At 40.7% G+C, this 144179-nt stretch overlaps 1 long non-coding RNA gene across 4 annotated transcripts; it reads right to left on the bottom strand.

Annotated features, from left to right (window-relative positions):
• Nucleotides 1-61662: 61662 nt before the first annotated feature.
• On the bottom strand, nt 61663-139862 carry LOC117089188. Of its 4 annotated transcripts, none has more exons than XR_004439494.1 (5): nt 139737-139862; nt 120709-120809; nt 99801-99893; nt 99199-99270; nt 61663-62182 (listed from the first exon to the last, which is right to left on the bottom strand). It is a non-coding gene; the product is annotated as an uncharacterized LOC117089188 (long non-coding RNA). The 4 variants fall into 4 exon arrangements; XR_004439495.1 differs by lacking the exon at nt 61663-62182 and adding an exon at nt 129244-129366 and having other exon boundaries at nt 98047-99270; XR_004439496.1 differs by lacking the exon at nt 61663-62182 and adding an exon at nt 98047-98495.
• Nucleotides 139863-144179: the final 4317 nt, after the last annotated feature.

Raw genomic sequence — 144179 nt, 5'->3', positions numbered from 1 at the left:
GCGATCATAAGGAATTTCCCAACGAAGCTTGCAGTAAATGACAGAGGAACCCTGCTCTAGGATGACTCCAGAAGGGGGCTGTTTGTGGGTCAAGAAGCCACTGCACTTTGAGCTGCAATCATTACTTCCTTCCTTTATTCCAAAGACAAACCAATGGCTGAGCTCACGACAACCTGCACCTGTGTCTTCAGCTGGACCTGCAGGGAGCCCAGCCACAGAGATCAGGATCTTGGAAGGGCAGGGAAGTGTAGGTGCAGCCGTGAGTAAGTGGGGACAGTACTGGGAGGAGAAGAGGCCTTCAGGTTCAAGGTGATCATTACATTCTGTAAGATCTGTGCTGTCAGGGAGAGGAGGCTTCAGCTCCTCCACCCCTTTCATTTTAGTGATGCAGAAACTGAGACCTGGAGATGAACAATGAATTAACCAATGTAATGGAGTTTATTTTCTACAAATAATTCAGAATGATTTTCAAAAACAATTCAGATCATGTTGCTCCTCTCCTCCAAGTCTTCCAATTGCTTCTTAACTCCACCAGGAAAACATCCAAACACCCACAAGGCCCAATGTGGGCTGTGCCTTCCTATCCTGCCTCCCTCCATCCACTCTCTCTGGCACTCTCTCCATGCCTGCCATGGGGCTGTGTGCTCTGAGTGTAGCCAAGCTTGGCTCTGCTGCATGGTCCCTGCACTTGCTTCTGCCTCTCGCCAGAAGGGAGGATTGACCAGATTTTCTTGCAGTCATCTTTTGTGTCAATTAGAAGTCAATTTAATCATCACTTTTTATGAGACACCTTCTGCAAACCTTCAGTAAAACGAATAGCTTCATGATGTTTTTATCTTCTTATCATGTTTTTAATTTCCCTTTTTATTTTGCGTTTTTGTTTTGCTTTGCTTGGTGCTTTGGTTAGGGATTTTTGTTTTTGTTTTTGTTTTTGTTTTCTTCTGCAGCTGGAATGGAAGCTTTTAAGAGTGGAACTGATGTCTTTCTATTCATTGCTGTTATTGGGACATATTGGCCAAATATGTGCACCATAAATATAGGTTGAATAAATGTCAGGAAGACATCAAAAGCTGAGTACCAATATTGTCCCACCCCCAGTTACTGGGCGAGAGTGGGAGAGCTGAAAGACCACAAATTTGGTGGAATGTATACTGCTCGGGTAATGGGTGCACTCAAATCTCACACATCACCACTAAAGAACTTACTCATGTAACCAAACACCATTTATTCTCCAATAACCTATGAAAATACAAAATAATTAAAAAGGTTAAATAAAAAAAATTCACAGTACAGACTTTGGAGGAAGACAGGCATGAATTGGAATCCAAGTGATACTCTAAGCAACTGTGAACTTGTTCCTATTTTTCCTTTTAAAAAACAATTTTAAACATATGAAAAGTTATAATAGTAAAAATATGCATGAGTCATTTTCACCCAAATTACTTAAATGTTAACAGTTGACGCCGTTTGCCTTATCATTTTTTTCTCTTTCTAATACAGCTGCTCTCTATGTGTATTGTTTTTCCCTCTGAGTCATTTGAGAGTAAATTGCAGAAATCATGCTTCATTACCCCTAATATCTCAATGTCTATTTTTATTTAAGAAGCAAATACACTTTCTTATATGGCCACACTACAACCATCAAAATAAAAAATGAACACTGATACTTCTGTCTAATCAACAGACTCCATTACAACTTTACCTCCAGCACCTCCAGTGTGTTTTATAGGCAACACCAACAATTAAGCAAAATAAACAAGTCTCTCTTCCTTCTTTCTTTTCTTTTATTTTCATTAAGCATAGGATTTTTAAAATTTAACCTTTTTAAATTTTTTTTATTTTCATAGGTTATTGGAGAACAAGTGGTGTTTGGTTACATGAGTGAAGTTCTTTAGTGGTAATTTGTGAGATTTTGGTGCACCCATCACCTGAGCAGTATACACTGAACCAAATTTGTGGTCTTTTATCCCTCACCCCCTTCCCACTCTTTCCCTCTGAGTCCCCAAAGTCCATTGTGTCATTCCTACGCCTTTGCATTCTCATAGCTTAGCTCCCACCTATGAGTGAGAACATATGATGATTGGTTTTCCATTCCTGAGTTACTTCACTTGGAATAATAGTCTCCAATCCCATCCAGGTTGCTGCAAATGCCATTAATTCATTCCTTTTTATTGCCAAATAGTATTTCATTGTATGCATGTAGGGGTGTGTGTGTGTGTGTGTGTATTTCTTTGTATGTGTATATATATAGTGTATATATATACTCGTTGATTGATGGGCGTTTGTGTTGGTTCCATGTTTTTGCAATAGTGAATTGCACTGCTATAAACCTGCTATAAACATGCGCCTTTCTTTTCTGGTCCAGGATCATGGAAGTCAAGATCATGCATCACCTTTTGTCATCACATCCCTTTAGTTTCCGTAAATAAGGAACTTCAGTCCTTTCTGTATTTCATGACCTTGATACTTTTAAGAACAGAGGACAAGTACTTTGCAGAATATCCCTCCATTCAGACTTTTCTGATGTCTTCTTGTAATTAGATTTAGTTTTCCCATCATTGTCAGAAATGGAAAATAGGGGTGTATTCTTCCCAATGTAGTATATAGCACGGAAGTCGTGACAGCTCATTCCATCACAGCAATAACTTTTACCAGCTCTCCCATTATGGGAGTTGCTCATTTTTATTCCCTGCGTAGAATTGTTGTCTGCCAAGTTTCTCCATTAAGAGGATAATTAAGGAAATATTTTGTACTCGTTAATGAAGTAGTAATTAACAAGTATCCTATAGGAAGATAATTTTAAATTACATAAATATCCTATTTCTCATCAAATATTCACCTGTTAATTTTAACATGCATTGATGATTCTAGTCTTCTTCAATTATTAATTTGTTAGCCAAACAGTTATTTTCCCAGTTCCATCAGTAATCTTTCTACATTTACCTGTTAGCATTCCACTATTAAAAAGCTTTATTTTCTCCTTATTTATTTATTAATTCCTTATTTATAGCAGAAATTCTACTTATTCAAAAACTTATATACCATGACTGGCTTGGCACAGTGGCTCATGCCTGTAATCCCAGCACTTTGGGAGGCCAAGGCAGGCAGATCATCTGAGGTCTGGAATTCAAGACCCAAGATCTGGCCAACATGGTGAAACCCCATCTGTACTAAAAACATCAAAAATTAGCCAAGCATGGTTGTGTGTACCTCTAGTCCCAGCTACTTGGGAGGCTGAGGCAGGAGAATTGCTTGAACCCAGGAGGTGGAGGTTGCGATGTACGGAGATGGTGCCACTGCACTCCAGCCTGGGTGACAGAGTAACACCCTGTCTCACACAAAAAAATCAAAAGTTCTATACTATTACTATCATTATTAATTTTGGTGTTCAAAGTGCCCCTGGCCAACATATCCCATCAACTTCATCTCTATGTTCTTCCTATGTTTTCAGCATTTCCTGACTTTCTGGCACAATAAGATGGCTCCGGTTCATGTTCTAAATTGATTATCCCATCTTGGGAATCAATCATCTCTTTTAGAAGCCTTTCATTTGAAAGAGGCCCTTATTTAGAAACCATGAACTGGGTACTAGGTATTTTTATTGCTATTGAAATGTCAGTGTTTCTAGGTCCTGCCAGTAAACAAGAAATATACGCAAGTCTGTGCGTATATCTACACACACAAACACACAAACACACACACATGCCCATTTACATAGATTTATATCTACATTAAAAATTATGTGCATGTGTTCATACTGGCAGATGCCATTCCAGTTCAACAACTCAAAGTTTATTATAGGTTTCTTCCCTTCCATGTTTATATCTCTGCTATTCAGAGACCTGGCTTTCATTTTTTCCCAATGCATTTACTTATTTGCCGATTCCTGCTGTGTATCAGGCTGAATAATGACCGACAGAAATATCAGGTCCTAATTCTGGGAATCTGCATATTATCCAATGTACAATATTACTCATTTTACCTTACATAGAAAATGGTCTTTGCAGACGTCACTGAGTTAAGGATCTTGAGAGGGTGAGGCAACCCTGGATTATCTGGATGGGCCTTGTATGAAATCACAGTGTCCTTCAATGTGGACTTAGAAGACAGGGGAAGATAGAGAGATTTGATGTAGACAGAGGAGACGGTGACCACAGAGGCAGAGCGTAGAGCCATGCAGCTGTAAATCAAAGCGTGCCAGCAGCCAACAGAAGCTGGAAGAGGTGAAAAACAAATCCCCCCCTAGAACCCTGGAGAGAACACAGCCTTGGCAGCATGTGATTTTGGCCCCCCCAGAACTGGGATCATAAATCCCTTTTGTTTTAAGCCACCAAGGTTGTGGTTATTTGTTACAGCAGCCACAAGAAACTAATAAACCCAAGAACAGAAAACCAAACACCGCATGTTCTCACTCATAGGTGGGAACTGAACAATGAGATCACTTGGACTCGGGAAGGGGAACATCACACACCGGGGCCTATCATGGGGAGGGGGGAGGAGGGAGGGATTGCACTGGGAGTTATACCTGATATAAATGACGAGTTGATGGGTGCTGACGAGTTGATGGGTGCAGCACACCAACATGGCACAAGTATACATATGTAACAAACCTGCACGTTATGCACATGTACCCTAGAACTTAAAGTACAATGATGATAAAAAAAGAAATAAAATATTAGATTAAAAAAAAGAAACTAATAAACCCAATACATAATCAATTCACCAAATGTGCAAGCTGTCTCCTTGACCCCAAACTGGTGAAAAAAAAAAAAAAAACCAGCGAAGCCAGCCAAGTTCTGCTCAGCTCATCTCAGCTCAGCCCCCTTCTTTGGTGCTATAACTACTCCCCTTCTTCTTCTATTATTTTCCCCACCACTAACCTAAGCAACAACCAATATTCTTCCAGGCAGGGTACAGAACAACTGACCTTAACCATGTTCTTCTCATCTCTGTTTTACAGATGAGATATGGAGGCTCAAACAATTTCAGTAACTTACTAATGGTCACAGTGCCAGGAAATGAGAGAGATGAGAGTCAATCCAGTTCTGTCTTAATTCCGAGTCCAAACGGTCATCCAACAGGTCTACTGCCTTTAGGTAGACTTAGTCCTTTGGGAATTTGTTTTCTTTAGCATTCAAATGCTAAGTGGGAATAATAATACTTCATCAGGGTCTGGAAATGATTCAATGAGATGATACCTAAAATGCATAGTCCATTGCCTGGCATTTAATGAACTCTCACAGCTTGGAGTAGATGGTTCCTGTCCAGACGCTGGTAAAGCTTCCAGGAGACAGACAGAATGAATATGTAACCACCTAGTAAACGGTTGGAAGCCTCATTCTCTTGTTTTGCATCCTCACATCCTGATTGAATCAGAGGGGCAAGAAAGGGGAATGGAACATGTTTGCTACTTGGCCTGCTCTCTGAGCCATAAATTTGCCCAAACATCAGACCCCAGACTTTTTTTCCTAGTAATGAGGTGATAAATGCACAGAGAGACACTGATGGAACAGAGAAGAGAAAATGTTCCCCAAGACACTTTACATTTGAAAGTGTTCCACATGCTCCACTGTGGAATAAGAGCTTATAAATCCTGCCAAAATCCTGTGTCAAGCTTAACTGAATGGTTTTTATTTTGTGGGGAGAGGGAGATTGGGAGAATGACTAAAATTAATTGTTTTTAAAATGTACAAAGAGGGTTATTTGCAAATTATGCATCTGACAATGGACTAACATCCAGAATCTACAAGAAACTCAATCAAATCAGCAAGAAAGAAAAATCCCATTAAAAACTGGGCAAATGGCATGAAAAGACATTTCTCAAAACAAGGTATACAAATGGCCAAAAAATACGAAAAAAAAAAAGCTCAACATCACTAATCATCAGGAAAATGCAAATTAAAATCACAGTGAGATATCACCTTACCCCAGCCAGAATGGCCATTTTTAAAAAGTCAGATAACAATAGATGTTGGCACAAATGTGGTTAAAAGGATATGCTCGTACACTGCTGGTGGGAATATAAATTAGTACAACCCGTATGAAAAACAGTTTATGCATATTCCTCAAAAAATTAAAAGTAGATCATCCATTCAATCCAGCAATTCCACTGCCAGGTATCTACCCGAAGGAAAAGAAGTCATTATATCAAAAAGACACCTGCATGTGTGTTTATCTCAGCACAATTGACAATTTCAAAGATATGGAATCAAATAAGTGCTTGCTTTCTTTCTTTCTTTCCTTTCTTCTTCCTTCCTTTCTTCTTCTTTTCTCTCCCTTCCTCTTTCTTTCCTTCTTTTTCTTCTTTCTCTTCTTTCTTTCTTTCTCTCTCTCTCACTCTCTCCCTCCCTCCCTCTTTCTTTCTCTTTCTTTCTTTTTCCTTTCTTCTTCCTTCCTTTCTTCTTCTGCTTTTCTCTCCCTTCCTCTTTCTTTCTTCTCTTTCTTTCTTTTTCCTTTCTTCTTCCTTCCTTTCTTCTTCTGCTTTTCTCTCCCTTCCTCTTTCTTTCCTTCTTTTTCTTCTTTCTCTTCTTTCTTTCTTTCTCTTTCTTTTTCCTTTCTTCTTCCTTCCTTTCTTCTGCTTTTCTCTCCCTTCCTCTTTCTTTCCTTCTTTCTTTTTCTTCTTTCTCTTCTTTCTTTCTCTTCTTTCTTTCTCTTTCTTTCTTTTCTTCCATTCTTTCTTTCTTTCCCTTCTCCCTCCTTCCTTCCTTCCTTATTTTCTCTCACTCTCTCTCTCTTTCTTTCTTGTCTTTTGTCAATGAAAAGAGTCAAACTCTGTGAAATACTTGAATAGATTTATTCTGAGCCAAGTCGGAGTGACCGTGGTGCATGACACAGCCCGCCAGAGGTCCTGATAACGTGTGGCCAAAGCAGCTGGGGCGCGGGTTGGTTCTATATATTTTAGGGAGACATAAGGTGTCATTCAAATACATTTAAGAAATACACTGGTTCAGTCCAGAGAGGCAGGACAACTCCAAGGGAGGTGGGGCAGGGAGATGGCTTTCAGTTTACAGGTAGATTTAAAAGTTTTCTGGCTGACAATTCCTTGAGTTTATCTAAAGGCCTAGGATCAATAGAGAGGAATGTCTGGGTTAAGATAAAGGACTGTGGAGACCCTAGTTCTTATTTGCTAGGAAGCCTTCAGGTAGCAGAATTCAAAGAGAATAGGTTGTAAAATGTTTGTTATCAGACTTAAAGTCTGTGTTGATGTTAATGCCAAAGAGATATAATGAGGCCTGTCCCTCTACTTCTGGTCATGGGCTGAACCAGTCTCTCGGTTACATTTTAAAATACCCCTGGCTGAGGAGGAAGTCCTGGGGCCAGAGGGGGTGGGGGGAGTTCGAGAGTTGGGGGAGGGGGGTGGGTGGCCAGGGCAGTTAGAATTTTATTTTTGGTTTACTTTTTCTTTTCTTTCCTTTTCTTTTCTTTTTTCTTTTCCTTCCTTCCTTCCCTCCCTCCCTCTTTCTTTCTCTTTCTTTCTTTCTTTTTCTCTTTCTTTCTTTCTTTTGCTTTCTCCTTCTTTCCTTCCTTTTATTTTCTTCCCTCCTTTCTTCTTTTCTTCCCTCCTTCCTTCTTTTCTTCTTTTCTTCTCTCCTTCCTTCCTCTTTCCCTTCTTTCTTTTTCTTTTCTTTTTCTTCCTTTGTTTCCTTTTATATGACAGCCCCAAGGAATGACCAAATTCCGGGCCTTTTCTGCACACAGAGATCTCCCATTATTAGATTCACCAATATCAACCTTTCCTTTTATGTAATCAATTTTCTGCACTGCAACTGGAAAAACCATTGTAAAGTAGCAGGAGGAGCCACAGACAAAACCTCTCAGATACCAAGTTGTAGCAGGAAGGGCTTTATTCAGCTGGGAGCATCGGCAAGCTACTGCCTTAAAATCCGAGCTCCTCGAGTGCACAATTTCTATCCCTTTTAAGGGCTCACAGCACTCAAGATTTCACATGAAAGGGTCATGATTGATTTGAGCAAGCAGGGGTACATGACAGGGGCTGCATGCACAGGTGGTCAGAGTGAAACAGAACAGGGCAGGGAGTTTCACAATGTTGTTCTATACAATGCCTGAAATCTATGAATAACATCCGTTTCTGAGTTATGAGTTGATTTTTAACTACTGGGTTTAGGCCAGGCAGGCCCAGGCCTGGTTTTGGGCCTGGAGCTCGGCTGCCTGTCTTTGGTTTTACTTCCTTGTTTTTTTTCTTAAAACAGGTCCTGAGTATAAAACAATATAAAATCTAAGAAGGTCTCTCTCTTTCCTCAGTAATACCCCTTCTGCTTAGGTACTTCCCTGCCCAAACCACTCATCCATTCCCCATTTCTTAGCATGGCCTCAAAGATCCGCCTTATCTCACCTGTACCTACATATGTAGCCAAATATCTCCCCATTATGTCCCACGTCCAGCTCCCCAAATGCAGGAAGCTCAGGTGCAGACTCCTAAACATGCTGTGTTGTCTCCCCTTTGAGTCTTTTCACATGCTGATGCCCCTGCTGGCAGCACCCTGCTCAAAATTCTTCAGGCTATGCTTGCTAATTTTTGATGATGACTTTGGACCTCATTTCTTCTAGGAAACCTCATGACACTCTCCAGTTCTTCAACCTGCTCAGGGCTGCATAAGGACTTGCCTTTCTTTGTGTTCCCAGAGCAGCCTATGGAAACTCTATCATGATTCTTGCTGCCTCTGTGGGAGCCATCTACATTGTCTGTCTTTTCTACAAGAATATGAATTCCGGCCAGGTGCAGTGGCTCACACCTGAAATCCCAGCACTTTAGGACGCCAATGTGGTGGATCACCTGAGGTCAAGACCAGCCTGGCCAACATGGTGAAAACTGTCTCTACTAAAAATACAAAAATTAACGGGGTGTGGTGGCAGGCGCCTATATTCCCAGCTACTCGGGAGGCTGAGGCAGGAGAATCGCTTGACCCCAGGAAGTGGAGGTTGCAGTGAGCCACCATCATTCCACTGCACTCCAGCCTGGGTGACAAGAGCGAAACTGTCTCAAAACAACAACAACAACAACAACAACAAAACAGAATATGACTTCCTTCAGGACATCTCATTTATATCTGTATTGACCATGCCCCATAAAATAACAAAAACATAGTGGGTGTCCAAGCAATTTTTGAGTATGAACAAATGAATAAACGTGTCTTTCTCACTGATGTCTCTGATGTTCAACAGGCCAGGATCTCTTTTTCCCATTACAGTGGCCTCCCTAATTAAAATCTGCTGTTACTAGCACCCAAAATTTGTAAGAGCAGTTTCCACCGTCCCGTTGTGTTTAATGATTGCTGTAAGAAGAAATTAATGGTATAAGGTTAGCGGAGAGAAAGGACGAGAGAGACCCAACGTAAGGCAAGTAAGTTTACTAACCTGCTGGGCCCCTTCACCACAGTCAGAGGAGGCAGCCCTGCGCTTACAAAGTGAGGGGTTTATATTGAGGAGAGAGACCCTGGGGTTGTTCACCAGTTTACTTTACCACATATCGTCTCGTGACCGGAGGAATTTGCAAGAGGGTGTGACTTAAGTTTATCCACATTTCTCCTGACCTCCCCTGTGCCGCCTGGAGGGCATTTCAGGGTTTGCTCAGTGTAGCAAGTCTGGTGACCTTGCTGTGGCGCCTAGATAAGGGTTCAGGAATGCAGTTGTAGAGCATCTGGGGAAGGGTCAGCTGTAGCGCATCTGGGGAAGCGTCAGCTGTAGCGCATCTGGGGAGGGGTCAGCTGTAGCGCGTCTGGGGAGGGGTCAGCTGTAGCGCGTCTGGGGAAGGGTCAGCTGTAGCGCGTCTGGGGAGGGGTCAGCTGTAGCGCGTCTGGGGAGGGGTCAGCTGTAGCGCGTCTGGGGAGGGGTCAGCTGTAGCGCGTCTGGGGAGGGGTCAGCTGTAGCGCGTCTGGGGAGGGGCCAGCTGTAGAGCATTTGGCGGAAGGGTCAGCTGCACTGAGAAGCTTCCTGGTGCAGACTGTGCCTAACAAATGGAAAATGCGTCTGTGATCCAGAGACTGTTTTTCCCTCTGGGGTGACCTCTCTCTCTCTCATGAAAATCTGCCGTCATCATCACCCATAAACCTGGTGACAAGATTCCATTGTTACATTCAACACAGTCTTCAGCCAGTGCTCGCAGGATGGGTGGATGGATGGGTGGACATGTCTCTATCATATCCCCAGGCTATGATCTCCATGAAGCCAGAAACTGCTGTCTTCACTGGGGTCGCTTTCATAATGAATATCTGCTGCCATTATCACCCCCGAATCCTAGAGCACATTTCCACTGTTTCATTGCATACAGTCAGTACTCAATCAATGCTTTCTTAATTGATCAGTAAAAAGCGGAAACAACAGCAAGGGAAATGAGCTCTGGTTTTTGGTATAGCAAGAGGAACAGAGACAGGAAGACGCACACACCTCAGTTCAAATCTTCACCGCAGGTCCACGTGTTCATCCTTGTGTGTTAGCATCATAACAGTGACGGGAAGCCAGGGTTCTGCAGGGTGCAGGAGTCCATTCCTAATCTGTAAAGGCTGTAATTGAAACTTAGATTAGTAAAGGGACATTACCTAAGGTAAGTGGTGAGTTAGTCACACACCTGGGTTTAGCACCTGTGGCTCCAAGCCTCATCCACCTCAATGCTTTCTCACATGTGCCAAAATATTTCTGCCTTTTGCTTACTTTTTTCATGGACCTTGGTGTCTGCATACCATTCATTTAGCCAACAACACTATGAAGTCTGTGTGTTCTGTGCTAGGAAAACTCAGATAAATAAGACACAGTTTTAAGTCTTGTCTTTGAGTCTCTAGCTTGTATTTGAGAATTGCATCAAGAATTTATATATTTGGACTTTATCATTTTCAAATATCATGCATATCAAACTGAGCCACGAGATATGAAAATAAAGTTGACTCCAACTCAATCTGAAGCTAATCCAGATTTCTAGTTGTCTGGCTGCTTTCACTTTTAGTTGAATGACTGACAATTACTTTAAAACTCATTTCACCTAAAACAAGTGTTCGATTCCTAGCACTTAGGGAAAAATGTTCATTTGTGCCTTTAACTTGATTCTTTTTCTAATTACAGAAGAAAGAGTTATTTTAAAAGAACAGTTTTATCAAAAGAGTAATTTAGTGTTATCCTAAAACTGTACCAATAAATAATCATTAATAAATATTCCCAGGCATGGCTCTTCTGCATTGCCTGGGAATATTTGTAGTTTTGGTAAAACCTAATATTTTGATCAACTAAATTACAGATCTTGAAATTAGAGTACGTATAACACTCTCTGTGAGTATGTATAATACTATCTGTGGCCACAAGGAGATACAACGGCTCTACTACTTAGAGCAGAGAAAATAGAGTTGTCTTTTAAGGCAAGACATGACGGCATGAGTAGCCTTCAAGACCAATGGCATAACAGCCACCTACCATCACGCCCATACTTCTATCAATAAGAGCTTAGGGAGTCATTCAGTTTTACCTTCCCGTTTTGCTTCTTTTTCTAACTGTGCATCTGTCTGTGCCCACGTACATTAGAATTCCATTAAAACAGAACAAACCACAATAACAGCAACAACAGATAAACAAACCAAAGAAACCTCCATCTGATTCTAACTAGAATTTCCCACAAAACTTTACACACTGTTCTCTCCAGATTCCACTTTGGTCCATGATAGCTCTGCCCTTCACAGAGCCACTATAGTGGCCAATGCAGCTTTTAGCTCTGACCTATGGAATGAAGGAGGGTGGAGTTTGTTTTACCCACTATGGGCATTTCAACAAGATGGCAGAGCAAACACCCATTTCTCCCTTCATGCTGAATTGATAGTAGTAAGAAGACGCCAATGTTTCTTAGCAGCAGAGAAATCTCCATTTTCATCCTTGATCCCTGTCACTCTTTCCCGTTTGTCTATCTATTGGATGTTCTCATGCAAATCTCTGCATCTGGCTAGATCAGTTTAGAGAAGAGCTTTCCTAAGAAACAAGGGCACAAAATTCCCACATCACTGAGAGATATAACCAGAGCCGTGCTACAAAAGTCACTTGTCTCGCTTTGAATCTCCTAAAATTTACTTTAAACTGACAGGTGATTTAGAGGGTGTGGGGAAGACAGAATGAGCAAGCAGTGACCTCTACTTCATTTGAGCCAATAATTAAAGCATAAACATTTTCATTGATGTTTATCAAAATAATTATTTGTGTCTGCCATTTTTGAGCCTATAAGCCAAATAGTGCATGCATCATTACTCTCTTACGTTTGGTAATTATTCATTTACAGAGTGGATGAGTGTGGGAAAATAGAAAGAAATGAATGGATGGAATTGAAGTGAAATTATCTTCTCGTCATGGTTCAGAAAGGAGTTAGACATATGATATGGGAATTTGTACATTTCAGGGAAAAATTAAAATACGAGTTGAACTTCACCATGAATTACAGATTACCTCTAAGTCTGTTGTATATATTTAGGCACCAACTTGTCTTCTGGCAACACAACGCTTATCAGAATAAGTTAGCCATGTGCATGTGGGTATTTCATAGTGACTTCCACCTAGGCCGTCTGATACCAAGACGTGAGTGGCTCTTTAGTGAAAGCAGAGGTAGACCCTGACAATCAGGGTCCTCCTCAGCATCACCTTTTCACCCTCTACCTTGGATGACAGATGCCTTTAGAGGTCTGTGAACTCACAGGACATAAACATGGTGGGTTGGCATCATAACAGAAGAGAGTTTGCTGAGTCCAGGGTTCTCTGTGTAATGTAAAGACACAGAGCATGCTAATGTTTATTGTAAGGGAGGGTGACAATTCCCCTATATGCCTAAATACAAAATAAAGCTTTCCCTCACATTAACACTGAGAAAAATAGTGCATGTTATGTGCTGACCTCCCAATCACATTATTTTTTAACACAAAGTACGTCTAGGGGAGACCAATCAGCCAGAAACAACTTCTATTGGTGCTAATTTTAGATTCTAAAAGAAGTCTACTCATGCAGCTAGTGAAAAAAGGGATGAAGGCGTGTGGTAACAATTTTTTAATTATTCTTACAAGCTGGTAGACCGTGAAGTTTAGTTTCCTACCTGCAGTTTTAAGATCCCATGAAAACACAATGTGGTAAGTAGCTGCCAATATAACATTACACAACAACAACCAAAAAGACCTTAATGCAATGCACATTGACACAAGTAGTTTGGTTTATTTTCAAAACAAGCACAGTATATATATACACACACACATATACCTACATATATAAATATGTGTATATATATGTAATTTCAATAAAGATATGTATACATATGTATGTGTATATCTACATTTTGTATACATATATGTATATATGTATGCATACATACATATACACATATATGCATATACACAGACATATATGTATATGTGTGTGTATATATATACACACTGTGCTTGTATTGAAAATAATAGATATATATGTATTTTTCTCTCAAAACACATAGACAGAAGTGAATATGATGGATTCTGAGCACCCAGTCAGATAACTCCATGAGTGATGAAGAAAGCACTGAAGTCTAATACGTGAGCCAAAACAATATGAATAAAATTATTCCTTTAATTAAGTGGAAATTTATATCTACATTCCTGTGTTATTTTGTATAACATGTGTCTTAAAACTATATAGAGCTAAAACTATAAAATCAATGTTTTATTATCATACCTAGATCTCTAAGATCTAAATATTTACATTAGCAATTTTATTAAACTTTTCATTGGAAATAGGGGGTTGTCTGCCTGATATTTTTGAGTGCTTCAAGATGGGGTTTATCTTAAAATCCATGTTCACCTATTGGAATATGCCAAGCACTTGTGTGTCTGCTTTGATTTAGGGATGGGGGAGCTGGATAAGTATGTACCTAGGTCAGAGTTTGAGAACAAACCCTGGGCCTTGGAAGCTGAATTTAGCTCACAGTAGGTTTCCTCTGATGTGTTTACTGCTCTATGGAGTTCAAATAAGTTGCCATCTCTGGACAATCCCGTGCTCTCTTTGTCAACACATATTCCCTGTCACTCCCTGTCTCAGTCACCTTCACTCCAATATACTGCCCGCTGTATAATAGAACATTATCAATATTCACCCATTCAAGGCCTCCCTTTTTGTTTAATTTCATTGTTTCTGTTTATGTTCTAGTTAAGAATTGCTGTATTAACAAATGATTCCAATACTTAGCAACTTAACACAACTATGAATTTTTTTTTTTTTGAGATGGAGTCTCGCTCTGTCACCCAGGTTGGAGTGCAGTGGCACAATCTCAGTTCACTACAACCTCCACCTCCCGGGTTCAAGCAATTTACTCCCGAGTAGCTGGGATTATAGGTGCATGCCACCATGCCCGACTAATTTTTCTATTATTAGTAGAGACGGGTTTTCACCATGTTGGTCAGGCTGGTCTTGAACAGCTGACTTTTTGATCCACCTGGCCTCATCCTCCCAAAGTGCTGGGATTACAGGCATGAGCCACTACCCCAGCCTATAACTATGATTTTACTCCTAATTTTATAGATCAAGGTATCAGCTCAGTAGTTTTGTGTGGGATCTCATGCAATTAAAATAAGCTATCAGCTGGGGCTGCAGTCATCTGAAGGCTCAACTGAGCTGCAAGTCTAAGATGGTGCACTCACACGGCTGCAGCTGATGCCACCTGTCAACTTGTCGCTGAGCTGGGGCTGTTGCCTGTGTATTTGCACATGGCTTCTTCTCATGCGTCAGCTAGCTTCCTCCAGAGCAAGAGTCCTAAGGGAACCAAATATGCTGAAGGCATCACTTCTGCCATACTTTAATGGCTGAAACCGTCCAAAACCCACTCGAACTCAAGAGGAAGAGATGTAGAACCTACATCTAAATGGGACAAATTTCAAGTAATCTAGGGCCATTGTTTTAAACCACTCATCTCATTCCCACCCCCACCCATCATTCTTTTTTCCCCATAGGTACTACACTAATCTATTTGATATTTGTGCTTAAAAATGTTTATTCCTGAAAGATATATAGTAATTAGCTGGTGACACAGCTTCCATATAAATAAATAGTATTGTGCTCTTATTCTTGGTCATTTTTTTTCTTAACATTTTCTACTTAACACTGTATTTTGGAAATCCATTCATGTTTATATGCTTGTCTATGGGACTCTTCAGGCTACTTATATATACTTGAGCCCACGTAAAATATTTATTGTAAGTACAATTTGATGCACTGAATTTTGTCTCCCTAAGAGATGTGTTGAAGTCCTAAATCTTGCTACATGTGAAGTGCAACCTTATTTGGAAATAGGGTCTCTGCAGATGTAATTGGGTGGAGATGAAGTCATACTGGAGCAGGATGGGCCCCTTGTTCAACATGACTGGTGTTTGTATAATGAGAGAAAACAGAGATAAACTCACAGGGATACCATCAGGTGAAGACTGAAGCAGTGACTAGAATAATGTCAAGGGTCACCAAAGTGTGTGGGAAACTATCAGAATCTCAGACAGAGGCCTGGAATAGACTTTCTCTCAGAGTCTCCAGTAGAGAGCAACCCTGTGGCACCTTGGTTCTAGATTTCCAGGCTCCAGACCTGCGAGACAAGAATTTCTGTTGTGTTAAGCCAAGTAGTTGATGGTACTTTATTATGTAGCCCCTAGGAATCTAATACAGCTGTCATCACAAAATGTTTCCTGAACCCTGTGTAAATGAGATACAGAGATAAAACCAAAATTAATAACCTTACTCCAAAGGAAGGACTGCATGTTCCCTTTCCACCCATTCAGTGGTCCCTTTGCCATAATTACAGAGGTAAAATCAGCCAAGATCTCTCTTCTTCCCATTTGTGAAGGTTGTTCTTATATTGAACTTTTGTTTCCTTTCTTCCTGGTTATAAATGCACCATCTCTCTAAGGAGGTGCCTGTTCATTGGTGTTCTTCCCCAGGAATGACGTTTCCTGTTTTATGGTGGAGAAACAGACGTTCACACTCCTGAGATTCTGGACATCAGATCTACATCTCCATCATTATCCTGACCAGTGTCCACCTTGCAAAATGATCAAAACGATGACTTCCACAGGTGCCATGTCCTCCCTTGGAGATTCTAAGAATCTCAGGACAAAGTCTGCGTCTTGGTCAAATTTGGAGTTCACTGCCTAACATAGTACTTGACACAAAATGTTTAGGGAATATGTTGTTGTGTTATATATGTTACTATTATTTTACACACACACACACACACACACACACACACACACACACACACACGCTTTCATTAGAAAAGAATTAGAGGGCAATTTCACATTTTCCCTTACCAAAGTTAACCTTGTCTTCTTCTCAGCTGTCAATTATTTCATGTAATATAATTAAATACTCACACACCAGGATGCACTTAGAAAACATACTTCCAGAATATGTTGTGTGATCATTAAAGTAATCAAAGCTTATGGCTCAGAAGTAGCCTACAAACATTTTTTTTTTAATGAAATTACAAAGAAAAAATACCATATCACTAGAAGTGAATTCTGAGAATAGCAACAGGATTGAACCCTGAGTCCTCAAAGTGGTTTTGCCTTACAATGGAGAACAACTATTTCATCTGTGAACAAGAATGCAAAAGTGGGACAAGCTATTGAAGACCAATGTTAATTCTACAAGAAAGATCTTTTTCCGAGGCTTTTAAATGCATGTGTGCCTGTTTCTGTGATTGCCTTTTAACAAAGAGAGGCAGAGAGCCACATGGGGCTTATTACCCTTTCTCTGAAGTAACTCATGATGCAAGTGTTAACATTTAACACAGTTATGAACAATGTAAGCTACTTCTTTTAAGAAGATAGAATTAAGTTACGACTCTTTAATGGATATAATGCTTTTATTAATTAGAATCAGCTTCAAAATGTGTCTTATTTATTAGTTTGCACTATCGGAGGAGAATCATCTTTTGTTGGTCTCATTTTGGATAAACACATGTTACAAGCATTAATTTTTATGCATAAAATGGAATTGTTTCTTAGGGAAAGTTGGAGGTTAGGATTGCCACTGCAGGTGATCGATTCAGTCCTCATACCACACCTGTGAGTTCGTGAGACCCTCCCCGTTTTACAGATAAGGAACCTAACACAGGGTAGGTCTGGCCAAGGATCCCTAGAAGACTAAAGCAACCTGGAAATGTAGTTGCTCTTCATGAAATAAAAGCAATTTGGATTTTATTTAAAAAAGGAAAGCACACACAGAAAAGGCATCTTCAGCATTCATTCTAACCTTGAGGTCATCGTCAGGAGCCAGAATCCCTCCTATGCGAAGCCAGGCTCAGGTGCAGCCCAGGCCACGGCCTTCTTTTTGTTCTGAGAATGAAGCTATGTATGAGCTTCTGTCCCATCCTGGCCAGTTGTTCACGATGAACCGTGGAAAGCGGTTTCCCTCATCTGGGTCTCAGGTTTTCTCATCTGAAACAAAAGTAGTGGACAAGATAATCATTCTTTTGTGACTTAAAGAAAAAGTATACACACTAACAGCCCGATGTTCCCAATTTTGTCTTGCAGGCATGGGACTCTTTTTTATTTTACTCACACACTGCTTTAGATATTTTTGAGTCACTATTTTAAAATTGGGAGATTCAACACAAATACATGTATTCCTATCATTTTATCAAAAACAGGAAGCTCGGGCAACACCAGCCCTGCCTTCCCGCCTGAGGAAGCCAGCTGCTTTCTTTCAACAGGGTGTGTGCTGATACCCACACTAGGTTACTGCAAGCCCCACCACTCCCTTTTGCCTCCCTGAAGCTAGCTTCAGTGTTCCTTTCTATATATTGCTGTGGTTGGACCCCTGATGTTTTTATAGACAAAAAAGAAAACAAATAGTTTCTATATCTACGTCATAATAAAAATGAGAAGAAAAAAGATGGATCAAAAAGTGGCTAATTTTGAAGAATCTGGCTCCTGTAGGTTCCTTAATTTGTCACCCATATCACAGTCAGCGCTTCTTGTCTCTAAACTTAAAACCCATGACAGCACTTCCTAGAGTCTCTCTGTCTTTTAAAAATTATTCTTTATGGTTCTCATCTAAATCTGTTCTCCTTACTCAATTACAATTAATCATGCATAAGTGTTTATTGAGAGGTGGGGAGTGAAGAGAGGGAGAAAAAAAACTTAAAACATCCTTGATTTACTCATAACATTTAGATTGTTGTTTGGAAGACACATTAGAAATCTAGATAATAATATCATATCCCATTCTATAACAATAATAGTAAACCATTTATCATACATGCTTTGATCTGTCAGGTCTTGTATCAAGACAGTTTCATACATTATCTCATTTAACTCTCACAGAAATCCTGGGGGATGAGCATTCTTATTCCCCTTTTACAGATATGGAAACCGAGGCTCAGAAACTTGTCCCAGGTTGTCTGGAGAGTGTGTGGCAGAACTAGGGAAGCTCAAATGAACCTATTCCAAAGTTTGTGAACACGATGGCAGTGCTTCTCAGACCAGCAGTGCTGACGGGCCACAAATGTGTTCCGGTATATCTTCATATTCCTCATTGGATAGAAATGCTGTGTTTCTTTCAAGGACTTGTTTCTTTATTTTGTCTTCTTTTCTTGTCTGGATATGAGTGCAGGGATTTGATGTAATTACACTCCTCATCTCATGGCACAGAAACATCAAGGGTTTGTATGTGTCCCTGCTATGGTTGTATTCCATTCCCCTTCAATACAAATATCTTCTTCATCTCTTTCTCTCCTGTACAAACACCACTCGGATAGATGTGTGACATGTGCTTGACCCTGACACATCTTATTGCAAAATACGTTGTAATATTGTGTGCATTTTCTTAATTCACATAAACAGTTTTGGACAGTACATGTGACAACAATGCTTCGCGTTTTCTTATTGCATTGATTTAGTGGCCACATTAGACTGTGTTTTTGATATGCTCCGTGTAAAGTAAAGGAATTAAGGAAGATAGCGTTTCAGTTTTACCGCAGCTTTCCTTAAACTAGTCATCTTCAGCTAGAGTAAAAATGTGTATTTTCTGACAGATATGTTTTGGAAGGTGGAAACATGATGACCTCAATAGAGGATTGTCAGACTGTGCAAATAAAAGTGCATGGTGTTAAATTTGAGTAACGGATAAATAATGCATATTTTTTAGTAGAAGTATGTTCCATAGAATATTTGAGACACACTATACTTTCAAATTATTCACTATTTATCTTATACTCATATTTAACTGGGGTTTCCTGTACTTCATCTGGTAACTATGCTATATGCCATAAATGAAGCTATGTGAACTGCCTGGGAGTATCCACCGTGAGATGGACTGGAAGGGTCGGAGTCTGCAGGACAGGGCTTTGGCAGAGATGGAAGGATGAGGAAGATGTGTATGGTTTCAGACTGGAAGCTCCATTCATACTAAACTCATTTGGGAACAAACTGTGAAGCAGGATTATCTACTAGGAGGACTGATGAATCTGGTTGAGCACAAGGAAATTGTTTGCAGCCTGGGGAAATGAATTAGGGCACAAATGCTTATAAACACAATACCATTAACTTGGATAATAAAAAGGTACATAGTTTGACGGAGCCAAACCCGAATGCCCTCCCTCAGCTTCCCAATCCCCACGTTTCCCCCTATCGGTTTATCATTTTTATTTTGATTGCCACAGTTTATGGAAAGTGAAAACAATAGGCATTTATAACGTGAAGTTATTTGCATATATTGTGTTTGCTATTCATCATATTATTCCCCGTTTAGTCAAAGCGGATTCTAACAGCTATGGATGATTTTCTTAAGATAATCTGATACATCTAGGTTCCTTCTCCTGCCAGATAAATATTTATTCTAAAGCCTGTCCATTTTTGTGTAAACATTATCCTTTTCTCTCTGAAAGGAAAGCTATTATTTTTTAACAAGAATTGAGAAACTCTGCTAGTTTTGTTCCAGGGTAATGGAACATATATGTTAATTCACAATGAATGACAGCAGTCAGGAGGCACAGGTGTGGAGACCCCGTCTCTTTTGCTAGTTGTGTCACCTTGAGTTAATATTAAAAATGAAGTGTGTTAATAGAAAAAAAGAGATGAAACACTGTAGCCTTTTAAGAGATGTGCTACAGCCGAGCACGGTGACTCACGCCTCTAATCCCAGCACTTTGGGAGACTGAGGCGGGTGGATCATGAGGTCAGGAGTTCGAGACCAGCCTAGCCAACATGGTGAAACACTGTCTCTACTAAAAATACAAAAAAAAAAAAAAAATTAGCCGGGCATGGTAGCAGGTGCCTGTAATCCCAGCTACTCCGGAGGCTGAGGCAGGAGAATCAGTTGAGCCCAGGAGGCAGAGGTTTCAGTGAGCCGAGACCATACCATTGCACTGCAGCCTGGACGACAGAGTGAGACTCCATCTCAATAAATAAATAAATAAATAAATAAGCGCTAATATAAACTTCTGGTACCAACACAGGGTGGTGTATATGCTTTTTCTCCCAGCTCTTCACTCATAAATTCAACTAACAATCCTAGCTATAACTCAACAGCAATGGAAGGACTCTGTGGAAGAAAGAAGGCAGACTAGCTGGGGAGCTCAAGACTTGAACAACAAAGTGGGGAAGTCTCTTGGTTTTACTTTTACTTCTCACACATCTCGCAGGCTGGCCACCAGAGAGGATTACCATTTGGACACCCCCAATAGGGCATCAGCAAAATATTCCAAGAAAAGCGGCTTTCTCTGGCTATAGAACTGGGGTAAAGGGCAGCCAGCAGCCAGCTGCTGCACACCTGGGGCATTTGCTGGCTAATCTACCTGCAGCATATCAGAGCACCAGGGAACCCCCTCAACCAATGCTACACACCATAGCACCAGCCAGCTGACCCACCCACTGTGGCAACAATGAAGGCCATGGAGGCTGATCCACGCCTGGTGCTGCATTCAATGGCATCAGGAGACCAAGGACCAGCATCATGTGCCACCCCATGGAAGGTGATCCAGGAAAGCACTTTCTGTAGTTGCAGGCGGCACCAGCCAGGATCGAGTGGGAGCCCGGCAGCACCAGAAGAATAAAGCAGAACAGAGAAGTACTAAAAGGGCTCTGAAAACTAAACTGTCACTCAAACCACATACTGAAAATATATGCTAGACATATGCCAAACCTAAGCAAGCCTAATGCCTGCTAAAAGAAAAGACTTAAATAGGACTCAGTGTCTTTTAAAGAACAATAACCATTTTCAGGATACAGTTGAAAAATCAGTCAACATACCAAGAACCAGGGAATCTGCAGTTGGAGGAAAAAATAAGCACAGATACAAATACTGAGATGAATCAGATGTTAGAGTTATTTGACAAGAATTTGAAAGCAGCCATCATAAAACATACTTTAACAAGAAATTACAACTCTCTTGAGACAAATGAAAAAATTACAAAATCTCAGTAAAGTGGAAGTTATTTTAAAAGACCAAAGGGAATTATAGAACTGAAAAATACAAAAAAAAAAAAAAAAAAAAAAAAAAAAAACCTAGCTGGATAGGCTCAATAGTAGAGTGGAGATAGAAGAGATCAAGTGGAACAGGAGGAAGATGTATCAAATTTACTTGATTCGAATGAAAGAGAAGAAGTTAATGAAAAAAAAATGAACAGAGCATTCAGGATCTGCAGGCCAATAAAAAAAGGCTTAAGTTTTATGTCATTAGAGTCACAGAAAGAGAGAGAAAAAAGTGTAGGACTGAAATGATTTTCAAAGAAATAACGTCTAGAAACTTCCCAATTTTGGCAAAAAGACATCAACCTACAGATTCAAGAAGCTGAGACTATTTCAAATGAGATAAACCCAAAGAAAGCCACACAAAGACATGCCATAATTAAACTTCCAAAAACTGAAAGCAACAAGAAAAGATTAAAAACAGAGAAAAAAAATACATTATTTATTAAGAAATACCAATTCGAAGGACAATGAATTTCTCATCTGAAATGACAGAAATGAGAAGAAAGTGGGGCAACATTGTTCAAATACTTAAAGATAAAAACACGTAAAACCAAAATCCTATATCTGGTGAAATAATCCTTCAGAAATGAAGAGACAAAAAAATCATTTTCTGTTAAAATGTAACTATGAGAATATGTTACTACAAGATATACCCTGAAAGAATAGTCATGGGGACCTCTCCAAACAAACTAAAATGGTGGCAGAAGAAAACGTTGACCCTCAGAAAGAAAGAAAACAGAATTATATATAAAAATAGAAGCAAATAAAATAGACTATCTTTCAGGTCCTGAGTGTCTTTAATCATATTTTAGGATTGAAGCAAAACTTGTTATCTATTGTGGTGATCAATGTATGCAGAGGAAATTATGTAAGAAAATTATATTTGAAAAGTGAGGAGAGCAAAGGGACAGAAATGGAAGTAAGGTATGTATGCTTCATTCAAAGGGGTACCATGTCTATTTCTGCATCCTCTGATACCGTGTGTGTGTGTGTGTGTGTGTGTGTGTGTGTGACCATATAGTAACATGGTACTTGAAAAGAGAACCCACAAAGTGCAGTGACAATGCATGTGACCAGGACTGAACTTTCATGAGTTACAAACATTGAGGAAACTAGACTTTCTATTTTAATACACACACACACACACACGCACACACACAATAACTACAGCATCTACCAACAAAACCATACAATGCAATGTGCTCAATAAGATAATAAAAGACGGAATTCTAAAAACTTTTCATGCACCCCACATGAGGACAAGAAAAGACACAGAAGAACAAGAAGCAGAGAGAAAAAACAAATAAAAAAAAGCAGAACGAAACCCTGATATATCAGTAATTACTTTAAATGTAAATGGTGTAAGTATGAGAAGTAAAAAAGAAAGACTGGCAGGATGTATAATTTCTCACTTAAGGTCAGCAACAGGCTCTTGGAAACTGTGACTTTCAGAGAAAGACGTAAGACAGAGCCCATTTTTTTCCTCATCAACATTATAACCAGATAATGTTGAAGGAAAGGACGTTGTTTGAGGACCTGAGGACCTATCACACATCTTTTCACTTAAAGTTATAGTTTCTAAGGATCTATCAACATATGAATGATTTTAAGTGAAGATGTACTGTATATACCTATGTGTGTGTGCATGTACATATATGTCTATGTGTGTGTATACATAAATACATATATGTGTGTGTGTATACATATGTTGGGCAGGAGAGTGCAGGGAAGAGGAGACAGCCAGGGCCAGGAGTTATCTATATCTATGTCTATATTCACAAAATATTTCCATCCTGTTCTTCTCTTTATATTTATCCTGCCACACAAATGCATGTATATCTATATCTATCTCTTTCTATATATGTGAAATATAGGTGTATATACAATATATAGTTATATAAATATAGGTATATATGTGAAATACAAGTATTTACAATATAAGTATTTACAAAATTGTGTATATGTGTGTATGTATGTATGTTTTGTATCCATCCTGATTTATTTTAAATGAAAGTTTGGCCCAAAAGCATGTTGTACAGGATTCTTATTCTATTTTAGTTAGGGAAAAATTTAATTTAGCCAAGAAAACTGAGGCCTACTGGGTTCCCATACCATCAGAATGACCAGGGGGCCAGTGTGTCAAGGGCAAAGCCGGCCTCACCCTTCCTTCCGCCCCACTCCCTCCTCCCCAAGCTATGTCTCCTGCAATCCTGGGGGGGCCTTGGAAACAGTCACCACAAAACACACTGTGGCAGTACATGTGACCAGGACAAAAGGTAGCTTTTCCATGAGCTACAAACATGGAAAGAACTTGACTTTCTGCTTTTATTCATTCTTTTACACTTCTGTGAACACATTTCAAAGTTTGGCTTATTTCTTTTTTCAGACCCTGAATTTGTAGACTGTATTTACCACTATATATTAAAAATAAAAATCATTCTGTTTACGGAACACGGCAATCAGTGACTGAAAAGAAACTTCTAACGGTTTTCATTGCAGTCGGATACAGTCTTGTGAAACGATGTCATTCAAATCTACTCATTAGTGAAAGATGATTTTACATGTCTTTGAAGGAAAAATACCTTTTATCTATGGAGTTTAATTGAAAGCCTACCAGAATAAAAACTGTCAAACGTGGAGCTGGTAGATCCTGCTAAAAGGAACACTAATGAAGATGAATCCGAGGTGTTATCAACTGCATGAAACAAGTGACTTTCATCACGAGGACAGGGGATCAAACACGGAAAAAAGGCTTTGTCCTTTTCCACCTGTGAGATCTACGTCGTCAATTATCTCTTGCAGATAATTATTCATGTTTATGCACTTGTCTGTCTCTGCTCTGTGAAAGTCTCTAAACAAGTTCTTGCTACCAATAACTGTCTCATGGAATGAGTTGCTAAAATAGTTAGAAATATGAATTGCTTCTGAAGGTCCCTGGGCATCCCATGTGCTCACCAGGAGCCTCACACAGTGTGACTTATAGTCCCCAGGCAGGTAGGTGCTGCCTGAAACCAGCAGGCAAGCAGACCATTTCCTATGTTTAACTCCTAGAAGAAACTGGAGCACAGTCTTTTATCTTTTTTTTTTTTTTTTTTTTTGAGATGGAGTTTTACTCTTATTGCCCAGGCTGGAATGCAATGGCGCAATCTTGGCTCACTGTAACCTCCGCCTTCCAGGTTCAAGGAATTCTTCTGCCTCAGCAGAAGAATTACAGGGGTGCACCACTATGCCTGGGGGTGTGTGTGTGTGTGTGTGTGTGTGTGTATTTTTAGTAGAAACAGGTTTTCACCATGTTAGCCAGGCTGGTCTCGAACTCCTGACCTCAGGTGATCCACCGCCTCAGCCTCCCTTGTCGCTTTTATACACGATGTGCTGCAGAGTTCTGGACATTTCTGTCAAGTATCCATGAGCATCTACTTGTGCAGCACAAAATCATTTATAAAGGAGAAAGCACTTCAAACTCTACAAAGACGCTTCAGGATGCAGCATGATTCAGTGTTCTACGTTGCCAATTGTCTAATAGATTTCAAACTTAGCTTCTTTGTTTCAAATTCATGGAGCTAAATTGGGAGCAAGAAATTATTTGACTTAGGACACATGTTATTTTAGTTATCAAAAGTATTTATTTAAACTACCAAAACAATATATGTTTGCAACAAAGCACAGAATGTACAGGTTAAATAACAAATGGAAATCCCCTCTCCATATCATATCTGCCTAACTCTCCTGAATCTCAACCTTGCAGATATTAAAAATGTTAGTGGTTTTAAATATATTTCCCCATTACATTTCTTGGTATTTATACATACACAGAGTGAGCGAGTGAGAGATACAGGAAGATTTCAATAATGTTAGTGTGATAAAAAGCTACGGCCATATGTTCAGAAAGACGTTAATTTTATAAGGGTGGTGTGTGTGTGTGTGTGTGTGTATCTAAGTATTTGTCTATATGTGTGTGGAAAAAATACAGAAATGAGGGAGAAGTGGGCAACTCTCGAAGAATAATGTTGGGCCAGTAAATTAAGATACGCAATGGGGGAGTGATATGGTTTGGCTGTGTCCCCACCCAAATCTCATCTTGAATTGTTGCTCCCATAATTCCCACGTGTTGTGGGAGAGACCTGGTGGGAGATCACTGAATCATGGGGGCAGTTGCCCGCCATACTGTTCTTGTGGTAGTGAATCTGTCTCACAAGATCTGATGGTTTCACAAGGGGTTTCCCCGTTCATTTGGTTCTTTCTCTCTTGCCTGCCACTATGTAAGGTGTGTCTTTCGCCTTCCACCGTGATTGTGAGGTTCCCCAGCCACGTGGAACTGTGAGTCCATTAAACCTCTTTCCTTTATACATTACCCAGTTTCAGGTACATCTTTATCAGCAGTGTGAAAACAGACTACTACAGGGAGAGAATAGAGCTTCCCATCTGAAATAAGACCTTGCTGTCAGTATGGCCTTGGGATGCTGCAATCATCCCTATACATAGCTTAAGATAGATACCAATCTCTCTTTCTAATGCTGGCTTACCAATTTTGAGTCAAAAAAATGACAAAACATCTAGTTCTGTGTGATGGGCTGATATGTGTATGGGTCCATTTCTACGAACTATTGTTATGAACAATATGTTCTCCTATCATGAACTTAGTTGGAAAGACATAACCTCAGGTGAGATAAACCTTTGGTACAACAAAGCCTGCTTGATAATCTCATTACCAATAGTACTTTCCTAACTTCTTGCCACTCTCTCATGGTTCATGTTTCTGATGATTACCTTTTCTTCAGCTGGTCAGGAGCCTTGAAGTTCCAAACTAATAGGACAATATTAGCAAATAATTAACTTATAGATTGTTGCCACAGTAATTTAAGAATGTTTAACCAAGGAAACATCTGGAATGATATCAAATAAATATGCTCTAAAATATATAATCTGACAGATTACATTCATGGAGTTAAAATTGTCCTATGATGGTTCTCAGAAAATCGCTTGAGTTTGCTTTACTGCTTGGGATCAGATTATAGCAGTAAAGTAAAGGAAAATTGATACCCTCCTTGGACTCTGACCCAGACTGGAGTCAGTTCTCATCATCTGCTCCTAATCTTTGCACCTCTTCATAGAGATTTTCTTAAATTCCAAAAGAGCAATTTTCTGATAAGGGTAGTAGCAATGTCAGCTAATGTTAACTTCCTAAAACCACATAGTGAAACTTCAGCTGGACAAATGCCATCTCCTTTGCCTTTGGGGGAGCCAGAACTATGGAATAAAAATGACTATATATTTATCATGTTTCCTGATGGGAAAGTACACTTCACTGACTTCAAACTCTACAAAGTTAGCCTCATGAACTCTTAATTACTTCCAGAATTATCATCACTGCTTGGAAGTGATTACACCAGGGTCAGGGAGACCATTGTATTTCCCTTTATGTATTTGTACGTTGGACAAGGAATATCTATGCTGATTCTTAGCTATAATAAGCAATCCTACCTTTTGGTGATTTACACCATTGATGTATCTCTTGCAAGCCTCTTAGCAAATTTATAACCAGGCACAATTATCTAACAGAAAGTAATAATGGTACCAATCACTTGCAGTGTGGCAAATGCTGTTCTGACTAATTTACATGTTTGAATCTATTTATTCTTCACGACTTCCCTAAGAAGTGGGTGCTATTACTATCCTCATTGCGAGGAGATCCACAGTCAGATGGACGCAATGCGATATGCCAGGATGAACCTTTATCGCCTGGGTTTTAACTGCTGTGTTACAGAGATATGCACATGTCTCTGAATCTTTAAAACCAACTTTTTAAAGTACTTACAAATGGTATTTTAAGAATTCCACAATAAAAGATTTGTAAATTTCTTGGAGAGTAATTTTCTTTAACAGTGAGAGTGATAGACGTTATCTGGAATGAGGAAGTTGTGCTGGCCCTCAGAGAGCTACATAATTTGTCATAATTATAAATGTACAGGCATAGGCTGGCAGCGAGCTCTGTAGTAAATGGAATTCTATTCTGAAAGGAATACTTAAACTGGTAGAGATTTGCACATAAATATTAGGCAGGGTTAATGCTTTGGGGATTATAGATATGTATGATTTTTAAAATACCCAGGCCATCAGCCAACATATCCTTTACAATAGTGGAAAGAAAATGAAACTAAGGTGGGACTCAGTGACTCACTCCTGTAATCCTAGCACTTTGGGAGGCCGAGGCGGGTGGATCACTTGAGATCAGGAGTTCTAGACCAGCCTGGACAACATGGTGAAACCTCGTCCATACTAAAAATACAAAAATTAGCCGGCTGTGGTAGCAGGTGCCTGTAATCCCAGATACTTGGGGGCGGATGAGGGGGCAGCGCTGAGGCAGGAGAATCGCTTGAACCCGGGAGGCAGAGGTTGCAGTGAGCTGAGATTGTGCCTGGGGGACAAGAGCGAGACTTCGACTCAAAAAAAAAAAAGAAAGAAAGAAAAGGAAGAAAAGAAAACGAAACCAAAAGCCTAAAAAAAGATGAATAGGGCAACAAGGAAAAAAAAGAAAAAAGAAAAGATAAAGACACAGAAAATAAAACCCATCTTTGTTAAAATCTATAATAACAATTTATGCAAAAATCCTAGATGAGAATTAATAAAATCCAAGATTTATAAAATAAAATTAATAAAATCCAAGATCTAACTAAAACAAAATCAAAATATGTTCCAATATATTATTTTAACGGTATACTTCAGAGACAAAAAACAATTCTATTCATGGACATAAACTCAAGGTCATAAAAATAAATTCGCACAGACCCTAAGAAAATTCACCCACTGACATATATTGTAGCCACAAGACTTACCATTAAACCAGACGATGTGGTGACACTTCTGGCATGCATTAAATCAGATAATATGGAAACACTTCTAGGGTGCATTAAATCAGACAGTATGGTAACACTTTGAGGATGCATTAAACCAGGTAATACGGTAACAGTTTAGGGTGCATTAAACCAGATAATATGGTAATGCTTCAAGGATGCACTAAACCAGATAATACAGTGACATTTCTAGGATGCACCTTGCCCTCCAACCAGACTGACCATTGCACACAGGAGACTCAGAGAGTTCTTACCTTTAATGTAGATTCCAAACCTTATATTAGGGGGACCTTGTACATGCTCTTTAACTCTCTCAGCCTCGGTTTCCTCATACACAAAAGGGGATGACGGAAAAATCTCTTTCCAACAGAATTCTAATGTTGATTACATGAGCCACTATGGTTTATTAAATCCTATACATTAAATCTTATACATTAAATTATATGGTCTAAATTATAATGTTTGGACCCTAGTAAGGACCTTATAATTTAATGTGTGGGATTTACTATAAGATTAAGTATATACTATATTATAACACAAAATATGATATGCATTTATATAACCTATTTTATACTGTATGTTTTATAAGTAGTAGGTTGGTGCAAAAGTAATTGTGGTTTTTGCCATAGAAAGTAATGACTTTTATTATTAGGCAAAACATGTAATATTTAATTTATAAGTAGGATTTTATACAGTAATTAAATAGTATTAAAATATTTTTAAATAGTATTAAAATATTAAATGCAAATAGTATTAAAATATTAAATGAAATTATCAAAATATTCCTTGTCCTGAAGTCATATAAAGAAAAATCTCATGGAAATGGAATGTCTTGGATTACAGACAAGTCATCTTCTCCAGAAATGGCAGTTGCCATGTGTGTTTGGCAGCACTTGGCAAGGCGGGGATGGTCAGGGAAGACCTGTTGGAGAAGGATCCACCTACTGTAGTGGGCAGGAAGGGGGATTTCCAGGAGGAAGGAACCAACCATATGTTATAGTCATGGAGGCAAGTGTGAAACCATAGTAGACAGTTCTGGAAGGTAGGTGGCCAGAGGCTGCATGCTCAGTCTCTGAAGGAAGACATTCTGCAGTCCAGTCCCAGCTCTACTGATGGTATGAGGAGGCAGCTCCTTCCAGCACATGACTGTCAATTGTTACATTTTCAGGAAATCTGTGAGCCAGTCATTAAAGGCAGCAATTATTAGAAATTAATGGTTATCAAGTTATAATTATATAAATCACATTTAAAAAGTAAGAAACAGGCTGGGCGCGGTGGCTCAAGCCTGTAATCCCAGCACTTTGGGAGGCCAAGACAGGAGGATCACAAGGTCAGGAGATCGAGACCATCCTGGCTAACCCAGTGAAACCCCGTCTCTACTAAAAAATACAAAAAACTAGCCGGGCGAGGTGGCAGGTGCCTATAGTCCCAGCTACTCCGGAGGCTGAGGCAGGAGAATGGCGTGAACCCGAAAGGCGGAGCTTGCAGTGAGCTGAGATCCGGCCACTGCACTCCAGCCTGGGTGACAGAGCAAGACTCCGTCTCAAAAAAAAAAAAAAAAGTAAGAAACATTCAAAACTCCTCCGTTTCTAATTATTTTTAGCACATCAAATTACTGCCAAGGGTCTAGAGATTGTTTGTGACTAATGGATCTGCACACTGGGAATCCTATAAGACCATGTGCTAACGTGAAGCACGTTATCTCCCCAGCCCCATATTCTGTGATGTTAGGTTAGTAGTTTAAAGTCAGCCATAGTCGTAGCATTTGCATAGTATTGATACTAAAAGAAGTTTCAATTTAACAAATGTAATTTGTATGAAGCTAAGAAAGACTCCTACAGGAGAGCACGTGGATGTACCTTGAAAACACTGCGCTAACAAGCCAGATACAAAGGTCACACATTGTATAATGCTATATATATACAATGTCCAGAATAGGCAAATCCATACAGACAAAAAGCAGATTAGCGATGCCAGGGGTGAGAAAAGGAAGAATGGGGAATGAGATCTTTGCAGATACAGAGTTCCCTTTGGGGTGATGAAATCATCTGGAATTAGATAGATGTGATGGTTGCACAACCCTTTGAACATAAAAACCACAGAACTATACACTTTTTTATTATACTTTAAGTTCTAGGGTACATGTGCACAATACGCAGGTTTGTTACATATGTATACATGTGCCTTGTTAGTGGGCTGCACCCATTAACTCGTCATTTACATTAGGTATATCTCTTAATGCTATCCCTCCCCCCTTCCCCTGCTCCATGACAGGCCCGGTGTGTGATTTTCCCCATCCTGTGTCCAAGTGTTCTGGTTGTTCAATTCCCACCTATGAGTGAGAACATGCAGTGTTTGGTTTTCTGTCCTAGTGATAGTTTGCTCAGAATGATAGTTTCCAGCTTCATCCCTGTCCCTATAAAGGACATGAACTCATCCTTTTTTATGGCTGCATAGTATTCCATGGTGTATATGTGCCAAATCCAGTGTATCATTGATGGATATTTGGGTTGGTTCCAAGTCTTTGCTATTGTGAATAGTGACACAATAAACATACGTGTGTGTGTGTCTTTATTTATAATCCTTTGGGAATATACCCAGTAATGGGATGGCTGGGTCAAATGGTGTTTCTAGTTCTAGATCCTTGAGGTATAGCCACACTGTTTTCCACAATGGTTGAACTAGTTTGCAGTCCCACCAACAGTGTAAAAGTGTTCTTTTTTCTCCACATCCTCTCCAGCACCTGTTGTTTCCTGACTTTTTAATGATTGCCATTCTAACTGGTGTGAGATGGTATCTCATTGTGGTTTTGATTTGCATTTCTCTGATGGCCAGTGATGATGAACATTTTTTCATGTGTCTGTTGGCTGCATAAATGTCTTCTTGCTCATGGATAGGAAGAACCAATATTGTGAAAATGGCCATACTGCCCAAGGTAATTTATAGATTCAATGCCATCCCCATCAAGCTACTAATGGCTTTCTTCACAGAAATGGAAATAACTACTTTAAAGTTCATATGGAACCAAAAAAGAGCCTGCATTGCCAAGACAATCCTAAGCCAAAAGAACAAAGCTGGAGGCATCACACTACCTGACTTCAAACTATACTACAAGGCTACAGTAACCAAAACAGCATGATACCGGTACTAAAACAGAGATATAGACCAATGGAACAGAACAGAGGCCTCAGAAATAATACCACACATCTATAACCATCTGATCTTTGACAAACCTGACAAAAAACAGAAACGGGGAAAGGATTCCCTGTTTAATAAATGGTGCTGGGAAAACTGGCTAGCCATATGTAGAAAGCTAAAACTGGATCCCTTTCTTACATCTTATACAAAAATTAATTCAAGATGGATTAAAGACTTAAATGTTAGACCTAAAACCATAAAAACCCTAGAAGAAACCCTAGGCAATACCATTCAGGACATAGGCATGGGCAAGGACTTCATGTCTAAAACACCAAAAGCAATGGCAACAAAAGCCAAAATTGACAAATGGGATCTAATTAAACTAAAGAGCTTCTGCACAGCAAAAGAAACTACCATCAGAGTGAACAGGCAACCTACAGAATGGGAGAAAGTTTTTGCAATCTACTCATCTGACAAAGGGCTAATATCCAGAATCTACAAAGAACCTAAACAAATTTACAAGAAAAAAATCAAACAACCCCATCAAAAAGCCGGTGAAGGGTAAGAACTATACACTTTTAAATGATGAATATTATGGTGTGTGAATTATATTTCAATAAAGCTCTTATGAACAAACCATTCCTTCTGAACTTCCTTAACTATCTTGCCTACCTGGAAATGCAGTTAGCATGGGGTAAACTTTAGAGAAATAGGGAGTACGAAAAAGGAACAAAATATAAAGTGGCCATCTTTTCCTAAAAAGAGAAGTTAATAAGTTATTTCATCGAATTTACTTTTATCACAATAAAGATATCATGAATGTGTCTTTGAATTTTTAATAATTAGTTGTGCTAAGATAAAGGCTAAAATGCTATTTCGAAAGCAATTTAAACAATAAAAACCTCAAAAGCACGATTTTGGAGCACGTTAAAGCAGCCACAGAGTCAGGGAGAACTTTTACCTTATGTTTTTGTATTCATTGTCTTTGGTTGTGTAAATCATTGGCCCCTGAACTTGACAAAAAAGATATTATAGGATGTCATTGTTCTTAACAATACAATTCAAAGGTAGATATTATATATATGCTATATATAATAATATATATATATTATGTAATATATAATTACTATATACAATATATGTGTATACTGTAATATATATAAACTGTGTATATATACATTACACATGTATATATATAAAAGGATTCTCAGAAAACAGATTTAAGTATTGCAACACATCTTAGGTTTCCACTGATTTGCAAACATTTGTACCAGCACCAGCTGTTGAATGCCTTTCCGAGGGCTGCCATGCACATAGCCACATTTGGCAGTTTAAAACAACAGAAATGTATCCTCTCTCCAATCTGGAGACCTGAATTCCTCAATCAAGATAAGCAGAAGTTGAATTCTACCAGACTATAGTTGATGCTTATTTCCTTTTCTGTGGATCAGACAAACTTCTATGGGTTGCTTGATTTCTCCAGTTTTCTACATCTGTGAAGCCATGCTCAGTGTGTAAACCAAGAATCATCGAAAAACCTAAAGCAGGGGTCCCCAACTTCTGGGTCATGGACCAGTACCAGTCTGTGGCCTGTTAGGAGCTGGGCCACACAGCAGGAGGTTAGTGACAGGCAAGCATGACACAAAGCTTTATCTGTATTTATAGCCACTCCCCATTGCTCTCATTACCACCTGAGCTCTGCCTCCCGTCAGATCAGCAGTGGCAATAGATTCTCACAGGAGTCCGAACCCTATTGTGAACTCTGCTTGCATGAGAGATCCAGATTGTGTGCTTCTTATGAGAATCTAATGCCTGATGATCTGTCACTGTCTCCCATCACCCCCAGATGGGACCATTTAGCTGCAGGAAAACAAGCTCAGGGTTCACACTGATTCTACATTATGCTGACTATATAATCATAGTAGAAATAAAGTGCACGATGAATGTAAATGCACTTGAATCATCCCCAAACCATTCCCTGTCCATGGAAAAATTGTCTTTCACAAAACTGGTCCCTGATACCAAAAAGGTGGGGACTGCTGACCTAGAGTACTGAGAACTCATTTGTTGCCTTCGAGTTTTCAGGCATCTGAGTAAGAAAAACATATTCGTCTTCTGATTCTGGTCAGGAGATATGCACTCAGAGGAGAGGTGAACAGATGCACAGGGTCAAAAGCACAACAGTAACCTGTGTTCCCTTTACCCAGAGGTGCCTTAGTGCACACTGTGCTGAGTGGGACTGTGTTGAGCAGCAGCTGGAAACAGGCTGGACTCGTATGAGGACCACAGGCCTGTGGCAACAGGACTTAGAGCTCATCTGAGATTGGGAAATTAAGAAAGGAACCAGAACAGTTAGTTTGTCGAAGTCCCTGCAAAATTATGTTTTTGCAAAATGTCACTAAATTACCAGAGCCCAAACATTCCCACAAGTACATAAAATAAATATCTTAACTCAAACTAGTAAAATAGCCTCATGCAAGATATATGCCATGAATAAAAGATAAGCCTTCTTCTTCAGCTATCCTGGTTCTTTCAAATCCTGAGAATATGTATTCCTTTTTATTCAAATGAGAGTTTTTATTCCAGTTTTAAAATTATAATCACGATTTGTTGGGACTTCTGGAACGGTGGAAAGAAGAAATCCTCTCTCCCAAACAGGAAAGAAAAGACAGACAAAGCTTTTAAAAAAACATGTCTTTCAGAAGCCTGAAAGCTCAACCCGTTGTTGAATGGGAATGCCAATCACATGTCTTCAGTTTTGGTTTACACAGCTTTTTATTAAAATAAATTTTTACCAGAGTCAAAAAATAGCACCACCTGCTCATCACATACTTGTTAAAAGTCTATTTCCACAATACCAATCATTGTTTCTGCAACATATCATTACTTCTTCTATGATTAGGAAGGTGGGTCTGGATGATGTGAACATAGAAACAACCTCAGGAAAGAAGAAACACATGCTATTTTCTTAACAGCTTTGTCAACTTTTTAAATTTGTACTGGAAACGTCATGAAAGCAGCCACCATGCATTGAAAACAGTCTTTGTAGAGATTTAGGGATTGTGTTGTTTTTTCCTCTGTCTTCTTGTTGCTTTTTTTTTTTTTTTTTTTTTTTAACAGTGCATTTGCTTGGCCGGATGCAGTGTTCTTAAATACCCACCAGCACCATCTCCCGCCAGGGAACTCAGTAGAAGGAAGCATGTGGCAAGCCCCTGGGTAGATGGCAGTGCAGGTTGTACAAAGAATATTTATAATGAATAAAAGCCCTAGCAGAGGCAGATGGTTTATCTGTGGCATTTGTATAGTATACGCTGAGTGCACTTAAATGTAATAAGGGAGCTATAATATGCTAGTCAATTTCCATCTAGTTAAAAAATCATGTGCAATTAATTCCATCGAAAGATTCTTTCTAGCTGTATCATTCTCAGTGCAATGCGTTGTGCAAAAAGCTCACCAGGGAATTTTCTCTTACCGTATTTCCCCAGGGAACATGCTTAGGAGTTTTCTCCCTACTGTTATTGGGTCTCTGTTCCTTCCCGCCCCTTGTGAGTAATCAATGACTAATGAGAATTACAGACAAAGGACTTTTTCTCTCCATGTAAAGAGAATCATGGGAAAAACACACATTTTTATTGCCTTTTAGGTATAGATCTGCCTGAGTCACCAGGAAATTACACAGAGGCCTGTAGGTATAAAGCCAGTTCAAGGAGTGGGCTGCTTGGTGACCAACAAGTGAAGTCAGGTCACTTATTTGGCATTGAAGATACAGAATAAAGTCACTGATGCCACAAGATGCAAGTTAGTTTTCACAAAGTTGAGGTTATAAACAACCTTCCGTCACAAACATGATTTCCACCATAGGTGAAAGGTCATTTGGCCATGTAAGTTTCTTTATTCAACTGCTATCTCAGCTTTTCGGTTTCCATCTTCAGCTATAATTTCTTGCCTAGCCTAGAGGCCATAGTTGTTCACATGCTGAGACAGCCTAGGACTACAGCAAGAGACAGACAGGAAGGTCACTAGATTTTAAAGACTCATGTCCTTTTTGCAGTGCAAATAGAAAAGTTACTATCTCTAGCCATAAAAGCAAATTCAATAGAAATAAATAAACATAGTAAAAATTCTGGCTAGATACTCATCCCTGAGCCGAAATGGGCTCTCCCTTTGTTAAAAAGGGGGTTTAAAAAGTTTTAAAAACACACACACCCCCCCCCACACCTTTACCAAATAGATTTTCTGCTTCGTGCATCCAGGCACACTAAAGGAGAATTATAATGGGAAATGGGTTTTTACCATATGGTTTAATACCATTTAATATGGAGGCTGGTGCCACCTAAAATCACCTCTCATTGCAGCTGAGGCACACGCCGTCTACCTAGGGGCACCAGTAAGCTCTAACGGCTTCATTTTACCGTCTACGAGAAGTGATTTATCCAAGATGTACGGAAGATGAGAACACACCACGCTAATCTCCAAGTTGATGGTAGTTCTGCCGTATTAATCATCATTAAAAACACCAAGACGTTTAGAAATTTTAAATATTAGTACCCAGAATACTAACTACTTGGAGTATGTAACGACATATGGATTTGAGTGCTAGCTATGGGCACAAGATTCAGGGAAGGTATTGCTTTATAGAACAAGTATGATACCTGCCGTTTTGGAGTTTTAAACTTTGTAGTTGATTAAACAGAAAAAAAATAGCAACAATAACAAAGCCTAATTTGAAGGCAACGCAAAAGCATGCAATTTTCTTCAAATACAGGAAGACTCTATTTGTTACTGAGAACAGTTCTTGCCTTCATGGATTCATAGATCTCATTCACTGAAAACACACGGTCGCTCAATTTGACTCAATTCCTTCATGATGAAACTGCATCATTTACATACGTTGAGTATGTTATCATTTCATCGAACAGGCAGAGGATAGTAGTAACTTGATTTTTAACAACATAGTAAAGACACATTTAATTGCACCCTTTTGACCTACAGAAAATCATTGTAATTTTACATTAAACTTGATTTCAGTTCTGTTAGATTGCTAAACACATTTCCGAGAGTATGTTTAAGGATGTGAAACAACACAGGCAATATTAAAATGTATCCAGACAGGGATCATCTCGCCCAGATCCCAGGACACCATTTGCACATGGAACGCTCATTTGCTTCATGGGAAAGACGCCCCGCAACAGTGAGGGAGCTGCCTGCAGGAAGGAGGAAGGTAGAAGGAAGGGTTACAATGACCTTTTCCCTATCATTAGTCTTCATTCTTGAATTCGTAAGTCAAAGCCTTGGTTTACATTCCTCACAATGCAGAGACATTAGCGGAGTGGGGAAAAACATCCATCCTCTTAGACTGATAATGCCCTTAATGTGCCAGGAGGCTTCACACGCTGTGCCTCAAGGCCAATTTTACAAGTTCATTCTTCCACATCCGCCTCTAGGTTCAGATGTGAAGTCCATGTCGTGAATGTAAAGGCAGACTCCTATGACCTTCATGAAGTGGGTTTCCAAGCTTAGTCAGAAGCAGCGCCCCCCCCCCGCCCGCCTCGCAGTCCTTACTGTACACACAGAAAACAGACAGCTCTCCTGGGATAATTCAGTATAGCCCAAATCTTAAACCAATCCCCTAAACTACAGATTTAAACTGATAGCTCGAGGCCATATTAGCCCCCCATGATTGGCGTCTTAATCCTGTGGTGTCGGCCTGTTCAAAGTTTAAAAAAACTTCATTACCTACTTAAAATGAGGAGTGGGGTGAAAACGTCATATCCAATTCTAGGTTTCTGCCTTCTCTTGTGAAATAAAAACAAAAACATCATATTTGCTCATGATGATAGTATATTCCTGACTGGAAACTACTAAGGGAAAAAAATAGTATTTATTACCTTCGCACAGGGCTTAGACTGTTCCTATTCCCACCGTCTCTAGTCTGCATGATTCCTTTAAATCAATCGATCAATCAACAAACATGCATGTTTTTCATATACTTCCTTCTTTACATGAGTCCTTCTACTTATCCCATTGATTTTATTTGTTCAATTTGAGCTGGCTCTTTGGAACACTCTTCATGGGTGGAAGTTCTGGAGTTCGGTGGCCTGACTTCAGAGTCCTGACCTTGATTTTTATCCATGGCATGACCTTGGGGAAGGTTCAGAAGTTTGGGGAGCCTATTTCTTCAACTGTAACATGGGGATAATAATGGTAGTTACCTCTCTGAGCCATCATGAGAAGCAATGAGATACTATGTAGAAACAGCACCAGGCCCAGGGAAGCTCTGTGGTGTTGCTGCTACTGCTACTCCTGAAGTGGCTACTGTCGCTATCACCATTCATTCTCTCCAAAAGTCAGTTTCAAAAGGAAGGCACAAATGCACTATTGTCCTTCCCTCTGCCTTCACTAAGCACACAAACAGAGAGAGGCTGACAGCCACACCTTATATTTACTATCCTGACACTGTCTTCCCCACAGCCTCGGACCCTTAGCCGTAGGAAACTGGCAGTGCTTTCCTCCGGGGAAGATACGGCAGGCCTGCCAGGACAAAAGGGGTTTGACACAGCAGCCTAAAAATAAGAAAGTTTTCCAAAAATTCTGATGGATAAAAGAAAAGGAGAGATTCTATAAGTATTAGGTTAGTGCAAAAGTAATTGTGGTTTTTGCCGTTATTTATTATTATTATTATTGTTATTATTATTATTATTTTGAGATGGAGTTTCACTCTTGTTGCCCAGGCTAGAGCACAATGGCGTGATCTCGGCTCACTGCAACCTCCGCCGCCTGGGTTCAAGTGATTCTCCTGCCTCAGCCTCCCGAGTAGCTGGGCTTACAGGTGCCACCACCATGCCCGGCTAATTTTTTGTAGTTTTAGTAGAGACAGGGTTTCACCATGTTGTCCAGGCTGGTCTCGAACTCCTGACCTCAGGTGATCTACACACCTCAGCCTCCCAAAGTGCTGGGATCACAGGCGTGAGTCACCAAGCCAGGCCTATTTATTTATTTAGAGACCGAGTCTCCCTCTGTCCCTCAGGCTGGAGTTGAATGGTGTCATCTTGGCTCACTGCAACCTCTGCATCCCGAGTCCAAGCCATTCTCCTGCCTCAGCCTCCTAGTAGCTGGGATTATAGGCATGCGCCACCACACCCAGCTAATCTTTGTCTTTTTAGTAGAAATGGGGTTTCACCATGTTGGCCAGGCAGATGTCAAACTCCTCACGGCAAGTAATCCACCGGCTTCAGCGTCCCAAAGTGCTGGGATTACAGATGCGAGCCACTGCACCCGGCCTTGCCATTACTTTTTTTTTTTTTTTTTTTTGAGGTGGAGTCTCGCTCTGCCGCCCAGGCTGGAGTGCAGTGGCCAGATCTCAGCTCACTGCAAGCTCCGCCTCCCGGGTTCCTGCCATTCTCCTGCCTCAGCCTCCTGAGTAGCTGGGACTACAGGCGCCCGCCACCTGGCCTGGCTAGTTTTTTGTATTTTTTAGTAGAGACAGGGTTTCACCGTGTTAGCCAGGATGGTCTCGATCTCCTGACCTCGTGATCTGCCCGTCTCGGCCTCCCAAAGTGCTGGGATTACAGGCCATTACTTTTAACAGCAAAAACTGCAGTTACTCTTGCATCAACCTAGTAGTTTCCTTCAGTGTACTGTTCTCCTTGTTGGAGCTGCTGATACCTGGCCCTGCACCCTGCTGATCCATCACCCAGCAGTCACAGATCCACTTATTCACTCACATGGAATTTCTGCTTGATTTGGGAACTGTGTCGTGACAGCACAATGCTCAATGCTGGGATGGTTGAGCTGAAATTAGACAAACATGGTCCCGATCCTCAGGGGAGGTCATTCTAGGGGTGAGGAGACTGCAATAAGCAAATAAACTAATGATATTTCAGATACTGGTGAATATTATTACAAAAATAAACTCCAGACAATAGTTTCTAAAGATTGTGGGCAAGGTCTCCCTAAGAAGGGAAATCTGAATGAAGAGTCAGCCATGGAAAGACCTGGAAGATGAGACTCTAAGCAGGTGACCCAGTGCAGAGGCCCTGGGGTTGGCACCAGGTCCCATGTTCACTGATCAGATGGGCCTGCGTGGAAGGTGCCAAGCACACATTATCTCATGCAATTGTTCCAACCAATCAGTGAGATGGATAAACTATTATCCCCATTTTGAGGAGGAAGAAATGGAGGTATGGGGAGGTTAATAATTGCCCTGTACGTGAGGGAAAGAGAAATTCAATTTAGGTAGTGTGTTCTTCCTTCCAGAAGCCGGATACTCAGCTACTCAGCTCTGCAGGTCAGCTTCGTATTCAGCTTCCTGCTGGGCTTCTGTGAGCCTGGCTTCCTACCTGACTGACCCACTGTCAGCTGAGCCCTTCCCTGTCCACCTCAGTTCCAACTGCTCCATGTCTGGCCACCCCCATGGAACTCACCAGTTCTGATTTCTGTCCAAATAACCTTGGATAGCAAAGGGACTGCTACTGGAGAATGAAACCATGATGAGCACAGATTTCAGTAAAAGATGGATCTCACGTTTGTGCAAGAATATTCCAAAGTGGTACACGGGGCTATTTCTATTTTTTTTTTTTTTTCTGTTCAGTGTTCATGGTGTTTTCCCCAACTCTGTGCATGAAGACTGTAGTTAGTTTTTATAAAGACTAAATATGCCACAGCTATACAAACTTCTTTTTCCCTTAAAACATGGGAAGCCTTAGATGGAAAAATGGCCATTAAATCTTTATGATTCCTACTACTTAGAAGAGGAATTTACATAATCCATTCAGGTTGTGTACAAATGATCCCCACCCCTGCTTAGTAGTGAATTGTCTCAAGAAGAAAATATTGGAGACTACCCACTAATCGCCCATTAACAAGCACATATGGGTTGTGATACAAAGAGCTTTTTAAGTGGATTAATTGAAAGCATCACTGAATGAGCTGGAGGATTTCAGCTAATGACTTTGAAAAAGCACTTGAAACAATTAATGGTGACTAATGAAACTAAATAGTATAATAAATACCACTGCTGACATTTTGATAGGAAAAGTCACCAGACAGAGGTCGTCCTTATTTCAGAAAGTAGAAGCAGCACCCAGGAGAAGTTTAAAGTCAGGACAGTCTAACAAAGGGATCTAATTCTTCCTCATTCTTAGTACCAAAAGGCAGGCTTTCCTGGTCTGGATAAAAAAGTGTGGGGTACACACCCGAGACCCCAATCAAGTCCCTTCCTAGCCTGCAACCTTTGTTCTGTTGTCTTGCACAGCTGATGAAGGCATCTTCAGTCTCTGAGCCTCCCACACACATTTTCTGGAATTGTCTTTCAAGGCACAGAATCTGTGATGATTGGCCCAGCATGGCGGGCTCACGCCTGTAATCACAGCACTTTGGGAGGCCGAGGAGGGTGGATCAGTTGAACTCAGGAGTTCGAGACCAGCCTGGCCAATATGTCAAAACCCCATCTCTACTAAAAATACAAAAATTACCAGGTGCCTATAGTTCCAGCTACTTGGGAGGCTGAGGCAGGAGAATTGCTTGAACCTGGGAGGTGGAGGTTTCAGTGAGCCAAGACTGTGCCACTGCACTCCAGCCTGGGCAACAGAGCAAAACTCCGTCTCAAATAAATACATAAATAAATACTAAAACGCTGTGATGATCTAGTAGGGTCTTCTTAATCCTCTAGAGCCTGACGTGGAGTTCCTCTTCATATCTTAGTTCTCATTTGGACTTATAAAGATTTTAGTTGTTTGTTTGTTTTTTTCCAACACAGAGTCTCACTCTGTCGCCCAGGCTGGGGTGCGGTGGTGAGATCTCAGCTCACTGCAACCTCTGCCTCCAGCATTCAAGGGATTCTCCTGCCTCAGCATCCCGAGTAGCTGAGATTACAGGCATGCGCTGTCACCCCGCCTGGCTAATTTTCATATTTTGGATAGAGATGGGATTTCACCATGTTGGCCAGGCTGGTCTGCAACTCCTGACCTCAAGTGATCTGCCCACCACTCAGCCTCCCAAAATGCTGAGATTACAGGTGTGAGCCACCACGCCCAGCCCCAGCACCCCCTTTTTTAAAAATTAACTTTAAGTTCACAGGCATATGTGCAGGTTTGTTCTATAAGTAAATTTGTGTCGTGGGGGCTTGTTGTATATGTTAGTTTTTTGATTTCATTAATTTTTGTCCATCTTATTTCCAGTTGTTTTGGAAAACCAGGAGTTTTGGTTTTCTGAGAATTACAATTACAGAAGACAGGTCATTCATTGCTCTTATCTAGCATTTAAAAAAAAACATTCACAGTTTATTCATATGCTTATTAGCTATTTCATCTATTTCCTGATAATTAATTTTTTAATATGGCTTCAAGTTGAAATTAATAAATCCAGAAGCATATTCCAACTACCTCTATATCATCTCTGGGTTAGTACAAATACGTATCTGGGCCATGAGAGTAATGGGTGAGTGTGAAATATAAATTGCAGTTCATTTTCACAGTGATACATATCATAAGGCCAGCCCGTCCTCTGTCTCAAACATTTTCCCCAGGTCCTGAGGACGTCACCTATTTCCAAAGTAGATTGGCTAGTTCATAACAGAACAGATATTTTTCAGTCATTGCAGTTGTTGGGGCATTGATGTAGGGAAGGTTAATAAAATCCATAGATTAAAGAAACACTTCCTTTTTTCTTTTTTTGGCCATCAACCACTGAAAGAGTTACTAACAATCACCAGTATTTCATGTTTGGGGTCTTGTTTCCTCCTTTAAAAGCTGACAGCTTTTAAAGCTCAAAAAAGGGACAGAGCTTACAAAAGGAGTAGAATCTTAAAAAAAAAAAAAAAAAAAAGTCTTCTGATAAGAAAGCAGAGTTTGAGTCCACTTTTAAAAATGGAAATTTAGGGCCACGCGTGGAATTGTCTTCCAAGGCATAGAAGCCTTGAAAGCTCACGTCTGTTATCCCAGCACTTTGGGAGGCTAAGGTGGGCGGATCAACTGAGGTCAGGAGTTCGAGACTAGACTGACCAATATGGAGAAATCCCGTCTCTACTAAAAATACAAAATTAGCCGGCCGTGGTAGTGCATGCCTGTAATCCCAGTTACTCAGGAGGCTGAGGCACCCGGGAGGCAGAGATTGCCGTGAGCCGAGATCAGGCCATTGCACTCCAGCCTGGGCAACAACAGGGAAACTCCGTCTCACAAAAAAAAAAAAAAAAAAAAAAAAGGCGGAAGTGGGGGAGGAATTTAGATTACCTTGAATAAGCAGCTTCAGCAGTATTTACACATCAGCAGCTGATCTCCGTGCACAGTTTTCCTAAGTGCTCTCACCTACTTTTTTGATTGTGGCAATTCTGGGAAACGCCTTCCTCTATGTAAAGATGGACAACTTGAGTCCTAAAGCCAATATACAGCAGAGGGGACTGAAGTCCTCCGCACTAGTCCGGCAGACGGTGCTCATTCCGCTGCGCCCCGAGCTGTCTAGGGGAGGAGAGCTGCCTGCGGCCATTTCCATTCTCCCCCTTCCGCTTCTGTAGTGGATAATTCCTGCTGGCCATTTAACACTCACGCGGGAGTGCTGGGAAAGGAAGAGCACGGTCCCTTTAAATGATGCGGAAGCGGGAAGGAAAGCGCTGGGTGGAAGAGGGCGGGGTCCCTGGCTTGGCCTCTAGCCCCGGGGACCTAGGTGAGGACAGGCACTCCTGCTTCTCCGAGACCTTCCTGGCCCGCCACGCCCCCACCCTGGGCCTATAAAAATCCATGACCCTAGCACGGCAGAGACAGAAGCTGCCGGAAGGCGAGAGGAACGCATCAGTGGAAGACATAAGCGGCTGGTCATGGCGAGCCCGCCAGCAGAAGAACACACCTACAGACGCTGGCTCGTCCGCCGGCTCCCCGGCAGGCCATCGACCGGTGGGATGAGGTGGAGTTTGACCTGGGCAGTAGGAGGACAGCCCGGGCACCCAGCGGTCCAACTCCAGGGGAAAACCATCTCCTTTCTGACTCCCCCATCAGCAGAGAGTTAACTTCCACTCAATACAACTTTGCAGTCATTCTCCAAGCCCACGTGTGATCCGATTCTTCCGGTACACCGAGGCAAGAACCGGGATACAGAAAGCCCTCTGTCGTTATGACAAGGTAGAGGGTCCAACTGAGCTGGTTACAAGCCGCCTATAGACGGTGAACTAAGAGAGCACCCTGGAACACACGCCCTCTGGGGCTTCAGCCGTAAACATCCACCCCTAGACACTGCCATGGCGTGGGAGCCCCACCACCTGCCCATTTATATGCGCCACTAGAGGTCTGCGCAAGGGGGCACTGAAGAAGCGGGCGCACCCCATCGCACGCTCTACGAGGGAGACGGGGACCTTTCCCATTTCAACACCACCGCTGCTGGCTGCTTGTGGCTGCCATAAGAAGAGACCCCCATTCTTTGGCAAAGCTGAAGCAGGACTCTTCTTCTCCCCGTAGGTTCCTCCACGTGGAACGTTATTATCCTCATCTGTGTTTTGCCTGGGGCGGCTCCTTCAGGTAGCCAGTTCCTCTTGAACTTGCCCCAGGAGTTAGATGGCAGTTGGAGTGGTTCCTACAACCCAGAAGCAGGACAGAATCTTGTGTGTGACTGTATTTTGCCTAATTGCTTCAAGGCCCTTCATTCTTAGGGACAAGTTGACATCAACATTCAAATGTAATGAAAATTGTTGAGCTTCTTTCCTAGGCCGCTAGGAAGGAAAAAAATGTATGGTGCCACAAATCATTGGCTTTTACTAGCCAGATGTCACAGGTGGTTGGGGAAAAAAGGGGTCTGCTTTTTATTTATACTTGTTTGTTCTCCTCTAGATATTTCAGAAGATGTGTAAGATGACACTGAACCAATGGTATTACGCCCCACTCTACTTAGGTCTTATTAAAGTATTCCTCCTTCATATCATCTCAGAAAATACATAGTGATAGGATTACTGTGACAGTTCCCTTTGGTCATGAGAGCAAAATGCAGAGCAGTGAAATTAAAGGACACCTGGAACTTAAGGCCTCTAATCAAGCCATGGAGATACAGGATGGTACCTTTGGGGACATTCTCCAACCAGGCGTTTAAGGAGAAATCACATTATTTTCGAGGACATACAGGTATTGTAAAGGGATAAACAGTGTCTCCAATAAATGGCTCTTTTGGTACCCAGTTTTAATGGTAAAAATCAGTACGATGTTTATTTAACCGATATTGTGGGTAAACCAGATGCCCTGCCTCTGGTATCCCTCGGATTCTCTTTCTCTTCTGTGTCCAAACATAGGGCTTCAGCCCACCTTACACAGTGGGGATGTCAGCACCACAGTCTCCCTTCGCTTCTGTGCCTGGGAGGAAGGAAGCTGCCTGCTCTTGTTCCTACCCCTACCTCTCCCTCCATGTCTGGGTTCGTGTACCTCCCATCAGAGTACCGTTTTGTTTTGTTTGTGTCATAATAGACACCACCCTGATCTCATTTAAACACCTAAAGGAGATGCTTAAGCAATGCAGGTGTCACAGATTTACTTTAAGGATGAAAGGGTAGAGAAAGGGTCTAAAAAAGAAGAGTAAATACAATAAAAATCTTGATAATAGGGTACAACTGTGTCTCCTTTGTTAGCAGGCAGGGTGAGAGGGGAGCAGGAAGTAACTTAGAAAGTTAAGGTGCAGACTGTAAGAAGGGCTCTTTCTCCCCACTCTCTCCTTCCATCCATTCCCTCCCCTTCCTCTCTCTTCCCTGCTCTTCCATCTCTCATCTCTGTTCCTAGAAGCTGCAACTTGAAATCCACCAGTTCTCCTTTATTTCTTTCAAGATATAACTTAACTGTTTTGCTAAACCAATTTTCACCATACCCAAAGCTTTATATGTTTTTCAACAAAATATATTCAAGTGGTTCCCTAAATAAGAGAGTTCAGAAAGTCTAAGATGAGTGGAAATCTTCCCGTAACATATGGAAGTAGGACAAAAATGATGCTTTATGATAACAAAACAAACACAGAAATAAAATGTCCCATTCCTATGGGAATTAGTGCTTCTAGGTGTCATCAGAAAGCTGGCTCTATTAAGTAGGCTCCCTATTTCCCTTTCCTTTTTATATCATTTTTAAAAAGCATGAAGTATTGCTAAATTGGAGTCAGCTTGGCAAAGTCTTATACTGTCCCATGAGTTACAGGTATGGTATGCCATGAATATTTCAGACCGTGAAAGACATTTTGTACTTTAGGAAATTACCATAGGTGTGAATTACGGTCCTAATATTCTGTGAGTAGCAGTTGGTCTTTTCAGGTATCTCTATTTATCTATAAAATGGGTATATGTCAAATTTTCAAGTGGTATTTATAAATCACCATGTTCTGATTTGCACAAACCCTCCCGTGCTGCAGTCGACCTGATTTACTCATTTGTTTTTGTCACTTCTCTGTTGATGCGGCCCCTGGAAAACTGCACAAATTCTGTTTTAATTGAACCCATGATCAGTGCTACAAAGGAGGGGGAAAAGGGAAGGCCTGTTATGTAACAGATGAGTATTAGGGTTTCCTAGTTTCAGCCCTGAGCATGTCTGCTAGTCACGTTGGAGGCGTAAACAATGGACAGAGCAGGCAGGTGAAATCCATCTGCCCGCTGAGCTTTACAGACTAAAGTAATTTCAAGCTCCATTAAATCATGATTCATCTTTGCTTGGCGACAGACATATTATTCTGACTAAATACATTTGTTTCGAGGAGCTGATATGCTTCGAAAATTGTGTGCACAAGGGCTGGCTGGACAGGACAGTCTAGTTATTGTGAGGGTTTTAAAACTGGTGAAAAATGTGCCTGTGGCTAAGAATAATGTAAATCCTGATGTGTTGACTTTAAGCAACACGTTGAGCCCTGACAGTATTTAATTATTTAGCTGTGGTAAGGCAAAACGTTTCCAGGTCGGACACACTGCTTGACTTGATATTCAGAAATGTAATGCTGCCTTTCCGTAGAGTGACACCATTTGACAAGGCCAGGACTCACGTCACCCAGCCTGCTCCTGCCTGCCCAGACCGCCTCCATTAATGCCGCTATTACTGATATAAAAGGGACACATTCAAATGTTTCAAGAAGAAAAAGCTCCTGAAGCTTTCAGGAAACACCCCAAGGTTAGGGAAGTTTGCATTAAGAGCAATCTGACCTCTGTTTCATCTCTTTTTTTAATTTCAAAAAATTACTTCATTTTTAGTACACTTCTTTAAGTCTATAGTTGCTTCTCGGCTAAGTTAGATATCTCAATATTTTTATGAAAGCAAAGAAACAAGACAGAGGGTCCTAAGATTTCTCTGCACAAAGCCACATGCTCTCTTATAGCTCACAAGTAAGATCTCTTTTTAAATAACAATAAACACCGTTGATCAGGCACCTTCTGTGTGCTAGGCTCTAGGCTCTGTACCAAGGGCTTTTAGGGATTTTGTCTCATTTACTTCTCAACTTTGCAATGAATTATATGGCTAATGATGATGGAGAATTTATTATGTGCCAGGCACGCTTCTAAGACACATGATGTGGCCGGGCGTGGTGGTTTATGCCTGTAATCCCAGCACTTTGGGAGGCCAAGGTTGGTAGATCACTTGAAGTTAGGAGTTCAAAACCAGTGTGGTCAATACAGAGAAACCCTGTCTTTACTAAAAATACAAAAATTAGCCTAGTGTGGTGGTGTGTGCCTGTAATTCCAGCTACTTGGGAGGCTGAGACAGGAGAATTGCTTGAATCTGGGAGGTGAAGGTTGCAGTGAGCTGAGATCACACCACTGCATACCAGCCTGGGCAACAGAGAGTCTCAAGGAAAAAAAATAAAGGGTGGCAGGAGAAGGAAAAAGAAAAATAAATATACGTGATTCATTTTTTAATCTTACGAAGTAGATGGCACATTTTGGTTTCCTATGGCTGCTTTAAAAAATTACTGTAGACATAGATGCTTAAGAGAACACAAATGTATCCTCTCACAGTTTTATGGGCTAGAAGTCCAACACAGAGGCCTTCCTATATATATAGAACACGAGCTTCATGAGATTGGCTACTTTTTTTTGTTAGTTTGGTTTGATTTGGGCAAGTATTTCCACACTGTAAAAGAAGAGGCAGGAGAGGAGAGTTGAAAGAATTTCCCCCGGAATCTGCATGTGATAGGAAATAGGAACACTCAAATTAATGATTCCTTCACAGAGTGATTGTCCATGATGCTAGCCAAGAAAGCTCAAGTCTCACCACACTAACCTGTATGGTCATTCCCTTTCTGAACTCCCATCCCGATTGCTTGCCATAATTTGGATGGTATTAAGCAGTGCTCACCACAGTGTAGTATGTGCAGAATTCTGATTAACCTCATTGATTTCACTAAGGCATGACTGAGTTATTGACATGTATGTGAATTTACTAAAATTGGTCTGCAACCAGAGGCCAGAACTAGACTGGAAGAGAAGCTGATTCTGAATGACACTTTACATGGACTAACGTGGGTCTGTCTCAAAGACCCAGTGACTGGCGAATGTCAAAGATCCTGGGGTTTAATGATCTTAGAGGTTTCCTGGTTTACTAATCTCACTTTAATCCTTTGGAGAAAATCTAAATCAAGGTAAAAGATAATTAGAAAGATTATGGAGTACTTGGCAGTTATGTTCTCAGTTCTAGAATTTCCATTTTACTTTTACTCTATAATTCATATTTTGTCAAACATGTTAATCATGCTTCTTAAATCAATATTTACAAAATAAAAATTATTGTAACCCTTGAATCTGCTTCTATTGATTGTTTTTTCTCTTGGTCTAGTATAGCAGAAGTACTTTGGTGTTCTTACATCCTTTAATAAAATTTTGAACATTTATATAAAAATATTGAGACTCTGGGTGTCATATTTTTCCAGAGAGATTTTATTTTAGCTTTGACCTGCAGTTAGATTGGGTGCAGTTAACCTTCATCCAACCATGGATTGAGTTGATCTGGGGTCTTACATCCAACAGGTGATGGAATCTGAGCTTGAACCCGATATTCATTTTTGCCTTTGTTATTTCTGGTTCGCTGATAACCCTAGGCCGTTGCCATTCAGTACTCCCAATAGAGAGCCCAGGTTATTTGCATAAAGGCCCAACTTCTGAGTAGGCCTCAACACTAATGTTTGACCATGTTATAAGCACAACCTAAGCTCAGCTTCTCAGCCTTATAGAGGCTGCTTTCAGGTTGTGTTCTTACCACCTTACACTGGTGAGTTTAAGAGATGGCAGATGTCTTACAGGCAGAGATTCGATTTTGACTTATGCCCTATATTATTCTTGTCTCTGGGATCACTGTCTGTCAGGAGTTGGTGGCCTTGGGAGGTCTGAACACCAATTCCCATATCTCAATCCTCTGAGGCTTCCAGAAGCTCTGCTGAGCTGTCACTTTAGGCTGAGCTTCTGCTTGGCCTCAGGGTCCTTCCCTCTTATAGTCACTTTGAGAAAATGCTTCAAGGAGAAGAGTTTGGGCTTCATATCAATGAGTTTTTCTTTTCAAAAGATCTTGTCTGAATCTTAGCTGCATTTTTATCTTCCTGACACCTTGAAACACTATTATTGTTATTATTATTTGAGACAGAGTCTCGCTCTGTCACCCAGGCTGGAGTGCAGTGGCACAATCTCGGCTCACTGCAACCTCCGCCTCCTGGGTTCAAGCAATTCTCCTGCCTCAGCCTCCCGAGAAGCTGGGACTACAGGCACACGCCACCATGCCTGGCTAATTTTTGTATTTTTAGTAGAGACGGGGTTTCACCATGATGGCCAGGCTGGTCTCAATCTCTTGACCTCGTGATCCACCCACCTTGACCTCACAAAGTGCTGGGATTGCAGGCACGAGCCACCATGCCTGGCCAAAACATTATTATTTTTAAATTCAGCTTCTGTAGTTGTTCTCAGTGGCAGATTTGGTTCTCTGCAAATACATCCATCAAACTGAAAAAAAAAAAAAGTTCTCTCCCTGCAATTGCAGTGAACATTTTCTTCCATTCAATCCCTAGCTCATTAACTCTTTTATTTTTATTTTTTATTTGTTTGCTTTTCACATTTCTCTGGTTTAGTTAGACTGATGCATATGTCTCCCAGCCTCTCAAAGGTTAATTTTGAGCAGAGAGTCTCAGAATCAGTATTGGACACACATCTGAAAAAGAAAAACATACTTTCTCGATCATCTCATTCCAAATACAGTCATAGCGTTTGGAACTACATGTTTATTTCAGCTCCTTCAATGAGTCTATAAGAAGCTAATTTTCACTTTGATTTTAGGGCAATAAAACACATCAAGTAACTTTTCCATCTTCAACAGAAGGTTTTTCATTAACATCTGCAAGAAACATTTTATTGGCATCTAAAGTGGTCCTTAAACCAGGGCCTAGTGAAAGGCAGTGAAATTCTTCAGTGATTAACATTAGCATTTTTTTCTCAACTGAAACACTCCTAGAATTGGAGAAAATGCCATTTTAGATTTTAATGGTTTGTTTCCGATAAAGTGGTGCAGGAACAACAACTCAAAACCTGCAATGCCACGTTTTCTAATTCATGTCATAGCAGAGTCACCTTCTTCAAGTAGCTGTGCCCATGGCTTCCTAAAAGGAGCCAAAAATGCTGATTCCCCATTACGTTAGGTTTATCTTTTCAAAACCCAGAATCTAGAGTCAAATAAAGTCAAGTGGAGGCACATTCAGAGACACTGTTTGCAAACTATAGTTGTGAATGCATTTATATCCAGTTGGCATACTTGATATTGAAGAGTTAGATTTGGTAAACTGAGTTGGATTTTGGTGCAGATAATTTCCATATTCCCTGCATCCAGTTTCCCCTGCTTATTTGTTTGTTTATTTATTGACTTATTTATTATTTTTGAGGCAGGGTCTTGTCTTGCTCTGTCACCAAGCTGGGTCTTGCTCTGTTGCCCAGGCTTTAGTGCAGTGGTGTGATCATGGCACACTGTAGCCTGGACCTCCCAGGCTCTGGTTTTTCTCCCATCTCAACCTCCTGAATAGCTGGGACTATAGGTGTGCACCACAACGCCAAGCTAATTTTTGTATTCTTTTGTAGAGACAGGGTCTTGTCATGTTGCCCAGGCTGGTCTCAAACTCCTGAGCTCAAGTGATTCAAGTTCCAGGATTAAAGGCATAAGCCACCGCACCTGGCCTGGTTTCCGCTATTCTAATTGCCTTTTTAACTGATGATAACTGAGTGTACTTCTGCCCCTGTATCCTTTTTTTTTTTTTTTTTTTTTTTTTGAGACGGAGTCTCGCTCTGCCGCCCAGGCTGGAGTGCTGTGGCCAGATCTCAGCTCACTGCAAGCTCCGCCTCCGGGTTCACGCCATTCTCCTGCCTCAGCCTCCCGAGTAGCTGGGACTACAGGCGCCCGCCACCTCGCCCGGCTAATTTTTTTGTATTTTTTAGTAGAGACGGGGTTTCACCGTGTTAGCCAGGATGGTCTCGATCTCCTGACCTCGTGATCCACCCGTCTCGGCCTCCCAAAGTGCTGGGATTACAGGCTTGAGCCACCGCGCCCGGCCCTGTATCCTTTTTTTAAGTGGAGAAAATAAAATGTTTTAAAATAATAAAAACTGGAATTGAAATATAAAATGTATAATGAATATCTATTTGAGTTCTGGATGCTTAAAAACCTTTTATTACATAAATTAAACTGAAATTGTCAATTCGTTCAGGTTTCAGTCATCACTAAAATTATACCTGGGCATTAGTTCTGTTTTGGAGATTTAATGCTTTGGAGCTGCCTGATGAGAGAGATGATTGCTTCCTTCTCTCATTCCAGTACTTTGAAGCTTTATTAACTCTCCCTGAAAATGACCATAGTCTTTCTTTTTTACTGGGAGAAAGATCAATGTCAATTTTTTTAAAACACCTTATCAAAATTATAGAGGCAAATAAAAAAAAAGACAACATGGGTTCAAATTGGAAAATAATACTAGTAGCAGACAGGAAAAAAACACAGATTGTTTTGAAGAAAAATTTACAAAAGTGATCCATGATGCAACATTCGTATTATCAGGTTTTCAAACTATTCCATTTTTTATGAACTTCCAAAAGCACTGTTCCATCTCAGAGCTATCCGCGCTTTGTAATATCCTGGTTTATGAAACTGGTCACTAGATGGCATCTCTGGGGCAGTGCTCTCATTCACCGTGTCCTCTTTGAACCTGGGTGCAAAGGGAAAAGCATGGGTTCTCCTCCTGGAAGGAGTCTCAGCCTCTGCCTTGCCACTGATGCAGGATTGCTGATACTCCAGTGCCTCCTCCAAAGTGATGGATGGCACTTACCATCCTGCAAGACCCAGTTTGCAGGTGTCACCTGCACCAGCCCATCCACTATTAGTCGTATTTATCTTATCCCATAACTTGCAACCTCTGCAGAGCTCCTGAATGTGCCTGTGTTTCCATGGCAACCACATCAGAAAATCAGGGCAGGAGCAAGGGATTCAGGGTCCATTCGTTTACGATGATTTTACCTAACTCACCAAAACATGGAAACACAAGTGCTTGTTTGCAAAAAAATCAATAGCTTTTTTTTCCTTAAAAAAAAAATTGCCCAAAAATGTTTCCTGTTGGTCACAGGAAAACAAGTCTGGTAAGTATCTGCTCGGCCAGTCCCATGACTCATTGCACTGAGTCTAAGGTAGTGTGTATGCAATGAACAGAAAAAAGTAAATAATTTAATGCATCTAATATACAGGCATGATGTGATAGTTGGAAAATAATTAATATAATAAAAATGTATATGTAGTATTATTCACCAATAACACAACCACAAAATGAAAGGGGTTCCTCTTTCCCTACTATCCCACTCCCTCAGGATGACTACTGCTGGCATGTCAGTGCCCAGCCTTCCAGCCCCAAATTAACAGTTAAAACTAGAAGCATAAACTGAACAGGTCCGAGACAGGAGCATTTGCAAAGCGTCACACTAAAGACACCGAAAACATCTGCAGTCGGTTTTCCCTGTGCCTGGAACATATTCTCTTGTGCCTTTGCTTCATTGAAGTCTGCTAAAATATTGTTTTCACAGAAAGAACTTTCCTGACCATCCTAACTAAAACAGCAACTCTTCCCCCTCTAGTTATGAGTAATTTGTATGTTTTTTTCTGTGTCTCGTTCCTTCAGAGCACGATCATTTCTGAAAAAGTTATTCCATCTTTGTTTACGTATTTGTTTCATCAACCAGCTTTCCCTAATTGAATATAAGCCTCAGAAGAACAGCGACTTTGCCCCTTGGGGTCAGAGATGTATCACAATGCCACTGTATCAGTCCCAGACTGGGACCTCAAAATGCATTTATTAAACGAATGAATAGATGGATAAATGGCAATTACCTGCTAAGCGAGTCTCTTCTCTCATATCCTGTGCAGACATTTCCAGTCACTTGCAGCATTTTGCTTTTTCCACTTGGTCAGCCCAGCATGTGGGAACTCTTCTCCGCCTATTACTCCAGGAAGCTACTGGCAGGTATTAGAACTGCTGCTCTCTAAGAAAACACCCGTTCTCCTGATCTGAGGCCTAACTTTGCAAACTACAGATCCTTGATATCAAAAAATCACATGCTAATAAGATTGTCAAAGCAATTTCTATTTTCTTTCATTGCTTTCCAAAGCAAACTCACCTTCAGTCTCCATGAGGTCAGGAAGGAACAGTGCAAAGGTGCATGGGGTGGTAACAGACTCGCTCCCAGTTTTTGAATCTGGTTCCCCAACTTGCTAGCTTCCTTTTGCTTAAGTTTACTCTAAAATTGGGATGATAGAACTTCATACAGTTGAGTGGTGAGAATTTAGTGTAAATAAATGTAAAGCACTTGGAATTCTGTCACATGATAATTTTATATGTTTATTATTATTGTCATTATTATTTTTGAGAAGGAGTTTTGCTCTTTTGCCCAGGCTGGAGTGAAGTCGCACAATCTCCGCTCAGGGCAACCTCTGCCCCCTGTATTCAAGTGATCCTCCTGTCTCAGCCTCCCAAGTAGCTGGGATTATAGGCACCTGTCACCAAGCCCTACTAACTTTTGTATTTTCAGTAGAGATGGGGTTTCACCATGTTGGCCAGGCTGGTCTTGAACTCTGGTGATCTGCCTGCCTCGGCCTCCCAAAGTGCTAGCATTACAGGTGTGAGCCACCATGCCTGGCCTATTATTGTTATTGATGTTGTGGATGTTGCTATTTTTATTGTGTTTTAATCTTCAATAACAAGGATCTGTATTATTTCTTCACCCATATCACCGATACTTAGGTTTTCTCTGTTGTTAATATGAACATCAAATGTTACAGTTATAAGCTCTAAAGAAGTAGATTTCAAATGTTTCAACCAAAACTCACATAGAGAAATACATTTTACACCTTGGCCAATACATATGTGCACACAGCCATGTGTACACTCACATATACTAAAGCAAAATTTCTCAAATGTACATTTCCCCTCCTTACCTGCTGCAATGCTGTCAAATATTTTCCATTCCATTCTATTCTGTTTGGTTCTGTTATCTTTTATTCTGATATAGCATATTCCATCTGATTTACAAAATAAATCTTGGTTTCAGCCCATTAACTTTATTTCACACCACTGGTATGCTGTGACCTGTAGTTTGAAAGATGCTATCTTAAAAGCAGACCTGGACTTTTAGAGAGGCAATGCTAATTAGATATTTACCTGGTCCTCCTTCCTGCCTTCTAAAGGCTTCATCAATTTCCTATATTCAATTTTTATTTTTCCCCACTGACTTCAGATTATTATGTTTTATTTCTATAAACTTATTGGTGAATTTTAAAATTCTAACGGATTCTTAGGTTTAGCCTAGAAAATTTCATTCATAAAATGAGTATTTCATTTTTAAAATTTGTTTTCTGGTCTCAGTGTATATTCTTATTGATAAATCCTAATATTCAAAGTGTCTTTTAAAATCACTCTTACAGAAAACAAAACCCTCAATTATGGGACTTAGATGATGTTTTCTAAGAAAAGGGATGGAACAAATAGTCATTAGAAGTTTCTACCAGGGAAACGTATGAGACATAACAAACACAATTTATTTAAAACATTTCTAAGGTTAGTCAGGCAAAAATAATAGTTGCAGTTATTGTTTCTTATTTGAGAAATGCATTAAAAGACATAAAAATATGCAAGATATATTAATATATGGAAACTAATTCACACAATTAAAATGATTCCTGTTTAAATCCAGTTCTGCATATACAATTGAATAATTTTGGACAAGTGTTTGAAGCTTTCACGATCTCAGAATCATGATATGCAAAATAAAGATGTGATTTCTACTAAATAAAGTTATTATAACAATTAATATAATTTTTATTGGCTATATTGTAGAGAAACATAGTGTTCTTGGGACAAAGAAGACATTCATATGAAATCTTCATGAGTCATCTAATAATTTTTTAAAACTAAAGAGCCTGAAATATTTTATTTCCACAAAAACTGTCTATCTAGGACTTTAAGTTTTGAGCCATGCTAAGTAGTCTACAAGATGAATTGTTAAACAAAGCATCTGCCCTCTGAAAATTTTAGACTTTTAATATCAATGTGGTCATTTTATACAATAAAAAATAGATCTCACTTCCACCTGAAGTTTTTATATAAATCATTACATTATTATTATTTAATAAAACATAACAATTAGATTGTTTCAGAAATATATTAGCTTTTACTAAGAGTTATTCTCTGTCAAGTACAATTTAGAATGTAAGGAAAGCTTGTATCAGTAAAGAGACTTATTCATTTAATATTGAAAAAATCTTATACTGATGCACCATACTGATACTCCAAGAATAACATTTCATTGAGGCTGTCCTTTATATTTCTGTATTTTTGGTGCTAAGGAGAAGAACCACATTGTAATTCTACCTTCACAAAGGAGAACTCCATGAGGAAATAGCATTCAACATAAGAAATTTCACTTTACAACCAGATTTTGTATAACTCATTAACTTTTATTGAAAATGCCTAAGGAATCCTTATATTTAAATGTAAAAAGAAAAAAAAATAAAAGCAGAATTGATAAAATCTTAATGAGGCATTCACAAAAGAAAGACATTTCCCTGGAGCAATTTAAAAGCAATTATTTTTTGAGCGGCAGAACTCTAAGAACGTTAATTTCCAATGGTGAAAATTCCATGACTAGTCGTAAAGGTCAGGGGATTGTTTTGCTGCTAGAGGTCACAAACAAAAACTTATTTTAAAATAGTCATAGAAAAGCCTTCACTGTCTTTCCTTCCGACAGTGACTTCTGCTCCACCTTGACTCTAGCGTTCTCTTCCGAGTGAGAAGAGGCATTGGTTTGCACTCAGGAAGACTCCCTAGTATTTGGGCTAAGATCAAATGCTCAGCGGAAAAAAGGTGACAAGTTGTGGGTATTGCAATGGAAATAAATGCATTAGGGAAGTATGCTGGCAGAATAAGGTACTCCATATCTGTCCAAGTTTTAATCCCCAGAATATACTAATATATTTTGTTACACATCAAGGGAGAAATTAAGGGAGATGGAATTAAGCCTGCTATAGAAAGTAAAAAGTTTCCTCTTCAATGTTCCCCTTCTTGTTAAAGAATAAATCATAATTGTTAGGAATAATGAGTTCTTTTTTTTTTTTTTGAGGCGGAGTCTCGCTCTGTCGCCAGGACTGGAGTGCAGTGGCCGGATCTCAGCTCACTGCAAGCTCCGCCTCCCGGGTTTACGCCATTCTCCTGCCTCAGCCTCCCGAGTAGCTGGGACTACAGGCGCCGCCACCTCGCCCAGCTAGTTTTTGTATTTTTAGTAGAGACAGGGTTTCACCGTGTTAGCCAGGATGGTCTCGATCTCCTGACCTTGTGATCCGCCCGTCTCGGCCTCCCAAAGTGCTGGGATTACAGGCTTGAGCCACCGCGCCCGGCCAAGTTCTTTTAAAGACTAACTTTCTTCAAGCCTCCGTGCTTTGTGCTAATAACTCTTTGTTAAGCCCTATCCTGTGTAACTGTAGGACATGCTCACAGTCACGTTCCAGCTCACATCCTATGCCCCTTCCTCATTTCAAAATGTCATTGCTTCCTTAAACCTTTCGTAAGAAACTTCCTCTCCTTTGTTCTTTCTTGCACTTACCTATGTAGGAAAGTTTTAGGCTATTAGCAAATCGGATATCAGTTTAAGACTGAGGTCCCGCTCCAGCCAATGGATGCAGGACACAGCAGTAAGGACGACCCAAATGCATAAGGGATAAATATGTCTGCTTTTCCTTTCTTCAGGTGTGTTCTTGCCATTGTTCCATCTGCGACTGAGCATCCTTTCTGTAGAAAGTAAAGATGGCCTTGCTGGGAGATCTTTGGTTTCCGTGCTGACTTTTCTTCGTGGCACAATTACGTATTTCTAACAATTTTGGTATTCCTAAAACCTGCTAATCAGCTGATACTAAACAGGAAGATTATCCTGAATTATCTGGGTGAACTTAGCATAATCACCATGGTCAAATAACTCTTTGAAAGAAAATTAAAATAACGTGGACAGGAGAGGGTGCAGAGTTGGGTTAGAGTGAGGAAATACAAGGATTTCAGTGTCTGTCGCTGGCTTTGAAGGTGGATGGGACCGCAAGCCACGAAATGCAGGCAACTTGTAGAAGCTGAAAAACACACACAAAAACGTCATTCTCCCTTGAATCCTCCATAAGTTTCACAGGCCTTCTGACACTTTGATTTTAGGGCAAAGAAACTCATGTATGGCTTCTCGCCTACAGAACTGTAAGATAATCAATTTGTATTACTTTTGGTCATGAAGATTGTGGTGATTTCTTACAACAGCACCAGAAAACCAATTTAAGGAGTTTCACAGGAAAATCTATGGTGATTAATAACATTTGAAATAAACATACTTTTGTGCATTTATTTGGCAAAGAAATGCTCAAAAGTATATTTGTTCTTCCTTTCTTTCCTCCTCCCCTCCTCTCCTTCCTTCTCTCTCTCTTTCTCTCTCTCTCTCTTTTAAAATATTTGTTTCCCCAGCACAGGAAGTAAATACAGCACACTGAGTTTTGATGAATCTGTGTTATTCGTGGTTGTCCCGCCACCTGGACTGCTGTTATTGATCACTATATTTCAAAGCTAGTATAGATACAGATCCATGTTTAATTCCTGTGACCACCTCACTACTCATATAGTGTCTATTGCTCAGCCTTTGGCCGGTTCTTCTTCCCTAATAAGGGTGCTTATGGGACTAATTCTTCCCTGGCAACAAGTTGGAGGCCCTGCGGTCTAGGCAGATACAAACATTTCTATTAGGGCTCTTTGCATTTTGCTCAATGATCTCAGGTATATGCCTTTCCATATACTAAATGCAAAGTATTCCTTCAAGGTGTTTGCGTTCAGTCTGAATAAACTCATTTGTGAAAAAGATGTTGCTAAGTATTTTTTGATAAAATTTAGGTTCTTGTGGAAGCTATTTTAGACAGGATTACCAGAACATAGTATCTCAACTCAGAAGTCTACTCCGTCTTTGAAAATGGTGCTGTATGTAATTACAAATCCTCAGTAGGTTACTCAGCTGTAAAGCAAGGAATATAATTTACGTTCAAAGTTATTTTTTGGCTTAGGCAAAAAAAATTGGACACTTAGAGTCCAATTTTCATTGGCAGGGATGATTGATGTTTCTCTTCACCACTTTCACAGAGGATGGGGAAGAAATAACATGTATTGATCTCCCTTCCTTCCTGCCCATTCATGTTTTCAAGGGATGTGTGAAAAACAGTGCTTGAATTTTCTTTTTACAATTCTGTGCTTCTGATGCAGTAAAAAACTCTGAGGAAAAATGGAAGCTGTCGTTAATCCCAATCACACATTACATTAATAAATAAATTTTGGAAATTGTAAATAAGAACATGTTTGGTGAGACTGAATGTTTCATCTAATAAAATGGTGTTCCTTTACAATTGTGTTACTCATTCAACAGAAATTGAAAAGATCATCCACCTAGAAATTATTGTTTCATTCACTACTTAGCCAATAAAAGTCTCTCTTTGTTTTCCCATTCCATGGTAAGAAAAAGTTATTAAAAATTATCAACATACAAAAAGATATAAAAATAATATAACGAGCAAATATGTATTCAACACTTAGCTCAAGAAAAATGTAATAAAAAGCACAGAGGCTGTTAAAGACCCTTTTCATGCTTCCAAATTGCAGTTTGCTTTTTTCCTTTCAGAAGTAAAAGCTGTTCTGCATTTGGTGTTTGTTTCTTGGTGTTTCATTATGCTTTTAATCAATAAGAGAAATCAAACTTCAGTAAAGAATCACAGTGGGAAAAAACACTTCACATGTCCAGTGCGATTGAAGTAGACTGTTCCCTGTCACCTCTCTCTCTGCTCTATTAGAGCTGTACTGAGAACTCGCCACAGCTGCAGCCCCCTGGCTTTTCTCCAACCGGGGAACAGGAACTGACCCCTTAGCTAGTCGCTTGGCAAACAGGCTTCGCTTTTGCAGCTGTGTCCACCAGGGGACGCTGAAGAAGATACAGGATAATGCTTTTTTGGGGGGAAAATGTAGTTCCAAAACCACTAAAAAAATTATAAATGGTGAAATGTTAACATCATGAGGTCTGCAGAGCAATGCTCCGTTTAGCCATTCAAGATTAATTTTAGTCACAATTTTGGGAAAAGCTCGTTTACTTCCATCTATAGTCCATAACCCAAGGCTATCAGTGAGTCTTCTTTCGAATGTGTGTGGGAAGGTCTTCCTTCCTTCCTTCCTTCCTTCCTTCCTTCCTTCCTCCCTCCCTCCCTCCCTCCCTCTCTCTCTCTCGGTCTATCTCTCCCTCTCGCCTCTTCCTTCCTTCCTTCAGTCTTTCTCAGTCTTTCTCAGTCTTTTTCTCTTTTTCTTTCTTTCTTTCTTTCTTTCTTCTTTCTTTCTTTCTTTTTCTTTCTTTTTCTTTCTCTCTCCTTCCTTCCTTTTCTTCTTCTTTCTTTCTTTTTTCTCTTTCTCTCTGCCTTTCTTTATTCTTTTTTATTTCTTCTTTCTCTTTCCTTCCTTTTTTCTTCCTTTATTTCATTCTCTCAGTCTCTCTCTCTCTCTCTCTCACTCTTTCTTCCTGTCTTTCTTTTGCAACAGAAGCTGAGCCCAGACATCAACAATAAACAGATCTATTTAACAGCCATGAGGGAGTACATGGATATACATGGAGAGCCAGGAATGGTTCACAGGAATCAATGCTTCAGGAATTAATTTGTTTAAATGGATTTTTTTTTCCATTTCATGAATAACTTTGTTCAAGCCTTTGATGTTCAAGCTTGGGAAGAAAGAATCCCAGTGATCTATTTGGATCACATGATTTTCCCCCGGCCTTTTCCACCTGTGTAGAGAGAGTTTCATCTCCAAAGAGCACACAGTCCTTGTTACCGAAAGGAAGGGGAATAGACTTTGGGTCAGTATCTGTTCACTTATTCAACTTCTAGAAAGTGTAGCTGTGAACAGATACTAACATGGTAAGTCAACATCAGTATTTTTTAAGTCTACTATATGCCAAGAATTAAGCTAGATAATGATTTTAATAATAACTGACAACTGAGTGGTTACTACATGCCAGATCCTGTTGTTAAGTGCTTACTATGTATGGACTCATTTGATTTTCATGACTGCTCTCCTTGGTAAATATCTGCTTTTATTCCCATTTTAAAGTTGAGGAAACTGAGACAGACAGAGACGGGAAAAGTGAGAAAGAGACAGTTCACACAGTGAATGAGTAGCCAGAACACAGGTCCCAGGAATATGGTTTCAACGCCCATTCTCTCAATGATTATTGTGCAGAAAAGCATTTTGACACTCAGAGATTGGTCAAGAGCTCAAATGTAAACATCAACCCTACAGCCTGTTAAAAATTGATCACCCCCATAGGGAATATTGCCAGAGCACACAGGCTTACTCTGTCCTGATGATGTGGAATTATTTTTGCCTGCTCCCATGAAAAGCATGCCTAACCATTACGTGGGTTTGTGACATCTGCGTGACAAATGGAAGATTGTGTCTTTAATGCAAGAACAACACCAGAGTTCCACCCCAGTGAAGCTCACCACCCAGAACTCTAGTTGGGGAACCAGACCAGGAGGCACAAATGGGTTCTTTCAAATCATTTCCAGTGAAGATACTAAGGTATCCATGGCATGAACTATTAGTCAGCAATGACGAATTCCAAGCTGAAAGATCTATCTTTAGCCTCAGAGATGCGTGATATACTTAGCTAACAATGCTCTCAGCCTATTTCTCCTCTGGCGCTGGAGTGTACTCTGGCACTGGAGCATTTTCTGGGGGAAGGAAATCCTACTTTATTTTCATAATTAGCCGATTTAAAGCCCAGGCAATGGGAGAAATAAGAAAATAATGGTGAGAATTGATGCAGGCAGGCAAGCCCCCAAATTGGGGCTGAGCCCAGGAAGGTTATTGGCTTCACCCAGAAATAATTCAAGGGTGAGCCAGTGGTGTGAGACAGCAACATTTACTGAAGCAGCAGAGATTTTGCTCCTTGCAGAGCAGGGCTCCCCATAGGCAGTGTGCTCAGAATATCAGCTCAGAGGCAGCTCCGCAGTCACATTTGTACCCATTTTAATTAAATGAAAATTAAGGGACAGATTACACAGAAATTTCTAGAAAACAGGTGGTAACTTCTGGGTGTGTCATTACCATAGAAAGGGACAGTAACTTCAGGGTGTTGCCATGGCAGTGGTAAACTGACACAGGCACACTGGTGGGCGTATCTTACGGAAAGGTGCCTCCACCTGGACCTGTTTGAGCTAGTCCTCAATTTGGTCCAGTGTCCAAGCCCCACCTCCTGAGTCCAGTCCTGCCTCCAACCTCAGTATGACCATGGTTGTTTCCTGGATGTCTTTAGTATTAACAGGGAGTATACGGGGAGTCACTGCTTCATCACTGTAAACCACACTCAGCTGGAAAACTGAGCTCTGGAACACATATGTTTGTGTTCTGGAAAAATACAGGTGATGGCATTTGAAACAAAACAAAAGATAGTTGAAAACTACTAGGAAGACAGGCTGGAATAAAAATCATTTTCCAATTCTGCTTTATCTTAATACATATATTAGGTTTCCTAATAAATAGATAGGCTTCTTTAAATTTTTTTTATTATGCATGTACAGTTTTTGAGAAACTATCAGCAACTCAGCAGATCTTGAGAAAAAAATTCAATCAGTCAAAGATATTTATCAACTACCAAATGTGTAGAGTGTTTTTTATTTGATTTTTTCATACAAATTTTTTCTTTTTTAATGTTCTATGATGTTAAAACAGAAACGCAGACACGTGCAGAAAAGAGACTTTTGTCCTGGATCAGTGATTCTCAAACTTTGTTATATATTAGAAACACCTTGTGGAGAGGTTAAGAATTCTGGTTCCCAGACCAAACTCCGTAACAATTGTCTGAATCTCTAGGGGTGGGAAGAGGCAACAGTGGTTTTTGTTTTCTGTGTTTTAAAAGCCTCCCAGGTAATGACAGTGTGCAACTAATTTGAGAATCAGAGTCCTGGATGTTAGGCTCTGGAGAAGTGCTTCTCAAACTTTTGTATATAGTATCAGAATCACCTTGAAAGCTAACAAAAAATATGCATGCCTCCCCTCTTTGAAGCAGGTTGAGGCTCAGGGTCCCACAGTCTCACCAAGTTCCCGGATGATTTGATACATACCAAGTTTGAGGGCCATCGTCACAAGTGATCAAAACAGAGGTGCACCTCACACCTGGATTCACATCATAGACACCTGTGGAGATTTTAAAATACAGTTATCCCCCATCCCGGAAGATTCTAATTTAATTGGGCTGGAGAGAGCCCAGGAATATTTAAGTATCATCTTTTTTATTGAAACAAGATATGTTTTTCAGACAGGTACATAAATCAAATTATATACGTACTATGATAAATTTATACAAGCAAACCCAACCATAAATCTACCACCAAGACCAGGAAACATTATAAGAACAAACCAAGTCCCCCAGCAAGTATCTCCAAAAGAGTAACGACTATTCTGACTTATAGCACCAAGTAACTTGGCTTGCCATTACCTTTATGCAAACAGAAACCCGCAGTGTGCACTCATGGTTACCAGGCCTCTTTTGTTCAAGGTTACTTTTTCAAAATTCTTCTAAGTATTGCAGGTGACAGTAGTTCAATACTTCGCATGATAGAACCGTATCTCATGTTATGAATGCTCCCTCTCATTATTGGACATTGGGTTGTTTCTTGCTTGGGGCTCGGGTGAACGTTGCAAATGAATGGTTTTGTACATATAGTCACAATATTCACTATGAATGTTTTTGTACATGTCTTTTGTACATGGTTTTGTGCATGTAGTCAAAACATTCACTTACGAATGGTACCTGTCTTTTGATTCACATGTGTAAGCATTTTTGTAAAGTGGAGTCAAATTCCACTAAAGAGTTGACTTTCTGAGTCATGGTGCATGCTTATTTTTGGCCATAGTAGATGCTGACAGAGAGCTTTCCAGAACCCACCAGCTGTATATGAGAGTTCCAGTGGCTCTGTCATCACCACCACTTGGAATCTGTAATCTCTTCGTTTTAGCAACTCTGGTGGGATGCATGTTGGCACCACCCCCTCACTGTGCTTTTATCAAACATTATTGAGATTTTGGATACAGTCTCTCTTGCAATCTGCAAGTAGTGGCAGAGTTATCTCTTTCTTTCCAATTGTTATACCTGTTAGTTCTTATAAATCTGGGAAAATACTGAGTAAAGTGGTGATATCAGGCATCCTTCTCTCATTCCTCATAACAGCCAGAACAATTTCGATATTTCCTCAATTGAGTCAGATTTTGTTTCATATGTTTTGAACAAGTTTTTTATACATTTAATGAAATTTCCTTCTGTTCCCAGATAGCTCTGAGTAACTGATCATACTGGGTTAAATTTTATTAAATTTTTTTCTCCTTCAGTGAAAGAATCATGTTCTATTTGTTTGCTTAATTCTGTTACTGTAGTGATTATATTGACAGGTTTTTTAAACATAAACTAACCTACCATTTCTATAATAAAGCCAACTTATTCTGTTGCCCAGGCTAAAGTGCAATGGCACAATCTCAGCTTACTGTGACCACGCTCTCCCAGGCTTAAGCAGTTCTCATGCCTCAGCCTCCTGTCCCGAGGAGCTGGGACTACAGGTGTGCGCCACCATGCCCGGCCAATTTTTTATTTGTGCCTTTAGCAGAGATGGGGTTTTACCATGTTGGCCAGGCTGGTCTCGAACTCCTAAGCTCAGGTGATTTGCCCACCTCGGTCTCCCAAAGTGCAGGCATTACAGGCGTGAGCCACTGCCCCTGGCCCTGTAACTCTTTTTATAGTGTTTTTGCCATGTTTTGGCACCAAGGTTATGCTGGACAATAGAGAAACTGTGTAGGTTTTTCCTCTTTTACCGTGTAAGAGTTGATGTGATATTTTCTACTATCTGGAAGCCTTCTAAGCCTGGGTATATTTGTGGAAGACTGTTGTAAGACACTCTTGTTTTTTAATAAAATGTTTATTTTTCTTTCTTCTGTTCTTTTCTTTCCACATTTTTATTCTGATTAGCCTAGCTGCCAAGTTCTTTGTATTTATTTTCCCTGCCATTGTAGAATTTATTAAAATTGAAGCAAAATTTATTTAATTAGTTTCGGGAAGACTCTCAGAATCTCCTCTAATATTCTTCTCTATTCTCTTTTCTAATTTTGACACTGATTACACACATTTGTCAGGCCATTTGTCTATCCCAAAAATGTTTTTATATGTTTAATGTCCATTTAAACTATGTTTTTATGTTTGATTCCTCTCTGTTTATTCTTCCATCTGACCATTTTCCACTGGCCTGTATTCCTACGGTTTTGCCAAATACGCTGTTAAGCCCACATATTTGTTTATTAATTCAAATCGTGTATATTTTAGTAATAGAATTTCATTTGAATAATTGTATAGAGTGTTCTTTTCTGTTAACATTTTTCATCTTACCATCTATTTTACGGAATATGTTTTTGAGGGTTTTTAAATAATATTTTATTTTTCTTGTGTTTGGTAATTTCCTTTGGTGAACCTGATAGTTTTTAAAACAAATCTTTAAAAAGACATTTTCTTTTGAAACGGCATTGCGTGAGCTTAGCTTTTGGGAAGCAGTTAGTGTGTATGTACGCAGGCTGCATTTGTTTTTCTATTAACTGATTAAGAAGACTTGAGGCTTGTGTTCAGTTTTTGTAAGTCTTGTGGGATTATTGTTTCTTGATTATAGGATGCAATCTTTCAGTATAAAGCTTGAGTCATTTACCGGGGGCTATGTTTCTTGTTGAGTTCTGAACCCAACTGTTTTTCCTTCCACATTTAGGGATTGCAGAGGCTCGGCTGTCTCTGCAGCCTCCTAACTGCTGCTTCCTATTTGATTCTTTTGCCTCTAGGTCTTTATTTATTACAAATAAGGAAATCTCTCGAGAGCCAAAGGTGTTTAAAGATTGCCAGGTTCACTTTTCCATATTTCCTTCCTAACTGATAGGCTGGCTAGCCTTAACTGTACATTCAGCCTTCCCCGAACTGTAAGATCAGTAAAAGCTCTGCTGGCATTTGCTGCATTTTAGTATCACTTTCTATTTAGCATCTCAGGTTTCTACTCTTGACTGCTTATGAGTCAGCAATAATCTCAATGACAAGGCAGAATCATAGGCTGGGCTCATCTTAAAGGGCTTCCTTTCTCTCCTAGGGACAATGTTCCTCAAAACCTGATGAAACAGATAGCTCTGCAATGCTTTAAACAAACCTGATTTCCTTTGGTATTTTACCAGTTAATTAATTCAGTTGTTCTAAATGGGAGGGTTAATCTACCCTAAACTGACCCATCATAGCACAACTTATGTTTTCTGAGAACTGTCGTTTTCTAAATCTCCACAAATAAAAATTCCCCTATTTGAATGCATCTCTGCATTATTTTGTCTTCTTTGTGTTCAATTATGGAGGCAGAAACCTCCAACGAGTTTAATTTAAACTAATCTGAACTTATTGGGGTGTAAGGGACAGCTCGCAGATGAGAGGATGAAGCAGAGTATAAAGGACATCAAAAAGCATTTTTTATTCTATTTTGGAAAGAAAACTTACTCATATGATCTGCATTATTCCATACTACGTTCAAAGACCTAAGCCATTCCACAGAAACGAACTATGTCGCACCCACACAATTGAATATCATTTAGCAATAAGAATGAGTTTTCAGGCCACAAAAAGATACAGAGGAAACTTAGATGCATGTTGCTAAGTAAAATGAGTCGATCTGAAAGGCTGTATACTGTCTGATTCCAACTATATGGCATTCTTCAAAAGGCAAAACTGAAGGCCAAATGACTAGTGGTTCCCAGGGTTGGGGGCAGGGAGGGATAAACCAATGGGACACAGGGAATTTTTAGGGCAGTGAAACTATTCTGTATCATGTTACAGTGGTAGATACATGACATTATGTAGTCGTCAAAACCTGTAGAATGTACAACACAAAGAGGGAACCCTACTGTAACGACAGACTCTAATTAATAATAATGAATGATTATTGGCTCCCCCATTGTTAACAAATGTACCACATCAATGCATGACGTTAAAAATAGGGGGACCTGGGAGGGGTGAGGGAGTCTATGGAAACTTTCTTTACGTCCTACTCAACTTTTCTATAAGCCTATAACTGCTCCTAAAATAGTATATGTAGAAAGGAAGAAAAAAAAAAAAACTCCTCAAAACAATAAGTACTATACTCACTAATTGCATTGCATTATGCAATTAGTCATAACAATATAATTAAATCTTTTCAAGCTTGGCATTTTATAAAAATCCTCTGGATTTATCTGTGAGGTTTGTATTATGCTACTCAAAATTTTTTTTTTCTATTTTTTTTTTTTTTACAACAGTATTAGCTAGGCAAACAATGAAATACATTCTGGTATTTTAGGTAAAAGAGCACATCTGCATGTATTAAACACTCCTGGGATGTCAATCAAGATATATCAGGAAACCACTTGAGATGGAAGAGGTGGAATAAAATGATTTTTACAGGCATCCTCAATTGTCTGCAGCTTTATTGGAACCTAGTTTTGATTGCTGGGATTACCCTGAGCAATTAATTGCTTCTTTTTGATATAAATACCTTGCCTCCATTGGTTCATTCTTACAGTGGAGCTCCACCATTTCTCACATGATGAGTAGCATGCTTGAAGTGATTGTTCTAGGATCTATTTTCAGGGAAGTATAATTTGTCTGAAGCAGAGAGCTGACCTGACCACCAGCAGGAAAACCTTGTGGTGAGTTGCAAGGTCGAAAGTAGCAACGTCTATCATTGAGGGAAAATAGCACCCTCTTCTGGGAAAATTCCGTCCTTTGTAACACAGACAGTGATCCCCAACTCTGGCTAAGCACTGGCTTCATCTGAGAACTTTTTGCAGTTATCAACTTCCAGGGGATTCTGGTGCAGTAGGTACAAATCTGTGCGCTGCACACGCTTTCCAAGTAACTCAAATCACAAAGGTTTGGGAGCCACTAGATAGATACATGAACTCTCAATAAGCTCTATCACTTTATTGGTCCAACCTTGTTGGCATGTGGTAGCTATCATATAAGCTAACATATATGCTGAGAGATTTTCACCAACACCATATTTCTGTCTGATAAAAGGGAGGGTATCTTACATGAGAGTTCTTACAATGTCTTTTGTGTTACTGAGCTCTCAGAGACTGACTTTGAGTGACAATGACAAAAAAAAAATTGTTTGAAGAAGACACATTAAACCTGCAATGACCTAAATCAATGCAGTTTGGGATGCTTAGACATCACACAACATAATTGGGTAAAGAATAGGAGGAGAAGGATTAGAGAAAGACGGAAAAGAAGAAAGTGGAGGAAACAAGGAAGGGAAGGAAAGAGGTAGTAGGAATCCTGGGTCACAGTTTGGAGAATACATGAAAATAGATTCCATCTAGTGGAAGGCAGGGTGGAAAACTCCAGACACAATCTAAGTAATAATTATTAGTAGAGAACAGATCCATTGTATCTCAAGTTTAGATTCTAAATAAAACAGTAGCTTTCCACCAAGATCTGCTTATTCACCCTTCTCAATCTAGACAAAGGCAGATGCTTGCATTCCCTCAGCAGAAGGCAACCTATGAATTATTTCACAGGCCTCCCCATTTCATGGGATAAAATGTAACGGATCCATCCACACTCACTTCTGGTCCACAGGTAATTCTGGCAGGGCTCGCCAACTTGGTGAGACATGCCTTCCCTGGATGGCCACTGACATCCAGTCACACAACCTCCTCCACTTCCTAAACACTCATCTTTCACTGGCATATTCAATTATTTTTTAAAGCAGCTTTTGTCACAAAAAAGAAATGAGACTCAGGCACGTATGAAGTTGATGTGAGGGTGCCCAGAAGATGAAGATGGAAATGCTGAGGAAACAGCCCGATCAATAGATGGACTCATAATAATGGGTTTAAAGAACTTTTAGTTATTTAAGTCACTGAATGTTTATTAAGCACATATTACATGACAGGCACTATTCTGGGCACAGAGGAAAGACCAAGACAGATAAATTCTATTTTCCTATTAGTTCAGCTTCTAAAACAAACAGCACAACCTTGGGTTTATCTCCTCTACACTCTACAGTAGGATGATCAAAGTCATAGTCATGATTCACTAAGTGTACTGATGAGTTACCATCAATCCCCGCCACAAACTCCCCACACAACACACACTCAACTCCAAAGATTTAAAAATAATTTTTACAGAAGATTAGAGAAGTTTTAGGATCCTTAATTGTCAAGTCTATTGCTCATATTTACTGAAAGTCTACCACCTATCTTCTTCCATATTATTTTCACTGTTCATTAGACTTGTAACAAACATTTTCAAAATAGTGGAAAATCATGGCCAGCGTGTTTGTTTCATCTATGAATGCTTGATTAATATTCCATTGACTGGGCTGCGTCTGGTGACAGATGCTGGACAACCCAATAGCTTCATTTTAGACTCTCCCTAGGAGAGAATTCAACACAGCAACTGCTGTTCCAGGTGAAACTGCCACCGTAGGTCCACGGGCGTCTTCCCTGAGACTCTATATTACACTACACGGGTACAAACCTGCATCAAAACACAGATGCTGTCCAGATTGCCCTTAGACTTTGTTCTGTGAAAGAATAATTCACACCTGCAAAATTTGAAGGCACCATGTAAGGGTTGCAATATTTTAAACAAATGTGAGATGTTTCTCATTCATTACAATTAGTCAATGCTGGGTGGGGAAGGCAGTTGGGACAAGAGCCACAATCAATGAAAACATAAAACTAAGCCTGCTCTATTGTGCCTTTATACGTAGCTCACACGAGACAGAGTCAGGGGATTCCATTATCCTCTTTAGAAATGATGGAAAGGAGGCTCACAGAGATTGTCTATTCAGGGCAATGCTTGTGTCTCAGCTTTCCTTGTAAGATGCTTCCTATAGACAGGATTCTACAGATGCCTTGTGCCTGGGGACTTCTCCATAACTAGTTCTTTATTTGCAGAAATAAATGCGCATAAGAAATTATTTTATTAAGGTCAGGAGCAAGGAGGAAGAAAATGTCACTTTTTTGTGTGAAATCTTGTCCATGTTTAGATTTAAACTACTTTGCTTAAGGAAAGTCATCTGAAGTCCTTTTATGAATAGGAGACACAAGGACTTGTGTCCTTTATTCCCTCTTCTATAGTAAGGCATTTTCCTGACTCAATCATGGAGCATCCCAAGTTGAAAAACATAAATAACATTTTGCTGGCTCCGTCTCTGAGATAAAAATTCCACATTTAAGAGTAAGTAACCATTTCCCCTGCCTGGGTTATAACATAGATTAGGAAACCAGGTGTTTAAGTTCAGAGGCCCCACGTGGTACTGTGCCTTGAATTTCAAGGAAGTGAAAATAAAAGCCTGCCTGAGCCAATCTCAGGAGGCTGCGGTGCCAGAAGGTAATTATCACCTCCACGCACCGAGGTTTGCTTTGCTGTGGACAGATGACCTTTTATATAAAAATCTCAAACTAGCATGCCAATTTCTACTTTCTATGTTAGAAAAAATGTTACTGAAGCTCTGAGTAGAAAAAGGCAATTACTGTGTTCAAGGTTCTTTGTCTGTCATCTGACAGCTGAAGGTAAGAATTTTGGGTGATGCATGTCAATCCATGTTGCTCCATCATTATCAATGCTACTAACCCATGAGCCTCCTCCACTCAGGTGCCCTTTGCTAGAGTGGTTTCAGGGACCACAGATAACAGGAAGAAAAGCCAAAAACCACAAATAAGACTTTATTTTCCACTGACCAGATAGTGGGACTCAGTTTAAAAGCTTGACTTGGGATTTTATAAAAGTACACTCAACTATAACAGACTTCCCAAGATTCTTGAAACATGATATTGATAACTGTGATCCAGCCACTGTATTAATTAACCCCTTTCTAGCAATGAAAAATACGTACTTAGGTTTCAAATAATTTCCATTAGGGAGAATGCAACATTAGGAACAGTGTGATTTATATCTTTTCTTCAGGGAGAAAATAAATTGCAATGGTGTTACTAGTGGCAGAGATCCGAGTCATCCCAAGTTACCGGCAGCCTATCTTTATGGGTCCACAGCAACTTCGGTCCTTGCCTCCTCAGAAGAGAGAATTTGACTGCGGGGCATAAAGCGGGGAAAGAGACCGAGGCAAGTTCCAGAGCAGGAATGGAAGTTTATTTTAAAGGCTTTGGAAAAGGAAGAAAGGAAGGCGCCCTTGGAAGAGACCCAAGTGGGCACGGGAAGGTTTAAGAGAGAAGGTCAAGTGCCCCATTTAATTGGGATCCTAGGACTTTCATAAACCGGCCTCCTTCCCATGATTCCGCCCACAGGGTGGGCTCTTGGCATGCTCAGAGCCCTCCTTACCCTTGGGAATTGAGCATGCGCAGTGTGTGCAGGCAGTTACACGCATTCCCATCAGAGGGTTTCTTCCTTTTTTTCAGTGGAATGTACCCAGAAGAGCATACTCTGCCATTGTTGTCTCTAATATGCATGCCCAGGAAGTTGTATCTCCTTGGGACCTGCATTCAATTAACAATTTAAATGTTAACAGGTGTGGACCATCAGGACATTGTCTCTCCCTGGCTGCTGGATTATCTTTTTAAATTTTATTTATTTATTTATTTTAGACGGAGTTTTACTCTTGTCGCCCAGGCTGGAGTGCAATGGCGCGATTTTGGCTTACTGCAACCTCTGCCTCCTACCTTCAAGCCTCCCAAGTAGCTGGGATTACAGGCATGTGCCACCATGCCTGGCTAATTTTTGTATTTTTAGTAGAGACGGGGTTTCACCATGTTGGCCAGGCTGGTCTCGAACTCTGGACCTCAGGTGATCCACCCACCTCAGCCTCCCAAAGTGCTGGGATTACAGGCGTGAGCCACTGCGACTGGCCCGAATGATCATTTTGAGAGAGCAAATTTGACAAGTGCCCAACCATCCCTGGACATTTCTAGTGGGTGAGGGGAGAGCCTTCTCCTGCCTGGCTCAGGCCTACCTGTAACCTTGGGGTTTGGTTGCAAGACCAAAATTAAGACACTGTCATTCTGTATGACTCACTGGGACCAAATTGGTTTCTGGATGGACTGACAAATCTAGATGTGTTTCTGAATTTTGGAATATCTCTTAATTACACGCTTCAGTAGGCTTTTATCCAGTGCTCCAGCAGCTGGTGACTTTCCCTTCATTGGGGCCGGGAAATTTTAGTTTTTATTATTGTTTTAAATGATTGATCGGTGCCATGGTAAGTCAACTTAACCACTGGTATATTTTACTGTCAAATGTGTAAGTTATTCTTACATAGCAATAACAAAATAGAAAGCCGGGCGTGGTGGCTCACGTCTGTAATCCCAGCACTTTGGGAGGCTGAGGTGGGTGGATCACCTGAGGTCAGGACTTCGAGACCAGCCTGGCCAACATGGCGAAACCCCGCCTCTACTAATAATACAAAAAATTAGCTGAGCGTGGTGGCATGCACCTGTAATCTGAGCTGCTTGGGAGGCTGAGGCAGGAGAATCTCTTGAACCTGGGAGATGGAGGTTGTGGTGAGCCGAGATCATGCCATTGCACTCCATCCTGGATAACAAAAGTGAAACTCCATCTCAAACAAACAAACAAAAAAAAACAAAAATAATAAAATAGAAATATAATTAACATGGTGTAGAGTCAATACTCTATTTTTCAAACAGACCATAAAGGGAAGAGTGCTTGTATAAATGCAAAAAGAATAAATTTTAAAAAAGATATTTCAAGCTAAAATGTTTTTTGAATTACCTACAGTTTAATTGTGGCCTCAGATCAATAGTTGCAAATACTTTATTACAAAAATAATAAGTTTCATATACTCTTTTGTGAATATAAAAGGTACCATCGTTGTCAAAAATTTACAAAATAAAAAGAGAAGTAAATATTTCAATATCAATTATACACTCACCAAGAAGAACCATTTTTACTGTATATTCTTCTATGCTTGTTATTTCTTATAAATATGTACCTGTAATTATCAGGGTGGACATGTTGCATTGTATCCTGTTTCCATTCAACAATAACTCATGAACCCTCCTGTGTATTAAATACTTTTCTACACATCTGTTTTAACGCATTTATTGAATTTCATCATATGAATCCATTCTATTTTGTGTATCTAGTTTCCTATTGCGTACATTTAGACTAATTACTGTTCTTGCTATTGTATATATATATTTGATAATTGCATTGTTGTAGTCTTTGAATATTTTTTGAATATTTGAATCCAAATATACTTGGGATAATTTGGAGGAGTAGCATTGCTGGGGTTTCACATATTTGCTTACATAATTGTATGCTAAGAGTGACCCATTTCTCCACACCCACCCATATTGCCCTGGGCAAGAATTTCCTTCTCTAATGTTCACACTTGGTTCCAGATGAACACCACAGGCTTCTTGAAGCCTGTGGCTTTATGGCTGACGGCTTCATTGGGTGGGGCCTCCCACCCTGAAGACTGGCTCAGAGTCAGTCTCTGCAGGACACTGAGGGCTCCTAACAGAATGGAGCAGCATCACTAGGATGTCCTATCCCCCAGAGACCTGGAGAGAGGGCGAAACCGTTCCAATTTCTTCCAACCCAGCACCCGACACACCTGAGTTTCCCTCAGTAAAAGGACAAACATAATTCCAAGAGCATAATTACTCTATCATCATGAAATAAAAACAAAAAGCATGTTTTCCTGAGGAGATAGAATTCTTATCTGCCTGTATCTAGCTAGCTAGCCAGTCATCTATTGTTTGTCTGTATCTGTCTATCTATCTATCCATCTATCTATCTATCTATCTATCCATCCATCCATCCTTCCATCTATCATCTGTTTCTATTTTGAAACAGGGCATTGTTCTGTCACCCAGACTGGAGTGCAGTGGTGCAATCATGGCTCCCTGCAGCCTCCACCCCCTGAGCTCTAGCCATTCTCCCACCTCAGCCTCCCTGGTAGCTGGAACTATAGGCATTCGCCACCACACCTAGCTAATTTTTAAATTTTTTTCTAGAGATGAGATCTCACTATTGCCGAGGCTAGTCTCAAACTCCTGGCCTCAAGTGCTTACAAGCATGAGCCACCACCACACCCAGCCTATATATTTTATGTATTTATGTTTTACATAGAAATGAATTAATATCATTATTAAATATACATATACTATGGATTTTGCTTATATGTTATTTGCATATATGCATTCATGTAAACATTTCATACATTACATATAAAATTATATACTTACATAATTTTTATATATTTTATATTTATATATACACATATAAAATGTGTGTGTATATGCAATTTTATATATATATGAAAAACTTGGACATCACAGATGTGCCAAATGGAAAAAAAGTATCTAAAGCTTAAGTAGCAAATGCAATATTGAATTCAGGCCAAATTAATTAAAGTATAACAGGTGTAGAAAGCTTGAGGCTTACTCACAAAGTGATCACACCTGGTCTGCCAGCTCCAGCTCAGGAGACAACGGAGGACCGGGCTGATCCATGCTCCTTCCTGTTCCTATCCTCTCAAAGGGACTCACCATCCTGACTGCAAACAACACAAATTAATTTTGCCTGTGTTTGCATTTTATGTAAGTGGAGTTATACAGTATATACTTTTTCTTTTTTTTAATTTCTTCACCATTTTGTGACATGCAAAAGATTTGCAGCATATATTGCTTTGTGCCTGGCTTCCTTTGCATAACATTGTGGTACATGTAGTTATGGATAATTTATTCTTGTTGTTACAGAGTGTTTTTTATATGATTATACCACAATTTATCAATTCTGTTCTTAATGGTTATTTTCCTTTTCTTCATATCATTCTCACAAATGCTGCTGGAGGGTCTACTATGGGCCAGCAGTATTCTAAGTTCTGAAACTTCTGTGCTGACCAGGACAGATTAAAATCAGTTTTGCTGGAAGAGACAGACACAAGTGTTATAATAATTTTGGAAAAAGACAAATACTATGTGGCAATAGTGCAGGTGGGTATGGAGGAATGCAACGTGGTGGGTAGAGAATATGAGTGGTCATGGTAAATTTTTCCAGAGAGCGAGTATTCGAGCTGACACCCAAATGAAGACCAAGAGGCAAGCAACGGTGGAATGGAAGATCATGCCAAGAAAAATGAATGATCACCCCAAAGTGCCTGAGTTAAGAAGAAACCCAGCCTGCCTGAGGAACAGAACGAAGGCCAGTGTGACTGGAACAAAATGAGAATGGGGAGAGAATGGGGAATGAGGTGATTTAATTGGGGCTAAATGAGGAAGATTCCCAAAGGCCATGGTGAAAAGTCGGGCTTCTATGATGAGGTCAGTGGGAGGCCATTGGGTTGCTTTTGAGCAGTGGAGTGACTTAATCTGATGGACTAGGGAATTTAATTCATTTTCTGTACTCTCTGCCATCTTAAGCACTGGCTATCAATAAATGACAAACTAGGAGTGTTAAGAGAATAAGTATATTTTGTTGGATAATAGGAATGGGAATTTAGAATAAACTCCTTTCAAAAATTCTTGTTTCTACCTTAGCAGGGACACTGAACACTGATTAAATTTTGGGGAAGCACTGGGAAGTGTACAGACTCCTGTCTCTGTCCATAGCATTTATTCCCCAAATTGCCCACTTCTTATTACTCACAGTGTGTTACACGAGTCTAAAGTCAAGCTCATTGTTACTATACTTACAACTCTACTAAGCACAAAATACATTTACTGGAGATTAGATCAGACTTCTGAATTGCCTTTCGTTTTTTGGGGGTGAGGGAGCAAAAAAGATTCATAAGGGATTTGTTTCAAATAGAAGTCATTCTTGTCAAGCTATGTCTTTAAAAATTAGTTCTACAATAGATTTGCCAAAAAATCAATTACTTGCCTAGAGACAGAGTGGATACATTTTTTTCTTCTAACCAAATTCCAAGAATTGTCTTACAGGTAGTGTTTCTTATCTAACTCTGAACATCCTCTTCTGCTATCTGTGAATTTCTTATAAGAATACTTGGAAATGTTTGTTTCCAACTTGGTACTCTCTTTTTTTAATTAAATGCTGTGTTATAATTCCTCCTTATATTTGTGTGTCACATACTAATGTTGATTTATGAATAATTGTTTCCTGGGATGCTGTTTTTGAATCAATTAAGAGGTAATACAGGAAATAGGAGTGTTTTCCTGCTCAAATTAGTTGAAGAAGCTGCCTTCAACTGGTGATGTTAATGACAGATTTCTCTGGTAACTAGTGGTTATTGTTTTGGGAGGATGCTTAAAACAACATATTTGAATAGACTGCCCCTGAATTTACTTATTGGTATATCCAGTCAACAAATATTATTGATGACTTTTATGGTCTACATCTTGACCTAGACAATAAGGTTAAAGAGATTTTAGAAAAACCAGTTCCTCCTTTTAAAAAACTTAGAAATAAATGGGAATGTTCCATGTAATCTATCCAGTGATGGAATTTTTTAAGTTATTAATAAAAGGAAAAACATTAAAAAATACATAAAAAAAGAAATGAATGGGAATGTAAGATCATCAATTTATGATAACTGTTGCAGGTGATACAAAGAAGAATTGAAGTGTTATCCTAGCTCACATCCAAATGTATGCCAGATGCCCTCTTTAGTGTCAGAATTTTACTTGAAAAACTATCTATTTTATAGCCTGCATTTTCACCCTGCTATTTTAAGAATGCACTTAAATATTTTATTTCACCTTACTTGTTTTGCATATGTAGTCCTTTTAATCTTAGGTATTAAATATATAAAAAATGACTTTTAGAACTAGTTAAAGAATTTTCAAAGGGCAGATAAAATATGTAATTTTCATCTTTCCAAACTGGTACTATGTAACATACGAAGCACAATTAATGGTCATAATGATATGTTGAGGCACCAAACCGAAAGAATGCATCTGGAATGATTAACTAGGAAACTAAATGAAAAAAAAAAAAAGTATGTATGTGTGTATGTGAGTGTGTGTGAGTCTATGTGTGTGTTCTACAGTGAGATGCAACTTAATTTTTTTTTCCAAGTAAAATATAGGCAAGAGCTTTCTCTGGAGGAAGTAGTAGGAAATGGTTCACCCTCCTTCAGGAAAAAAAAAGCTGGACAAATATATACAACAGTTTTAAATACATAGATATAGGCAAAAATTAGTGATTTATGAGAGAAGGGAAAATAATGAAGTAAACTCCCAAATTTCTCCACATGTACTGCCTTGAGAAAGTTTTCAGGCCACAGAAAGGCGGCGGGGGAGGAGGGGGGGACTCAGAGAGGAGCCATCTGACTGCAGAGAGCTGGAGAGGAGCGAGATCCACAGAGAAATCTCTGGAGGCCCCTCCAGCTGTTCAGCCAGCTGTTAATCTGCACAGTGACGCAGAAACTGACTGTGGCCAGGGGAAACATGATGTGGAAGAATTCCGGAGGACAGCACCATGATACCACATGCAAGCTTAGCATGGCTGGCCCATCACCTAAACACAGAGACCTCATAATTCAATGAGAAATAAGGTAGGATACTCCTTAAAAGGTCTTCACTTCTTACTGAATTACAATGAATTCTTAGCTTTCAATTAATGCTGCTCTATTTCTGTCCAATAAATCTTAAAAGCCTTACCCAAAAGGATTAAATTATTTCAAATACCTTAATTGTGTTCCACAACAAAACTAAATATCTATATAAATTACATAATTTTACATAGCATATATATGTATATATCCCCCAAAAGGATACATTTCAAAATATCTTGCATCCAATCAAAAATTACGAGGCATGCCTATAATGAGAAGAAACTTCAATCGAAACATCTAAAACTGACACATATGTTACGTTTAGAAGAAAGGGACATTATAATAGTCATTCAGTATGTACAGAAAGTGGAGAGAAGTGTTAAAATGTGGCATGGAGACAAAACATAAAAAGGACACAAGTTGGCTGGGACTGGTGGCTCACTCCTGTAATCCCAGCACTTAGGGAGGCTGAGGGGGGCGGATCATGAGGTCAGGAGATCGAGACCATCTTGGCCAACATGGTGAAACCCCTTTGCTCCTAAAATACACAAAGTTAGCCAGATGTTGTGGCACATGCCGGTGGTCCCAGCTACTTGGGAGGCTGAGGCAGGGGTATTGCTTGAACCTGGGAGCCAGAGGTTGCAGTGAGTCGAGATGGCGCCACTGCACTCCAGCCTGGTGACAGAGCAAGACTCAGTCTCAAAAAAAAAAAAAAAAATGATACAAGTTAAAATTGTATAGATGACTTCAGGTGCAGTGACTCACACCTGCAATCCCAGCACTTTGGGAGGCTGAGGCAGGAGGATCACGAGGTCAAGAGATGGAGACCATCCTAGCCAATACGGTGAAACCCAGTCTCTACTAAAAATAAAAAAATTAGTCCGGCGTCTGTAGTCCAAGCTACTCAAGAGGCTGAGGCAGGAGAATTGCTTGAACCCGGAAGGTGGAGGTTGCAGTGAACTGAGACTGCACCACTGCACTCCAGCCTGGCGACAGAGTGAGACTACATCTCAAATATACATATATATATATAGGTATATATACATATGTGTGTGTATATATATCTAGTATAGATTGTGTGAAATGAACAATTATGTTGCGTATGGTAAGCAACAGAAGATATTAGTGAATATGATGACAAATTAATAAAAAACTAACCATGCTTAACCAGAGAGAGAGGGAGAGAGATGAAAGCAAAAACAAAAAAGAACAGAATGCACTGTGGTTAGGAGAAGCAGCCTAATAATTGTGTAACTGGAGTTCCCCAAATAAAGAGGCACAAAAAACATTTGAATGAATAATGTAATGAAATGATAAACACACAGATTTAAGAAGCTTAATAAAACCCAGGCCCAAGAACCATAAAAAATACACAAAGAAATACTATAACCAAATTGTCCAAAACAGTTTACAAAGAAAAAAATCTTAAAAACAAAGTAAAAAAAAATGTTATATAGCGAGGAAGAACTCTGAGAGTTGCAACATGTTTCTTGTCAAAAGCAACGCAAATGGGAAGATAGCAGGACACCATTTTCACATGAAAGAAAGAAGAAAAATAGCCAAGCTAGAATTCTGTGTGCACTCATATATACTTATTTTTTTTTTAACACAAAAGGACGTTTTTAGATTTACAAAAGCCAAAAGCTGAAGGAATTTATTACTGGAAGGCTTCGCTACAAGAAATGATAACTCCATTAGTAGAAGAAAAAATAATACAAGATGAAAACATGGACCGAATCAAAAAAATAAAGAGGACTTGAAATGGTACTCACTTTGGTAAATCTATGAGTATTACATTATTATTTCAATCACCCTAAAAGATGATGAACCAGAGTTAATTCATGGAGCAAATACTTCTTAAGCACCTATTAGATCACAGGCACTTATGGTGGGTATTGGGATACCACATCAGACAGCTGTGTGAAAACACCTTGAACGAACTATGTAAACACTGGATTCTAAAATAATATGCAATATATGTTCTTTACAACTTGTTTTATTGGAAATACAATTATAAACCACCAAATTTCAAGTTATTAACCAGTACTAATTTATAATCACTGTGTATTACAGCAAACTCAATGCTTCAGTGACTTCCCAATCTACCAAGAGATAAGAATTAATATGTACCGATGAACTTAGTTAGGACTTTTTAAATTGTTATTGGTTTAAGGAAAAGCTGTATTTACAATGATTTCCAGGCCAAGCATGGTGGCTCACTCCTATAATCCTAGCACTTTGGGAGGCCGAGGTGAGTGGATCACTTAAGGTCAGGAGTTTGAGACCAGCTTGGCCAACATGGCAAAACCCCGTCTCCACTAAGAAAACAGAAATTAGCCCGATGTGGTGGCACATGCCGATAATCCCAGCTACTCTAGAGACTGAGGCATAAGAATCCTTTGAACCTGGGAGGCAGAGTTGCAGTGAGCACTCCAGCCTGGGTGACACAGTGAGACCCTGTCTCAAGAAAAAAAAAAAAAAAGTAGATTTCCCTTTGCATGTACTTAGGGTCTCCAGTTGCTGAAAATTTCAAAAGAATTTTAAAATATACTTGAAAAAATTCTATATAGGCATTGATATAATTTTTACAATATTCAACAAATATTTTCTGAATTTACTATTTGTTTTCTAACCTGCCTATAAGGCAGTGGAGTACAGACATCACATTTTGGCTTGCTTTGAAGACCCCACATCTAACCATCACAGTGAATGCATGTAGGAAGTCTTGATGGGAGCATGTTCAACAAAAAGGCAGAGTTGTTCAGCAAGTGAGACTCAGGCTTTGGGGTTATATGAATCCACGTGTTATTTACTTCTTGACCACTTACTGGTTTTATGCCTGCGTTGGTTCCCTAGACCTGCCATAACCAAGAGTCACAAACTGGATGGCTTAAACTACAGAAGTTCTAGAGTCTGGAAGTGCAAAATTGAAGCATAGGCAGTTGTCATGCTTCCATCGAAGCCTCTAAGGAGGGCTCCTCTAGGGAGGGCTCCTCGTCGCCTCTCCCACCTTAGGGTAGCTCCAGGAGTTCCTTCACTTGTGGCTGCATCACTGTCATCCTGCCTTCGTCATCACCATACGGTGGTCTTCTCTCAGTGTCTTTACATGGTCTACCCTCTGTGTATCTCTGTCTCTGTATCCAATTTCCCTCTTATAAGGACACCTGTCATATTGGATTAAGGCTCATCCTCATGACCTCATCCTAACTTGACATCTGTAAACATCCTATTTCCAAATAAGGTGACAGTCACAGATACTAGGCGTTAGGACCTCAACATGTCTTTTGGGCGGGACAATTCAACCCATAAAAATGACCTCGAGCCAGGTCGTGATTCCCCTAGGCTTTGGGTCATCAATGAAATTGAAAAAAAAAAAAAAATCAGCAGCAATGATTGAATTATTTTGACAAGAAAATGAGATTGGGCTGTATCACTCTGAAGTGCTGGTTCTCTGCAGAGAAAGGAGTTTAATATTAGAAAGACTTTTTCCTTATTTAAGGTGGAAAAAATTGTAGTGGATGGGAGGGAAAGTGGAGGATGATGATGGAATGGGAGTGAGGAAAGTCATTTCACTTTTTTTTTTTTTTTTTTTTTGAGATGGAGTTTCGCTCTTTCTGTCCAGGCTGAAGTGCAATGACATGATCTTGGCTCACTGCAACCTCCACCTCCCAGGTTCAAGTGATTCTCCTGCCTCAGCCTCCCGAGTAGCTGGGATTATAGGCATGCACCACCATACCTGGCTAATTTTGTATTTTTAGTAGAGATGGGGTTTCTCCATGTTGGTCAGGCTGGTCTTGAACTCCCAACCTCAGGTGATTCGCCTGCCTTGACCTCCCAAAGTGCTGGGATTACAAGCGTAAGCCACCACGCCTGGCCCATTTCACTCTTAAGGTTCTACTGAAATTCCACAATGAAACGGAGATTTTTAATTAATTAATTTTTTTGAGACAGGGTCTCCCAGGCTGGAGTGCAGGACCTGTGATCATGGCTCACTGCAGCCTTGATTTCCCAGGCTCAAGCAATCCTCCCACCTCAGCTTCCCGGGTGGCGGAGACTACAGGCACGTACCATCATGCCCGGCTAATTTTTGTATTATTTGTAGAGACAAGGTATTGCCATGTTACCCAGGCTAGTCTTGAACTCCTGAGCTCAAGCGATCCACTCACCTAAATCTCACAGAGTACTGGGATTGCAAGCATGAGCCACCACACCAGGCTGAAACAAGATATTCTTAATCTGAGTTGGGGAATGTTAGCATTTCAGGTCTTTGAAGAAATTGAAATGCTACTAAATTAGAGCAGAATATGAGATAATATTGTATGAAAACTATAAATTTTATAAAATCAGATAATTCTTTATTACTGAGTGGTCTTAGCAAACCTATAAAAAGAATCTTACCTATCTACACAGTAAGCAAATACAACTAATATCTATGTTAACATGTCTAAATGAATTTTTTAATGTTTTGATATATCCCTTGATCCCAATAACATGATTTTTGCACAGAGAGAAAACACTTTTTTGAGTCTCCTGATCATCACTGTAGTAGCACTTTTACCTTTGGGATCATCTCAGAATTCACCTAATTCAAAGCTTCTGTGCAATTACATTGCCACATTTTCCCAATTTAGAAATTCTAATGGCCCCCAGTGGATATTTTCACAGGTTGAATTTCAGAGACAGCTTAACTATCACATGTTTTGTTCTAAATACTCTTATCCAACTTCCAATTTGCCAGTCAGTCACCAACGTACATTGCCTGAGAAAGCGCAAATGTGCTTCATGAACAGTGCGAGATTCTGACTCTAATACATTTAACCCCCAGGCTCACCGCTTGTGCACCTGTTAGAATTGCATATTCTTTCTGCTAATAGCTTTCAAACTATTTAGCAGGTGACAGCTACACCTAGAAGAACACATCCAGAAAAACATTAACAAGACACTGTAATGTGAAATGCCAGACACATTAAAATAGCCTGCTGTGAATAGGAGATGCAGGCTTTGCTCTCTGAAAGGCACAGTCCAAGGGGCTCAAGTTCAAAGGGGAAAAATTCTCTCCACGCTGCTGCATGAATAAATGAAACAAGAACATACCTGAAGGAAAAGTTCTGAGAGTAGGAAACGGACCCAGATTGCAGACCTGCTATCCTAAAAGACCGGTTTGTAGCAGGAATTTCCAGGAAGTTTGGAGAAATCTCTGAATTTTTGGGACTCATTTGCACCACTTGCTTAAGAATAAACATTGCCTTCTTTTCTGTGCCTTTTCCCATGCTGAGGTCTCTCTGGGGATCGGGGTTTGTTACTGAGACTTTGGCATTGCTGAGTTTTGTCTATGCTGTTTCCAGAATCCTTTTATGCTCATGTTGCATTTGTGCGTGTGATAGTGTAGTAGATGGGCAGCCAGGGCCAAACCAACATATTTATTTCAGTTTCTTCACCCATTTCAGAGACAGTATTTTATTTGGACAATGAGAAGTAAATAGAAACCAGGCAACTTTTTTGGAGCCACATTAATATGTTTTTTCTCATGAGGTTTCATTGTGAGTCTAATAACTGTGTAGAGATTCATGACTCCAGCAATTGGCTTCTGGAGATTTCTTTCAGTCTGATAGTGTAATTTGCCTGGCAGTCAGAACGATAGTTTGGGGTTTGAATGAAGCCTTCAATTACTTCTACCTGAAGACCTGATCTTCAATTCTACAGTGCTGATTAGTGTACATATCTTATCAGAACATTAGTGCTTAAAATTTACATTCATCACAGCAGTGCCCGGCTGTCCACAGGTTAAGAAGGGGAACGGAAGGCAAAGCTTAAAAACACTTATCTTGACTTTACTTGAGTCCACATCTCTCAACTGTCTTCCATGATTTTTTTTTTTTTTTTTTTTTTTTGAGACGGAGTCTCGCTCTGTCGCCCAGGCTGGAGTGCAGTGGCACGATCTTGGCTCACTGCAAGCTCCGCCTCCCGGGTTCACGCCATTCTCCTGCCTCAGCCTCCCGAGTAGCTGGGACTACAGGTGCCTGCCACCACGCCCAGCTAATTTTTTGTGTTTTTAGTAGAGACAGGGTTTCACAGCGTTAGCCAGGATGGTCTCGATCTCCTGACCCCCCGATCCACCCGCCTCGGCCTCCCAAAGTGCTGGCATTACAGGGGTGAACCACCGCACCCAGCCCTTCATGGTTTTCAATACATCCATCTGATTACTGATTTAAGTCCCACAATACATTATCCGTGGAGCTGCTGGAGGGATCACTTAGAAAAATAAATCAAGCATCATCTCTCCTCCTCTTAAAACCCTCCAGAGCCTTCTCCTTTTGATTAGAACAAAATTCAAACACCGGCCACAAGCTCCCAGGCCTCGGGGCATGACCTGACTTATTCTTTCATCTCGTATCACTGTCTTCCCCTTCGCTCCTTACGTCTCAGCACACTGACATCTTCATGTGAGCCAAGAACAATGAGTCATTTTAGACAGTGGTATTAGAACAAAACTGCAATGACAGCCCAGCTCCCCTCTCAGCACAGATGTCCTCTGGGCACAGGTACAACATTTTACTTTCTTTTTTCTCTTTTCTGACATGTTTCCTACTCTTGCACCTTACACAAATTTTCTAAATTCAGAATACAAGTGGAAGACAGCACGTAGCAAAATTGCCCTTGAAAACCTCTTAGAATAACTCTAAAGTGTATGGTCCACAGGGTTTTGTTGCATACATAAGATGTTCTCTGTAATAACTATGCCTCATAAGGGATGAAAGTTACCAAGATACAACAGAGAAAACAGAAAAGCTATCAGCAGACATTCGAAAAATCAAACCATTCTTCCTTTCGCATCACTATCAAATCTTCAGCTGTCAATGAGTGATGGTAAAAATTCCCAGGGGTCTCAGCCTGCTTTCAGGATTTATTTCTTTTCCTTTAACACCTTTAGAACTTAAGTACATGTTCATAGATTTCCTTGTTGTGAGTATTAAATGAGATCCCAGGGTAACACCTCACCCACGGATTAAGTATTCATTCCAGCTAATAAATGCACTTGTGATGTTGCAATACTCTCGATGGAAGATGCTCAGCACAGGGGGAGCAGGACGTTTGGGCCAAACATCAGGATTTTCAAAATAAAGTCACAGACCAAAATGCACATTTTCACAGGAATATCTGAAAACTTGTTCAATCATTCCTAATGCCCTTTAACCTTTTTAAAAACATAAAAAGAGGCAGGAGGATGGAACATGAGTTTCAAAAGAGAGGAGCTATTACCAGCAGGTGGCAGGAGTGCACCCGTGGTGATCCGCTGAACTCTAGCACAGTGACAGACAGAGGCAGTCCCTCACAGCACCAGCCGCTCCCGAGGTTGCGGTATGTGGCCCATCACCCAGATAAAAAGGAGGAGAAGGGAACTCCTGGGTTAGGGGAGACTCATCTCTCTGGGTGATGTTGTCCTGTAGCACAGTAGGGAGTCTCTGGGTCAGAGCCCTCCAAAAGGCAAGAGCCATTTGGGGGGCTTTAGAGCTCCTGAGTTTGGCTTATCTATGGCTAGCAGATGTTGGATGCAGTTTTGCAGAGTATACAAAGCTGGACGAGATGTTGCGCACATGTACCCTAGAACTTAAAGTATAAAAAAAAAAAAAAAGCTGGATGGCTCTAAATGGTTAAATACCAGCTTATGTGGGCTATGTTTGAAACAGCTGGATGTGTAAACATTTGAATCTGCTCTGGTATGCTTTTAAATGCTAATGCGTCCCAGCCTGCTGTGAAGATAGGTGCAACCTAGGGGCCAAAATCCAGACGCTATTGTAAAAAAATGGAGGAGACTGTAAAACAAACAACAACAACAACAACAACAACAAACAACTCTTCGATGAGATCTGTAGTTCCTAAGGTGAGGAGAAAGGGGAGATGCTACGTACTTTATTTGCTGCCTGGCAGACCACTTAAAGAGCTCAAAACAGGAAGACATCACGGATTGTGAGATGAGCCCTGCCCCAGAAATATGCAGGTCTTAAGGAGGCCTAGTCACCTGTCTGGTGGCAGAGCTGTCTGGGGGCTGCCCTGTGAGGAGAGACCTGGGTGCTCAGAGTGCCCCAAAACTAAGAAGGCCATGTATGCCTGTGCTCCAGGTGTGGCCAGGTCTAGGGAAGCCAGGTCTCTTATTGCCCACATAGAGAGACTTTTGAAAGTGAACAGGAGGATATTAATAATTATGCCAAGACACCAGAAATTGCCTGAGACAGTTTTGGGAAAACTGGAACGGATGTCCCCCTACTCATGCAGAATGTAAAAGCAACCTGGAGACTTTGTGAGTAAGCATCTATGTGGGGTGGCTGGCAGGATGAATAGAAGTAGGTGAGGAATTAGGGGGCAGTAAAAGCAAATTATTCCTAAACCAGAGGAATTATCACTGGGGTCCAGCAGGGAATCATTGGCAAATATGTGAAAGTACCCATAAGAGAAAGAGGCAACCTCTACTAAGGCTAGAGAGTAGAGCCAGCTTGGGAAGTTAGTGATACTTCTAGGATCTTTACTGTCCCCTCCCTCTTTTCTCTCTTGTTCAACCCCTGGAAGGTGTGAAACTGATGGACAGGCTGACGGAAGGGTGGGTGTGGGAGGAGAAGAAGTAAGAGAGAATGGTTCTCTTAATAAATGCTGAAAAACACACATCATTGACCAAAAAAATGTTGAGAAAATAAAAACAGTGGGTATAGACTTCAATCTTTTTCCTTTCTTTTCTTTTTTTTTTTTTTTAGACGGAGTCTCACTCTGTCACGCAGGCTGGAGTGCAGTGGTATGACGTTGGCTCACTGCAATCTCCACCTCCTGGGTTCAAACGATTCTCCTGCCTCAGCCTCCCGAGTAGCTGGGACTACAGGTGCCTGCCACCACGCCTGGCTAATTTTTGTATTTTTAGTAGAGATGGGGTTTCACCATGTTGGTTGGCCTGGCTGGTCTTGAACTCCTGACCTCGTGATCCATCCGCCTTGGCCTACCGAAGTGCTGGGATTACAGGCGTGAGCCACCGCGCCCCGCCATAGACTTCAATATTAAAAGCCAAAAGTTTACATAATGAGGGGACCCTAGAAGGACCTCCACTAGGATCATTAACAAAGCAAGAATGTGAATAATTTTCACTATTATTTCAGTGTTCTTGAGGAACTAGTTAGGGCAATTAGACAAAAGGAAACAATTTGTACATAAAGACTGAGATGAAGATATAAAACTCCATAGGCAGAGAACCTGATCACACATCCAGAGGATCAATGATAAAACTAACATACGGTGGCTCAAGCCTGTAATCCCAGCACTTTGGGAGGCCGAGACGGGCGGATCACGAGGTCAGGAGATCGAGACCATCCTGGCTAACACGGTGAAACCCCGTCTCTACTAAAAAAAAAAAATACAAAAAACTAGCCGGGCGAGGTGGCGGGCGCCTGTAGTCCCAGCTACTCGGGAGGCTGAGGCAGGAGAATGGCGTAAACCCGGGAGGCGGAGCTTGCAGTGAGCTGAGATCCGGTCCGGGCAACAGAGCGAGACTCCGCCTCAAGCAGGAGAATGGCGTAAACCCGGGAGGCGGAGCTTGCAGTGAGCTGAGATCCGGCCACTGCACTCCAGTCCAGGCAACAGAGCGAGACTCCGCCTCAAAAAAAAAAAAAACAAAAAAAACAAAAAAAAACAAAAAAAAAAAAGGCCGGGCGCGGTGGCTCAAGCCTGTAATCCCAGCACTTTGGGAGGCCGAGACGGGTGGATCACGAGGTCAGGAGATCGAGACCATCCTGGCTAACACGGTGAAACCCCGTCTCTACTAAAAAAATACAAAAAATTAGCCGGGCGATGTGGCGGGCGCCTGTAGTCCCAGCTACTCGGGAGGCTGAGGCGAGAGAATGGCATAAACCCGGGAGGCGGAGCTTGCAGTGAGCTGAGATCCGGCCACTGCACTCCAGCCTGGGCGACAGAGCGAGACTCCGTCTCAAAAAAAAAAAAAAAAACTAACATAAACGCTAAAGGATTTCAGCAAGAGAACAATGTACAACATTAACATACAAAAATCAATAACATTTATAGACACAAATATTCACCAGTTAGAAGATAAAATGAATCCATGGATCTCATTTATTACAGCAACAAGAAACAAACAATACATTTAAGAATAAATGCACCAGAAATGTTTGAAGCCAACAAGCAGAAAAGTATAAAACTCTCCTGAAGAATAGCTATGTTCTTCCTTGTTCTAGGTAGGGCATCTTTACATCATTGATGTTTCAATTCTTTCTGACTTAATGTATAACTTTAATGTGACCCCAATAAAAATTGTAATGAACATTTTCTTGGAGCTATACAAGCTGATATTAAAATGTATACAGCCAAAGAAATAAACCAGAATAACCAGGAAAGTACTGAAATGCAAGTCTGGAAGGGAACTAGTCATGCCAGGTACTAAATCAAAGAGGGCAGTGAGGAGCTGGCGCAGGGACAGCCTGATCAATGGGACAGGACAGGGAGTCTCAAAATAGCCATAACTGCATATAAATATCTAGTATGTGGTTACCACGGTATTCAATTCATGGGGGCAAAACAGAGACTTTTAAATAAATGGTGTTAGAATAAATTATAGTTATTTGTTCAAAGAGTTATAATTATATCCATTCCTTACACCATGCACCAGATAATCCTCCAAATGGATTAGACTGAAATGGAAAGAAAAAAAGGGTGAATTCCTACATCATCTGGGTCTAGGTAAAATCCTTTCAACTATAACCAAGTCCATATGTAACTGAAAAATTAAAAACTTGACTACATATATGTATATGTGTGTGTGTGTGTATATATATATATAAATATATATATATTTACTTTCATGGCAAAAATAATCCATTATGAGGAACATAAAAAGACAAATAATAAACAGGAAAAATATATTGAAACATATACTACAAACTTCAAAATCATAAAGACATTTTAAATAATGAGAAAAAATGTAACATGCTGTAGAAAATTTTGCAAAAATGATGACTGGACAACTCAGAAAGTGAAAAAATATCTCTTAACTGTATGTAAAGTGTTTAACTTCACACATACTAGGAAAAATTAAAATAAAAATTATTCAGAGATATATTCTACCCATCAGATTGACAAAAAGCCAAAAGCTTGACAGTAGACTCTTTTGACAAGGCTGTCAGGGGAAAAAAAAAAACTCTCCAACGCTGGTATCAAGAATGCAAATTACTTCACTCCAGAGAAAGAGTAATTGGCAGTTTCTAATAGAACTATGTATGCACTTATGTTTTGGCCTAGAAATGCCCCTTCTAGGAATTCATCCTAAAGACATGCATCTAATCATACAAAAAATACATCTGCACAGATTATGCATTGCGGCATGATTTGTAATTGCAAGATATTAGAAACTGCCTAAATATTCAAGTATAGGAGAGCAGTTGAATAAACTGGGCTATCTACTGCGGTTGGGTATTCTGCAGCTGTTAAAAAACATGCAGACTTTTTATTTTTTTAATGAACTCATATAGAATGCTGTCCAGGAGATGTTAACTTCAAAACAATTTAAAAGGTAAGTGCAAAAGAGGTTATAAATTATTCAGCTTTAAAAGGAAACGGTATTATGACAAATGCTACAACATGGTGGTAGCTTAAGGACATTATGCTAATTGACATAAGCCAGACACAAAAGGACACATATTGTATGATTATGCGCATATGAGGTACCTAGAATAAGCAAATTCCTAAGACAGAACACAATGGCGTTTTTCGGGGGCTGGGGAGAAGGGAGGAATGGGGTGCTATTGTTTAATGAGTACAGTGTTTCAATCCGGAATGATGAAAAGGTTCTGAAAATGGATGGGGGCGATGGTTGCAAACAATGTGAATGTAGTTATTGCCACAGAACTGTACACTTAAAAATAATTAAAATGATATATTTTGTTATGCATTTTACCACATTAAAAAATATATTAAAAAGAACTTATATAGCATGCTACATTTTATGTAAGATAAAAGAAAAAATAGGAGAATGTGCATATATCTGCATATATTTACAGAAATAATTACAGAAATGTATTAGGGCTCTCCAGAGAAGCACAATCAACAGGATATATCTGGATATATATATATATATATATTTATTTATTTTATTTTATTTTATTTTTGAGATGGAGTTACACTCTTGTTGCCCAGGCTGGAGTGCAACGGCACGATCTCGGCTCACCTCCACCTCCTGGGTTCAAGTGATTCTCCTGCCTCAGCCTATCGAGTCACTGGGATTACAGGTATGCGCCACCACACCTGGCTGATTTTGTATTTTAGTAGAGATGGGGTTTCTCCATGTTGGTCAGGCTGAACACCAGACCTCAGGTGATCTGACTGCCTCGGCCTCCCAAAGTGCTGGGATTACAGGCGTGAGCCACCACGCCCAACCTATATCTGGATATTTAAGAGAAGATTTATTATGGGAATTGGCTCATGCAGTTTTGGAGCTTAAGTCCCATCTGAAAGCTGGAGAACCAGGGAAGCCAGAGGTGTAGTTAAGGTTCAGTGGGGCTGAAGGCCTGGGAACTAGGGGAGAAGATAGTGTAACTTTCAATCTGAGGCCAAAGGGCTGGGAGGCAGAAGGAGGTCAGGGTGCAGGTGCAACACGTATCTGCTGGTGAGAGACTCTGTCTGAGTCCAAAGGACCAATACTAGGAGTTCCAATGTCCAAGAATAGAACAAAGATCTTCCAACTCAAAAAGACTGAATTCATGCTTCCTCCATCTTTTTGTTCTGTCTAGGCCCTCAGTGGATTATGTAATATCACCCCCATTGATGAGGGCAACTTTTCTTAGTCTGCTCATTCGAATGCAAATTTCTTCTGGAAATATCTTCACACATGTACCCAGCATAATGTTTACCAGCTATCTGGGGATCCCTTAGCACAGTCAAGCTGACACATAAAATTAACCATCTCGAGAAAGAATAAACCAGAAAATGAGCTGATTACCTAGGAGAAGTGGAGAGAATGAGGTAGAAGGAACATCATACATACTCAAAAATTAAAGTTAATGTCATATGTATTCCAAAGTAAAATTAAATCTATAGGAATGATGAAGGGAAAAACAACATTTCAAGCAGGCTAAAACAAATGAACCTATATCATTACAGGGAAACTGGGGGAAAGGGAGGGAAGGAAGAGGAGAGGAAGGACACATAGGAATCAAATTGAGCAAAACATTAACAATAAGTGAATCTGGGCAAAAATGTACAATTAGGATTTTTGTACATCATTTCTTTTTGAATATTTTTATTAATCCAAACTCTTTTCCTCATTAGAGAGGTAAAAAAGAAAAAAATTTAAAAGACCAACAACCAAAACAAAACAATACTGCGGAGACCCGGCTTCTGCTCTTGCTCTCAGCCTGGGGTTTCGCCTGGCAGCAGGGCGGCTTTGTGTCTGAAATCCTAGCAAGGCTTCTCTGATGACACCCGCCCACACTGCTACTGCAGGAGACCTCCACTTTTAGCAACGACTGTTATTACAGAACAATGCCTGGAGACATTTAGACTTCTAGAAATTTTGTTGTCTTTCTTTTGACAACTCAGCTCTCACCCTAAGAACAGGTGAGGCAAAGATTAGGAAACAAAGGAAATAAAAAGAAACCAAGAAAAAACAATCCAGATGCTTTCTTGAGCTTTTGCTCCATTTCTCTGCATAGATTACATCATTCACACGTCCAAATCAAAGTTACTTTAACCCAAAATAAATCAGTGAGTGATTTATGATTTTTTTGCATATGGAAAGAAACAATGTTTTTCTAAAATATGTCTTGTTTTCACTTTGTTCCACAATGCATTATGGTAATATTGCAATATGTCTTAATATCTACATTTTGAGCACCTACTTTGAACACTTTATGCACTTAATCTTCAGAATCGCCCTATACATTATATATTAGTATTACTATCCCATTTTATAGATAAAGAAACGGAAGCTAAAATATACCAACTACTTGTTCAAGGTCAAAAGCAAAAACCAGGAGTGTCTCATTTGGAAGACTACCTCTTCATCTACTGCACCATTTTCCCTTCCAACCATTTTAGTTAAAAGAAAAGAGCAATGTCTCATTAACTCAAGCCAGTTTCCACTTCTGCAGAACATTCTAGTTCTTTTGATTTGGGACATTCTGCATTTTTACCTAGATTTTGGTTCACAGAATTGCTCCCAAATAAAACTTTAAAATATTAACATTGTTTAGTTAAACAGAGTGAGATTAAAAGTGGATATAGTTTCACCAATGGAGAAAACAATGTTTATTATTGTAGACTTCTATTTTCTACTTCTTTCTTTCTGCCAATGCGTGAATGCCTGGACACACACACACACACACACACACACAACTGACCCACAGCTTGGCTCGACGTCATTAGACTCCTTTCTTCCACAAAGATCATACTGTTAAAATTAGAACTGAAGGTTTACATGAGCACAATTTCAAACTGAAAATAATGGGCTCCTTTGCACACCCATTAAATAAGAGCAAATATATGAAAACAGTGTCTTGAATTTTATAGGTGCTGGATAATTGTGAGCTGATCCCTCTGATCTTCTCCTGGTAGTTTCTCTACTTGGATGATGGTCAAGTTCTGATAATATTCTGAGGACAGAAGAATGGGTTTTGGGCCTGCAAATTCACCCACCCACACTGCCTCTCTCATCTACAGGAACCTTCCATGCTTTTTCCAAAATTGTGTCCCAAATAAAGAACAGCAAAAAAAAAAAAAAAAAAAAAAGTTTGTTTTTTATTTTGTTTTTTGCTTGTAAGGGCATCCAAATATTTTATCCAGGAATCATAATCACCATCAGTGCAATGAGGTATATATTTAAACTTCGGGCTGTGATAAATGACAACTGAGGTCATTTCAAGATGAGTCATCCCAAGTTGCCTGCAAATACAAATCTCAAGGTGCCACCTGGAAGGACTGTGCTGTCCAAACTGAGAGATGTGCTTTTAAAAGGCCAGTCAAGCTCCCATTCACTAATGAATCCATGCATTCGTGGATCTCCACAGGGGAATAAGTCACTCAAAGCACTCCACAGGCTAGGCTGCTCCAGCCACAAGAACGTTTTACTTAGAATTCCGATGCTAGACTTTCACTGAACCGTTAAAAATGGTACCAACAGTGTCGTGTGTCTCTAATAGAGCACAGAAGCAGCTGCTCCTCTTGGAAGGGACCCGCTTTCCAGTTGACCAGTAGTCACCATTCAGTATTGTCTTCCACAAGCTCACAAGTTCACTTCACTCATTGTTGTGTGTCACCCTCCTGGCTCATGGGGGCATGTGACCTATATTTCAATGCCTTACGAAACTCTGATGAACAAGCAGATTCCAGAAACACATACTTAACACATAGTATTTGCTAGGCATTCTGAGAAATAATAAAAAAGACCCCGCTCCTATGTAACAGGAAAGAAAGCTGACATGTATAAATTACAGCAATAGAAGATAAAAGTCAAAAAGAATGGCAAGAGAGACACAAAATTATTGAAAAAATTTTTTTTCACTAGATAGGAATATTGGGAAAAGATTCATGCATGCAGCGCCATGAAAATCAGGCCCTGAAAGATATACAGATTTTAGAGATGCAAGGAGAGAGAACAGATGCACAGACTGGAGGAAACAATCATGGAAACAATGACGAGGGCTGCTCAGGAAATACTGAGATGCTGCAGCTTTCAGAGACACAGTATATGGGAGAGACTGAAGGAAGGCAAGAGGGGGAAGCTGAGCTGGAACTGATGGTCAAGATCGTGAAATGCCATGCCAGTAGGTCCAATCTTATTCTATATGCAATGGGGAACATGGAGCTGGGTGTGACATGACCTGAGCTCTGTCTTAGAAAGGATTTTGTGGCAGAGAGGAGAGTAATTTAAAGGGAGACACAGATGGCCCAGAAAGAATGATTAGGAGATGATATTAGTTTCTTATCACTGCTGTACAAATGACCACAACCACAGTGGCTTAAAACACACTTATTGCTCTATCATGCTGGAGGTCATCATTCTCAACATGAAGGTGTCAGCAGGGCAGCACCCCTGCCAGGGCTCCAGGAGAGAAATTCTTTTCTTGCCTCTTCCGGCTTCTAGAGGCTATCTCCATTCCTTGGCTCGGAGTAACTTCCTCCATCTTCAAGGCCAGCAGAGTCAAATGTCTCCCTCTCTTCTTCTTTCTCCCTCTCCCTTCCTTTCACCTCTGCATCCACTGTCATATATGTGTCTTGTTTCTCATCCTCCTGTCTCCCTATTTTGATTATATTTAGCACTTGCTTGGATAATCCATAATAATTTCCCCATCTCGAAATCCTTACCTTCAGCACACCTGCAAAGTCTCTTGTGCCAGGAGACAGGTCCCATGGATTAGGATGTAGATACTGCTGGGGGCCAAAGATTTTGTCTCCAGAGACAAAAGCCACAGACCAGAACGAGGCAGTGCTATCTGCAGTAAGGCAAAAACAGTACGCACAGGGATGGGGCTCAGCCCCGCTGCCTCCTCGCCCTCTGTTCTGTACCTAGAGGTAGACAGAGGAGATGAGGGCTCACAGTTGTGTATACTGTATCCAACAGGACTCTGGTTAAAAATAGCAGGAACACCACTCGAATGCCTTCAGCAACACGTGGTCATTAATCATCTATTAATCAGCTCACAGTTGATGAATGAATCAATCAGAATGAATCTGTTGTCACTGGGAAGACTAGGGTTAGCGCATCCCTTGGTTCTTTGATTAGACTATCAGCAAGCTTGTCTCCTCTCTCAGTGTGTCTTTCCTTGTATGGGCTTCATTCTCAAGCACACCCTCTCCATTGGTGATATTTAGGAGCTGCGTATCTTCACTGACACCGCTCCACCACCCCAACAGAGAGGTGCCACATTCTTCCCAACAATCTCAATAGAAGGCTCCTGCTGAGCCTCACTGGGTAAACTTAGGGCACGTGCCCATCTCTGACCTAATCAGTCTTATCAGCAGGAGAGAATCTGCTGACTGGCCAGGTCTGTCACAAGCTCACTCCTGAAGCAGGGAGGTGGCGAAGAATCACCCACTATTTACAGGCGCTGCTTAGAGGAGGAAAGACATTCTCAGTAGAACATTATAGTGCTGTCATCTGAAGAGGAAAGGAAAGGAAGCCATAACAGCAGATATCTACTTATTGGACAACAGAAGAAACAAAACAAGATAAAGCCCTTCCCAAGGGTTCTTTTCTGGGCGCTCAATTCTAATTCTCTTCCACCTGTCTGTGCCTAAATAGAGAGGGAAGCCTTAGGCACATCCGGTGGTCTTGTGCCTGCATCCCACTGCCTTGTTTGGGATTACAGTTTCCTGTTAGCCTATTTAATTATCTCAGTTCATAGGCTTTCGGCAGGAGTTTAAAATAAATTTACAACTGAGCACTTTCATTCCAGCCAAGCCACAAGGCCTGTTGACAACTCTTTAATTGAAAAAGTGTTTTCAATTTTCAAAGAGACCTGGGATTATATTAAAAAATGATCCGGCTCTTCTGTCATTGCCATTACGCTGTATCACCAGACAGGTCCATAAACATTGATTTGACGTTAAAAATGTTTGATACTGTTGGCCAGGAGCTACATTATTCATATACAAACAAATACATACTTATATCAATAATGTATACAAATAGATTTCTTCCTCTAAATTATATTTAGTGACTTAGGAGTTGGTCCATAAGACACATTCGGTAATAAAAAAATTTTAATGTTGCTGTTAAGGATGTGAGGACACAGTTTGGTCAATGACGGTGTGCCCATTAAATGACATATTATTCAGCAGTTAAAAAGCCACTTCCCAAAGCTTACCAGAAAATGTTTCTGAGCTATATTTTATACTTAAAATGCTGATAAATATGAAAGTAGATGTATTAATATATCACAAGGCTCAAAGTTAACATGTCGAAAAGGATGTAAAATGAACATTGTTCTACCACTCCTGTCATTTGGCCCCTTAGTTCCTCGCCCAAACAATTGTTTCCTTTTTGTGTGTGTCCTAACAATGTGTTTACATAAGCAAATGTATTTATACGTGTGTGTATTTATGGGTACATACATTTAAATATGTATGTGTATTTGTATGTTATAAAATTATATTTACATAGACAAAGGTGACCTTAAGACAACACACAGCTTTGCCCTGTGCAGGTCCACTTACAAGCGAGTTTTTTTCAATAAATATATTACAAAATGATTTGGAGATTTTCAGCAAGCTGGAAAAACTCACAAGCCACGTCACCAAAAAATAGCAAAACAAAATGTGAAAAAGTTAGGTATGTCATGAATCCATAAAATATACATATATACCAGTCTATTTATGTGTTAATCAACTGTGGATGTTATCAGTAAGGCTGTCGGTCAACAGAAGGCTGTTGGTAGCTAGGTTCTGAAAGAGTTGAAAATTACATGCAGATTTATTGCCATGTGGGGAGTTGGTGCTTCTGACCCCTGCACTGGTCAAGGATCACCTGTATCAGTATGAGTAGTTACATGTGTGTGCATTCGGAAATACTATGGTAATAGAAGAAAAGGAAAGTGTGGAAGAACAGATACGATAGGTTCCAATTTGTGTGAAAGAGGAAAAATCTAAATATATGTGGGTGTGTAGATATAGTTGCTATTTAGAAGGACAAACAGGAATGGCATAAGACAGAAAAAAATAGTTTCAGCTGTTTACATTTTGCAATTTTTTTAAATGTCTGTTACTTGCACATATGAAAGTTTTAATGAAAAATCTATTTTTCAGGGCTTTGATATTCATGACATTTCTTCCACTTATAAACACACAGTGTCTTTCTCCTTCCTAGAGTCTGGCTGGCCTGGAATGTGCCATGACTGTAGAATACAATAGGAGGGAGACTGTACCAGCTCCAAGCCAGCTTTTCTGATACCTACAGCTTCTGGTTCCTCTAGAGGAGAAGTCAGCCACTAGGTAAGAAGTCAACGCACACTGAGGCTGCCATGCAGGGAGAAAGCCTAAGCTAGCCTGGTGGGGAGGCCACATGGTGGACAACCGAGGAACCCAGTGGACAGGGCAAATTGAGACCCCAGACATGAAACCAGCTGAGTCATCCCAGTCCTTTGTATGATCACAGCCATGGCTCCCATTATTATGGCTCAAAGATGGTCCATATCCCCTCTCCCCTGAGCAAATTCTCACCCAAAGAATCATGAGGAACTAAAATGATTGTTCTTTCACATTACTATGGTTAGAGGTGGTTAGTTACATTACAACAGACAACTGAAGCAAGCATGCAGAACCTTACTTTCCGGAAATTAAGAAGGACAGTGCAGGGTTTGTGTGGATGAGAAGCAAACACAAGTATTTATGTCACCTTTGTGGCTGAGAAGTATTGCAGGTGCAATTTTAAAAGCCCCATGGATAAACAGCTCATGTAGGTCCAAGTCCAGGCTTTGAATGCCCTATGGTTCCCTTACTGGAAGCACCAGCCTCAAAGTGAATAAAGCAAATGTACTGATCACCCTGTATGCCATTGGGTGACATGGAAGGTTTTAACAAGAGAGCATCTCCTCTACCTCACTGTGAACTAAAGAAAGACAAATCACGACTCCTTGGAACTTCATTTTCCCCTAGTATGGAGACGTTCTTATCCTGGGACAACACCAATGTTTTATTGAAAGCATCAAATAAGATAACTCTGGGTGAAAGTGTTTTATACACTGTAAAGTGTGGTACAGACCTGGTGACTTTCCATATCCTATTTTGAAGAAAAAACAATTATTCAGACCTTGAATTACAGCAGAACTAACAAATAGGAGGCAGGCTGGCATAAGACCTAAGATTGTGTGTGGCACAGAGCAACTGTCTGGGCTGACACCTTGGCTTTTCTATTTATTTCCCATGTGGCCTGAAGAATGTGACTTTATTTCTCTGTCCCTTACTTTGCTTATCTATAAAATAAGGATGTTAATACTCACCTCTCACGGTGCCATAAAACTTACATAAGCAAAAACCTTTGAAGTGCTTCAAACGACGTCTGGCACATAGCAAGTGTGTTGCTGCTATTTTGATTATAATAATAATGTAAAACTTTCCATATCTTTATGTTCTTCCAAACACTTTGTTTTGATGAGAGAGTGGTTGAGTCAGAACATTTGAAACTTGGAATGACCTTACTATTGATTCATCTAACCCAACCCTCTCCCAGTATCATCAATAGCCTCATCAATTGTCCCTCACGCTTGCACATTTTCTGAAATGGGAACTCACTATCTCCCTGGTAGCCTCTATCCTTGTTGTGGAGCTCTGATAATTTGCTTCAAGTAAGTGTCCAACGCTGAAGTTGCTGAGTCAGATGGCACATTCACTTACAAGCCTTTCAATTCTAATTCCCAATGTGTCCTTAAGAAAAGTGATATTCATATACAGTACCACTCCTAAAGTGACCAACTCAACACGACCTGAAGAAAGGAGAGTTGTATTAAAAGCCACTTTCCAGTTTGAGCAACAAAACAGTAACTATTCCTCGTTCCTATTTTATATTCATTACAGAACTAATGAAGCTGAGTATTTTTTCTCAAATGTTGACTGCCTTACTTTTTCCATTTTGACTTGCCTGTTAATGTCCTTTATCTATTTATTTGATGCATTTGCTTTTATCTTGATTAATTTATAAATTCCCTGCCTTAGGCCTACTCATTCTTTGTTAGAAAGTTTGAAAATAGTTTCCCCAACATGTCATTTACATTTTAGTTTTGATTTTGGTCTAATGTGATAAACAGATATTTTAAACCGTTTTGTAGCTATTTTTTATGGTTTACTCTTTAGCTTGTATGATACAAAGGTCTTCCTTGTCTATATATCATACCAATAGTCACTTCCTTGTTTTTCTCTGCTCATTATAAGTGAATTCATTTTGACACGACAACTAATGCATTTTGTGGCACTAAAGCCCATAAGGTTATCCTTCTCTCATTCCAATAAGACCAGGGGATATTCATTGCTTCACAAAGGAAGGGCAGTTAAAAGGGAAATAAGACATGGAAATATGGGAGTGTGTGTTGCTGAGAAGGGTCCCACTTTCAGCCATCTATCTTCCCTCAACAATCCTCAGCCTTCACCTGGTATGTCTCAGGACAGGAACAGAGTCCTGCTGCCTTTCCCAGGGAATGTCATGGAGGGGTGCCAAGGCTTCAATAATTTGTTCTAAAAATGTCTTTGGAGAAAGACGTCATGATGTGTTTTTAGTTAGTTGCGCCTGAGACAGCTACAGACTTTAATCTCAAGTGCAGGGACTGGAGCAGCCAAATATTTTTCATAAGAAAAATGGGCAAGAAATGACTGCAAGAAAGCCCAGGAGGTAGATGCTTTCTCATCAAGGCAAAGACTGAATCCTTGGCACTGTCTAAGCTGTCACATAATATATAGACATAAGTCCTGTACCATTACCAGAGACACAGGGATGACTGAAAAAACTTAAAATTAAAAAAAAAAAAAAAAAGATTAAAAGAGCCCCATCACATCAACACCTAGATGTCAGCCTTGTGAGACCGAACAGAGAACCTGGTCATGTGTGCCTTGACTTCTGGCCCCCAGAACCATGAGCTTATAAATTGTAAGCCTCTAAATTTATGGTAAGATTTTAGGCAGCATAGAAAACTAATATGTAGGAGTTATTTGATAATGGCTTGACAAGTTGAGGAAGCATTTGCTGTACATCTCACATGAGCTACTTTAGTAGAGCAATACCCAGCACTGTCTGATCTCTCTCTCTGTCTTTCTCTTTCTCGAACACACACACACACACACACATAATTGATGCAATGCGTGTGTGATGTAACTCCATTACAGAAAAAGAAGGTCTGCCTATTTAGAAGCAAGCCCACCTGGAATCCAGATGTTGATTTCTAATACCATTCTCCCATGAAAAGAACCCTGGTTTCCTGGGAAAATGACCGATTCTAGAACTGAGACAGAGAATACACAAAATGAGGCTGGAGCATCTTGTACGAGAAAGTAAGAAAGTCCTCAAAAGAAAAAAAAAATCATTGTTGGGGGTATGCAAAGGTACAAACTGAAAGAGCTCTCAGCAGCCAATGCTAGACAAATTCATGCAACAAAATAAATAAAATATTTTTGGGTAACCCAAAGTACAAAGAAAATATTCATGAGACATCTTGACATAAATGCTTAAATCAATCAATAGAAGAGAAGAAACAAGTCTCTTGTGCAAAATAATTCCAAGTAATTTATGTAGATTTTCTGCCCTCAAGGAGGTTCAGCATAACTCATCAGTCCTTCAGTGAGCACTGGACCTAAATAACCATAGCCATGATGACACGTCAGGACAGTTAGTTCTTTTTCAACCTCATTTGGCAAGAGCCCAAATTGTTCTCATCTGTTTCCCATGGCTTTATGGAGTAAAAAAATAAAATTCTAAATATGAGTTTCTTCTCTGCCATCACTAGTAGAATCACTAATAGATACCCTATTTACCCCTATACGCAATGCTTCGAAGAGGGTTTTTCCCTGGGAGCTTCGATGGTAGGGAATTTCATTCTCACCATTTTACAATCCAGGAAAGTAAGGTGTGGGTTAGTGACACTCGTTGCAAGGTAACTCAGATATGAAGTAGCTGATCTGTGGTTTTCTGGTGGAGGGCAGACCTACCTGTCCCCAGTTGCTCCCCACATGGGTTAGGATACTGAGACCAGCGTTGAGATTGTTGATCCAAAAATGCACCTAAAATGTATGTAACGGTTTATTAATCACAAAATGGGACTTTTGGGGGACAGCAGGATTGTTCCTGGTACCAATGGAGCCCATAGCTTGAGTGGGGCAGAGGGTGGCGGATAGAGGGAGGGCAGCCTTGCCTCTGATTGCTAATGGGAGGCTGGCTGGGTGGGCTCCAGTGCACAGGTCCTGGCTTGCATGGCTCAACTCCCTACAGTGCTGAGGGAGGTGATGCTGGATTTTCTTACCGGGGCAGGTGAGGGGTGGGGCTTGAAAGGGGTCAGGGGCCAACCATGAGCCGAGATCACGCCACTGTACTCCAGCCTGGGCGACAGGGCGAGACTCCATCTCAAAAAAAAAAAAAAAAAATGGTATCAGACTCTGTATCACAGCAGTGATGTAGAATATTAAACTCAGCTCTTGGGACTCCGAAACCACTAGGGGGTTTCTACCCCACAGCAGCTGCCATATACAACACGGTCATGGAGATGCACACAGACCACATGCAGGCAACGTCTTGCACTTTGAATATTACTCACCACTGTGATTCCTGGGCTGCATCACTCCTCACTAGTGAGCCTGTCTCCTAGACACACTGGAGATGAGCAAAGTCCCTATATTGTAGGACTGTCCTGAGAAGTAAATGAGACAAAATAACAGAGATGCTTAACTTAGAGCCTACTGTGTTGTAAATGAATAAACATGGAACTCAGTTAATTATTATTCACTCAACAGCATCAGTCTATTTTCCTACCCACAGGGTTCTACATCCAACCTCAGGCAAAGGTGCAAGTCATGGGGTCTTCCCAGTGAGTAGAATGGCCTGATGGAGGTGTCAACTCTACTCCATGGCTGGGGAATGTGGATGAGTAATTTGCTTAGCAGGACTTTACTGAACATTTTGTGTTTGTTTTGTTTTGTTTTGTTTTTGTAATTGTGTGTGCCAGGCAGCGTTCTAGGTGCCACAGACACAGCGTGAATCAAGATAGGCAAGATTCCTGCCTTGTGCAGTGTACATCCAAGTGGGACGAGTCAGTGATGCCCATGTTCACAAATAAATAAGCAAGGTGGCTTAAAACAATATCAGTTTGGGCCGGGCGCGGTGGCTCAAGCCTGTAATCCCAGCACTTTGGGAGGCCGAGACGGGCGGATCACGAGGTCAGGAGATCGAGACCATCCTGGCTAACATGGTGAAACCCCGTCTCTACTAAAAATACAAAAAAAAAAAACTAGCCGGGCGAGGTGGCGGGCACCTGTAGTCCCAGCTACTTGGGAGGCTGAGGCAAGAGAATGGCGTGAACCCGGGAGGCGGAGCTTGCAGTGAGCCGAGATTGCGCCACTGCACTCCAGCCTGGGCGACAGAGCGAGACTCCGCCTCAAAAAAAAAAAAAAAAAAAAACAATATCAGTTTGCTGTCTTATACTTTTAGAGGTCAGAGTCTAGAAATTGGTCTGTGTGGCTGAAATGAAGCTATCAGCAGGGCTGTGTTCCTATTGCAGGCTCCAGGGGAACGTCTACTCCTGGCTCTGTGTTCCTGTTGGAGGCTCCAGAGGACAGCCTACTCCTAGCTGTCTTTTCCAGTTTCCAGAGGCCACCTGCAGTCCTTTCCTTAGGTCCCTCTGCCAGCAATCCTGACACTCCAACCTCTGCTGTTGTGGTCGCCTCTCCTCTGACTCTGACCCTCAATCCTTCTCCTTATTAGAAAACATGATTACACGGGACTCACACAGATAATTTTGGGTAATCTCCCAATTCAAGGCACTGAATCACATCTGCAAAGTCCCTTTTACAAAGTAACATGTTCACCAGCTCCAGGGATTAGCATATGGACCTTTTCTTAGGAGGCCCTACTACACTTGCGTATTGCACAACTTTGTATATTAAACCAATGAAAAATGAGTTCAAATCAAAGAGCACACATTCAAACGGCCTACAGTCACCAGGAAGATCAGATACATGGGTCAAAAGGAAGAGGCATAGCAATGGAAATTCACATTAATTTGCTCAAACTGCCGTAACAAAGCCCCACAGACTGGGTGGCTTCAACAGCATAAATGCATTTCCTCACAGTTCTGGAGGCTGGAAGATCTGAGATCAAGGTGTCTGTAGGGTGGCTTTCTTCTGAGGCCTCTCTCCTTGGCTTGTAGGTGGCCGTCTTCTCCCTGTGTCCTCACATAGCCTACTCAGTGTCTGTGCCCTAATCTCCTTTTCCTTCTTTTTTCTTTTTCTTTTCTTTCTTTCTTTTTCTTTTTCTTTTTTTTTTTTGAGATGGAGTCTCACTCTGTTGTCTGGGCTGGAGTGCAGTGGTGCAATCTCGGCTCACTACAACCTCCGCCTCTGAGGTTCAAGTGATTCTCCTGCCTCAGCCTCCAGAGTTTACAGGCACCTGCGATCACACCCAGCTTTTTTTTTTTTTTTTTTTTTTTTGGATTTTTAGTAGAGATGGGGTTTCACCATGTTGGCCAGGCTGGTCTCAAACGCCTGACCTCAGGTGATGCACTGGCCTCAGCCTCCCAAACTGCTGGGGTTACAGGTGTGAGCCACCGTGTCTGGTCCTAATCTCCGCTTCTTATAAAGACACCAGTCAGATTGGATTAGGACCTACCATAACAACCTCATTTTTACTAAATTATGACTGCTCTAAAGATCCTATCTCCACATACAGTTGCATTCTGATGTCCCGAAGGTGAGAAGTTGAATATACGTATTATGAGCGCACACAATCCAGCTCATGACAGAACCCAGAGCAGCAGAGTGGGCTGTAGTGACAGGAGGAGTAACTGCTCTGTCTAAGGGGGCGACAGCTCTAGCCAGGGGTCACCCCATAGAAATGTGGGCTCCTGAGACATAATAGTCTCCTGGATTTTCAACAGAAGTCCAATGAAAGTTTTCATTTTGTTTGTTTTGTGTATGTTCTTGTTTACTGTTTAAATAAGCCATCCTGGATTAACAACCTTCATACCCAGATTCTCTCTTACCCCTCTGGACACGCTGTGGGAGAAGGGAGGGGGCTTCTCTTCTCCTGCTTTGTCTCACCTCCCTTCCATCCAGACTGGTGATGAGTTATGGAGGGAGAAGACAGAAGATGTAACAAAGAGGCTACCTGTCTAGGTCTGACATGAGATGGTGTAGGTACTCTCTGGGCAGGGCACGTGTTGAAAGGAGCTGTTTTTGCAAAACATCTCCATCCAAAAAAAGGAGTATGAGGGTACCACCCTTGATTCGTCCAGCTCCTGCATTGGACTTTGACTTCCATGAGGGCAGCACAGAGGTTGACTTTTGACTCTAACCCCTGTACAAGGCCAAGCCACAGACACAAGTCAGTAGATACCTGTTAAATTTATGAATTAAGTCAAAGAAATGCCTTGGAAAGAGAAATATGTTCTACCAGGAAATAACCCTGAGAAACCTTGCAGGTCTGCAAGTGCGCTGAGGCTGCAGGGCCTCTAGGACTTCAGTCAAAGCACCCAGATGAGTGGGCGGCACCCTCTGCCTGCTGTATTTTGATGACAATGAGAAGGATGATCTCAGTTTCCTCTCTGAGCAAGAGAAACATAGATTTTAAAGGATCCGGCAATCTGTGTTGAGAAACCACCTACGAATGACTTGTTTTCATTGGTCTATATAGGAGTATCAAGAGCTCTTCCATTTCTTCCATAATTTCATCAGGATCCACTAATGAGAAAGACAGCTGAACCAAGAGATGGGAATTGCTGTCAACAAAATCAGAGAAAAGGAAAAGCTCTTTGATTTACTCACATTTTGTCCTTCCTTTTTCTGCAGTCTTATTTGAATGGGGAAAGCTAGCTAATGACTATTTCAATTCTGCCAAAACATGAGAATGATGCCAAAATCCAACCGACAATATATTAACAAGATACAACTCTAAGGAAAGGTTGGCAGCACAATTACATGCACAAAGAGTAAACAAATGCTAGCCTTTCTGTCTAATTGTCACATGAGACGACATTCCACAGTTTCAGGCACATGCAAGTTACTTCAGGAACCAAAGTCCACTAAGGAAGAGTGGGGATTTGTGATGTAATAGGAAACATTTCCAAGCCTTCATTACAGAGCAAGGGAAAACTGAGACTCCTCAAGCATCATGAAATGAGATCTTCCCCGAGTCTAAGAAGAGCCCACTAGAGAGGTATTATAGGTGTTTATGCGTCTCTAGGATGCCAGGCAGGATTCAGGCTATAACCCCGGAGGCTGGTGAGGAACCTACAAAAACAGGAGCCCTCAGAGCTGGGGCCAGCTCCTTCCCCATGACTTTCTCCAGGTAAATCCTCTGTGCACCTAAGGCCTGAAAGGCTCACAATAGGGTTAAAATAAAATCTCTCTTTCAGTGACAAGGTTGAATCTTCAAATGCCTGGTGATGCCTAAAACATACACAAACTGATTTGCAAGTAAGCACAAGTTAGCATGAACAGCCACTGCAGACCCCAACACAGTACAATAAAGAATATTTCTGCTTCTGAAACAAAGGTGGGAAGTGGATTTCCTGCACTAACAAATTAGTTACTACGTGTTCATCCAGAGAACCAGACCCACCAAGAGCCACTGGCTGCAGGCCTAAGCATTCTCTGGATCTGTTTTAATGCAAATGAAATCTATCTTTTTTATTTTAAAAACAACATTGGAGTCATAGAAGAAAAATAAGAAAAGTTTCTCCTACAGGTGAAGTTTATTATTCATTTCTACCTCTTTTTCTGCCTAAAGTGTTCCATGCTGCCCTCACGGAAGTCAAAGTTGAGTGAAGGAACTGGATGAGTCAACATTGGTGTCCTCATCTAATCTCAGCCATTTAGGAATACAGGTGATTAAAGGCAGCTTCCTGGCCAGGTGCAGTGGCTCACGCCTGTAATCCCAGCACATTGGGAGGCCGAGGCGGGAGGATCACAAGGTCAGGAGATCAAGACCATCCTGGCTAACATGGTGAAACCCTGTCTCTCCTAAAAATACAAAAATTAGCAGGGCGTAGTGGTGCATGCTTGTAGTTCCAGCTACTCGGGAGGCTGAGGCAAGAGAATCACTTGAACCTGGGAGGCGGAGGTTGCAGTGAGCCGAGATTGCACCACTGCACTCCAGCCTGGGGACAGAGTGAGACACAGTTTCAAAGAAAAATAAAAAAGCAGCTTCCCTTTCCTCAGCTCAGAGGTGGATCAATGATCAACGTACAGGAACAAATAAAATATGTAAAGACAAATACAGTTTTTATTATTTTCTGGGGAAAAGTCCAGTCTCTAGGCTCATGGAGTCAGCATTTCCATAGCCAACCAAGGATGGCCAGTCTTGGGGCTGTACCTAATTAGCATAGGATGTCGGGTTGCTGTTGACCACCAAAGTCTCAGAACAGAGCTGCCCTGCTGGAGAGGCAGAGGATAGAGAGAGGATGAAGTCATGGGCAGGTAAGTAGCATATTCTTTTTTATCTGAAGGGGACCAGATAAAATTGCTTGGACTTGACTAACTAAATGTTTTATGATAGAGAAAACAAGCAGATTTTTTTTCTCAGTAAGAGCCAGGTGTTACTTAAGATGGTTGTCTCTATTGAATGGAAGAGAGAGAGAGAGTGAGAGAGAGAGGGAGGGAGGGAGAGAGAGAGAGAGAGAAGAGAAAGAATGCAAATCCCCAATAGATCATTGTATGCACTCATTTTATCTCCAGTTGTCTGTGTTTTGTGGCGATTATTAAAGTTTCTCTGTATTCCCAATGCCCTTTTGTGAACTGTTAATACAATGTTACTAAATCACTTATTATTATTATTATTATTTGAAATGGAGTCTCACTCTGTTACCCAGGCCAGAGTGCAGTGGTGCAATCTCGTCTCACTGCAACCTCTGCCTCTTGTGTTTAAGCGATTCCTGGCCTCAGTCTCCAGAGTAGCTGGGATTACAGCTGCCTGCACCACATCCAGATAATTTTTGTATTTTTTTTTTTTTTTTTGAGACGGAGTCTCGCTCTGTCGCCCAGGCTGGAGTGCAGTGGCCGGATCTCAGCTCACTGCAAGCTCCGCCTCCTGGGTTCACGCCATTCTCCTGCCTCAGCCTCCCGAGTAGCTGGGACTACAGGCTCCCGCCACCTCACCCGGCTAGTTTTTTGTATTTTTTTTTAGTAGAGACGGGGTTTCACCATGTTAGCCAGGATGGTCTCGATCTCCTGACCTTGTGATCCGCCCGTCTCGGCCTCCCAAAGTGCTGGGATTACAGGCTTGAGCCACCGCACCCGGCCCAATTTTTGTATTTTTAGTACAGATGGGGTTTTGCCATGTCAGCCAGGCTGGTCTAGAACTCGTAACCTCAAATGATCTGCCCACTTCAGCCTCCCAAATTGTTGGGCTTACAGGCGTGAGTCACCGTGCCCAGCTAAATCATCCTTCTATTTCAATAAAGACATGGCACTAGAATATATTTCTCTCTGCTCATTTCCAGTTAAAACTCTGCGCTAAAGCCTCGGCCCTTTCCTGTTGGGTGGGCCATGGTTTGCTGCGGTTTGTATTTATGCATTTCAGAAATCTCTGCAGGCTGCTGGAATCATTATCTCTGAGGGTTCAGAAATTCCAAATGCACTGATCTTTTTCTGCAATACTACAGCAATGACTTCCCCTTAGAGTCTTCTCCACCTTCGTATTGTCAGGTAAGTCAATAGATTTAAAAAGAAATGGAAAATACAGTCATTGGTGCCAATTGCCAGGAAGGGCAGGCTTCAGCGTGGCTTTGTAAAGAAGTAACGAAGGTGAGAGAGAGGGGGATTTTGTTCCCTGGTGGACGTTTCTGTTTCATTTTGTTTTTTTTTTCTCTCTCTCTCACTTCGAACATTCTACAGATACAAGTAACATAAATTCCAATTCCACATGTTTTAACTGAAAAAGGAAAACAGATACTAGAGGTTGTTGCTTGTTGACTCACATCATTGAAAAGACCAGGGTCTGAACTGGCTGACCGCAGGCTTGCCTAGAACCTGTGGCTTTGTGACTCAGTTTTCCTCCCTGTCTTCATTCCATCTTCTGCTAGGCTGGGTGAGTCCATGTGATGTGGCCTTAAAGATTCAGGACATACCATCCACTTACAACATTTTACAGAAAAGATATCATCTCTTTCTCATGGCTCCAGAAAAAAACAATACTAAGATTTACTCTGCTTAGACCAATCTGAACCCATCCAGTGATAATATCCGTAACTGTGCGAACCATCTGACTAGTCATATCTGGGTTCCATGATCCGTCCCTGAGTCTGGACATAGAGATCACCTGAATCACATGGACTGAGAATAGGGGAGAAGTCTTCACTAAATAAAATCGGGTGCCTCTTACCACACACACAAAATGTAGAGGGATGGGCATTTGCAAATATAAGTATTTGCAACCAGTCAAAATTAATTTAAATCATTGAGTTGTATAAACAAACAGTGTCTGCAGGCTATAATTATCTTTTGGGCTTCTAATTTGCAGCATGTGACTAAAATACCATTTATTGTTAGATCTTTAGGTTATCCCCAATTTTACACTATTATAAACAATGCAGATGTGAAAATATTTGAACTGAAGTTCTTAAAAACAATATGTGATTAATTCCTTGGAGGCAATGTCAATAACTGAGACTTCTGTTGAAGGTCATCTATTTTCCAAAGTTTTGGTATGTGTTGTAAAAATGTCTTAGAAAACATTTGAACTCACTCAGGACCTCACTAGCAGCATCTGTGTATGTTGGTGTCTTGATGTATTTCACACTTTTGACCATGATTGTATTTCTACACATGTATTAATGTAGCTAACATATAGTGATTTTGTCATTCAAATTCACACATATTTGATATTTGGTAAGCTTGAACATCTTTCATTTCTGTAATGCTTGTTTATGCTTCTTCTTCAGTCCATTATCCATTCTTGTTACTTGTTCATTTGTTTAGATTCTTTATATGTCAAAGGTATTATCAAAGGTTCCAATTCTACATCTTATTTTTTAAAAATCTAAAAAATAATTTTAATACAAGTTTAGCTTTTAATCACATGAACCATGGTATTTCTTTTTTTTTTTTTTTTTTTTTTTGAGACGGAGTCTTGCTCTGTCCCCCAGGCTGGAGTGCAGTGGCATGATCTTGGCTCACTGCAAGCTCCGCCTCCTGGGTTTACGCTATTCTCCTGCCTCAGCCTCCCAAGTAGCTGGGACTACAGGTGCCCACCACCACACCCGGCTAATTTTTTTGTATTTTTAGTAGAGACGGGGTTTCACCATGTTAGCCAGGATGGTCTTGATCTCCTGACCTCGTGATCCGCCCGTCTCAGCCTCCCAAAGTGCCGGGATTATAGGCGTGAGCCACCGCACCTGGCAAGCCATGGTATTTCTTAAAATGATTCTGAGCTTTAAAATATATGACATCCCAGTCTAAAATGGAAGTACACTCCTTGATAAGAGGTATGTGATTAGAATTCCAGGTATAATACATCCTACTTAAATAACAGCCTGTTTCCCAATATACATATCACAAGAGTGTGTTCTTAGAAGCCCTTTAATCAAATGCATATTGTTTTCTAAGTTTAACTTCACATATATTTCCTTATCACTAAAGTGTAATTTTACCTGTGATCAGTACCACTAAATATGATCTCATGCTGTTCCTACCCTTGTACTTTGTAGTCTCATGATACCAAACGAAATGTAATTAAACAACTTAACACATGGAAGAAAAGTTAAAGTAGTCTATCACATATAGTAATACTTACATAAGTGACTCATGTGATAATCATGTCCCTACATAGTAAAATTTTTCAAATGTTTGTTCTTGCTCACACATCTTCAACCTCGAATTCCTCTTCCATTCTTTTTGCCAGTGTCATTATCTCTTCTGAAAACTTTTTCTGAACCTCTTTGCTGTGCTAAGTCTGCCTCTTCTGCTTCCTCGCACCCTATGCAGACCTCTATTGTAGCACTGGACATCGTATATCCAAATTACTGATGTGTTACTCAGTCTCTTAAAATATGAACTCCTTGAGGAATAAGAATGTCTCTTATTTAAACCTGAATTGTCAGTGTTCTACACAGTCCCTGTCACATAGTAGCAACTAAATACACGCCTTACCTGAAAGAATAAGAAAACAACTGTTCTGAAATCCCTGATATTTTATTATATTTTTTTGAGACCGAGTTTTGCTCTTGTTGCCCAGGCTGCTGTGCATTGGCATGATCTCAGCTCACTGCAGCCTCCACCTCCCGGGTTCAAGCTATTCTCCTGCCTCAGCTTCCTGAGCAGCTGGGATTATAGGCATGCACCACCATGCTCAACTAATTTTGTATTTTTACTAGAGATGGGATTTCACCATGTGGGTCAGGCTGGTCTCAAACTCCTGACCTCAGGTGAGCGACCGGCCTCGGCCTCCCAAAGTGCTAGGATTACATGATATTTTATTTTACTTAGAAGTAAAAAGCTAAAGAAGGAGTCATTGTTTTTAATTTAATATGTGTGAAATGTCAGACCCTGGCTCCAGCTATATTTACAGTTCAGCCACCATTCATAAACGTAGAAGGACTTATGAAATATGCATCTCCACATGGTCATAATTCATCACTCCTCACAGGGAGAGCTGTGTTCCTCCTTGGGGCTGGGAGTAATGTCCTTCTGAAATGTGCAGGCTATTTTAAGACTGGGACCTTTACTTTTCTCACCTCAGTCACAGGCTCTGGCTCAGAAATCCTATTTTTGGCTCCCACTCCCTGCACACTTTTCATACCTGTATTGGATAGAATGTGCTCAATGACTTGGGAAAAGTCAGTATGAGGCATTCTTCATTAGAGTAATTAGTGCCGGTTGCTGCAACAGGGAACTCCTGAGACCTTATTGCCTTAAGGCAGTGAAATTGCCTTCTCCTATAAGTCCAGCTTCATTGCGGAGAGTGAAACAGCGATCCACAGGAGGCGCGCCCGTCCTTACCTGCCTCAGCCAAGATTGCTGCAAATCAATCATGCTGAGTCCACAGGTGAGGAATAGCCAGATGGCCCCAACTTACCATCAGAGGACCCGGGGAAGTGTAGGGGAGTACCTGGGTATATGTAGGGCACGTCTGGTCTTTGTTACACAGCATCAAGCTTTCCACTATTATCAAAACCCCTTTTAACAACTAGATAGAAACAAACTTCTGCCTGAAAAGGGTCTGATACCTTGCAATTTTCTTGCTTCTACAGCACATTCAGGCTGCAGCACAGAAACTCCTGACCTTCACGTTTTATCACTGTAATTATTTTAAACATGGTAAGTTGAGAAAAACAAATGAACAAACAAAAAGCTTTGTGAGAAAATAGAGTCAGACACAGCAAGTGGCTTTCATTTCCTGAACTTATTTTCTAATTATGATTCTAATTTTTCTTTTCTTTTTTTGATAGTTTAAAGTTTATTGTTCTTTATATAAATCTTTTAATTTCAAACTGTTTCAGATTTACAGAAAGTTGTTTGGATGGTACAGTTTTCCCATACACTCTTACTCTACTACATCTTCCATTATCATGATATACTTAACATGATGAATGATAAAATATAAGTACATTGTCATTAAATAAAGTCCATTCTCTTTTCAGATTTCCTCAGATTTTCCCTAATAATCCTTTTCATGTTCCATTATTCTATCCAGAATATCACATTAGTTATGTCTCCTTCTCTTGCCTATAACAATTTCTCAGACTTTTCTTTTCTTTTGTAATTGATAAGCTCTACACTTTTAAGAAATTCTGATACCAGTACCATGCTGTTTTGGTTACTGTAGCCCTGTAGTATAGTTTGAAGTTGGTTAGCATGATGCCTCCAACTTTGTCCTTTTTGCTTAGGATTGCACTGGCTATTTGGGCTCTTTTAGAGTTCATCATGAATTTTAAAATACTTTTCTCTAGTTCAAAATCATTATATTGTAAAGACACCCACACTTTTATGTTCATATCCAGCACTATTCACAATAGCAAAGACATGGAATCAACCTAAATGCCCATCGATGACAGGCTGGATAAAGAAAATCTGGTACATACACACTGTGGAATACTATGCATCCATAAACAAGAACAAGATCATGTCCTTTGCAGGGACATGGATGGAGCTGGAGACCATTATCCTTAGCAGAATAACACAGGAACAGAACACCAAATCCTGCATGCTCTCACTTATAAGTGGGAGCTAAATGATAAGAACACATGGACATATAGAGTGAAACAACACACACTGGGGCCTATCAGAGGGTGGAAGGTGGGAGGACGGAGAGGATAAGGAAAAATAACTAATGGGTACTAGGCTTAATACCTGGGTGATAAAATAATCTGTAGAACAAACTCCTAGGACACATGTTTACCTATGTAACAAACCTGCACAATGTACCCCGAACTTAAAAGTTAACCAACAAAAAATAAATTCTGGTATTCCTTAAATGGTCGGGTAGTCTGTGGAATGTCCCTCCATTGAAATACTTCTGATGTTTTTCTTGTGATTAGACAGCAATTACATGTTTGGAGGAGAAAGACCACATAGTAAAGTGCCATTCTTGTCATATCATATCAAGGATATACACCATCAATGTGACTTATCACTACTGATGTTATTAAACTTGATCCTTTGGCTAAAGTAGTGCTTGTGATTCTCCACTGCACAATTACTTTCCTTCTGATTTCCATACTTTTCCTCTTTGGAAGGAGATTAGTACACACAGCCCAAAGTTTAAGGAGCAGTAAGTTATGCTCACTCCTTGAAGACTGGCTATCTATATAAATGACATGGAATGCCTCTGCACAGATTTGTCCATTCTTTCCCAGTTATGTATTCAGTCATTTCTACCAGTGTTCACTCCTGGATGTTAATTTCATATTTGGGTTAAAATACTATTTTATTTCTTTCTTTCTCATATTGTCCCAGGCCTGGCCCTTGGGAGCCCTTAACTGGCTCTGCATCATGTTGACATCACAATTATTTTTTTAAAGCTCTTCATTACTTACTTGTACTATGAGATGCTCCAGGATCATCATACGTATTTCCTACCCTGGTCATAAAGGCAGACATTTCTCCAAAGATACTAGTTTCCATTATTTATACGATGTTAGAAACCAACAATGGGGCTGCAGTGTGCTCATTCATATTGGGGTGTTGTTTCTATTTCCTCTGAGCTGACAGAGCAAGGAAATATATATGCATATACTAACCCACATGCATGCATCTATAAATATATCCATATGCTACCTTACACAGATATATCTATGTTAAAGTAAATATTATTTCATACTGATGTTCTCAGCTCTAAACTATTATCATATAGATCATTAGAGCCTCCTTCCCTGTTCAGCTGTAAGTTCTTAATGTGAAAAACCTGAACCTTGCTGTATACAGTCCATTTACATATTTATTTCCAGAATACATATTACAGTGGTTTTACAATTGTTAACACAAACCCATGTGAAAAACAGTTCTATCAAATACAGTACAATGTTTCTGTGCAGCACCTTTTGTTGAGTTTTAGAGACTCCACTAACTTCCAAAGTAATTTAGGTCAGTAACCCCCATCCCTGAAGCTTCAGAGAGGTAGTTTCATATATTTGTAATATGGTTCAATTTTTTGGCATGTTCTGCCTTTCATCCAGTGATTGCCTGCACTCCTAATATTTTCTGATTTGCATACCTTCACTCCTCATGCTTTTACCAGTATGTAATGTTGCTCTTTAGCAATGACAATATTGCTTGTTCTGAAGTTTGCTTTTCCTGGAAGTCTGCTTTTCCTGAAATTAATATAGATACTGCAGCTTTCTTTCGATTATTGTTATCACGGTATGCCTTTCTCCATCTCTTTACTTTTCTGATTCTCTATATTTAGACTTCTTATAGATAATATATAGCCAAATATTATTTGTTTGTAGACTGTTTGTAATAGTCTCTGTTTTTAATTAGTATATTTTGACCATTCACACTCATATATATATACACACATATATATATATATTTCATGTTTGTTACTGTTTACTATTCTTTTGTTCCTTTTTTCTTTTCCATTTTCCTCTGCCTTTTCTAGTTTTATTTTTATTTTTTTAATTCTATATGCTTATTAATGCTCTTTTTCTTTGTTTCTTCTAAGAAAAGGGGGATACATGTGCAGATCGTGCAGGTTTGTTACACAGGTATATGTGTGCCATGGTGGTTTGCTGCACCTATTGACCTGTCCTCTTGGTTCCCTCCCCTCACAGGCCCTGGTGTGTGTTATTCCCTTCTCTGTGTCCATGTGTTCTCAATGTTCAACTTCCACTTACGAATAAGAACATGCAGTGTTTGGTTTTCTGTTCCTGTGTTAGTTTGCTGAGGATAATGGCTTCCAGCTTCATCCATGTCCCTGCAAAGGACATGATCTCATTCCTTTTTATGACTGCATATTATTTCATGGTGTATATTTACCACATTTTCTTTATCCAGTCTATCATTGATGGGCATTTGGGTTGGTTCCATGTCTTTGCTGTTGTAAATAGTGCTACAGTAAATGTGCATGTGTCTTTATAGCAGAATGATTTATATTCCATTGGGTATATACCCAGTAATGGGATTCCTGGGTCGAATGATATTTCTGGTTCTAGATCCCTGAGGAATCATCGTACTGTCTTCCACAATGATTGAACTAATTTACATTCCCACCAACAGTGTAAAAGCATTCCTATTTCTCCACATTCTCTCCAGCACCTATTGTTTCCTTTTTAATAATCGCCATTCTGATTAGCGTGAGATGGTATCTCATTGTGGTTTTGATTTGAATTTCTCTGACAATCAGTGATGTTGAGCTTTTTTTAAATTTTTTTTGGCTGCATAATGTCTATAATGTCTTCTTTTGAGAAGTGTCTGTTCATATCCTTTGCCCACTTTTTGATGGGGCTGTTTTTGTTTTATTTCTTTTTTTTCCTGTAAATATGTTTTAAGTTCCTTGTAAATTCTGGCTACTAGATTTTGGTCAAGTGGTTAGATTGCAAAAATTTTCTCCCAATCTTTAAGTTGCTTGCTCACTCTGATGATAATTTCTTTTGCTGTGAAGAAGCTCTTTAGTTTAATTAGATTCCATTTGTCAATTTTGACTTTTGTTGCAAATGCTTTTGGCATTTTTGTCATGACGCCTTTGCCCATGCCTATGTCCTGAATGGTATTGCCTAGGTTTTCTTCTAGGGTTTTTATGGTTTGGGGTTTACCATCGAAGTCTCTAATCCATCTTGAGTAAATTTTTGTATAAGGTGTAAGGAAGGGTTCCAGTTTCTGTTTTCTGCATACGGCTATCCCGTTTTCCCAGCACCATTTACTGAATAGGAGATCCTTTCCCTCATTGCTTGTTTTTGTCAGGTTTGTTGAATATAAGATGGTTGTAGATGTGTGGTGTTATTTCTGAGGTCTCTGTTGTGCTCCATTGGTCTATGTGTCTGTTTTGGTACCAGTACCATGTTGTTTTGGTTACTGTAGGCTTGTAGTATAGTTTGAAGTCAAGTAGCGTGATGCCCCCAGCTTTGTTCTTTTTGCTTCAGATTATCTTGGCTGTACGAGGTCTTCTTTGATTCTATGTTAAATTTAAAATAGTTTTTTTCTAATTCTCTGAAGAATGTCAATGGTAATTTGATGAGAATAATTTTGAATCTATAAATTATTTTAGTCAATATGGCCATTTTCACAATATTGATTCTTCCCATCCTTGAGGATGGAATGTTTTTCCATCTGTTTGTGTCTTCTCTTATTTCCTTGAGCAGTGGTTTGTAGTTCTCTTTGAAGAGGTCTTTCACATCCCCTGTTAGTTGTATTGCTAGGTGTTTTCCACTCTTTTTAGCAATTGTGAATGACATTTCATTCATGATTTGGCTCTCTGCTTGCCTATTATTGGTGTAAAGGAATGCTTGTGATTTTTGCACATTGATTTTGTATCCTGAGACTTTGCTGAAGTTGCTTATCAGTTCAAGAAGTTTTTGGGCTGGGATGATGGTTTTTTTAAAATATAAAATCATGTCATCTGCAAAAAAGACAACTAGACTTCCTCTCTTTCTGTTTGAATGCCCTTTATTTCTGTCTCTTACCTGACTGCCCTGGCCATAACTTCCAATACTACGTTGAATAGGAGTGGTAAGAGAGGGCATCCTTGTCTTGTGCTGGTTTTCAAAAAGAATGCTTCCAGTTTTTGCCCATTCAATTTGATATTTGTTGTGGGTTTGTCATAAATAGATCTTATTATTTGGAGATATGTTCCATCAATACCCAGTTTATTGAAAGTATTAAGCATGAAGGGATGGTGAATTTTATCAAAGGCCTTTTCTGCATCTACTGGGATAATCTTGTGATTTTTGTCATTGGTTCTGTTTATATGATGGATTTATTGATTTATGTTACATTTATTGATTTATGTTGAACCAACCTTGTATCCCAGGGATGAAGCTGACTTGATCATGGTGGATAAGTTTTGTGATGTGCTGCTGGATTTGGTTTGCCAGTATTTTATTGAGGACTTTCACATGGATATTCATCAGAGATATTGGCCTGAAGTTTTCTTTTTGTTGTTGTTGTGTCTCTGCCAGGTTTTGGTATCAGGACGATCCTTGCTTCATAAAATGAGTTGGGAGAAGTCCCTCCTTTTCGATTGTTTGGAATAGTTTCAGAAGAAATGGTACCAGTTCCTTTTTGTATTTCTGGAAGAATTCAGCTGTGAATCCGTCTGGTCCTGAAATTGTTCTGGTTGGTAGGCTATTAATTACTGCCTCAATCTCAGACCTTGTTATTGGCCTATTCAGGGATTCAGTTTCTTCCTGGTTTAGTCTCGGTCGGATGTTTGTGTCCAGGAATTTATCCATTGCTTCTAGATTTTCTAGTTTATTTGTATAGAGGTGTTTATATTATTCTCTGATAGTAATTTGTATTTCTGTGAGGTCAGTGGTGATATTCCCTTTATCATTTTTTATTGTGTCTATTTGATTCTTCTCTCTCTTCCTATTTATTAGTCTAGCTAGTGGTCTATCTATTATGTAACTTTTCCAAAAACCCAGATCCTGGATTCGTTAATTTTTGGAGGGTTTTTCATGTCTCTATCTTCTTCAATTCTTCTCTGATCTTAGTTATTTCTTGTCTTCTGCTAGCTTTTGGATTAGTTTGTTCTTGCCTCTCTAGCTCTTTTAATTGTGATGTTAGGGTGTCGATTTGAGAAGTTTCTAGCTTTCTGAAGTGGGCATTTAGTGCTATAAATTTCCCTCTTAACATTGCTTTAGCTGTGTCCCAGAGATTCTGGTACATTGTCTCTTTGTTCTCATTGGTTGCAAACAACTTGTTGATTTTTGTCTTAATTTCATTGTTTACCCAGGAGTCATTCAGGAGCAGGTTGTTCAATTTCCATGAAATCGTGGATTTTGAGTGTTTCTTAATCTTGAATTCTAATTTGATTGTACTGTGATCTGAGAGACTGTTATGATTTCAGATCTTTTGCATTTGCTGAGGAGTGTTTTACTTCCAATTCTGTGATCAATTTTAGAGTAAGTGCCATGTGGCACTGAGAAGAATGTATATTCTGTTGATTTGGGGTAGAGAGTTCTGTAGACATCTACTAGGTCCACTTGATCCAGAGCTGAGTTCAAGCCCTGAATATCCTTGTTAATTTTCTGCCTCATTGATCTGTCTAATACTGACAGTGGGGTGTTATAGTCTCCCACTGTTATTGTGTGGGAGTCTAAGTCTTTTTGTAGGTCTCTAAGAGTTTGTTTTATGAATCTCAGTGCTCTGGAATTGGGTGCATATATATTCAGAATAGTTAGCTCTTCTTATTGAATTGTTCCCTTTACTATTATATAATGCCCTTCTTTGTCTTTTTTGGTCTTTATTGGTTTAAAGTCTGTTTTGTCAGAGACTAGGATCACAACCCCTGCTTTTCTTGGTTTCCGTTTGCTTGTCAAATTTTCCTTCCATCGCTTTATTTTGAACCTTTGTGTGTCTTTGCATGTAAGATGGGTCTCCTGAATGTAGGACACCAATGGGTCTTGACTCCTTATCCAATTTGCCAGTCTGCGTCTTTTAATTGGGGCATTTAGCCTATTTACATTTAAGATTAGTATTGTTATGTGTGAATTTGATCCTGTCACCATGATGCTAGCTGGTTATTTTGCACATTAGTTGATGTAGTTTCTTCAGTGTCATTGGTCTTTATATTTTTGTGTGTTTTTGCAGTGGTTGGTATCGATTTTTCCTTTCCATGTTTAGTGTTTCTTTCAGGAGTTCTTGCAGGGCAGGCCTGATGGTAACAAAATACTTCAGGATTTTCTTGTCTGGAAATGACTTTATTTCTCTTTCATTTAAGAAGCTGAGTTTGTCTGGAAATGAAATTCTAGTTTGAAAACTCTTTTCTTTAAGAATGTTGAATATTGGCCCCCAATCTCTTCTGACTTGTAGAGTTTCTGCAGAGTGGTCCATTGATAGTCTGATAGGCTTCCTTTTGTGGGTGACCTGGCCTTTCTCTCTGGTTGCCTTTAACAATTTTTCCTTCATTTTGACCTTGAAAAAAATCTGATGATTATGTGTCCTGGAGCTGATCTTCTCATGGAGTGTCTTAATGGTGCTCTCTGTATTTCCTGAATTTGCATGTTGTCCTGTCTTGCTAGGTTGGGGAAATTGTCCTGGATAATATCCTGAAGTGTGTTTTCCAGATTGTTTCCATTCTCCCTGTCTCCTTCGGGTACTCCAATCAACTGTAGGTTCAGTCTTGTTATGAAGTCCCATATTTCCTGGACACTTTGTTCATTCCTTTTCATTCTTTTTTTCTCTATTCTTGTCTGCATGTCTTATTTCAGTAAGGTGGTCTTCAAACTCTGATATTCTTTTTTCCACTTGGCCATTTCAGCTGTTGATACTTGTGTATGCTTCATAAAGTTCTCGTGCTGTGTTTTTCAGCTTCATCAGGTCATTTATGTTCCTTTCTAAACTGGTTATTCTCATTAGCAATTCTTCTAACATTTTATCAAGGTCCTTAGCTTCTTTGCTTTGGGTTAGAACATGCTCCTTTAGCTCATAAAAGGAAAGCTCATCATAGTTTTTTTATTACCCATCTTCTGAATCCTACTTCTGTCAATTCATCCATCTGATCATCCGTCCAGTTCTGTGTCCTTGATGGAGAGATGTTGGGTTCATTTGGAGAAGAGGAGACACTCTGGCCTTTTGGCTTTTCAGCATTTTTTCATTGATTCTTTCTCATCTTCATGAGTTTGTCTAGTTTTGGTTTTTCAGGCTGCTGACCCTTGGATGGGGTTTTGTGGGGGCCTTTTTGTTGTTTTTGTTGTTGATGCTGTTGTTGTCACTTTCTACTTGTTTTTCTTTCAATAGTCAGGTCCCTCTCCTGTAGGGCAGCTACAATTTGCTAGGGGTTCACTTCAGGTCTTATTCATCTGATTCAGTCCTGTGCCTGGAGATGCCACTCAAGGAGTCTGGAAAGCGGCTAAGATGTGTTCCTGTTCCTTCTTCTGGGACCTCTGACCTTAAGGGGCACTGACCTGATGCCTGTAGGATTGCTCCTGTATGGGGTGTCTGACAACCCCTGTTGGAGGGTCTCACCCAGTTGGGTGACACAGGGAGCAGGACCCATTTAACGAAGCACTTTGTCCCTTGGTGGAGAGGGTGTGTTTCGCTGGGGGAGCCCACTTGTCTGGGCTGCCCAGATTCCTCAGAACTACCAGGAGGAGAGGCTAAGTCTGCTGATCTGCAGAGACTGTGGCCACCCCTCCCCCTAGGGGCTCAGGCCCAGGGAGATCCTCTGGCTGGAGTTATTGGAGGTCCTGCAGGGAAGCCCCACCCACTGAAGAAGGATGGGTCAGGGTTAGACCTGAAGAGCCAATCTGGCCACAGACTGGCACAGCTGGTGCATTGAGCTGTGGGGATAAGTCTTGGGACCAAGCTGTCCAGCCTCCTTGGCTCCACCAGGAAAAAAACGCAGCCTGGAGCTATGGAAATGGGTCTGCGCTTCCCTTGCCCATGGAGCTTAGCTTGTTAGGCAGTTGCAAGTCCCAGTGCTGGCTGCTGCCCCTCCCCCAAGGAGCTAAAAGGCTTAGGGAGCAGGCAGCTGAAGCAGGTGTTGGTCACCCCTCCCCTTAGGAGTTGAGTTCCTCAGGCTTAAGCAGATTCCAGCTGAGAGGCTGTTAGAATCTGCGTGTTCCAGGGTTGGCAGGCTAGGCCCTGGTGGGGTGGGTTCGCGAGTGGGATCTTCCAATCTGTGGGTTGCACACTTCCGTGGGAAAAGCACAGTTTCCTAGGCTGGGTGGCATGCTCACCCACTGCCTCCCTTGGCTGGGGGTAGGGGGTCGCGGTGGCTCTCAGGTGGGCTGCCATGCCACACTGGTCTTCCTTCTCTCCGTGAGTCACGCCACCCTTCTAGTCAATTTTGATAAGAGAATCTGGATACCTTGGTTGCCAGCGAAGGATTCACACACTTATTATGGTTTTTTTTTTTTTTTTTTTTGGAGCCTCCGAATGCATCTGCTTCCAGTCGGCCATCTTGGCCCCTCCCCTCCCCTTTTCTGGTGTTAACTGGCCATTTTATTTGATTCCATATTTTATTTGTTCTTAGTATGTGAATTATAGTTCTTTTTAATTTTTGTGTGTGCTTGCCCTAGAGTTTGCAATATACATTCACAAATAATCGAAGTCCACCTTCAAATATCATTATGCTATTTCACATGTAGTACAGAAATCTTCCAATATAATACGACTGATTCTTCCTTCCCATCCCTTATGACATTGCTGTTACTGACTTTACTTATCCAAAAACCATAATCACCCAATGTATTGTTAATATCGTTACTTTAACAGTTACCTTTTAGTCCAATTACAAGAAAGAACAATAGTTTTATCTTTTTCTGATGATCTTTTTTCCTTTTATGTAGATCTGAGTTTTTGACAATATTGCATTACTGTCACAAGACAAAATTACACTTCCACTTCATGAGCAATGCTTTTGTTCCAGATGTAACTGTTTTCTTTCCACCTTCATTACGCAGAAGAGATATCTGCTTGCAAAACTTTACAGTTCAGAGAGGTTTTTGATGGTTAATATTTCAAAGCTATCCAGTGACAGACATAAAATTATGTACCTCATTTATCACTGTGAGAGCTTTGATTATATTTCCCAACCCCAGCTTCACGCCAAACTTTGCATCTGGAATTCACAGTTGCTTCCTCTGTAAACCACTGCTTAGGATGCTATCTTGTTGCCCTCCATAGCATACAGGATCATGAATAACTATACATGCAAATTATAGTAGCATGGCGTAGAAAGGTTGTAGCAGTCTGAAAATAAATACTCAATGTGCAGAACCACCACCACTACCCCAACCCCTCTCCTTCGAGTTACATTTTTCACTGTGGCTGCACCATCCTGAAATATTCTGTATTTATAACCAGTTTGCCTTTCAATTTAGGGGAAATGAGAAGTGTATATTGTCCTCTCCAGGCAGTGATTTTGGGGAGATGTTTTCATTTGTTATAATCATTAGGACTGCTCATACATATTCTAGCTTTCTCTTATTTGGGGCACATGGTGGGATTCTACATGCTCTCCCTCATTTGAAGGTCAGTTTAGCTTTGCAACTTGTTTTGACCAGTGAAATATGTGCAAGGGTGGTGAATATCATTTCTGGACTGAAGATTTAAGTATTAGTATTTAAGTGAAGCTTTAAGTGCAAGTATTGCCAATTCTCTCCTTTGTTCTGTAATGTCTGACAGTCCTGGGATGAGAACAATGCAAAGTACAGCACTCCACCTCCATTCGAAAGGCAGGTTGCATGAGTAAGATATAAGCCTCACGTCTCTGTCTTGAGTAGCACCCCCTCTAAAAATACGCTATCTGCTCACCTTGATTTACTTTTGGCGTTGTAGCAAAAAGTCACTATCTGAAATTATATTGTGTATTGATCTATTTTCGGGCTTACTGCCAGTCTGTCTAGAGATGAGAACTCTGTATCTCTTATTCAAGACCATAACCCTGTTGCCTTGAAGGATGCCGGAAGCATGGCAAGTGCTCGGTCAAGTTTCTCTGAAACACGGAATTAATAAATGGCTTAAACTGGAAATCAGTTTTCCACAAATAAACTAAAACTTGATGAAGCCTTACTGTTGGCACCTTCATATAAGTTACATGCAATAAAAACATTTTGTATGCACTTGCTATTGAGGGAATGCTTCCAGCTCACAGCTTTCCCTCTTTAGAATTCTCCATTAATTAGAAATGAAAGGCAATCTGTGATGGGAACTCTGATTTATCAGTAGGGTTTACTATATTTTATGTATGTGTGTGTGTGTGCGCGAGTAGGTAAACAAGCAGGTGACTCGAAACTCAGCCGTGGGCACAAATTACTGGGAAAAAAAGATACAAATGGAAGAAATGACACAGCCGGCTGCTTATGTTATCATTTCCCTCTCCCCTGCCTTTCCAGCAGAGTCAACTTTGATTACCGTTGCAGTGGTTCTTCTAAGAAAATGAAGACACCCGGCTTTGTAAAGGAATTCTTTGTTCCCTGGAACGTGATGTACTGGAACAAGACGCATTTCCACATCTGTAGCAAAACAAAGAAAAACACAAAAACACTTTTAGAGACTGTAATAATGAGATTATCAACTGTAACCCCTCAGGGATGGCTGTAACCCCTCAGCGACGGTCCAGATGCTCCTATGGCCACTCACCTGCAGCAGGGACCTGCGTCCAGGTCGCCTCTACCGCCCCCCAACCCTGCCCCCGCCGTCTGTGCCTGTGCGCAGGCGTCTCTCACGCACCCGGGGCCACCACCACCCTTTCGCGAGAAACGTGAGCTTCACCGTCTGCGCCTGCGCAAGGGAGCCCACCAGCCTCGCCCGAACTACCGCGGCATGAGGCCCCGCCCCCGCCCTCCTAGCCGTGGTGGCAGCCGTGTGCGCCTGCGCGCCGGATAGTCCCCGGCCTTGCTCTCTGCAGCTGTAGGCGGCGCTGCAGGCGAGCGCAGGACGATGACAAAGAGGACGGGGCTGCTGGGCGGTCCCCAGCACCCCAGGACCCGGAGCCCCAGGTCGCAGCCTCAGGACCTGGAGGATGTGCCCAGTACCTCCAGGAGACGCGCGGACGAAGTCGTCGCCCCGCGGGTTGCCAATCAGGCGTGGTGTGGAGACATGGCGGGGAGGACGCTGGCGGCCGTGTAGACCAGCAGCACGACACCGTGGATTCAGCCCGGGAGGGAGTCTAGCTGCGGGCCACGTCCAGCGTGAATTCCAGAAACCCGCCTCCTAGAGTCGCGGGGCGTCCGGAGGGAGACCTGGCCCCTGGTGGGAGTGGGGCGCGCTCCTGGAAGCCTCCCCTTTTTTTTTTTTTTTTTTTTTTTTGAGACGGAGTCTCGCTCTGTCGCCCAGGCTGGAGTGCAGTGGCCGGATCTCAGCTCACTGCAAGCTCCGCCTCCCGGGTTCACGCCATTCTCTCGCCTCAGCCTCCCGAGTAGCTGGGACTACAGGCGCCCGCCACCTCGCCCGGCTAGTTTTTTGTATTTTTTTAGTAGAGACGGGGTTTCACCGTGTTAGCCAGGATGGTCTCGATCTCCTGACCTCGTGATCCGCCCGTCTCGGCCTCCCAGCCTCCCCTTCTTGAGGGCTGGGAGTTTGCGGAAAGACTACGAGGCCGTGAGCACCATGATTCAGACCCGGAAACCACGCCTCCAGGCGTGGGTAGGAGAAACGGGCTTCGTATACTACAGCTACCCCTCTCCCTGCCTAGGAGCACGCCCGTCCCAGCACCTGGGCCTGAAGCAGAGGGAGCTCCAGAGCCCGCGAGTCCCAGAGGGCAGGATCTGTTCCTTCCGAGGTGTCCCTAGGAGCTCCCTGAACCTCAGGCCAAAGGCCAAACCATGGTGGTCAAGTCCCCCAAATAGGGGCTCTTTTAAGATGACTTGAGTAGCTGGGACGGTGGCTCATGCCTGTAATCCCAGCACTTTGGGAGGCTGAGGCAGGTGAATTGCTTGAGCTCAAGAATTCAAGACCAATGTGGGCAGCATAGCAAGACTCCCTACCAAAAAAAAAGTATATATGTGTGTGTGTGTGTATGTATATACACACACACGTACACAAAAAATAGCTGGGCATGATGGTGCAGGCCGGTAGTACCAATTACTGGGGAGTTTTAGGTGGGAGGATTGATTGAGACTAAGAAGTGGAGGCTACAGTGAGCCAAGATTGCACCACTGCATGCCAGCCTGGGCAACAGAGGAAGACCCTGTCTCAAGGGGGAAAAATGGCAAAAAAAAAACACAAAAACACAAGAAGACTTCAAGTTACCCAGATCAGGACTCATGCAGAGAAAAGCCAACAGGAGCAACACCCCATATTATGGGAGGAAGACACCTGGGGATGCACTGACTTCAGTTGTGTGAATTTTACCCTACGGCCTTGCTTACTTTATGAGACAGCAGAGGTGGCCAAGGTCAATCCTGCTGCTCTGTGTGGTGACCTCTGCTTTCCTCCCGCTACCATAGGTAAAGGGTCATGTTCCTATGTAAGCCCTCGTATTCACCAGTCATTTGTGCACAGGGCAGGCTATCAACTCCTGCCTATTCAACGGAATTGCTAGTCCTGTCTTCTGTATCCTCAATCACCAACTTCTCAGTTAGTGTTGGACAAACCCTGTGTTCAGAACATGACCGAGGCAGACCTCAATCCATAGAGGCTTATTTAGCCAAGGTCAAGGTCACGTCTAGGAAAAAATACAGGATCACAGGAGCATCTGTGACCTGTGCTTTTTCCGAAGAGGGTTTTGGGAACCTCAGTATTTAAAGGGGAAACAGCAAGTAGGAGAGGAAAAAAAGTGAGGGAGGGTAGGCAGTGGCAGATGCTTACATTCTTGTGAAGCTCCGTTTACCCTAGTAAATCTGCATTTTACATGTGAAAAGAGGGAGTAGAGGAAATAGTCAATAATGAGTTCCTCTTAGGATAGGCCCATGGTGGATTTTTAATATTCTCCTTGTCCTATGAAGATAAGCTGGTAACTGACATTGTCAGGGTGAGATTCAGCAGAACTGTTTTAGGGCTAACTTCTGGAGGAGCTGTGTATCCTGGAAGATTCAGCAACTGGCAAGGAATTTCCGTGGGAGCAATGTGTGAGGGAGGCCATCTGGGGAGATATGTGACCTTTTTTTATGGGAACCTGGCTTCTGGATGAATCTAGGACACAGGATTGTGAAATTACAGCTGTTTGGAAACAAAAGGAAGGCAGTATTGCATGACTTAGTTTCCCAGCTTCACTTTCCTTTGGCGTGGTGAGTTTGGGGTCTTGAGATTCTATTTTCTTTCACACCTGTCAGCACTGTTAAGTAAGCAGGAAGACAACCTGAGGTTATTTCTGTATTTTGAGTTCCTACATAATAAATCACAGCCTGATTTAGTACATAAACCCAAACCTAAATTAGGAGTAAATTTTTTGTAGCAGATAGCCAGATTTCAGCCAATCACAGGCTTCCAACTAGCAAGACTATGCCCAAATAAGGCAAATGCCTCATTGCATGATGCTCAAATAAGGCAGCCGCTTAGGTGAGGCCAATCAAGTAACTTTTCTCCTTTGCTTACTTGTTCAGCCTGTACAAATTTGCTGCTTACCACTGCTGAGCGGAGCTGTCTAAACCTCTTCTCGTTTGGAGTGCTGCCTTATTTACGAATTGTTCTTTCCTCATATAAAGTTGGTTAAATTTCACTTGTCTGAAGTTTTGTATTAAACTGTATGTGAAACATCAGTAGCACAATTTGGATTCAGATACCCAAATATTGACCATGATATGTAAGTAATCCTTAAGCAGACTGATTTACAAAGGCCTGAACAACTTTGATATTCTGAAAATTCACCTCTTCTGATGAAAAAATTGTCAAGACCCTACATTTGGCAGGAAAAAAACGTGCTTAACAATGCGTGTAGGTTAAATAAGTTATGTTAACAACAACAATATCACAATTAGAAAACTCTTGCTATGCCAGGCACTATGATAAACATACCTTTGTACCTTTTTTAATCCTGAAAAATGTCTAATAAGTATGTATTTAATATTATTTGTATTTAATATTACATGTATTTAATATTGCCCCTGTTTTGTGAATTAATGCAGAAACAAACTGGCTTGCAATGGTGATGTATTCTATAAGGCAGCCATTGTTGTAATAATGCTAGATAACACTACCAGAATCTCCAGTGCTTATAATTCAGGTACTTATTTTTCTTGTCCATAATATGTGAATCCTGCTGAAATCAGCTAGACTTTGCTCCAGGATGAGGGATTGATCCAATTATGTTCCATCTTTTCACGTGTCTTTCATCAGGTTATTAGGAAAGAGTACACTTCACTGGCTGCTGTACTGGGAGGCTTTATCTCCATTAAGTGAACCACAGAGAAAAAAGAAGAGAAGAGTTTTACTTCTGTCGTCTGGTGATATATTGCTTTGGTGAATACAAGAAACCACAGGATAAGCAACAACGCTCTTTGATAAATTCCACAGGCTCTCCTGATATGGCAGGCAAGTCTTTTCCCAGTAGCCAACCCTTTGCACTAAACAATGTGGATTTCATTTCTATGGATGTTGTGAATGTGGACCTAAACTTCTCTAAGAGAACTTTTATTTCTCAAGCCTGAAGATGTATTGCATTTTTTTTGTATATGTATTTGATCCACATAAAGAAGGGGGAAAAAAGTTTGTATGTGTGGATAGCATTCCAAGAAGGAACTGTAGCCCCAGGAAAGCTGTTATTTCTGCTCTTCTCCAGCTACCTGCCAACAATTTGTCCTCAAAAGAGGCTCTTTCTGACTATTTAGATCTGTCACTTACAGATTGGCAATTTTCATGCATTTCATTCTGCTTTGCTTTACTTTGCTTTACTGGCATCATTCTGCTTTGCTTTACTGGCATCATCTTTATCAGAAGGATATATAAATATAGATATATGGATATCGTTTGTCTTCCCTTTCTCCACATTAACATATTCCGTGAGTGCAGGAAGTGAAATAGCATCTTTATTTCATTACTCTTTGGTCCATAATACATTCCCTGGCACAAAAGGAACACATGTACTTAACTATCAAAATTTAAAAATAAGTAAACTCACTGGATACGGAACATACTCATTATTAAATGTTTTTATAGCATTCTACCAGAAAACTATCCGCCACTGTTCCACCATGGTGCTTTCCCTCTCTTGCTTCTTGCACCTCTTCTGCTGTTCTTCCTTTTTGTTAGTTCCAGTTCCACATCATAGTCACAGCAAATGTAAGAGAATGGAGAATGCAGTTTTTCAGCTGGGCACAAAGGAACGCTGAGTGAAACAGAAGTTGTTGCTGAAGAAGAGGCAGGCACCTGAACTGGGTGTCTCCTGATAACCTCTCTCCCCCGTTGCTCTGTGTCCCGTATTCAGAGTAGATTCACCAAAGGTCTCCCTTGCTCTCCAGCTTCTAGTCGATTTTGAAAAATTCAGAGCATGGACAAGAAATAGCAGAAAAAGAAATTGTGATTGATTTGAGCATTTATTTTCCTGGCTTCCTCCATGTGGAGTTGCTAAAGACTGGCTTCATCTTTGAGCTGCAGTCACAGCTCCTGCCTGGCAGCCTTCTGGGTCTCCAGGTAGTAGGAACCACTTTGTCTTGTTTATCTTTCAGGCCTGTGGGTGGCAATAATGTTCTTTATTAATACTAGCCTTAAGATTTCACAAATTATTCCAGCTGTTTACTGGAAACCACGAAAAGGACACTGACTGACATCGCCACTATGTGTCTTTCTTTTAGGGGTCATAATGTAGGAAACACATTTGTTGTCCTCCAGAGAGGGCCTCCAAGTCAACTCCACACTCCAGAGAGGGCCTCCGAGTCAACTCCGCACTCCAGAGAGGGCCTCCGAGTCAACTCCGCACTCCAGAGAGGGCCTCCGAGTCAACTCCGCACTCCAGAGAGGGCCTCCGAGTCAACTCCGCACTCCAGAGAGGGCCTCCGAGTCAACTCCGCACTCCAGAGAGGGCCTCCGAGTCAACTCCGCACTCCAGAGAGGGCCTCCGAGTCAACTCCGCACTCCAGAGAGGGCCTCCGAGTCAACTCCGCACTCCAGAGAGGGCCTCCGAGTCAACTCCGCACTCCAGAGAGGGCCTCCGAGTCAACTCCGCACTCCAGAGAGGGCCTCCGAGTCAACTCCGCACTCCAGAGAGGGCCTCCGAGTCAGCTCCACACATCTGACTTGCCCCAACCATTTTATGGAGTGCACTGAAGTGTTTTAGGGTCCTGCTTCCCTTCCAGAACAGCATCTTCCCTAGAGTTACTTCTCAGTGCTCCTCAGGCTCAAGGCCAGACCATGAAGATGTCATGTTTTCCCTAGAGCTGAAAGCTCCTTGAATCAAGGGAACATGGATATTTTACTCGACTGCTGTAGCGTTGTAGCAGACAAGATGCTGCTTCCAGCTACAGATCTTGAGAAGGCTGCCTCGCACCTATTTAAAATAACACAAAAATCAGTAGCTCACATTGCAAAGCCCAAAGAAGGAAATCCGCCAACTTCAGTCACTTCAGCTGTTCAACCAAATCCTTAATACATAGGGCTCTTTTTCTCTCTCTTTTCAGGTGTCCAGTAGAACAGCAGTCCCCAACCTTTTTGGCACCAGGGACTGGTTTCATGGAAGATAATTTTTCCACAGACTGGGGCAGGTTGGGGGGATGGATTCAGGATGATTCAAGTAAATTATATTTATTGCACACTTTATTTCTATTATTATTATGTTGTAACATATAATGAAATAAGTATACCACTCACAATAATATAGAATCGGTAGGAGCCCTGAGCTTGTTTTCCTGCACCTAGATAGTCCCATTTGGGAGGGATGGGATACCATAACAGATCATCATGCATTAAATTCTCATAAGGAGCGTGCAACCTAGATCCCTCGCATATGCAATTAACATTCGGATTCATGCTGCCACTGCTCTGACAGGACGTGAAGCTCAGAAGGTAATGCCATGATGGGGAGTGGCTGTAAATACAGATGAAGCTTCACTGGCTCACCTGCTGCTCACCTCCTGCTGTGTGTGGCCCAGTTCCTGATAGGCCATAGACCAGGACTGGGGAGCCCTGCACTAGAATTTTCGTTTGACCTATGTGCTCACTTGATCACAGAGAGTCAAAAGGAGAGAGAAATAATCATTTCCCTAATCAAAAACTATGAGGTGCCTTCCTTTAGTCTGATTGAGGCAACTCAGGACATGTGTTTACTCTTGGACCAAACATTGTCATCAACAGGATACTGGGTTTATGCATCTTGGAGCTGGCGATTAGGTCAGCTTTTCTGAAGGACAAGGAAAAGAGGACTCTTGAATCCAATTAATGGTTCCCTTGGGAATGAGAAAGGGATTTGTATGTTTGTTTTTCAGGAGATTATTTTATTCTTTTCCTTCTCAGCATCTTGCTTCACCTTCTGTATCTCCTACCTTGGCTCACCCACTCTGTGGTCCATGTTTCAGGGCCCCACATCTGACCAGTTGCCAACCCATATTCACTTGGGAATTGGCTGTGAAGAGACAGGCAAGTCTCTTCATCAAGCAGGAGGAAAACATACATGGTGAAGGAAATATGAAACGACCTCATTTCTAGTTTAAGCCACTGGATCTCCTTTGTACCATGTCTCCTTGGATGACAAGAGTCTCCCTCTCATCAGCTCATTAAGGAATCTACCATACAACTTCAGTCTTCAGTATTGCCAAAGACTAATGACCCATGATCCAAGAGTTAATGACTATAAATGCATCACTGAAGTCTGTAGAAAAAGGTCCTGGTGCCTCCTGCCCTAATAATTTGTATGTGTTTAATTTTCTCTATTTGCAAGATAGAAAACAAAAACTGGTCTGGTTACAACTAACCATGGATTTGCACCAATTATTAGAAAGGGATTTTTCTATCATCAGTGTTCATGCTCATTCCTCAAATATTTATGTTTCAGTCTTGGGGTAATTTATTTCTATGTACTTTAAATTTCCTTATGAAATATTTTCAATTATATCACAGGTTGTTATAGTTGATGTTAAATTATGTAGAGGTATTACATTGCTACTTAATGCCTGCATTTGATGTGGTTATTAAAATGGTGACACTATAGATCACCATAGCAACACAAACAAAAATTCATAGCCTGTTTCAAACACGAGAGGCTGAAAATATTTCACAGTTATTGAAAGCTGAGTATGAAACAATTCAAACATTTAGCTGCTGAGTAATTGGGATCTAGAAATACATCAGCCTAGATACTGAATTATTAGAAGAATCAATATTGAATAATAGCACAGGTCATTTGCTTTTAATTGTCTAGCCATCTGAATGCTTGAGCACGTGAACAGTGACTTCACCCATGTGGCTTATTTATGTATGTTTCATAAACAGGCTACCTTCTGGAAGTTAATTGTGTAAACAGGAAAAGTCATTACCTAATAAATTGATGTTCACTTTTACTGATACATTTCCATAAGCATTGCCCAGGGCAGTGTTATGTTTGTCTCTATGGTAACCAATGCTATAAAGAGATGAAAGAATCAAAAGAGGGACTATCACCAGTATCATACATAAAATATATGCCTAGAATTATATGAGATACCAGACGATTATGCATTTTTGGGGGGTTCTTATTTGACAGGACACATAAATCACTTGTTGATTTACTCATTCATAAACTAGAGCTAAAAATGTAAGACAGCACCTGTGTTCTCCTGCAAATATGTGTAAGCCTGATTGATGACTATGTGCTCCAAGAAGGTTCTCTGTACCATGTCTCCCTGAATAGGATGGTTACCCTCTCTGATCAGCATGTTAAGGAATCTACCCTAACAAAAGGTATGAAAAAAGTTGGTTGGATTGGCTACATGCATAGCTTGGGATCAGTTCTCTTCATGCACCTGCTAATACTCATGGTTCCTGACAACAACTTGATATGCTTGCTCTTTGGAAGAGGGGATTAACTTTGACCCTTCTTACACAGCTGTTTCAGGTCTGCTCCCAACTTTTTGAAAAATTATCTTCTGCAAATATGCATCTTGTCATGACCATTTTTGCTTCTCTCTCCCTGATTCTCCTCTGAGAAAGTACAAAGAAGAACATCTGTTGAGGCAGGAACACTCAGGAATGTGAGAAAACATTGGAAACTTGGCAAGGCATGCAGGAATGTTGAGCTGGGGTAGGAGGAAGATTGGAAACACGCATATAGTGAAATACATATATATATATATGATCTATGTATAGATAGATAGATGTAATTGCACTGTTATAAGGAGATTGTTAAGTAGTTTCACCTGCAGGAGTAAGGCATTTCCAACTAGAACAGAGTACCTCATTGCCTCTGTAGCAGAGATCCTCTGAGGAGGTATGATACATATTTGGGCTGACATGACTCTACTGTCTGGGACTGATCATTCACTTTAGTGTATTCAACATCCCCTATCCCTATTCATGAAGTACCAAAAGTGCTCTTGGCTTAGTGTAAAAATCACAGACTTCCCCAAGGACTTCCATATCTTTCTGGGAGTTGAAATACTACCACGGGGATGAAAACCAATAAAGGCAATTTAATAATTTACTTTAAACATGTCCTAAGAATCCAATATATAACTGACTTTTGGAGTGAAACATACGTTTATCGAAACTTATGCTTATCTGAGTATTTGAAAATCATCTTGCTATAATTCATCTCCACATAATCCCTATTTACCTAACCTATGGAGAAGATGTGCTTAAAAAGCTACATTTGTCAAACCCTTGGGTGATCAAGACTTATCCTGCTTAGATTGAGGTCTGGTAGTCAGTCAAGGTCATGGTCAGTGTGTACGTCTCCTGCTTCTGGCCATCACTCACCTCTGCATGGAAAATTTGTTGGGAATGTATTGGTCACATGGCTCACCTGTGTCCTCAGCTCTAAGAAAAAGGAGATGTATCACAAAATAGACTTTGTCAAATTGAACATGTGTTTTCATTTTTTTGACTACAGTCAAGGCAGAAAGTGTTGGCAATAGAAGGCTTACACACAGGCAGGCACACACACACATACACATAAACACACACGAACACATAAAGCATGCTGCCTTGCTGAAAACATTTGCATCATTTCTGGAGGAAGGTAGAGTCACACCAACTAGTTGCATCTTCTTTTCTTCCAGTTGCTTCCCTTCAGATCAGCTCCACTGCAAACTAGGTTTCAGTCCTGGCTTTGCTACTTAACCTGCTGTGGAACCTTGGTCAGCCTCTCTAAACCTTCGTTTTTATAATCTGTGAATTGGGAATTAAAAATTTCTATGCAATAGGCTTCATTCTAGGGAGAAAGTGATGAAATTAATGCAAAACTCTTATAATAAAGTTTCAGTAATTGCTAACTGTTATCATTAATATTGTTATTTGAGGGGAATTAAAAGAAACTGGACTGTTTTAACTGAAGCGTAACATTCATATATTAACATGCTCAAATCTTGAGACTATACCTAGATGAAGATTTGCATAATGCTATGTACCTATGTAACCCCTTCCAAAATATTTAATTATTCAGAATATAGAATATGAACAGAATATCAGAATGTTTCCCCATGCCTTCCCCATGAATTCCCAACTGCTACCTCTCCCTTCAGAGAAGGGGTGAGGATAATTAATCTCTAATAGTTTTAGGTATTTTTGGAATTCTTATGGAGGGGATAATTCACTATAGATTATTTTGTGTTTGGCTTCTCCTGCTCTTTTTCTAATGTTTGAGAGATTTATGCACATTGCTCTTTGTAGAAATACTTCATTTCTATTGCTATATTCAGTTTTCGCTATATCGCAATATTCAATGGTATGAACACACTGTGATGTGTTAATTTGTTTTCTTATTTGTGGGCACGTTTGTTATTTCCAGATGTGGCTCTTATGAAGAAATCACTTTTTTTCTTTTTTGGAGAACAAAGTTATCTGGGGGGTATGCCTAGAAGGGCAACTTCTGAGTCAACAGATTGGTGTTGACTTAGATTTACTAGATGATATTGCCACAAGTTGTTGAACATCCAAGGTAATTATATCTCAATCCAACAGCAACTTTCCACCTTCTAATTTTGTTTCTGCCAAAGGTGTTTTTCTGGCTTTAAATGGAAGAAACCATGATATTTGGCGTAGTTTTATATTCTTGGCCATCAGAGAAGCCCATGGATACCTACGGTACTATAATAATCAGTGAAAATACAAATCAATTCATCTATCTTCTTTCTTTTCTTTTATGGAAAATCCTGCTTATAATGTTTGAACAACTGATCCTCTTTATTTCTTTATTTCCAGCTCTTCTCATATTTTGACATCTCCTAACATCCACTTTACTTCAGTCACTTTGCTACAGAAAAGAAAATCTGTTGAAAGAAAAAAGAAATAATATAAAAAGGCAACCTATGAACTCGTCGTGCTGTGTTTCAGTCTCACCTTTCGAAGTCTCAATCAAACAACACCATTAAACTTTTCGTGTTCACTATTGTGATTGCTTTCACACCCCCTCCCGGAAGTCTGCAGTTTCAGGAAGTGTAATCCCTGCCTTGTGGCCTCCACACCCACCTACGTTAGCCTTCTCCTGTAAGAAAGCAAAACAAGTTCTGACTTCTTGGCCTTTATCCCAGTGGCTGAACCAGGGCTCTCAATCGGTTCTGAAACATTCAAATCAGGAACTGCTGTGTCTTTGCTCTGGAGATCAATCAAAGCACTTTCACAGAAGTGTAAAAATGAATCTCAGAATGGATAAACTCTAACAGGAAGTCATAACCTTATCTTCTAGCAGCTCAAATTGTTTTGTTTCTAAACCTCTGGACAAGAAAAACTATACTCTGGTTTAACAGAAGCATGAACGATGCCAACACGTGCAAAAGTTTGAACTGTTGGAGGGAGATAAAGAGAGGAGCGAGAGAGAGAGAGAGAGAGAGAGAGAGAGAGGTGGATTCCCTGCAAGGGGTGTTAAAAATGTGTGGGGTTGGACACTGGAGTCTGGAAGACCTGTTGCTATTTTTATTCCCTACACAAGTGGCAGCAGGTGAACTATAGGATGCTGTCTCTTGTGCCAAGCTGAGGGGTTGCAAAATTAAGAATCAGCGCCAGGCAGCCCATAGCAGAATTACAGATGGGGTTTTGGCACTTCTCACAACATGTAAACTATGTAGATGGTTCCTGAAGATAGGATAGGAACTGGTCTGATTATTAGTCATTGGTTTTCTGAGCACCATACCCTAAGGGGAGATCATTAACAGCAGCACAGAAATTTGGGGGCAGTTTTGTATTTTGCTTTTCTTAAACTTCAGTAACTATTAGGTAGGAGATTTCAAATCCTAAGAAAAACCTTGAAAATGAAATAAAACACCCACATATTTCTCAATTTGAGAAGGATTTGGGAGTCAAACATGAGTTACTGGAGGAGGAAGAGCAGAAGCTGCTTTTATTTTACCCGACGGTGCTTCTGTGACCTGCAGGATGTCTGTCATCTCATTCCACCCACAGTGACACTGGATCAGTGTAATGGCTGAGAATGCTCTGGTTAGACAGGCATCAAGCATGTGCTGCAGCTGCACATGGACAGGCAGATCAGGGCACGCAGGGATGAGCCCAGGTGACAGAAATAGGAAAATTCTCTGAAGACAGCACCGCCTCATGGAGGACAGCACCTGTGTTTAACTTATATGGAGGCTACCCACTCCACATTACCTTCTTTTGAAGGGCCTGTTTCCCTTGTCCCCGTAACTATTGTGGTATTTACAGCAAAGCTTCAAAATTTCTTAAAACTCCCCAACTTTGGTGCCAACTTGGACAACATTCTTTTATGCACTCCTTTTTAGTTATTCCCACCTGCCCAGCTCCCTTATTAGGTCGAGACATTTTAATTAAATTATCTGCTTCCCTGACTATTCCTGGGCTACAGCCAAACCTCACTGCCACCCTTTTCCCCAGTTCAAAGCCTCCTTCACATCCTCCCTTTGTGTCTCTCTACCTTAATCCACAAGTATGGGATACCTCTACTCCCTCCTTGGCACCCTTTATCATCCCACTAAAACCTAATCACCCTTACCCCACTCAGTGCCAATATTCCATCTCACAGCAGGCTTTAAAAAGGTTAAAGCCTGTTATTACCCACCTGTTACAACATGGCCTCTTAAAGCCTACGAACTCTCCTTACAACTCTCCTATCCTACCTGTCCAAAAACCAGACAAGTCTTACAGGCTGGTCCAGGATCTGTGCCTTATCAACCAAATTGTCTTGCCTATCCACCCAGTGGTGCCAAACCCATATACTCTCCTATTCTCAATACCTCCCTCCACAACCCATTATTCTGTTCTGGATCTCAAACATGCTTCCTTTACTATTTCTTTGCATCCTTTATCCCAGCCTCTATTCACTTTCACTTGGACTGATGCTGACACTCATCAGTCTCAGCAACTTACCTGGGCTGTACTGCTGCAAGGCTTCAGGGACAGCCCTCATTACTTCAGTCAAGCCCTTTCTCATGATTTACTTTTTTTCCGTGCATCTGCTTCTCATCTTGTTCAATATTTTCATGACTTTCTACTCTATAGCCCCTCCTACATATCTTCCCAACAGGACACCCTCCTGCTCCTCCAACATCTATTCTCAAAGGGATATCATGTATCCCCCTCCAAAGCCCAAATTTCTTCCTCATCTGTTACCTATCTTGGCATAATTCTTCATAAAAACACACGTGCTCTCCCTCTGATTATGTCTGGCTAATCTCCCAAACCCCAACCCATTCTACAAAGCAACAACTCCTTTCCTTTCTAGGCATGTTTAGGTACTTTTGCCTTTGGATACCTGGTTTTGCCATCCTGACTAAACCATTATATAAACCCACAAAAGAAAACCTAGCTGACCCCATAGATCCTAAATCCTTTCCCCACTCCTCTTCCCATTCCTTAAAAACAGCACTAGAAGCTACTCCCACACTAGCTCTCCCTAACTCATCCCAACCCTTTTTCATTACACACAGCCAAAGTACAAGGCTGTGTGGTCAGAATTCTTACGCAAGAGGCAGGACCATGCCCTGTAGCCTTTGTGTCTAAACAATTTGACCTTACTGTTTCAGGCTGGCCCCTACATTATTCCTGATACCACACCTGACCCCCATGACTATATGTCTCTGATCCACCTGACATTCACTCCATTTCCTCATATTTCCTTCTTTCGTGTTCCTCACCCTGATCACACTTGGTTTATTGATGGCAGTTCCACCAGGCCTAATCGCCACACATCAGCAAAGACAGGCTATGCTATAGTATCTTCCACATCTATCATTGAGGCTACTGCTCTGCCCCCCTCCACCACATCTCAGCAAGCTGAACTCATTGCCTTAACTCGAGTCCTCACTCTTGCCAAAGAACTGCGTGTCAATATTTATACTGACTTTAAATATGCCTTGCATATCCTGCACCACCATGCTGTTATATGGGCTGAAAGAGGTTTCCTTACTACACAAGGGTCCTCCATCATGAATGCCTCTTTAATAAACTCTTCTCAAGGCTGCTTTACTTCCAAAGGAAGCTGGAGTCCTTCACTGCAAAGGCCATCAAAGGGCCTCAGACCCCATTACTCAAGGCAACAATTATGCTGATAAGACAGCTAAAGCAGCAGCCAGTATTCCTCCTTCTGTCCCTGATGGCCAGTTTTTCGCCTTCTCATCAGTCACTCCCACTTACTCTCCCACTGAAAATTCCTCCTTCCAGCCTCACAGGCTCATTCCATTCTATCAACCTTTCGTAACTTCTTCCATGTGGGTAACAAGCCACTAGTATGCCACTAAGAACCTCTCATTTCCTTTAAGACATTTGCCCTGCATTTCACTCCATCCTTGGCTACCTTCCCCTTGTTCTTCAGACTCTCCTCCCAGCTCCCTTTCTTGTTTACTTATACCCAACCCCATGAATCGCAATGAAAGGTTGCTGGTAGACACTATGCGCTTTCTCATACACCGTAAAAATCAATGCCCCCTCCCACCCAGTTGCCCCATCAATCCCCATTACAACTTCTAATGGCTGCTGCCCTCGCTAAATCCCTAAGATTCTGGGTGCAAGGCACCTCTTTTGCTGCTCCTGCCCATCTTTTCACTTTACATTTCCAGTTTTGCCTTACAAAAGTCTCCCCTTCCTCTGGGGCCCCTCCACCTACGTGTGTCTACCTATCAATTGGGCAGGCACATGTCCACTAGTTTTCCTCACCCCCCAAAATCAATTCACAAATAGGACCAAACAGTTTCCTGTTCCCCTCATGATGCCAACACTTTACTACTATTTTGTTTTGTTTTTCTCATTATTAATATAAGAACACAGGAATAGGCCTCGACGTACTGCTGAAAAAAGGAGGACTCTATATTTTTAAATGAAGAGTGTTGTTTTTAGCTACATCAATCTGGCCTGGTATGTGACAACATAAAAAAAAAAAAAAAAAAAAAACTCAAGGATAGAGCCCCAAAAGTCACCCACCAATCAAATAATTTTGCTGAACCCCTTTTGACACTCTCTCATTGGATGTTCTGGGTCCTCCCAATTCTTAGTCCTTTTAGATCTGGTTTTTTCCTTCTCTTATTCAGGCCTTGTGTCTTCTGTTTGGTTTCTCAACTCATGCAAAACCTCATTCAGACCATCACCAATCATTCTAGATGATAAATGCTACTTTTAACAACCCCACAGTACCATCCTCTGCCCCAGGATCTCCCCACAGCCTAAATTCCTAATCCTTTTAACTCACTATCAAATTTTCTTTAAGGTGTCTGTGCAGTCACTGGTCACACTTGAAGCAGTCCCGAGACACATCGCCCCTACCCCAATAATCCCCAGTAAAACTTCTATTTTCTTTATCTTTTCTTATAACTTCATATTTTATAAGTAAAAAGACAGGAATGTCAGGCCTCTGAGCCGAAGCTCAGCCATTGTAACCCCTGTGACCTGAACATATATGTCCAGATGGCCTGCAGGAGCCAAGAAGTCTGGGGCAACCCAAAACTACAGAAAAAATGAAACAGCCAGCTGCTGTCTTAACTGATTGACCAACCTTATGACACTCCATCACGATTTGTTCCTGCCCTGCCCCAACTGATCGACCTCATGACATTCTTCTCCTGGACAAAGAATCTTATGATCTCCCCACATGCACCTTATGACCCCCTCCTCTGCTGATAATAGATAACCACCTCTAACTGTAACTTTCCACTGCTTACCCCAGTTGTATAAAACTGCCCCTCTCCTATCTCCCTTTGCTGACTCTCTTTTCGGACTCAGCCCACTTGCACCCAAGTGAAATAAACAGCCTTGTTGCTCACGCAAAGTCTGCTGGTGGACTCTCTTAACACAGACTCATGTGACACAATTAATTTAAAATTTCACAGAGGAGATTCACCAGTTTGCACAGAGAGAAAGAGGCCAGAGACTGATGGAAGAAATTCTTACCCTTCTGTCTGCAGGCCGGGTTTCTGGATTCTCTCTCCCTGAGCAGCCCTGGTGCCCCTGCCTGACTGTTTGCAAACAAACACATTGCCATGAATCAAGAATATTCACAAACACGTTACAAATTTTGAAGAAATTAGGCAGCGAGACAGAGAGAAATATGACTCAGATTCTATTTGGGAGAGTACACTCTACACACTTGAAGTATCAGGAAACCTAAAAGCCAAAGTTTGTTTAAAGATAAAAAGCTGGTGTGCTCCATTAATTCCTGTAGCCCAACAAAGGTAGCTTTAGGAATTCCAGATAAATGGAATGAATGACGACTTGCTAGAAACACATAGGAAACAAAATAACTATTCACAGAACCAAATAAAAGCCTTCCCCTAGCATGGGTTTATATAGAGAGACACACAAGCAAAGCCAAAGGAGAATAAACAGGAAACCAATGAAAACTAGAAGCAAAAACAAATAAACAAAACAAAACCCCTAAATTTTCATACTCAACTTACCCGGAAACTGCAGTGTTACCTAGGGCCCCCCCAAACCCACATAATGAATATTTTATTCCTGATATACAATTCAATATCCTTAAGTTCACCAATATCATTAGACATTCTGTGCAACCAAGAAATCCACTTTAGGTACATGACCAATAAGTACTCCAGCACTGTTCACAGAAAATGGGAAACATAGAGGGAAGCAATGCAAGCATGTGTGGGGAAACTGGTTTTACGCTAAATTCAGCCTCATGCTTAACTATAGTGAAAAAAGAATTGCGAAACTGCCGATGCATTTTTACAATACTTCTTACCTTAATCAACACTAAGAGTTTTAACTATGAAAATGTTAATTAGCGAAATGTTTCCAATTCTTTATCAGATTTTGAGGAATATTTTATTATTTAAACTTTATCCACTCCTTTCTCCCCTACTTAATGATTCCTTACTACATTGATTCATAAATAATGTTTTCAAATCTGTAATTTGAACTAACTTTTATACAACTTCTAAATTAGACAAAATTATTCTTTTTTCCACTAATAACATAAGCCTTTCTGGCACATTTTGTATACAGAATTACGTGCTACGTAGAATTTCGTTTTTAGTAACTTAAAACTTTAGGGAAACCCTAAAAAGCAAACTCTGAACTATTAGATATGGGTGCTTATAGATAAGAATAATTCCACAATTTTAGAAACATGTTTCTCCATATTACAACTCGTTTTTAATTGGAAATGACCCATAGATCAAATGAGCATTAAAAATAGCTTTTACGATTTTAATTTACACAAAACGTTTGCTTACAATAATTATCCTCCTCACTGTACTCAATTTTTTACTTTTAACAAGGGAGACATCAATCAACATTTGCCAAATGAACCTTGATTTGGTCCAGAAAGGTGGGACAACTCAAAGAGAGGAGGGGGCTTGGGGCTTTCAGATCATGGGTGGAAGACAAATGGTTGCATTCCTTTGACTTTCTGATTAGCCTTTCCAAAGGAAGCAATCGTATATGCATTTATCTCAGTGACACTTTGAATAGAATGGGGGGCAGACTCGCCCCTAGCAGCTCCCAGCTTGAACTAACGCTAACGTTTTAAAATATCTAGCAAAGACAAACATAAAATTCAGACAAAATGCATGCTGACAATTCTGAGGGCATTTCTCTTTTTATTCCACCAATAATTGTAAAGCCAGCTTGTTTAGTAAAGTTATACTTACATGAACTTGAAAATTGCTCAGACTCATTTTACTTAATTTATGAGCATTCTTTTACTTATAACCAATTTGGAAGACACAATATATAACAGTAAGTATATATACAAATAACCACATCTAGACACACATAAACAAAGAGCCAATAGCTTGGAAACTTGGCCGTGAGATAGCAATACAAGCTTGCAGGTTTTACTTTGCCCCAGTAGATAATCCAAGGAAGGCTGTCAACCAAAATTTTGGGTAAATCAGTCTCCAAGACAGTTTGATTTTTAAAGGCTAAACCTACCCAGACTCCAAGGAGCACTGGGGCCAAACAGTACCAAACGAGGGTGTCACTGCCTAGAACCAGGCTCTCTGCTTAGAACAGCAGCACAAAAGCCTGAATACATGCAATTCCATCCCACTTTACAATTAGACAGTAAACTTCAGATTCTAAGCAATTTTGGGGCCAAACAGCATTACAACTGTGAGAGAAAATTCCAAGGAGGGCTTATTACTAGACCTCAGAACCTCTGCCAGGAGCATCCTCTTTGGAGAGTTTGAGGTCTAAAGAATCCCCTGGAGCGTCCACTTGTGGGGTCTAATCTTAGAGCTCTAGATGTCTCTGGCCTTAGGTAGGCACTGGTGCCACTTTGCATGTGTTCCCTCCAGAGCCTACTGTGAGCTTTCCTTTGGTACCTGGGTGTAATCCCCAACTTTTAGCATCCTTATAATTTGATAAGGCCATGCTTTTCCATGCTTCTTGTTCCATGAACTTTAATGATAGGACTGGAGGCTGGGTGCGTTTCCTTCACCCTTAGCCAGTTGAATAGGGGAGGGGAAGAATTTAGCATAGGAAAAGAAGGTTTAAGTCACCTGAAACATGTGCGAGTTTGCTCTGAGCTGTGCCACATATAGGGATAAGGGACCACACACCGAAAACATATAAAAAAGATCCTTCCCCTTCGGGGCAGGCCGATTATTCCTATTCATTGTTAGGCCTTCAGGCAATACCAGGGAGTGACCCCAGTCAATTGCCCTCAATTTCCAAGGAGCTACTAGGAAACAGCCATTGAAAGGCTGAAAAAGAAAGAGGAAAAAAATGAAAGAGATCCACATTCCTTAAGTGAACCGGTGGTGGCAGTCAGGCTTCTCCACATGGAAACCCCTTAGTTTCACTGACCATGGCCAGAAACCTGAAGTTGCTTCCATGTTTAGATGCTGCCCACCAAGGGTTCCAGGTTGGAAAGGAAAGGAGAGAGAAAGAGATTCCCCTGTATGGAGTAGAAAAGAAAAGGAGAAAGGAGAAGAATAAATTCCAAATTTTGGGCTTACCTCTTCCTCTTTCCTGGGTCACCAAAATATGTTAATGATGGAGGGTGTCCAGGTTCTTGGGGGTAAACTCCCCAAAATTCTATAACAGGGCCTTTGGGCCCCTCTGATCAGGCTCACTCCCACACTGTGGAGGGTACTTTCACTTTCAATAAAACCCTTCATTCCTTCTTTGCTTTGTTTGTGCGTTTTGTCCAATTCTTTGTTCCATTGGTTGCTTTGGGTACGCCCTATGTAAATGGGGAGGATGAAGTAAAGTTACAAAGTCATTTACAGCATAAGCCCTATGGAGAGGATATTTCCTGTTATAGCTGAAGTGTGAATCAGCCTTATGTTCCCTGCCTCCAGACCCTATTTTCCTGCCTCAAAACCAGCTCTGAAAAACCCCCAGTCTACCAGCCTTTGATGAGATTGATTTAAGTAATAACTGTCTCCCATGTGGCGTGGCTGGCCTCATGTCAATTACATTTTCTTTGCTGCAATGCCGTGCTCTCTGTGAATTGATTTTGTTTGTGCAGCAGGCGGGAAGAACAGTCGGGTGGTTACATCAGCCTTTCCACAAACAGATAAACAAAACAACAGGCCAAGACATCCAGTATTTATCACTTTTTTTTTCCTCTTAAAATGTGGAGTTGAAAATTTATATACCATTTATAAACATTACAAAATCTTTCAAATGTTATTTTAAGAGCACCCTTATATTTTCTGCACCTCTTCTACACTTACAATGTTGTAAACAATGGGTGGGCAATAAAACCGGTTTCTGAGCCAAGCTAGTGTTCTCCTTCAAGAAGGCATCATTGTTTCTGTGAATGCTTCAATGTTTTATTTTCATTACAGAGAAAACAAAGCAGAGTAAAATGAAACAAAAACAATACAAACACACATGCACTGTGCAGCACTATTTACCTGCATTCATCCTACTTTTTCCCTCTAGAACCTACATTTCTGCAGATTTCTATCTGACTCTGCCTCACATTGGGAAAAATTTCATTGCATATAAACACAAGATAGCAAAAAATTACTTAGTAACTGTCTGCTTGCAGTAGGCAACTGTGACTTGCTTGTCTTTGCTTTGTTTCTATTTTCTTTCTTACCACAATTAATCCCCCTTTTGAAATTAGCACTTGATTTTTGTTTTTTTCTTTAGATTCGCCTTCTCCCTTCTCACCACCATCCCTGCAGCTCCATGCATCTCCTTCATATGGGGCTGACTTCAACCTCAGGATGCAGGGAAGTCACCTAACCCAGGCCTGACCAATCAGGGCGTCACACCTCTTAGAGAGTATTTAAAGGGCAGGCTTGAAGGCCACTGAGATCTCTTCCTGGGGCTTTGCTGAGAATACTGAGGGAAATTGCCCTTTCTTCCATTGGTTTTCTCTACTGATAGATGAATAACTTGGAGATGCAGGTGTTTATCTTGTTCTATTTGGGAAGCATCTTCCTGAAAATTACGGAATAAAATAGAGCCAGATATGAAAATCCCATTACCTGAAGACATTTTTGATAACCTGGTCCCCTCTTGTACCTTTCAGCTGCATAAGAAAACACATTGCCTTATTTGTGTGTTCATGTATGTCTTTCTTTATAGGCTTAATCACAGTGGAGGTAGGTCTTGGTCACTTTCATCTGAGACCTGACAAGTATGTTTATCACACACTCTGCACCTTACTGTATTCACCCCATTCTATCCATTCTGCCTCTGTGTTTTGAAACCATTGCTTCTTATTCTCAAGATACCTTCCCCCTTTGTCAGACTGGTAGCATCACAGCTATTCAAATAAATGCTCCCTCTTCTACCACTCTCCCTGAATGGGCCAATGGTCTGCCCTTCAGCATTCACAGCTTTGGTCTACTGCACTGGACTATGAGTGACCCGGGGTGGAGACTGTGTCTGAGTCATCTTTATTTGCAGCACCCACCACAAAATGTTCATGCTGAACAAGCAGAGGAGGCGCCACATCCTGTTCTTTACAGATTTTGATTACTGTCAGGTGCCTGGCTGGCTGGAAAAAAAAAATCTTCCACTTTCCTGGCTTTCTGAGTGTCTTTCTTTTCTGGATCTTCCTTAGGAGATGGGCTGAGCCACAACAAGCTCATGCAGTCCTGTTGCTTCAGGGGATGTTCAATATCCAGGTAGCAGCAAAAAAAGAAGGCAGATAGTTATGAATCTATGTTTTAGTCTCTTTCTGCCTTAACATACCATAATTTTGAAGAGGCTTTCTTTGCCCTTTACTTGAATGTGCTTGTGTCTGAGGGAAATATTGAGATACAGACATCCAGCAGAAAATGTTTCCTGGCATTGGAATCCTGCACACATCCACCTCTTCTGTGTTTACCCCAATGGTGCTGTTAGTGAGGGAACAGGGAGAGACCCTGAGACGGCCTGGGAGTCACCTACAGGAAGAGACGGGGCTCCTCCTGAAGAGGAAGTCACCGGGGTCTGGCAAGCAGGTCAGCTCACCTCATTGCCACCTGGGGTCCAGGTCTCTTGCTATCCCTCATGGAGTGGCTCCCAGCTCTAATAATGAAAACACTTAAGGAGCTTTCCAAAGCAAAGATTCCTGAGTCCTATTCCAGGTTTAGAGGTCTGAAGATCTAGCAGTAGTCACCTGGGGAATTCTTTTTTTTTTTTTTTTTTTTTTTTTTTAGCAAAGCGCTTCAAATTTGACAACTACTACCTTAAAACACACACTTCTACCATTTCAGTCGATTAAAGATGCAATATTAACATATTCTCTGCACCTCCCAGAAAACCAGAGCACAAAGGTCTTTAATTTCCCAGGATTGGCCCATGTTACGGAAAGGAATCCTAACAGATTTGAACATCTTCTGTTGCACCACAGTAGGGTGCTTGGAAAATATGTTGTTTTCTGTCTCTCTCCAGGCATACACCTAAGAGAGCACTTCACAAAATTACTGACTGAGAAGTGGCCATGTGTCTTGTTTTGGCCAATTAAATGTGAGCAGAAATCATGTGGGTCACTTCCAGGTGTAAGACATAAGACGCTTGCATCCTTCATCTTACTTGTTCGTCTCTCTTTGCCATGACAGCCGACAATCTTCCAGAAAGGCAATGCCTAGTAAGTCTGGCTCAGAGGTCAGGGCAAGCAATGTCATGGTGGAGCAGCCTTCTGAGGTGAACGAGTAGCCTGAAAATCCTAAGTAATCTCCAAAAACCTTCTAGAATTAATGCGTGAATTTAGCAAGGTGTCAGAATACAAGATTAACACTCCAGAATCTACCATATTTCTATATCTTACCAGTTTACAATTAGAAACCCAAATTAAAACACACACACACACACATACCCCAATGCTATGTAGAATAGCTCCCCTAAAGTGAAATACATTGATATAGATTTAACAAGACATGTAAAGTTTGGTATGTTGGAAATGACAAATACTGATAACAGAATCAGTGAATACCTACATAAAATGAGAACTAATTCATGTCAACATAGTAAAGATGTTACTTTTCCCCAAATGGATCTTTAAATTTAATGCAATACTAGTTAAAAATCCCACCAGGATTTTTATAGTTATAGATATGCTAATTCTGTAATATATATGGAAAAGAAAATAAATTAGAAGACCAAAACAATGCTGAAAATCAAAAATATAGTTGGAAGAAGCAGTACCCAATTTTAAGACTTACTATTAATTGATAGTAATCAAGACATTGCTGCAGTAAGGAAGAGATGGCTACTCCCAGGACTCAGACTGTGATCACTAAATGCTATTGACCAGTAAAGAGAACCATAGCCCCAAAAGGAAATGGCTGATTCCAAATATTGGTCTGAAAAGGTACGAAATAAGGCCGGGCGCGGTGGCTCAAGCCTGTAATCCCAGCACTTTGGGAGGCCGAGACGGGCGGATCACGAGGTCAGGAGATCGTAGACCATCCTGGCTAACCCGGTGAAACCCCGTCTCTACTAAAAAATACAAAAAACTAGCCGGGCGAGGTGGCTGGCGCCTGTAGTCCCAGCTACTCGGGAGGCTGAGGCAGGAGAATGGCGTAAACCCGGGAGGCGGAGCTTGCAGTGAGCTGAGATCCGGCCACTACACTCCAGCCTGGGCGACAGAGCGAGACTCCGCCTCAAAAAAAAAAAAAAGAAAAGAAAAGATAGGAAATGAACCTGTGTATCTTGTTATAATTGAAAGCAAGGACACTGTCAACTATTAATGCAATTTAGTCAAAAAAAGATACAGGGACCTGACCAAAGGCCATCCCTCTGGATAAAGAAGTGACAATCTGAGGATTAACAACAACAAAAAAGATATCGGCAATGCTTTGAAACACACAAAACAGCCAAAACGAGTAACGTTTTCAGCTTACTAGGCTGCCATGTTACCATTTTGACTTTCAGAACTGTAATATTGGCCAGGCGTGGTGGCTCACACCTGTAATTCCAGCACTTTGAGAGGCCAAGGCAGGCAGATCACT

This window comes from Trachypithecus francoisi, unplaced genomic scaffold, assembly GCF_009764315.1.
Source record: "Trachypithecus francoisi isolate TF-2019V2 unplaced genomic scaffold, Tfra_2.0 Lachesis_group11, whole genome shotgun sequence".
In the NCBI taxonomy this organism is placed as follows: domain Eukaryota; kingdom Metazoa; phylum Chordata; class Mammalia; order Primates; family Cercopithecidae; genus Trachypithecus; species Trachypithecus francoisi.
Note: the sequence above shows the minus strand (reverse complement) of the source record. Positions and strands in the feature narration are given on the sequence as shown.